Source organism: Watersipora subatra, chromosome 9 (genome assembly GCF_963576615.1).
Source record: "Watersipora subatra chromosome 9, tzWatSuba1.1, whole genome shotgun sequence".
In the NCBI taxonomy this organism is placed as follows: domain Eukaryota; kingdom Metazoa; phylum Bryozoa; class Gymnolaemata; order Cheilostomatida; family Watersiporidae; genus Watersipora; species Watersipora subatra.
In genome coordinates this window covers 41629253-41737930 of record NC_088716.1, presented here as the reverse complement: position 1 = coordinate 41737930, position 108678 = coordinate 41629253, and the positions used below count along the sequence as shown (strand labels likewise).

The window sequence follows — 108678 nt, the reverse complement described above, 5'->3', positions numbered from 1 at the left end:
TCTGGCATTTGTACTGATGGAGCACCTGCAATGGCAGGGAAAAACACTGGACTAATAGGTCTTTTGCTCAGCTCTCACTGCTGGGATTGTTCCTCTTGTAGTGTACCATTGTGTCATACATCAAGAAAACTTAGCAGCTCAAACTCTGAGGATGGATCATGTTATGGGTCTGGTTGTATCCACGTTTAACTTTATTCGATCGCAAGCATTGAACCGTCGACAATTTAAAATTATGCTTGAGGAAATAGAATTTGAATACAAAGATGTAGCATATTACTGTAGTCAAGTGGTTCAGCAGCGCTAAAACACTGCAAAAGTTTTAGTCTGCTACCAGAGATTGATTTATTCATGAGAACAAGGGTCATGAGTGTGATGAGTTCAAAGATCAATTCTGGATCTCCGATTTGGCATTTCTAGCTGATATCGCAGAGCATATGTCAGTAGTGAACCTTCAGCTACAGGGAAAGAAACAGGACATATCTCAACTCTGGAGATACATCACTGCATTCAGGACAAAGCTTGAGCTGTAGGAGCAGCAACTCCGAGAGGAGAATTATGCTCACTTCAAAGCTCTGTCAGAGCGTCATCAGAATGGCCAATGCATTAAAGTCAACTCTGAGCAATACACCAACATCGTGTCAGCTCTATAAGCTGAATTTGCGAGATTTTTTCAGTTTGCAGAAACTGAAAAGAACATAAAAATATTTGCCGATCCATTTTCTGTCAACCCTAGCAGTGAACCAGCCGAGTAACAGATGGAGCTCATTGACTTGCAGATTAACGAATGTCTCAAACAACAACATCTCAGCCACGAACTCATAGAGTTTTATCATGATTTCTTTCCAGCTGGCACATATCCAGCTCTACATAAACATGCTTTTCGAATGGTCAGCCCCTTCGGCTCTACCTACTTATGTGAGCAGTTTTTCAGTCGCATGAAGCATACCAAAAGCAAATATCGCACCGGACTAACCGATGAGCATCTAGCTCAGCAGCTCAGAATTTCTTTTTCAGACTTAAACCTGACTTAGACAGGATTGTACGAGAGAAGCAGTACCAAGTGGCTCACTGAGAGTAGTATGCTCAGTACCATTACCAGTGAAAACTTAGCACCACAATATTTCTTCAACAAGGACACTGCACATAAATTTCATATTCATATGCTTTTTGTAATTACATGTATATGTATTTAAAACCAATATTTTGACGCATTTGCGATTTTGTAATTACACGTAGTTAAAGCCAATAGATTGATGTATTTGTTTTTTTGTAATTACATGTAGTTAAAATAAATATATTGACTGTGGAGAATGAAAATTACACATGATGGATGGAATCATGTTTAGCAATATATAAAATTATGGTAAATCAATTATTTGCGATATACATAGCAGCTATGTGTGGCCCCAAGCCTAGGTTTGACTTTACATAATGGCCCCCACTCTAAAAAAATTAGACACCTCTGCATATAAATGCTGACGCAACAAAAAATTCAATGTTTCACTCAAATGTTTCATTGAGTATTGGAGTTTTAGATATAGAATTTATAACCATTTTTTCTATATTCTCCTCTAAAAAACTTTTCCATCTCCAAAGGCTAACCCAGCCACAGGAGTTACCCTACAGGGATAGATACGGTAACGACAGGGCTTCCTACATGTAACACGCATAGTGACTTGGAGGAGTGGGTTTATCAGGATGATGATACTGTTATGGGTGGATGTGAAGAAATTATGTTATGCATAACTAATTCAAAGCCACGCACAACATCGATGTTGAAATTGCTTTGTCATTTCATTCTATTTTGACTATGTTTAGTTTGTGTACTTTTGCTTTGACACGTGAAAACTAATTTGCTTATTACTGGTTCAGGTCCAAGTAAAGGTGTTAAGCTGTCGTAAGCAATACTGATATTTACCAGTAAATGTTAATTCTTTATTTTGTAAGTCCAACAATTGAAATACACCACTAACAAAATTCTAAACAACAGTATTAATGACAAAAGGTTAGCTAATGACAAAACAGCTAATAAAAGTTACACCCTTACTCAAACGTTGTCCATGTTTACTTGCTCGATCCGTACGGCTGTGAGTTTCAATAGTCAGATGAGAGTCATGGCAGTTCTTAGGTAGAGAGGCTCGGTAGTTGAGATAAGGAAGTAAAAGCGAATCAGCTGATGATGGAGAAGGAGGCTCCATAGAGTGGGAAAAAGATAGAGAGGCGAGGCTCTAGAGGCAGAGGAGCGCGCCTCAGAAGGCGGAGGGAGCCTCAGCGGGTCTTGAGAGAGATAGATCGGTAGACAGAAAGGCTGAGTCGTTGGGACTGTTCTCTTTTATAGATGTCTCTGTTAGCCTGTGAGAAGGTGTTTAAAAGCTTCGGTTCTGTTCTTTATGTTGCAGAGGGCTAGCAATTGAGTGAACTTGTCTTAAGTAAGTCATGGGAGTGTAATTATTGGAAATGATGACTAACTTTAATTGTCTTGCATGATATCTTTCAATGGTTTTCTGGCATATCAATTGATGTCCCTTTCCTCATGAGCTACTTCCACAGGAGGTTTCTAAGCTGATTGTAGATCAGTATGTGATGACTGTCTTTATTGTAGGTCCTCAATTGTATAAGTTGTCATGTTCATTGTAATATTGCGTGTCTCCAGTGTTTAGGCGTTTCTCTATTATGCTATCTGCTTTTGCTAATACTTATACACAACAATACAAACGAATTGGCCAACTAAGTTAAGCAGGTAAACAATTAAAGTTCATGGTTGCACAATAACATGTAAGAAAAATCTGTTTATACTTGTTACCACAGACTTAGGACGTAATGTTTGAGCTCGCCGACGCGTCATGTTCCCTAGAGCCGAAGAGCTCCACAAGCTGTGAAACTATAAGACTCTGATCATCGGATGTGCACGAGATAGAATTTTTTACACTTTTCCACTTTCTGATCGTCTGCGTTCTAATCGCAGAATGTGATTGGACGGTAGTTGGCGAAAAGGAGCCATTGCTAATTACGCGATATATTCTCTGCGACTAACCAACGGTCAAGGCTTTGCAGTTACGCCTGAGGGCCATTATTTAACAAAACGTTCAATAACACGTATCTTAGTATAAACGTGGACCACAGTCTTTCAGTCATCAGCCTTCGAAGAATCGTTCAACGCGCTGTTTTAGAATTGACGCGATCTGTCGCGTTTGCAATTGCATTACCTTTAGCTTATACAGTATATAAGCTAAAGTCTCATTCATACTACACGATGAAGCTGCTGAATTCCTCATTTCTTATTATTTTTTGCATAATCTAAATAATTCATGAGCGTGTTATCATCATAGGCCTAATATTTATAGGAAACCAATTTTCACGAGTATACGTATTTAAAAAAAGGCGGTGATTTTGTCTTACGTATTGCTTAACTATTTTGTTTTTCGTGTATAATTACGATAATTACAGGTTTAATAGCATGCATAGGTCAAAATATCGTTTATTTATACTAATACAAAATAGCCAAGTAATTTTAACCATAGCTTAAATTATGCATATGTAGCGATATGATGCTGTAGACCTGTTGAGAACATTGACGAGAATAATAAATCACAACGTATTATGGAAAGCAAATCATGAGTGAGACCTATTGATTTAATGGTTGCTTATTTAGGTTCAACAAAATGTATATATGTGAAGGCATTAATTTTTGTAATGTACATTTGAAACCGCTGAAAGAAGTTTTAAACTGAATAAAAAAGAGCTTAGTTAAAAGTAAAGATACTGAATATCATCCTTCAATATAAATAACTGTAGGTAAAACTGTGAAATGACTAACCCAAGCTCTTTGTGATTAGAAAATAAAAATGCCTCGGTATTTCAACTTTGAATGACAACTTCTGCGATGGGTTGATTCATGTCTGTAAAAATTATACACATACTTCTACATGCATGTAACACTGCACATTCTAGCTCAATACACATACATTATCAGGTTTTATCCTCACTGCTAGATTAATGGCTCGCTACAATTTCATTTCAATATCACTGGTCCTACATTTTACCTTGTGTACATTTGTTATAGTTTATAGGTATGCTGTAAATGTGGGTAAATAGCCAAACAGCATTTGATATATTTTCATAGTCTTAAACATTTTCATATACCAGCCCATCGAATTTTTTATAATAATGCTAGAACTTGTTTAAAAGCTCTATAGCAGTCTCATCATCACAGTGAGAAAGTAACCTGCCAGGGAAGCTTAACACCATCAGTCCTAAGCTGCCAAACATTTTTCAACCTTATGGCACTGATGACTATTTTTTTGCAAAACAGCTGAACTTTTTTTTAAAACCAATGGTTGGGCAGACAACCTGTTAATGGCATATGTAAAATAAACATACAGATAAAGATCTTATTTTAACGGACTTAACGGACTTTCAGATTATTCACAATGCCATGCACCTAAATTTTATTAACATTTTATCTTGGACATAGAGGAGTACTGGCAGTTGAAGTAACAAGTCTGCTGCTGCTGTTCACTGCTTGCGCTTCCATTAGACTTTTAGTAGTGAGCACAAGTTCCTTTTATTTTATGCAATGCTGGTAAAAACTAAAAATGAGAACAACTAATGGGCTACGTAAAAATGCGAGTAAGATAAAAAAAAACAATGTTACATGAAGCAATAATGACAGTGAACACAAACCATCAACTTTACAGCTTATTCTTTAACAAAAGTCTTTGAGCAAACACACTTCTTTGGTTCTGTATACAGTGAAATTATAATTGAATGGTTGATGAGTGCTCAACGGCTTTAGAATATGTGCGTGGGATGGCTCTGAACTGAACATGGCCTCTCAAACAAGTAACTGACATGGTAACTGATTTGAGTTTTCGTAGTGATGGCTTGCACAGTAGAGTGTTTGCGTTTCGCTATTGTTTGTTGCTGTACCAATCATGATAAAAGATTTTTGCAAAGCAAGTATAGTTGTGTCTTGTTTTCTCCTGAGAAGAATTAGCGGGCTATGAGCCAAACTACACCTGGTCAGCGTCTAGTCTGTCACATTACCCCGCCAATATTAAAAGTTGACTAATGTTTCATTATCTTCATATAAGAGTTAATTTCCATATACAGTCAAACATGGATAACTCGAACTTCACGGGACCGAGCGAAAGTGTTCAAATTATCAGAGCGTTCAAGTTATCAGAGCACTGTCACAAGTCCATGTATTTACTTATTTATTAGTAGATACATGTACATATACAAACTATAATATAAATCAAAAGCAAAAATGGCTTGCTTCAAATTAAATGCTTCTAATGTAAAGTTTAAAACGTTTTTTATCAAAAAGTATAGAAATTTTTCTCTCATTTGAGATTGGTTTGTTGTTTGAGGTGATGTTATGCCAGGACGTTTTTTAGATTGGCATTGGCAAAACTTGATCGTTGTTGAAATGCTCAAAAGAAAAGACATCTTTTTCTTTTGAACGTTTTACCCACGATCAATTTTGCCGATTTTGGTTGAAGTCTATGCAAAGATTACCTCACTTTTAACTATGAGGTCAACAAAACACTATTTTCTCATGAAAACCTCAATAAATAATATTCACAAACAAACAAACTTTACCTTGCTTACGAAGGGCAATCGCTAAGCGGATGTTTGGTATAAATCAAATTTCACCAAACCTTTAGAAAAGTCGTTGACAAAATATTTTGCCGATGGTGGTAATAACGACGCTTATGAATTACGAAAAGTTGAGGTTTACCTCTATGGCTTGGAACAAAATGATTTTCTAAAGCGGTAACAACCGTTTCGGAAGCCGTTGGGCAAAAAACAGTTCGAGTTAACAGTGTTGAGTTCGAGTTATCTATAGCAATTTATCATTACGTGGGAACGGACCAAAGAAACCGTTCGAATTAACCATGTGTTATCTATGAAGCTATGTTAGCCATGTTAGCTATGAGCTATCCGTGGACGAGTTATCCATGTTTGACTGTACATAGTTTCACATTATTTCACATTTCAATAAGTTTTCCCGCATTCAATGAGTACACACATTATTTTCTATTACGCCCGCTTGGTGTACTCTTGCCAAAAACCCATGCCAAAACTGATATCCTCATTTCATATGTTGATACTAGTGTTAGTTTGACCTAAAACAAGAAACCTACTGCAACTGTTTGTTTTTCATATGTTATGCTACTGCAATATCTGACTGTTGTACGAATTATTTTAAATGGTAGTTGGGTAACTGTATTAGTCCTTTTTTTTAAATCATTTTTGCAACCCAGCACATCAATTGAATGAATTACATGTATTAAGGTGGTCAAAGTGTTGTCAGTGTAAACAAAGACCCAAAAAGTTCTGTATTCCATTTTCACTTGTTCACATGTACCTATTTGTAAAGTTCAGCAACAAAAACCGAGTGCTCATTTTTATCAGTAGTAGAGAACTCTGACTTTAAGTTTTGTTCCAACAGCATACAGCTCCAAGATTAAGAGTTTGCCTGTCACAATCATTGCTCATTTCAGTCTTATATGTATAATTATTGTTTGTAATTGCCATGTTTGAATAAAGAAAGGATCGGTAACCTAAATTAATCTTATATATATATACAGATATATATATGTACGTGTGAATGAGGAGAGCACCATGTCGGACTCGGATGATGATATAACACTTGTCCCTAAGCGGCAGAAACTTGTTCATCATGGCACTCTTGAAGAACACATGAAAAGACATGGGAGAAACACAGACTCCTTAATACAGACTGGAATAGATGCAGGCAATATAAATGTCAGTGATGGTGAGTATTCTACAGGCCATTTATTTTCTTTAGACAATGATTGTCTAACATAGCAATTTTGCTGAAATGCATTTCTTCACTGTGGTATTTCTTTCATCCACCATTTTTTAAATCGTGAATACACTATGAGTTCTGGATGTAATGCTTTAATGTTATGCAGAAGTTGTACACAGCTGTATTCTGGATAACAATGTAAAATCATGGCTGCTTCTCTTTATAAGTGCATTTGTTCAAGTCAGTTTTCATCAGTCTGCTAACTTAGCATGGCCTCCCTGTTCAATTCTTAGGTGACATACTTTCTACCGCTACTACTTTAAAACAGAATGTTGTCGTCCATCTGAATAAGCTAACTTCGTTATATATTTTTACACTGATATTTGTTTTTACTATGTCATGGAACCACAAGATTTTTTGCAGAAAAAATTCTTAATAGTTTTAACGCAGACCAAACAAGTTGTATACAGTGCGTCGTCGGGTTACATTGACCCTGTTATACGATTTTTTCGCTCTACGATGTACATGTAGAACACAATGATTTTTCGCATGATGCACAATATTTTTCATCATACTTAATCAACAAAAACTTCTCTCGAAATTGAAATTCAGCAGTAGTATAGCAGTACTATTCTCTGAAATCCCTCTAACAACGAATGGAAGCGATACGATGCTTGATCTCGCTCAGTTCGGTGTTATTTGTTATTAGTTATTGTGAAAACGAAACTGGAAACATATAAGGGAAAAATTTTAGCCGATGAAAAAGTTGAAGTTCAGTAAAACAATTAAAAATACATGCTAAAACTTAGCTTTAATTATGTGTTTAGTAAGCTAAATTCATTTAAGTTGAGTTCAACGTTTATATTATCTCTGCCTCGAAGGTAAGAACTCCCTATAGTACGTCCTGCACTTAATGCATTGCAACGTTACATTTTATTGCCAATCATAACCACTGAATACAGCAAAGTTACTGTAGGTAATTATAGTTACTAAAATTAACATATTATTTTGTTACTAATTTTTAATATGTTCAGCACATATATAAAATTTGGATAATTTTTACCAGTGGGTGTTCGCATTAGATATTTGCTATGGGTTTTTCTACTCCTTTATACAAGATTTCTGCCTTATGATGCCAACACAAGAATGAATCAGTATCGTAAGACGGGGTCCACTATATTCCATTTTACTTGTTCATATTTATGTGTAGAATTTATCCAATTAGTAAAAGTATTCTAATTTGTTGCATTATCTGGATATTGAATGTTGCTAGTTATGTTCTTTGGCAGGAAACACAATGGAAATCACTGGTGGAGAGCCTAGCGATAGCACCAAAGCCATGCTTGCCGAGTTTGAGCGTAGAAAAAGGGTAATTTCTATTCCTATTTTTATTCATAACATAGTTGTCCTTTCTTTTAGCTTAGCTTTTTATTGAGAAGGCAACTACAATAAGTTTATTTTTATATCAGCTTAAAAGCATATTGTATAGATATCCAGGATAATAAAAGGTGTATTTTGCTCTTACATGTAGGCTTTAAGTTAAAGTGACTGGCAGATGTTGAGTAACATATTTTATAAACTGGGGGAAAGCAAACTTACATAACATACCATTGGACTCTATCTGTTTAACAGTTTAGCAATATCAAAGTTTCTAACACATTTCTTTCACGTTGTAAAACTTTGGCTATTTGATAGAACAGAGTGTTTTTAATCAAGCTACATATGTATCAATCTGTTGTTGACCTTGAATATCGTGGATAAATGAGTGCCTTTCGACGTTTATGTAAAATGTTCATTACAGGATTAATTTGTCATTTAGTCGGTATATGATTTTTACAAGGGCTTTTGTGGTTATGCGTTATTTAATTTATAATCATTTCAGATTATAAGAGAAATTGTTCCAAAGACTTAATGTACTTGCAATGGTTTTCATTCTCGTATACATGCTTTAGCGTGCTAAGTAGCTATCACCTTCGTAAATATATATCACATGTTGTTTCAGTAACAAATTTGGCTGTGCATTTTTGTATATTATATTATTATATGTTTATTATTTATATTATATATTATATTGTTATTTGTATTTATGCCCTGTAGGTATCAGCATTTCAAGTCAAAATAGAATAAACCTAAATTGATGATCGACTCTGCAGCTTCATGATTTGTTTTCATTCTATCCAGTTAAATAGGTCACTCGGTAGCATCTTTATCTATTTGCTGTAGAACTCTGTGGCTTGTCATTACTCTGATGAACTGGAAAATTAGTAGTGGATTCTATGAATATAATTACACACCATATTGATAGCTGTCACTGTGTTATCAAATCTAGCAGTTCGAATCAAGTTTAATGTTTCTACTAAAGTGCCCAAAACTTACTGCATTCAAAAAGGTAATTATTATCTGATGTTTCACAATCATTTTGTGTTACATCAGGGTAGTCATCTGGTTTTAAAGTATAACTGTAGTTATAAGAGATATGATGTATATCCCTAGCTAGATAGGGTTGGTCTATTTCTGCTATTTTAGTCTTTGTTGAGATTTAAAAATATATGTGTTTATAGCATCATAAGAGCAATGATATTATTATTTATTTACTTGAGTATTTCACAGATCAGGTCATAAGTATTTTGGATACTTTTTTGCATTAAAAACGGTTTGATCTTAATGAAGCCAGCCGTTGTTTATATCAGATCTGTCTTCTTTAATCCATCGATTGAAAACGAATCTCTTCATTATTTCTGCTGACCAATCGGTAGAACTCGCGTTGTTGAGTGACAATGTGGAACAATTGCTATAAGTGTCGGATGGCTAGAATCTTCTGTAAGAATTACATATTTGCCTGTTAGAACTCTGTTTGAACTAGTCAAGTTTCTGACCTACTGCTATAACTACTAATGCCTTCCATTTAGACATTTGATGAACGTCAAACAAAAACGCTAACACAAACTTCAAACCTACTCATGCTTGATTCTACTTTACAATAGAAGTTCCTACTGTAAAGATTAACATAATTGAACATGCTGGTATAGTTGTTCATTTTGGCCCTTACTATACGCCTCATATTTACAACAGGTTGTAACTAGCCCCCACATCTCTGCTGGCAGTACCAGTTGTGATTATTTACAAGGTTATGCAACTGGTACCAATATGTGACAGACACCTTCCGCCTCCTTTAGATGCTAGCTCATTAATCTTCTCTTTGCTCAAAGTAATTATTTTCAAAATGAAAGTTTTCTAGAGTGTTTGCCCACGTAATAATAAATGAGCTATGTTATTTTTACAATTTACCTATAAATACATGTATATCTGTATTTCAACGAACAACTTATTATCGTTTACCCGTTCAACAAACCAGTAACCGGTAAGACAGACATCTTAGCGGTAAACAGTAAGATGTCTGTTGTTAGTTCAACAAAAAAGTTCACTATAATTCAGCTAAGTCACACTGGGTCTATAATATCCTTTACTGATGTTATCATTTTTAACATGCACAAACAAACTTATATGTCAAGAAAGTTTCTTGAAAGCATTGTTTGGGTGCATGCTTTGGTTTGTCTCTGTTGCGCATTGTCTGAGTTAAAGATGGCAACCCGTACCAGCCTGGTGTCAAATTTGGTTAGGGCTCTTTAGCTTTCATCATTCATTTCTTATATAAATGTTTTGTTTTTGCGTCCTTTGCATTACTTGTGGTTAACCAATAGCTTATCCGCTTTTTATCGGCCGTGTCTAATTATTTTAGGCGCGTCATATTGCGGTCCCAACGGATGATGCTGAAGTGAAGGTTAAGTTGAGGTCAATGAAAGAACCAATATGTTTTTTTGGTGAAGGACCTGCTGACCGGAGAGAACGGTTAAGGGACCTTCTTTCCCGTCAAGGAGAAATTCAGGCAAGGCAAGAAGAGCAACAGAAAAAGCAAGAATCCATTAAGAAAGAGCAGGTAAGTATCAAAGATATGCTTCTGCTTAGCAAACAGCTAGTTAACCGTAGACAGGCAAATATACATGTATAAAGACCCCAATGGAAAAACCAGTGATGTCACACTTGGGTTTTTTGGAGTTATTGCTACCTACTTGTTGTATTGTGGTCTTCATCTATATTCATAGTATAAGTCAGAGATATATAACCTAAAAGCAAACAGTCGTTTAATTTCACTTACGTTATTTTATCGGTTGACAGAGAAGAAGTGTAAAGCAGTTCACTGAAAATTATGATTTTAAGTTATGTCGGTATAGTGTAAGTGTAAAAATAGTTGCTAATCTCAGATGACTTATAATACTTGTAGGAGAATATAACCTGGTACCACGAAGGCACATTAGCTTTGAAGGAAGCACGCATTGTCATTGCCAAGTATTCGCTACCACGGGCTCATACTAGACTCAAACAGGAACGAGATAATGTGCTCATAACGTTAACTCAAAAACAGGCAAAACTACAAGAACTAACTAAGACTATGCAGGTAATGTCATGGCTAACGAAACCCACATCGACTGGCCTCTGGTATTATACCGCTGAAATGATTATTCTTTGATGTATTCTACAGTGTATCATTATTTTGCAGGAAGCTGCACAGTACATACATATGATTGATTTTTTAAAGAAAACCTCTATTAAGTAACAGTAAAGTTACAGTATCACGAAATCACTGTGCATTTTCAAGCCAGGTTGTGAGGAAAAATCTCAAAGTAAGCCAGGTATTTAATAAAGGACTTGTAGTTTTGTGGTAACCTGAAAATCCTCAATCTTTTGCTATGATATCCCCTCGCAGTTAAAAATAAACAGTTTTTTATTTGGAAATGCTTTATTAACATTTAAACAACAAGAAACCATGGCATAGCAACTAAGCAAATAGTCAGTAAAAGCCATGGGTAATTTCTCAGTAGCAGACAACTCTGACTTTGAGTTTTGTTACAGCACCAATGATACAGCTCCGAGATCAGGAGTTTGCCTGGCACAGTTTTTGCTCTTTCTAGTTGTCGCTTCTCAAGATTCTACAGCGATGTGGTCAAAAGTCAAAGTTTGATCGCAAATTAAATATAGTTTGGATAAACATATCATGCATGGGGTGATAATTGATGGTATTTTGATGTAGATTTGCTCTGGGTTTGCTTTGTTATGCTCATTCACAGATGACTATCCAGGTGAATAATAAAACATTTTATCTGTAATAATCGATGTGAACTTCTCACACACATTTATATTCATATAGCTAACCACAATAATTATGCCAAAATTATATTCTAGAATTAATTAAATATATCTATTTGGGTGAGCTGGTGGGCTGTCATTGTCACTCATTATCATTGCTACTCTTTAATATCTCACGTATATCCTTCTAATTTACTGGCCCTGTATTTCATTGATAGTAAGTGTACCTTTAGCTTTAGAACTATAATAACTAATAGTCCTTCGCTCATGGTCTTCTCAAAGCATATTTTACGGCGTTTTAAAAGTGATACTTATAATCTGCGCTAGATACAAATCGAAGTTCTGGCAAGTAATTAAGAAATATCTGGAAACAGCTTAGAGGTTTGCAGGACAGCAATCTCGCAAATATGTGATAAGTATTTTATTATACTTTCGAGTTCATATTGTCTCTGCAACAATTAGATTCCCATTTAGCGTGTTTCACCATTTATCATTCATACGCCTACACTAGAATGTGGTAATTTCTCTTTTCGTCATATGCATGTATCTCCGGTTTAAAGTCCTAACTAAACTGAATAGCCATAACAACTTGTGGCGTGTTTTTAAGGATTACAAAATGTTTTCACAGTTGCTGTTATGGAGCAGTAGCCCGTTCTTACCATCTGTTGTTTCATAAGGAATTCTCATTCTATTGACTGGTGCCAAATGGAAACAGATCACACTACTATTGCTGTTACTGGCCCACTGCTTTCAGCAGGCCTGGTTATGAAAATACCATCTCCAAATCACCTAGCATATAAGCAATTACCTTGAGTAGTCATGCTGCACCGAGCGATGGTTGCATGTAATTTGTGCTTTCCGAGTAACTTTATAATTGTCTTGTTTATTAGATCTGCAGTTGGGCACTGATGAGAAAAGCCACTATTAAACTTTAAATGAGTCTTCAGAATGACTGAGTATTTTTACTGTGAAAGTTAAGGTAGTTAGACCTTATCGTATTTGTTTTCACCGCAATCTGGTGTCATTGTTTGCATTAATTCCTTTATCTATTATGTTTTTTATAATTATGTTAGTGAGTGACTTTATTATACTTTATTATAGTCTACTTTATACTAATTATTGTTGACGTGGATATGGACAGCGCTCATTTCACAAGGAACATGTAGTTCTATTAGGATTTAAGATTATATGCGGTGTTACTGTGTTGCACATTAATTTTATAAAAGTAAAATCGTGTTCAACTTCCAATTAATAATGGACTAGTAACATTTTTTAACTTTGATTGTTAGGAGATATCATTCAATGAACTGAACAGCATTACAAAATCATTTTATTGCGCTAAGACTTTGACGCTTTAGTTTAATGGCTGTATATAGTAATTATAGCGCTAAAGTAAGTCAATTGGCGCAAACAGAAATGGTTGCTAGTTAAAAGCTGACGCATTCAGTTTTAGAAAAGATTTTGTTTAATATTCTAAAGTTTTGTCGCTCCAAGCAAAGTTTGTTGGAATTATCACATTTCTTTTTCACGAGTGCATGATTCCAAAGTGAAGGTCCTCTCTCTTAAATACATGTATGTACCCAGTGGCCTAGTACCTAAAACAAACCTAATTAATTGGCGCAGCACATTTTTTGACCCCTGTTTACTATGCCATTCAAGCTTTACTAGTTTATGCTGGCTGGCTAACCTTTCCGTGAGCTGTTAGTACCTGGCAAGGCTACTTTAAAAATACGTGCAGGCGCCATTACACTGCGAAGCTATCACCACCATCAGACAACCAACACTTGTGGTCACAGCTGACCATTCCAGCTAAATAGTAAAGGCTTTAATAATAATCTATCACATCTTTTTTGTAGTCATTTACAAACGAAGCCAGTCAGATAGGTGATAGCCGCCCCATTTCCTACTGCGAGTTCTCTCCTAATTCCGAATGCCTGGTTACGGCAAGCTGGTCAGGTCTCTGCAAATTGTGGTCCATTCCCAGTTGTGAGCTTGTTCGTACCTTAAAAGGTAAGCAGCTTATTTAGGCCATAATCAAGTGCTTGCCACGCATTACCATAGCACAGTTTGATAGTGTCAAACAGCGGTTTCTTGCCGTCTCAGGTGTTAGGAGCATCTTTGGAAAATTTATGATTTTTAATTTGACAACTGGTCTTAACTGCACTAGTATGTTTCATTAGCTATGCGTTGCATACAATTTGTTTTTTCACATTGGTTGGGAGAAGAAACTAGTTTACATATTTATATAAATCAGGACCTCGATACAGCCTGGCCTTTGACAATGTGTTAATGTCGCCTTGCCACCGACCTTTTCATCGTAGCTGATTGGCAGCAGTACATTGCTATTGTAGCTGTAAAAAATATTTAAAAGGAGGTATGACACTGACATTGTCTTTGCATTTCGCGAAACCGGTGACGGATTCGACAGCATTGTTTTAATTTGGAGAAATAATTTCATAAAGCGGCATCAAATAATTCGGCATGCATACACTCAAACAGTTTCTCAGGCTAATGACAATTTCGTCAATTGTTTGCGGTATCGATATGAACCTGACCTTCAACTCAGCTGGTTGGAGCTTAGCTAAGCAGAATACTTTGACTTATTACATTGATGGAAGCATATAATTACATCACTTTTATTTGGGTCAGACAGTTTTTAAAAAATAGCCTTAATTAGCCGAATATGAGTGAATGAAAGGCTCTAATGTCTAAAGTCTAACATAATTGTATGGCTTTCTTGTCCTGCCTTATTTCCATTCATTTCTAATGCTATATAAATTTGAGTAATGTTATATCATATATTATTTTATACAATAATTAATATTTATTGAATTTTTGTTTTGGTTTTATCAAACCTTTCAGTTATTTTAAAACAGCACATGCAAAGAATACTATGAAAACCACCAAGTTTTATTGCATATTCAGAAATTAATATTTGTGGTTGTCAGGATTTAAACTGTCCAAGGAAGGCAACTCTATAACTTGTTCCTATGCGAAATACGAAAATGTCTAACTATGAAAAGCTGCTACAAAACTAAGTTGTTAAAATTCTGTGTCACGCTTTCTTTCAACATCAAATCTCTGATCATTGGTAGTCTTGCTTAGAAGGCAAGTGCTTGAATACTTTGGTGCAGTGAAGATGCGAGTGCTGTTTCTGAGAGAGGATGGAGAACAGCTTAGAACAATGGATAGAAGTTTTGGCAGATCAAGAAATATCAAATCCATCGTGTTTTTTTATGTCATCACCCTGTTTGCACATGCGCTCGTCCACAAAAAAGCCGCCATCTTTGTAGAAAACGATCGTCATTCTCTTGATAAATAATATTTTTCGGTGTTGTTTTGATATTAAAATAAAAAATTTGCAAACGCAAGCATTGTTTGCAATAATTAATTGCAGAAGCTTTGTGTTTTTAACGATAAAAGTTGTCCATAAAGATGGCAGACAACGATAGAATGACGTCACGAAAAAACGAAGGATTGATATTGACAAGCTTTGAGCTTTTGTGGAAGACATGAAAGCTAAGGGTGTTTGAAGAAGAAACAAAGGACTAGGACTCAGTCATACAATTAGACACACTTGAAACAGATTAGAATGAACACTAATATTGAAAAATTGATGACCGTGAAGAGGGCAGAGGTGAGATATGAAAAAACAAATTAATTCAACAGAAACAAACCACCAAAGCAATTATTTTTTTCAAGTTTTTGAGTACTAAGTAGATCAGCTGCCATCGCATATTTGCTAACAACGTACAAAAAAAATTTTTGTTAATGAGCTATTATATTCAGCTACAAATAGAATGTCATACGCTTAACTTTGAACACTCACTCTTGAAAAACACACCACATCTATTTACCACACACCTATTTATCTAATAATAAATCTAAAATGTTTTCTTCGGAATGCTTGTGATTTTTAATAAAAATTGAAATCCAAATTTAACCAAATGTTGCTAGAAAAGCTGAGAACCAAAGACATTTGGCAATCTAATAAAATATCAGGAGATAGGCTACAATTGATGGTAGACATTCAAATGTGTCAGCGTATATACCGATATATGTACATATACTGGTTGTATTGATAAGATAGGATGTTGAGGAAGTATAGCCGTAGAAGTTCAATGTTGTGCCGTGCTCTCGTGTTGCACTGAAGGGAGCTTCTAGATTATATATATATATATATATATATATATATACACATGTATATATATATATATATATTATATATATCTCCTCGGCTTCCTCATTGGTTTGCTGTGGTGTTTGCACTTTTGTCAAGCACTGTGAGGATTCTTTGTTCATTCCTTTGAGGCTACTCAATGGTTACAGATTCTGTGGAGGCATGGCTGCCAGTCATGGTATCATATCGCTGGTTGAACTACTGCATGTCTGCCAGTCATGGTATCATATCGCTGGTTGAACTACTGCATGTCTGCCAGTCATAGTATCATATCGCTGGTTGAACTACTGCATGTCTGCCAGTCATGGTATCATATCGCTGGTTGAACTACTGCATGTCTGCCAGTCATAGTATCATATCGCTGGTTGAACTACTAATTAGAAAAGTCTTACCTGATGCAAGACTTAAATTTAAGCAAAAACAAACTGTTACGTAAATAGCACGGAAATATTTGTACTGTAAATGTTAAGATTTATAGGCTCTAACGCGTTATCTCTCGCGTTATCTGTTCAGTTCATTGAATGATATCACCTAACAATCAAGGTTAAAAAATGTTACTAGTCCATTATTAATTGGAAGTTGAACACGATTTTACTTTTATAAAATTAATGCGCAACACAGTAACACCGCGTATAATCTTAAATCCTAATAGAACCACATATTCCTTGTGAAATGAGCACTGTCCATATCCATGTCAACAATAATTACGGGAAGATCCAAAAGTCACTCACATAATTATAAAAAACATATTAGATAAAGGAATTAATGCAAACAATGACACCAGATTGTGGTAAAAGCAAACACGATAAGGCTATCCTAACTTATAAAGTATCCTCTTGTTTAAAAATGTGTCTAGCATTTTTTTCTTGGTCTGCCATAACTTTGTGTTGTTATTTTTATTACAGTAGAAATTTCTATAACGTGTACCTCCTATAACATAATTCCAGATAATGTAAGTAATTTATGTAGTTGTTCCTTTGTACTAAGTGAAATATTCCATATAAAGTAGTGTCAAGTTAGGGCAAGTTCTCAAATTCGATTTAAATGATATCCTACTTCGCCGCACTTGTGAAAAAAATTGACGTAGTTATAGCATTATGATTTATGTATACAATCTCTATGACATTCTAGTTCATCGTGGTAGATCATTAGATTTGTGGACAAAACAGAGAATAGTTAATTGCGCAATTGTTCGTAAAAACTTAGAGGCAATCGATTGGCCCAATTGCTACAGCATCGGTTTACCCATTTTAATGTCACAAGCTGAAATATCATCAATAGTTATCTTTTATCTGAACCTTGACCCCTGGTAATCTTTTTATAGTAAAAATATATTTTTGTTTTGCTTTAATGTAGATGTATAAAATATTTGTTATTAGTTTCACTTTGCAGACTAGGCCTTGCTGTCTAAAAAATGAACAAACCGTTTTAAATCGGCATTGATTATTTTGCTAAACTATGGATGTGCTCTCCCCGGCAATTTATTGTAAAGCTATCTCAATCATGGTCTGTAAAACCAGTTTAAATTTATAAGAAAAAGGAGACAAGTTGTCAGTGCAAACCAATAATACTTCAGTTATGGTACATCCAACCAATTAAAAAGTGGAGTCTGGTTTTTCCTTTTTGTATGGCCAAAGAGGTGAGTTGGAAAGATCTTGCAATGGATTAGGCAATTTCCATGTATTTTACTGTTTGTATAACTTGGTATAACGTGAACGTTCATGGAAGGGATTATTTACATTGTAGGAGCATCTACTGTATTACCGTTTTTTATGTGGCATGTGCCATGCTAGCTGACAGCCCAGATTGGAATGCTCCGCCGAATTGCGCTGTGTAAGAAGAAATATTTTTTTGAGCAATCCTTGTAACAACGATAAATATTTTTAGACATGAATCCAATTTTTTACTTGTGATTACTAACGAAACATTGGATGCCAGCATCAACAAAGCCACTTTATAACAGTATCACTTCTGTCTCACATTATACTGGCTAGATGGTTCATTATACATGGCAAGCTCTTCAAAAATCTCTTTTTCCCTGTGGCCTTTTTGGTGCCATGCTGAATGGTGCAATCAAGTTACCTTATAGAAAATACAATTATATAGCATACTCAGATAAGTTGCGTAACCAGTTCAAGGATTAGTAAGGTTTGCTTCTTTTTTAACTTTTTATTTATAAGCGGAAACATTCTGGAACATTGGCGGTGTGAAGGGCGAAGCCATAAATTGTCAAGTAATCTGATTTGCATAATGCATTTCTGGAAGCTGCTAGGCGTATTATACTTCTGTAGCAAGTGCAAGAATTAATTAGGTTTTCGATGCCACACCAAGTGTTTAAGCTGTTTAAGATGAATATTTAGATACAATTTTTTTTCTCAGATTCATCTAATCAAACAGTTGAATTGTCAATGCGTCTTAAATTAAAGATTCTCTGCTTCCAAGTTGGTCTTGTTCCTCGAAACTGACATATGTCTGGGCTGGTCTTTTTTAGGACATCAGTGTCAGGCTTCGTGTATCACTTTCCATCCACAATCAGGTGTCACTCAGTCATCTCAAAGCATCAATCTTGCCTCCTGTGATCAGACTGGATCTGTCAAGCTGTGGAATTTGGAAGCTGATGAGCCCATTGCTGACATCGAAGGCCACTCACCCCATCGTGTTAGCCGGCTCTCATTTCATCCTAGCGGCAGATTCCTTGGAACTGCTTGGTTTGTGAATATGCCTTTGAGTGCTTTTCTAAGAATACTCCAGCAAAGCAATGAGCGTAGTTCACACGTACCTGAAATAACATAACCTTTATGGCATCTACATCTAGGAAACTGCAATTCCTAGTAGCATACCTGGTAGAAGGCTGCTTGCCAAGGCAACGCTTGTGCTGTAGAGTGTCTGTACAGCCTTTCTTATAAAGTATCCTCTTGTTTAACAACGTGTCTAGCGTTTTTTTTTTCATTTCTATCACGGCTGGTTGTATGTATCATCATAGCACGGCTCTTACTGTGATAATATTTGGAAAGAAAGCAAGTGAGTATATGTTTTATTGTCACTATACATCCTGTGATCATGTGGAAGGCTAGCATGAGGTTCAGGTGATAGATCTATTACAATATAGTAAAAATGTTTAGATTAACTTAGAGCCGACCATACACAATGTAGAAATAGGTTAACCTACATGTAGCAGTTATATGGCCTAGACTAGAAAAATGAAAATATAGAAAAAAGAATTTCTGTAATAATTTAAAAACACCATTTTTGGATTCCGGCTGGTTTAAAGGATCCTTTAATTTATGAAGTCAATCATATTCAAAAATATCAATTGGTGCTAAAGATATTTCGTTTGTATTTAAACCATAAACTGTCACGTACAGCTTTTAATGTATTTTATTTGTAAATCAAACACACTGATTCCGATTTTGTACTCAAAATAAAGATTGGTCCACTAACCTTCAAAGTCGTTAAGGCTTTTTTGAAGCGTTTCAATATCCATCTCGAAAACAACCCAATAACAAGGGCATAACAAGCTCCGCCCATAAATGTGTGACGAAGCCTAGCTTTTTAGGAACGGAAGTTAGGGATGTCTAGTCCGATTTAGAATAATAGAGATGGGTGTCTTAAAACCCATTATTATCTAAATTCAGCCTGTAAAATAATCTCAGTTTTTCATGAAAGGTAGATAAACTATTTAAAATTGCTCGTAGCTTGTTACATGACGTTTAATAGGCTGAACGCCGAGAAAAATGAGCTCAAAAAAGCGTGATTTTATCACAAGCTAGCGTTGTTATCGCGCTTTTTCGAGCTTATTTTTAAATATGCAATGTTAAATAGCTTATCTACCTTTCAGAAAAGACTGAGATTATTTTGAAGGCTGAATTTAGATAATAATGGGTTTTAAGACACCTATCTCTAGCATTCTAAATCAGACTAAACATCCCTAACTTCCGTTCCTTAAAAGCTAAGTTACGCAGCGTATTTATGGGCGGAGCTTGTTGTGCCGATCGTGTTGTTTTCAAGACCGATATTAAAATGCTGTAAAAAAGCCTTCATTACTCTGAAAGTTAGTGGACCAATCTTTATTTTGAGTACAAAATCGGAATCAGCGTGTCTGAATTGCCTAGTAAATACAATAAAAGTTGTATGTGACAGTTATGGTTTAAGGCTGTCTGTTTTACTTACTACACTGGCCATTTTTATCAGTTAAACATAGTGTAATAATTTTACTTTAGAATAATTGTAGTTTAAAGCTGAAACTGTAAACAATTGATCGGTTCTAAATAGCTAAACCCAAATAAATGCAACGAAAGATTTGCTGCTTTATTAAAGATTGCTCTGAATTTATTAGTAGTGGATTAATAAACTGATAAGCTAGTGAGCGGCATTATATGTGCCCAAAAAAGCCTACAAACTTAATCTTTCAGCATATCGTGCATTCCTTAGCAATGATGTGAGATGTCTTCTGATTCTCTTTAACTGTATAAAAGAGTAGCCACTAGTAGCTCTTCGAAGGATAGCAACTCTTCTGAATAATAAGTTTGAAACAGGGAACTTGAGTAAAAATACCGGAAGGTCATTTATGCCGGCCTTCTGTGATAACTGCCATAATTACCATGACTGCCTGAGCCAGATGAGCGAAATGGAAAGACCAGTGTACAGTAAACTTGAGGCAATATAAGATATGCTGCACAAAGCTACTGCTGGTGTTAGCCTTTTACCAATTGCTCTGAAAATCAGACAGGAAGCAGCAAATGCATGAAAACTCTTTGGCTTTTTAGCCTTTAAACGCATGAAACAAAACTTGTAGGTATAAAACAAAACTTGACTGCAGTTCAAACGCTCAGATCAAGTGATGGTACGATTAACGATTATGACGTCTATACTGTAGTTTCAGAGAGACTGACAGAATATACCGGTAGATGCGTATCACTGCAATAGTCGATATCAACTATTGCAACAATAATATCTAGTAGCGTCATTTTGAACGTGTGTTTCGTCTGAGCACTTTAATCGCAATCAGGTTTTGTCGATTTTAATCTTGAAAAAGCCTGGTAGTCAGATCGTATCAAACATGGCAAAATCTACCAAAATTTTATTTATCACCTATAAAACTTTCTTAATAGTCATAAAACTTGAAATAACACGAGTTATTCAGATAACTGCTTGAAATGGTGCAACATTCATTGCTTGAAAGGAAATCTGCTGTTATTTGCAAATACTGTTACGTCAGTTTTGTGTAATTCTAAAGATTTTAGAAAAATAAGTTGTTTGTCATGCTGAATATTATACTGGCCATGGTCATGTAGCCTATGTGTTTCCCAAAAGACGCATAAGTGTCACATCTCGATTCGACTGAACCATACTCCCTTATGGTTCAGTCGAATTGAGATGTGACACTCGATTCGGTCGAATCGACTGAACCATACTCCCATATGGTTCAGTTGAATCGACCCGTTTTTACTAGTGTCAATTAGACACTTCAATCTGTAAATTCATTGTGTAAGTCTTTACGATTGGCTATTTATCATAATAAAACTTTCTGATGCCGCCGTTTTCCTAGGAGCTATTTTTAGATACTGCAATTTTTCAAAACGGAAGATTGGCCTTTTTATGATAATTTTTATTCCAAGATCTTCAAAAAACGAAAACGAAACTATAGTGAAAACGAAACTGGGAGTAGGTCGATGATTAAATTTTAGCCCATAACAAATTTGAAGCTTATTCTAGTAAGATGCATACTAGAACTTATATCAAAGTATGTGTTTAGTAAGATGCATACTAGAACTTTTATCGAAGTATGTGTTTAGTAAGATGCATACTAGAACTTATATCGAAGTATGTGTTTAGTAAGCTAGATCTATTAAAGTTAAAAAGTTAAATTCAATGTTTATGTTATTCTTCTGTATCAAAGGTAAGAACTCCCTACGTTTTGTACTGCACTTGGTACATTGTAATGTTACATTTTATTGCAGACCATAACCACTAAATACACTAAAGTTACTGTACGTAACTATAGTTACTAAGGTTAACACACTATCTTGTTACTAATTTTTAATATGTACAGTATGTATGTAGAATTTTAATGATTTTCACCAGGGATGTTTGCATTAGATAATTACTATGGATTTCTATACCTCTCTATATGACATTTCGCTTCATGACGTCAACACTGGAATCAACTGAAATCGTATGGCGAGGGTCCACCGTACTTCTATTTTGCTGCTATGAACATTTAGCATATTTTGTTAGTGAAATGCGATCTAAGTGAATAGACAAATTTATTTACCAAATCAAACTACAATATACAAAGAACTTCAGTGTAAAAAATTTTCAACATGCAAAACAAATACTTGTCTTGACCTATGAAGTAATTTACGACATTCAATGATCTACAAACGCAGCAATTTTGTAAATCAACACCTACAGTATGTACGTAAATTCTCCTTCACGCGGTTTGGTTACACATAGTTTAAACAATATTAGACAGTGCTTCCTACTTTGCTAATTTTAGTTTTATTATTATGGATGCCAAGACTACTAATGCAAATGGTGGTACTTCTGAAAAATTGCAAAAGGCATGTTTTTCTTAGAATTGGAACAATAAACAATAGGAAAACATGGGACCACATATTGGATCGATTCTTTTAAAAACCTAGTAAAGCTGTTTAGTTATTGTTACGAAAACAGCGACGCAAAACGAAGCTTGTTGGGAGTGGAAGCGGTGAGGCTAGCCATGATAATTAAATTTAAAGTTTAAAAATATATGTAATAAAAATAAATAATAACTAGAAATTCCACTGTCATACAGCCCACGACCAAAGTAATAATGGAAAAAAGAAAGGGTACTGTTGGTTGTTGAAAAAGTAGTTCTCAGCAGGAATTGACAGAGTATAATGTAAATGAGACTTGTTTGAGATGATATAAAATAAATTTGAGGGAGCACGACTCTAAAAAGGCGCAACTAACAATTTATTTTTCAATTAATAAAATAAATAATAAATAACTAAATAATAGTAATAACTAGAAATTCCACTGTCATACAGCCCACGACCAAAGTGATATTGGAAAAAAGAAAGGGTACTGATGGTTGAGAAATGCAATATTAGCAGTCAAATAGGATAACTGCAATGGTAGCTGTAATGTACTGGGTGTTATTATATACAACAAATAGCAATAATGAAAGGAAAAGATTATATGTTTATATCTCTCCTCCTGCAAAAAAAGAAATGCAATATTGGCCAATATTAGAAGTTAAATGCACTGATATTATTAGAATAACCAATATTATTTATATAGTAATAATACCAAACCAATGCACAATTTTGTTTACATTTCAAAACGGCATAGCTAACAATATCACGAAGTTGTTATATTTATATAGATTTTTAGAAAATCTGTACTACGTAGTCATTGTCCTGTAGTCATCCAAACTTATAAATAATTATTGCAATAATCTCATTAGAACCGTTAGAAAAAATATCATCGTCATGCCTTTACTTACACTGCGTTAGATTTTTAGAAAGTCTGTACTACGTAGTCATTGTTCTGTAGTCATCCAAACTTATAATTAATTATTGTAATAATCTCATAAGAAACGTTAAAAAATATCATCGTCATTTGCTTTACTTATACTGCGTTGGACATCAGTTAGAATGGGAAAATGTGTCAAATGTGTCGGCAAATGAAAATGAAAATATTGAAGTCGGCAAAAATGAAACGATTTCTGTACTCCTATGTTAGTTGCCAAAACCTTCGGCAATTCGACAATGCTATAGACTGGTGAAAAGTGCACGTTTTTTTCGTGAAATGCGCAAGACTTCATCGTTCTATTATCTGTCCCTCGGCGTTTCAATTTTCGGTCTTAACTTTTATTAAACCAAGCTTTTCAAGTGTTTTGTGGCGATTTTCGTTGAAATTAATCTGTCTATTTGTGTATAATCCGATCAGATGGGTAAATTTTAAGATAATACCGACGGTTTTCAAAGATTTGGTAACATATTTAAATAGGTTTAAATGTGTTTTGTATCGTTATTATACTTTAACGACTTTACATAACAATGCTTAAATTTGTTGATGAAATTTCTTGACGAGGGCTCGTCTCATTGTTGATGAATAATTTTCGTAAGTTGTGTGCACATGCATTTATCATAAAAACTCCCACACTTCGTTCCGCTCGTTTGGTCGTGGGAAAAATAAATATATGCTATATTAATTTCAAATTGGTGTAGCCCTAGTTAGTCTAGCTCTTTATCTCCGTGGCGACATCCACATATGCACCATCTGTTTCCCTTGTCACCTTGGTACCACTCAATTCATCTTCATTAAAGTAAAGGCAATAAAACCTTTATAAAACCTTTTATTTAGTCATATATATTACATTTCACTTAATACTACTTGATATATCTATTAAGATTTTGAGCTATAAAGCGATTTAAACAAAACATTGTACAGTTCATTCTCATATGAATATTTTTCAAACATGACGAGTGAACCACTGATCAGAATGAAGTGTATGTGGAGATTTAACTGTACACGAAACTTGTATTTACGTGGGATTAAAAATTATATCTAAATAGCCCAAACAATTCAACTCAATCTTTAGTTTTTTACAGTTTTGACAAATCATGGAGACTATGGGACTTAGAGGCACAGGAAGAAATTGTGCACCAGGAAGGCCACAGCAAAGAGGTCTACAGTCTCAGCTTCCAGGCAGATGGAGCCCTCGCCTGCTCCGGGTAGACCTACTTACTAATTGGTTATACTGAATTTCTAGTTGTTTAACAAACTTATGCTTCCATTCATCGTCAACTGTTGGCGTTTCAAAGCTAAATTAGTATTGTTCCCTGAAATCATGAAGGTTTTCAATACTAGTGTCTTATAGCTGAACTACAACATCACATGGCAAATGCTAATATCATGTGTTGTGAGTCAGGCCATTTCAATGATCTGGTTAATGCACATTGTCATTGCAATAGATCATCAGTAACTGGATGCATAGGTGGAACATATTTTATGTAGTCCACCAGGCATTTTGTAAGAGAAGTTATGCATGGAATTGTTTGTGGTCAGGCATTCCGGGGAGCTTAGCTTCCCTATAAATCAACAGCTACAACACCTGCGTGTACCAGGATTTACAAGAATGTAGTTACATTTGAGCATGCAGAAGAAATAGTACTTCAGATTACATTTCACTGAATTGTATAAGCAGGTATGGATTTTATTGGTGTGTGTGTGTGTACACGTGGAATTTGTCAGATGTGTCAAAAATTTGTGTGATAGAGGTAGGTCAAGCCAAGCCATCTATCTTCTACATTCTTATCTCAGGTTTGCTTTGAAATGCTTAATTGGATGAGCCAGCAAGTAGATTTATCAAATTATTTTAGCCTTATAGTGTTAAGCTGTTGCCAACCTTAAGTTGTTAAGCTGTTGTAAATCGACAACCTTGAAATGAAACAATTTTGAAAAGCTTCTATAACCGAAAAGTTTCTACTGTCAACCACATTTTTGCATTCAGCTGAAGATTTCCTCTTTACTTTGAACTATTACATACATAAAATATTTAAAGTTTTTGATGATATCATACCCTTAACTTTGTTCAAAACTTACAGCTGTAACAGCTAAGTTAAAATGAAATAAATCTTCATCCAAACACTCGAGATTATCTCTTCAGAATACTTAAACAGAGTTCTGACAATATTTTAACTGTTGCCACGAAACATTTAAACTTGGTGAGTCTGTTTTAGCCATGACTTGCTAGTAGAGATGGAAATGCATAGGAATAAATCACAAAACCTTATGATTCATTTCTTAAAAGCATCGCATTTGAAAAAATACATTTGTCAAACTAAAATAATTAAACAAACGTTAATCTTGGTGGCTCTTTATAATGTAGAGCCATGCATATACCTTATTGATAGCATGAAGTCCTGCTACAGCTAGTGTGTAATAGTATGTATGCAGATTGTTATGTAAATGTTAACTAGCTTTACATTTAACGCTTTGGGTATCTAAGACTAGAGCAGCATTTTCTATTTTATTGTCAAGTGAATATGCATGTATATAAATCAATTATGTATTGTATAACTTGCTAGAAGCGTAGTAAACTGGCGTTCTATAATTATATGGCTTACAAAAATATTATATTGCCTGAATGACTTTTTCAAAATGCTTTTACTCAAAATTGTAGCATAACCTGGTTTATACAATTTATAACTAATAAAAAATCTTCCTAGGAGGATTCTTATGGAATAATAGACCCGAAAACTGCATTTGACGGTTTCACATTGTCTTATGGTGCGTTTACACTGGCCGACACCGACTCCGATTAGGTGCCAATACCCCGACTCAGACAGGTACCTCCGACATTTCACGCATGGGTGCCGACACCGACTCCCACTTTACATTGCAACGATCAAACGATTTTTGTCGGTACCAACAGCCAATCACAGCGTTTCGCCGTTCTGACCTTCACCCGACCACGCGAAGACGAGTACATAAAAATCAACGCGCTTGATGTGGAAAATTATATACTAGTACTACACTACTACTACTGCTCCTACTACTACTGCTAGAAGCAACTACTGAATGCCAAGCAATGAATGAATGATGAGGCAATGAAAATCCGAGCAAAGAACTGTACGTACAGTTCTTTCGTTCGAGTAATTATAATAAATAAAATGAATAATGAAGAAGATTGAATGGTGAATGTATATTTGTGGTAGTAGTAGTGTGATAGACGCCGGGCCAACACTTTACACTTCTTGTAATTATTTGTTTGTATATATTTTATATGTCTGTAAATATTTTATTATATGAGTTGTCATTTTTATTCTCTCTTTATTGCCTTTTTATTGTTGGCCTTGTTACTCGTTATGCTATCTATTGTCGTCGTTTATGTTGTCATATCAACGCACTAGCGGGCCTAATTATTGGCCATTTAAACATTGCTAGCCGGTGTTCTCACTCGGTCCCGTTAGCCGGAACGGGCAATTTTATTGTGTATAATGGAGCAACGCTCACTTAGTAGACAGAGCAAATGGCCGTACGCTCCTCAGCTAGTGAATTTCCTTCGCTAATAAAACATTGAATGAAATTACACACAATGTATTTCTGTATGACATAATCTAAATCGTGCCAAGTAAGGACCGGCAAATTTCTTTACAGTGGTATTTACAGTAGTACTAGTAGTAGAACTAGTAGTAGTCGTACAACTGGCTATTCACTTTTAATTAAATTAAAGAAAAAAACTTGATTTTTTGGTACTCTCGCGTTCACATCGTTGCTAGCCATGCTGGTTCACTATTAAAAAGAGAACGAGGGAAATTTTAATAACAGTCTTCTAGCCTCTCATTAAACCTAGCCCTTTCGTTTCATAAACTTAGCACTGTCATTAAAGCCTAGGCTCATTTAACTAGAGGCTCCTAGCTTCTGATTGGCTGATGAGCGTCCGACTTGTCGGTGCAACCGGGCACTGCTGGGTAGCTCCGACACCGACTTTCAGATCGGTGCCGACACCGATTTTTCTGTTCACACCTACCGACACCGACTCATCAAATTTGTCTGTGCACGACAAAATCGGTAACAAAATCGGCCAGTGTAAACGCACCATTACAATATCAACAGAATTCAAGTTGCTAAGCAAGCTAATAAATTTGCTCATTAGTATTCTTTGAGATCTGAAGATATAACCTGGTTTATCTCAAAGAATGTTGGAACCCAATTAAAAACTCTTTTAACTAATGTTGAATTTTTCTACCCAAAAATAATTTAAGCATATTTTTGGTGTTTAATTTATCTTCAGGACTAGCAGCCAAGCTTGTATTTTGTTTGCCACCTTCAAAACTGCTAGTATAAGGAATGTTAATAGCCATAAGTTACTTTGAAGATATCTAGTACATGTGATATGCCAGCTTTATAATTAACTGTTTTAAAGGTACATGTACCCTTTCTATCGAACATTATAGCCAGCCTTCCTTTATAAAAATAATTGACTTTAGCTCAGTGGTTTGGCATAAGAAGCATATCGAGGCGCGATCAAGCAGGGCCTCTCTGCCATGGCTGAAATCCTCTGGTGCAAGGGTTAATACTACATATATTAAGACTAGTCAAGCATGATAGGTCACACAGCTAGTCAATTTACACTGGCACAGCATTAATCCTAACAGTTTGTCCATTTGAAACAGTATGTAATTGATTGAAAGGTGTTTGACTCTTTTACATCAAGGTAGCCAGGGCTCGGGTGCATCAAAAGCTATACAACAAAGTTAACCAATGAAAGTTGTGTGGGTTTTCTGGAGCATTCTATTTAATTACATACTTAATCTGCAACAGTAGTTAAGGCTTAGCTTACTGTATTTGGAGTCGATATCTAAATAGTCTCAGCGCAGGTACAATAATTTATCATGGTGTAAGCGTTGGCGCATGTTGCTTAGCCTGTGATAAGGTGTTGTGGTAGAGAGCAGAATGCAAATTTATCTAAGCCTCAGGCTTCGGGTGATTAATCATATGCTGTGATTAATATCTCTACATCCCTTAGCTTTCACCATTGTTTTCTATGTGGCTTTAAAATGGTTTCGTAGAAAATATGTGAGTTTTTAAGCAATCCTGGTATGAATTAACAGTTAGTTTACAACCGTTTTACAAAAATCTAAATCAACTTATCACAATGCTAATTATAAATTGTATAGCTATGTTTGATAACATTAAATTGAAGAAGAGAGCATTCTGCTTGAGAAAGTCGCATAAGTCATTCGGCTAGTTTCAGAATGTTGGAATTGTGTTCACAATTTTATTATAAGTCAGCTTTAGGATTGTAACAGGGTTTCCTTCAGCCTTAACAAAATGGGACTATTTCGGTAAGTTTGCACAGAGCATTCAGCTGGTTATGACGTTAGTTATTGCCATGGTAGGGTAATTCTTATTAAGCGTATGTTATTAAGCACTTGTTTAAAGTCGACCTCGGCTTTTCTTAATTCCTTACTAGCAACATGAATCCTTTGTTTTGTGCTTATTTTTATCGGCGCCTAACAGACTGTTTGATAATAGTCTTTTTGTAGTTGTCACAGGTGCCGTTGGTTTAGGCTGGCAGCTGCATTGAAAAGATTCCTTTAATAGCCAAATACATTTTTTCACTATTTATGTTCCAGTTTATTTAGTTGATCTAAATGTATGAATACTCATAATTTATCATGCAGCAATATGATTCTTAAGCTTTGGCACTTATAGTAGGCTATGTGAGTTATTCTCTCAAACAATGTGCCATCCTTATTTAACAATCTTGACAAGTTGCGCTCAGCTATGAAACTGCATCAAGCTCTCGCGGCTATCAAATCCTTTAATACGCTGTAAAACTATTCAACATCTCCGCAAGCAGTATTGGTTATTGGTTACCTAGGCGGACAGGTTTTTGATCAGGCTGCATGTTGGACATTTGGATTTTAATCATATGCCTCTCAGTTTTAGGAAGAATATGGTATTTTTTGCCTTGATTGGAATACACCATAGCGCATGATAACCTAGATGAGTAGGGTCGATCGGCGATGGATAAGCGCATGCATGATGATGTATTATTGAAAGCTATGATCGATGATCTGTATAAGTATTATTATGGTTTTAGGTTATGTTAGCGAATGCTTGCTTTTAGTAAATGGGTTCAGTGTATCCTAAAATTAGTTATAATCAGTGTATCCTAAAGAATTTTATTAAGTTCATTCACAAGTCCTCAATAAAATAATTACTATACCGGTAGCTTAGCATTAAAAGCAGCATATAGGATATAGCTACAAATTTATGGCTATGCATAATCCTAATAAATGTTTATCTTCTACCCCATTCCACGGTAAACGTTTCATATTTTTTGTCACCCATACCCCTGAGTACGTATAGGGCATCCAAAAGCACCTTCCATAAACCGAGTTCAGCCGCAAGCTCTCTTATTTAGCATGTTCAACAGTGATATAGTGTTGAAAGCTCAGCAAATAGTTGTAATCATCGAATAGTTTAAAGGAGCAATCTGATCGTTTGCAGTTGGTTAGTTAGCAATTCGGGCAAAACAGTTTACTTTGTTTCTAAGCTTATTACTACACTTCGTGCTGTTTTCATCATCGCTGGGGTTTCTAACCATCTTTTAACAGTAAGTCAATATATAAATGATATTGAATGCTGAATTATCAGATTCAACAACAAAAGCACTCAATTCTTGCCTTATCAGATGTTAGCTTATAACGCATTTATTCACATACTATTGGGATGAGCAAAGAAAGAATGTGAAAGGCCATCAGGGATTTTCACATTTCACCGATGAATGATTGATGTACGTATAACTCAACACAGCGAATTGCCAGTCAAATGCCAATAGTTTGCATACCCAATTGGTACTGGTAGTCCTGTGCCATGCCATGCCCTTTTACGCTGGGCTAATTATAATATCTGTGCTTGCAGAGGCCTGGATGGCTTTGGTAGAGTCTGGGATTTGCGAACTGGTCGGTGTATAATGTTCATGGAAGGCCACCTCAAGTCTGTGCTTTCAGTTGACTTTTCTCCAAGTGGGTTAGTAGCCTATGGTTGTGTATGACAGTCTGCTTCATCTGTCGAACCTACCGCAAAACCTTTATTTGAATGCCATGATAGTTTATATTTCAACCATTCCCCTATAGTGGCGTTCAAATTGTTGTATTTTGTATTTGCGTTGTATTTTTCAAACGGCTCGTCAGAATTTTGGGAAAATAAATTTAACCCTTTAAAGGGTGAAGTAAATATCGCTTATATCGTGCACCCTTTCAATAAATAATTAATTTTGGAGCACCACTACAGATTGTTGATTTTCCTAATTGCTGATTTAAAATTTGCCCGTGTATTTTGGCATTCTCTGCTGACTTGAGTAAATTTTGAAAATACTAGGATTTTGCATTACATAGTGTGGGAAGATCTTAGAATGGATTTAGCAATTAACATATATTACATATTCTCAGAACGGATTATTTATGTTGTAGGAGCAATCATATTCAAATGGAACCAGGTTTTCACATGGGCCTACTCTTTATATATATATATATATATATATAAAGAGAATAACATATATATATATATATATATATATATAAAGAGAATAACATATATATATATATATATATATATATATATATATAAAGAGAATAACATATATATATATACAGTAGATGCAGTATGAACAGTCTCTTGCATGAAAGTGCTCAATATTAAAATAGAGCGATGTAAAATTGGGTAAAAATGAAAGTTAAAGTTAAGTTTAAAACAACTTTATTACTAATAGTTTCATATTGCCATGCAATAATCATCAGATAAAATTGTTAGCACTGAAAACGACTTATATATAGATGGAAATAAAAGCGTAGGTCTTAAAATACCTAAATACACCACTGATACGTAGGATTAAAATTAGCAAGCAACACGATTTAAAGCCTCAACAAAGCAGAAGTTTAAAAGTTAAGTCTTAAAATTGCTTAAAAGGAATTTGCCAGCATGTCTACATGTTGAAACTAGTTCGCAGCGTTTGTTTAAGGTAGCAATGTTAGGATTGTATATAATATAAAATTTCTCATACAGACATAGGTTGCATCTGCCTGTGGTCTTGTTGTATGATGTAGCTCTTTTGACTATGCTCCACTTGATGTTATATTCTATGCCTTGGTCTTTTAAGGTCCATATGTGCTTACTGAGCTCGGTGCTTGATCTTTTCTCTACATTTCTAAAGGTTGTCATATGATTGTAATAGCGTTGTTTGAATGTGGTGTCAGTCAATCCTATGTAATGTTCGTCCGCAGATTGATCATTGGTGGTGACTGTCGCCTTATATATAATTGACTTGCTCAGGCACTTTCCTTGTAGTGGGCAGCCATTCTTATGTCGGCAGTTGCATTCTCTTGGTTCTGTAGTTATAGGGGTCTCATTGTGATGCTGCAGCAATCTGGTATTATGAGCGCTAATGATACTGCTCACATTGTTCATACAGCTGTAGCTTAATTTCACAAAGTTTCTATTGAAGATCTTATGAAGAGCGTGTGATTTAGGGAACTCTGTGTCCAGGATATTAAAGAAAATCTTACCGATGTTATTAGCTATGTGAGCAGTATCATTAGCGCTCATAATACCAGATTGCTGCAGCATCACAATGAGACCCCTATAACTACAGAACCAAGAGAATGCAACTGCCGACATAAGAATGGCTGCCCACTACAAGGAAAGTGCCTGAGCAAGTCAATTATATATAAGGCGACAGTCACCACCAATGATCAATCTGCGGACGAACATTACATAGGATTGACTGACACCACATTCAAACAACGCTATTACAATCATATGACAACCTTTAGAAATGTAGAGAAAAGATCAAGCACCGAGCTCAGTAAGCACATATGGACCTTAAAAGACCAAGGCATAGAATATAACATCAAGTGGAGCATAGTCAAAAGAGCTACATCATACAACAAGACCACAGGCAGATGCAACCTATGTCTGTATGAGAAATTTTATATTATATACAATCCTAACATTGCTACCTTAAACAAACGCTGCGAACTAGTTTCAACATGTAGACATGCTGGCAAATTCCTTTTAAGCAATTTTAAGACTTAACTTTTAAACTTCTGCTTTGTTGAGGCTTTAAATCGTGTTGCTTGCTAATTTTAATCCTACGTATCAGTGGTGTATTTAGGTATTTTAAGACCTACGCTTTTATTTCCATCTATATATAAGTCGTTTTCAGTGCTAACAATTTTATCTGATGATTATTGCATGGCAATATGAAACTATTAGTAATAAAGTTGTTTTAAACTTAACTTTAACTTTCATTTTTACCCAATTTTATATATATATATATATATATGTTATTCTCAAAGTCTGTTGTTCGGTCTGTTTAGCAATAGCTATTAAAATCTAGGAATGAGTGACTCACTTCATGCTGGATTTGATCATAGAACCTCCCATTCACAAGGCGATAACCTAACCAATTACACTACACGAGATGCAATGGATTCATTAGGCAATATGAATCGTTATCTCAGTTAAAATACGCATAACACTCTGCCTTACGCAACACCATCAAAGCTTGCTCTCACGGCTCTTATTAGAGTGTTTACCAACGTGTTTAGAGTAATATTTGGTTACTAAACTTAGTCATTGGCAATGTGCCAGGCTAATGGCAAATGGTCAAATACATTACCTTCTACTGTTTATAAGCTGTTTTTAATACCCGTGCATCGTCGGTCGGACATACGGCTAGTAAGCTATCATATTCTACATTGATTCATGGAAATTCAGTGATTCCCTAGAAACAAGGCTCTAGTGGCTCCTGTTGTTCAAAAACAATAATACCAACATTCAACTTTACATATAAGGGTTCATATTAAAATGATTGCAAGCACACTAATTTGTTTCTAAAGGCTGAACATATTTAACTGTTTGTAGTATTGTCACATCTCCTTTTGTCATCTTGACCATGCAAACTTGCCTAACCTATTGCTTACCAAAGAGGCGGTTTCCTGTGAACCTTTGAAAGTTGGTGCTGGCGTGCTGTCATGAGCATTCTTATAGGCTTAGTTGGAACCTAATGTCTTGGCTATTTCTTAAAAGTTACCTTATTTATAGTTCTTAAATTACCTCTTGTGGCTGGCTTTTCAGGTATTATGGTGCATTCAAATTTGTCGGAAATAATCTTTGTGAATGGTTTTAGAGATCAACCACCTTGTCTAGCAATATCACAGATTATATGCAATGTGTATGTCAAATCATTTCCACGGGTTATTAATTTGAAAATAAAATTCTGTGATTTTTTATATTGTATGAAGTGTCTGTTGGCTATAAAGGTCAAGTCAAGTGCATGTCAAATTTACTCTGCGTCACTCAATTCCCAATGTGTCACATAGTTTTTGCTTTTCTATTATATCACTTTGCGGTCTGTCAACAAAAAATCATATTTTTTCATTCCTATCATTACTATATCGTCTCTTGTCTCTTGTGTCACTCGCTGTAACTATACATCATCATAGCCTACCCAGTGACGCTGACATTCCTAATATCATTGTTTTGCTCTTCAGTTATCATGTGGCCTCAGGATCAGAAGACAATACTGCCAAAGTATGGGACATACGACAGAGAAAATGCCTTTATACTATCCCTGCTCATACTAACCTTGTATCTCGAGTCAAGTTTCAGCGTAAGTCATGCAGTCAGGGAAGTTGGGAGGATGTTTGTGTAAATGTTGTGTTCATTTGTATAACTGGCTTTTGCAGTAATAAATAGTGATAGCGAGGTTTACATAAAAGAAATGTGAATGGTTACATCTGAAATGGAAAAGGTTACATTTTTAGCTTCATCAGTGTTTATAATACAATAGGCGGTCATGTAACGTTTAATCTTTTACGTAAATTTCAGTCAACATAAATAATTTACGTAAAAAATTTTATTTCGTATTGCATGAAAAAATTCTATATAACTGAAGGCGTCAAATCAGTGCAAGTTCTCAAACTCGTTTTGTATAACAAGAATCTCATAGCCTCAAAAATATTGTTTTCTCTCTTACAGCGCATTGGAGAGAATATGGCGTATAAGGGTATCTCTATCATGTATACTAGTACCCTGTAGTTTAGTGTGCCATGAGAGATCATCAATGCATAAATTTAGTAGACACTCCTATTATGTAAACAATTCGCTCCAGGACCGTTTATGTTACAAGTATTTTATGTTATAAGAACAGTAAAATACATGTAAATTGCCTAATCCGTTCCAAGGTATTCCTAAACTCATTCTTTTGGTCCTTCAAAAAGGAAAAACTAGGCTTAACTTTTTAATTTGATGATTGTAAGTATAACTGTAGTATTATTGGTTTACATGGACAGCTTTTCTCCTTTTTCCTTATCACTCTAACTCGGTTCATTGTTTTTTTTGCGATAATTTTACAATGAGTTATAGAGAACGCACCCCTTCAATCGCAATTTACTTTAAGTTTTCCTTTTATTCTAGATGGCAAGGTTGGTTTTTCAAAAAGGAAAACAATAAAAGTATTTTATGTCTAAAATAAGATAAAACAAAAATATAACTGTACTATAATAAGAGCCATGTCTGTTTGTTTGTCCATCTATCCGTCGTAAAGGTTCAAGGTTATGATAAAAGCTTTTGATGATACTCAAACTCGTGACATTTAGATTGGTAGACCAACACTCTAACACCTACACCTAAAAGATAATTGCGCATCTACTAGTTATCTGTGCTTTATCGACACATTTGACAATTTCTCAAGGCGAACTACACTGCAGGTTTTAGCATGTATAACATAGATATTGTTCATTTAATTTCGTTTTATTTAATTGTTTTCTCTCTCAAGTGCAGCAAGAGAGAAAGCGATATTTCAAGGCTAGCCGTGAGATGCGCATTTTCAAATCAAATTTGAGAACTTACACTGATTTCACACCTTATGCTATATGGAATTCTTTACGTAGTACGAAGCCAAAACTTTACCTAAATTCTTTATGTTATCTAGAATGTACATTATAGGAGCATCGACGGGTATTTAGAAATACCCTAAGGTGGTCGATTTGTGCAGGTGTTAGAGTGTCTGTCTATCAAGATGAATATGTCACGAGTTGGAGTCTCGTTGAGCAAGCTCATTTATCCTAACCTTTAACCCTGGCTCCCACAGATGGGTGTACAGACAAGCACAGTTTTTATAGTATAGATATATTTTTGTTTTACTTATGGAAAGAAGTGAAAAAATTGATGTACATTAACATTGAAGGTATGTGCACCCTTTCGCAGGCGAGTTTTTGTGGGCTATTTGAGACCCCGTCAGCAAATTAATTTTTCACAAATCGATTTAAAAAATCATTGATACTCTCTTATTTATGATATTGTATATGTGTATTATGATTTTGTGATACAGGTAAATACAAATAAACATGTTTCAATTCAATTGTTCATATAACTGTTTCTCTAGCTATGGTACTTTTGGAAACATTTGCCCTTGCAGAGGCCGACACTGCAGTCTTAACACCTTGTGCTTATTCTTGTTCCTTAGCCTTGCCTTTGCCTATAGCCTTTGGAGGACGCTATGACAGTAAAAGAAAATTGCTGCACTTTGGGAAAACATTCAGAAAACAGAATCAAGCTACAAACAAAATTCCTAATTTTATTTAAAAACGTTTTTATTTCAAACTTTTTATTCGTTTAGTATTGCAAAAACGATCGTTTTTTTTTTCTCAAAACAGCTTATTCTTCGGTTGCTAACAGAGACCAATCTATTATAGTTTACTACTGGTAAAAAAATTAGACAAAAAAGGCAATAATCCAACCAGAAATCAATTTATAAAAACGTTCGTGTGGCGACATAATAGTCACTCTGCCCATTATCATCAAGATCACAAAATGACAATAATGTCGCCATGCCTGCAAAAGGGTTAACTTAAAATCACCGTAATCATGGACCCTTAACCAAGTGAACATAATAAAAAGGAGAAAAGTTGTTGATACCAACCAATAATATCACATTTGTACAGTCATAAAATTTTTAGTTACTAATAAAACCTCTATTTGAATACTATGGCATTCTATTTTTCAACCCTTCTGCTATAGTAGTATTTTATTAGAAGTGGCGTTCAAATAAAGGGTGTTGTTCCATTTTTTGAATAGCTCCTCAGAATATGGAATTTAAATTTTAATTAAATTTTAAATCCTTTTACAGATTAAGTGAACGTCGCCTATATTTTGCATTCTCTTTTTGCACTCATGTAACGCAGGGTATTAATTTACATTTGCCTTACATGCAGAGTATCTTCTTTGTCTATGTAACTTAATCGGGTAAAATAAGTTATTGCAATGCCATCTTTGCACTAGTTCAGCATACATGTATAAATAAAATCAAGGCATCGTAGGAGTGTTAGGTTTTAGCGTTGCTGAATGAAGAATAAAGATGACATACATGTAGAAAGAAGTAACTTTGTTGGGATGTCTTGTATCATCATTATTATTAGCCATTTTGCTTTCGCTCACATTTATGTAGCCAATATCAAAACAAGCATTACTATATAATGCTGCCATAGTCAAGTTGGTCACAAATAGAGTTTTGAAGCATTGGATCCAGAGTTTGATGCCTGCAGTAGGCATTTTAATTTTCTTTTTTTTTCTGCAAAAAAAGAACGATATAAAATTTCAATTTATTCACAAATTTAGCTATTGATCATCAAAATAACTTGAAATGAAATTTTTCATCCTCAAAGTCAGCTATTTGGAAGTGATTATCGCTGCTTTTACTCTAATAAACTTTAGCCGGTTTACCCAATTCGTTATTGTCAAGTTCTCCATCTGAGAAGACAGACACTACGTCCTTTGCTCCTTGCATAACCAAACACAAAAGTGCCAATCAGAGAAATAAAGATTTCTGTTTGACCAAGTTTTGTCATATTAGTAATTCCATCATTGCAAATAGTCTCAGCCAAGGCATTTCAAATGAGACAAAACAGATTCCACAAGTCTGTCGAAGCAAGAAAACAAAGACAGAGAGGCAAGAGCTCAAAGGAAGGCCTGAATGTCACAGACTGGAGTGAAAGAGATTCAGCAGGATTGCCAATAACACACTTTTGAAAGGTCACACCATGGATTCAAACTGACTGAAGATGAAAGCTGAGAATGTGAGAATTCTGGAGCTCAAGCATGACCCACAAAGTTTATAATGCTCTAATGGTCTAGTTTTTAAAATGTATGACTATACCAGTTGTCTGTATTGTTGATTTTTATTTGTTCAATATAAAAGCTAGCGACCAAACAAGCTTGTTAGTGTATTATTATGAAATTGACTATACGGTATAAACATCATTGCAAGACTGGAATGCTATTCCCTGACATGTTTGGTACATGGTCGAATTGTAGCAGTTTGCTGAACAGCTTATAACAAGCTTGAAATTGACTTTTTGAAGCTTATTATTTGTATGGTTATAACCTGACTTTTAAACCTTACAGTTTTCTTATTGATAAAATTGTCACCCAACACCGTTCTGTATAAAGGTTAGTTTAGAAGATTATTTAGCCTCAGTTCTATCATCAGTTTTAAATTAGGATGAGGTTGTTTCTGGCTACTTATTCTTATCTCTTCCGCCTGTCTATAATCAATGCATTGAGGCCCATTGTCAAGGGCAAGGACATTGTCAAGGGTAAATGTGTGGTATGCCCATCATGAAAGAAAGTCATAAATAGAACTCTGTCACTATCATAAAGTTATCTCCCCTTAGAGTGATAACTACACGAGCGTTTCCGGTGCCAACAAGGAGCGTTTAGGCCACGCCCCTTTTTTGTGCTAGTCAGTCGTAGTGATTGACTAGATCAATAACATCAGCCATGAGAAGGGTTAAACAAGGATCATGAATTTCCAGTTAAGATAGTAATTAATGATCATATTAAAGAAATGATGATTATAGTTTATTACTCTAATATATGCTTATTATTTAGAGCAATTCAATACCTACCAGGGATCGCTAAACATATGGAAATGTTTACTTTTTCATATCCATTTCCATCAATGATATACAGCCCCATACAGCAATGATATACAGCCAATGATATACAACCCTCTGTATATCATTGTTTCCTTAAACATAAATATTTCCATAATTTTAGGGAAATGGATATGTAAATTTTATTTTAGAAATATGGAAATGTTATTGAAATGGAAATAATATGGGAATGTTATTGAAATGGAAATAATATGGAAATGTTATGGAAATGGAAATAATATAGAATTGAAGTAGGGAAATGTTATAGAAATGGAAATGAATTATGGAAATGATATAGAAATACTATGGAAAAGAAGAAGGGAAATGTTATGGAAATAGAAATAATATGGAAATGAATTATGGAAATGTTATGGAAATGGAATTAAAATGGAAATGAATTATGGAAATTTTATGGAAATGGAAATAATATGGAAATGAATTATGAAAATGTTATGGAAATGGAAATAATATAGAAATGAAGTAAGGAAATGTTATGGAAATGGAATTAATATGGAAATAAATTATGGAAATGGAAATTGTGACATACATGATACACGTAATCCCTAATACCTACATGACTTGCAAAGGCACTGAATAGATAGTGTTAAGTAAGTGAGTTAATGCAATCAGTTACTCATAGATAAGATAGATAGTCATACTGGGGTTGTATTACATTAGTGTGATGGGAAGCTAGTCGACTGCCATCAACTATGAGCTGTACTACCCGAGTTGCCCAAGTAATAAAAAATTCTTTGGACAGAAAATTTATTTTTATATAACATTTACTATTCTAACTTTTAAACCTCATATAAGGAGAAAATATTTTTAAGCAGTTCAAATGAATTAAGAGGAAAAAGAAAACAACCGTAAAGGTTTTCAAGCTTTTTCAAAAAACTACAACTTTTAAATTTCATATCATGAAAGAAGTGTTTTGTTGAAATAAGTTAGGAAAAAAACTGTAAATGTGTTTAAATGTAAAATAATTAGTAAGTAATGGCTAAATATAATCTGTTTAGCTATGATTACAATAAAAAATTGTTTAATAAATAAAGTAATAAAAAAGTCTATTTTATTTTTAAATAATTATAATTTAGTATAATTAAGTATTATTTATTTTTATCTAACATATAACAACATTTGCCACTCTTTCAAGCTTTTTGCTTGCTTACATCAAGCAAAGATGTCCACTAACTAGTGGACATCTTTGCTTCAAGCTAGTCTATGTATTTGATTGATATGTATTGAAATCTAATATTACATGCAAGGGCTGTTTGTGGACTGTGTGTCAATGAATCACTCTATCACCATACAATGTCAATACTTTCAGTCGATGGCAGTCGATTAGCTTCCCATCACACTAATGTAATACAACCCCAGTATGACTATCTATCTTATCTATGAGTAACCAATGATATACAGCCCCCCCCCATGTGGGGGGGGCTGTATATCATTGGAGTAACTGATTGCATTAACTCACTTACTTAACACTATCTATTCAGTGCCTTTGCAAGGTATGTAGGTATTGAATTGCTTTAAATAATAAGCATATATTAGAGTAATAAACTATAATCATCATTTCTTTAATATGAGCAATAATTACTATCTCAACTGTGGAAATTAATGATCATTTTCATGGCTGATGTTATCGTTCTGTCAATTACTACGATTGACTAGCACAAAAAAGGGGCGTGGCCTAAACGCTCCTTGTTGGCACCGGAAACGCTCGTATTGTTGAATGCACAGTTATCACTCTAGGGGGAGATTACTCTATGGCCACTATATTCTAAGGTTACATAGGTCGCACTTGTTGATCAATGAAAAAATCCAGGGTGTGTTTTTTTAGTAATCAATTACTGATGTGGTTTTTCAAGTCCAACTTCTTGCTTTTAACCAGCACTACCCTAGGACACTTATGTATTCGCGTCATCTAACTTTCGCGTTTTCGCGGAGTCATCCTTTCGCGAAAATTTCATGTGCAAAACTAAACTATCATAACGAACGAGCAAAAACGCGAAATTAAATAGCTTTGTTCATTGATAGTCAGGCCTGTATTCATTGGTTGCAAGTTGGGGCGGCTAATGTTAGGCGACTAGTTATGAACACTTAGGGGTGTGGAGGGGGCGGTGTAAGCCCCCAACAGGTTTCTCTCATGTAGGGCCTCTCATGTGAAGTTTTAAAAAATTTTACCGGAAAGTATCAACATTTTTCTACTTTTTGAGATTTGTTTTGTTTTAGGTGATGTGACTGACGAGACTTTTTTAAATTAAAATAGGCAAAACTTGACCGCAGTTAAAACGCTCAGAAAAAAGACATCTTTTTCTTTTGAGCGTTTTAACAAAGATCAATTTTACGGATTTTATTAGTTCATTCGGAGGTTTTTATGCTTTCGATGGGACATGGCCAAGCGGGTGTTTAGTAAAGCCTTATCTTTTGCAAACCTTTATAAAAGTCGTTAACAAGAATATTTTGCCGCTGATGATGATAATAATGACGCTAAGAAGAACTACTAAAAGTTGATGTTTGTCTCTATGGCTTGGAATGAAGTGATATTCTACAGCGATAAAAACTGTGTCCATGGCCGTTGGGCAAATAACTTTTCGAATAAATGATGTCGAGGTTGAGTTATATGAAGCAATTTATCATTGCTTTGGAACTGACCAAACAAATCCGTTCGAGTTAACCTGGTGTTTGAGATGAAATGTTACATTTTATCTGAGGGCGAGTTTTTCGAGTTGGACTGTACTTACCGTAAAAAATTCCCAAAAAGTTGGGGCGGCTCAGCCGGCCAGCCGCCCCAGGGAATACGGGCCTGTGATGATAGTCCAAGAAACATATGGCAGCAAGCGATCAAATTGCATTATCGACCTTGCCCACACCCATTCTACCTGCGGTTCACAATTACAAACTAGTCCAAATTGAAATTTTTTTTATTGGTGAACTGAACTTGAGGAATCTAATTATGTTTGTTCCACTGCATTTATTTTCACATCACTATATTTTCGCACTCATCAGAGCTGCAAAATTAAGTTGCTGCAAAATTTTGCTCTGTATGCTACTCACGAAACTAAATACTAGCGAAATATAAGTGTCCTAGGGTAAGTCAAATTGAGCTGGTGTATTGCAGTCTAAGCTGTGAGGCTGTTTATGGTCCCAATGCCAACATAAAGTTTCACATTGCCGGTCATTTTTATGGTCATAGTAACCTTTTTCTTGACCTGTCTGAAAGGAAGGATTTTTACCCAACCTTGTTTCATTTGCCCTGTTTTCTATCATGCCTGTTCTATTATCCCACTTCTTACTTAGCTTGTTACAGTCATACCTCGACATATGAGCTTAATGCGTTTTAGGACTGAGTTCGTATGTCAATTAACTTGCATCTCAAGGCACTATTTCTTATATAAAATATCTAAGTACAAATTAATCCGTTAGCACACTCTGAAGAAAACACCTAAACAGGAAATTATAGTGGAAAAATATGTTTGTAATTTTTTTAATTCAGTACATGTGGTAAAAAAGTAACAAATACCTATATAGTTATTATGGTCTGCAATAAAATGTAGCATTACAATGTACACTACTTCATGGACCTTGATTTTACCATCAAGACAGATGTTGTGGATAACGGCCGTCTGAGGGAGACGTGAAAGCAGCGTGTGCGGGACACTTCACTTTTGTGACTCTACATCATAGAAACTTTGAATTTAGCTTGAATGATTTTAGCTCACTAAATTCATTTGAAGCAAATTTTTCATCTTTCACTAAATTTGCTTTAATTTTGTTGCTTTATTTTTTTAGTATCTGTTTTTGGTTAGCTGTATTTGGTCTCGTGTTCACTACAATTTTTAGCCAACTTTTTTCAAACTGATTCGAGGAGGAAGACCGAGCGATGCCGTTTTGAAAGTGGCCTCTCGCATACTTGACCATATAGTGGCCATCGAGAACTGGCTTGTATGCTCATATATCAAAGATTACTCGTATCTCAGAAAAAACTAGCTCGAAAGTCAGCTCATATCTCGAGTTTCTCGCATGTTGGGGCACTCGTATGTAGATGTATGATTGTATAGTGTTCTGCTTACCCAATTAAGTATGTGAAAGCTTTTTGAATAAAGCTATTCAGTCTACCATATTTTGAATTTTGGTCGAATCTACTTGGTTAAACACGCTTCACGATATTACATTCATGAAGCTGAATATTTTATGTATACAATTTGTTATTTTATTGTTTTATGTATACAATTGACGTATGTCAAAATACGCTAATAGTAGATAAAGTATGCCGTATAGGTTAATATACAACTGTCTATGTCACTTTCAAGTTGAGACATGATAAGTTGTAGAAATCAAAATGGCGTAAATAGACATGGTGATAGTTTATACAGATATCCATCAATGCTCCATCCAGCTTGTTGGTATTTGTAATGTTTTTGCAGCACTGCATCTTATCAGCTAATTCTGATGCCTAAAAGTGCACATATTTTTTGGAAACGATTAGTTCCATTTTATTACTGTAAGTCTTTGCAACTAAAAACATGGTGTTAGCATTATTCAAAACATCTTTGAGTGAGTAACTTCATCAGCTATTCTATAGCCAATGAAGTAGGTATTGTTTTCGACTTTTGGATGTAAAACTTTTCCATTAAACATCCACGGCCTCAATTAGCCAAGCCGCAATAGTTTCGACCTAGTTTAAATGGCTCAGAGCAGTTTTTATCATCCTTATCGCAATGAATGTTAGAGTTAAAATATTGTTTTTTCCAGTCAAATCTTTTTTTTATTTTTCATCTTAATGACTGTCTGTAATATTTGGCTTAGTTCAGCTCATGAAATTGTACGCAAATTTAAGCTTTTTATTGGTTTTAATGGAAGGTTTATGTCTACAAGTTGTTCTAGTATTCTAAAGAAAAATTATTGGATTTACTACTAGATAAATTGTTTTTTTGTTGTATTTCATTTACTGATGCTTCATCTCAGCAGGGGTTGCTATTGCATGTTATTTGAGGTAAACTTTCAACATAATTAATTGTATAATATTGTAAATAGCTTGGAATATATGTGGCTGAATAGATTTGTTCTTTGCAGAAAGGTTTTTACACTGTGGTAGCAAAGATGTAGCCTACAAAATTTTCTGGGACACCAAAGAATTGTAAAATGCAAAATGATTATATTATACGTTAAAAAAAAGTCAAAAATTGGGTTCGGCAATGCGCTTAGCTGTGTGGGATTAATATTATTAAGAACAATAGAGGATCAAAATTCCTTAAAGGTATCTATGAATATTTTATCCAACATGTCTGATTGGAGAAGCCAAACATAACCAGCGCCTAGCTTACAGCAAACTGCATCGTCTACTTTTTCATATATTTGTTTACTTGCTATAAAGATTAATTTTTGAAACACAAAAGTAGTGGAAAGTCTACCATTGTTACAGCTAAAACTGCATCATGCTTTCAGGTTTCAATGGAAAATTGATTAGGTGATGGGACAAGAACCTATTAGTTCCACCTTAAATGGTTATGCAAGCTTCTCATATTTGTCACAATCTCTTGATGATCACCCAACACTTTTAACTCTTTTTTCTGCTAGAGAGTGCACAGCACCTTCTGCAACAATGATACCAAAATGGTGCATAGAGTGTCAAATTGAACAAATTCTGGTCATAGATGGCTTAAAATATGATTGTTATTGAAGGCTAATTTACTATCATTTGAATCAATAGGTATATACTAACAGCCAGGATTAAAAACACATTTTATTTGTGTGGCAAATTTTATAAATGGCACTAACAGAAATTGCTTCTCATCTTAAAACTCATTTTGGAATTAGCTAAAATTCTGTAAAAACTGTTTAGAAACTCTTTTTACACAGCCGAGTCGTGAGTGCAGGATTAATGCGCAGTCATTTATTTTGTACAAAAATATATCATATGAATTGTTTATAAAAAATAAAAATTGTTTTAACTGAAACTGAATGTTTGATATCTTAATTGAAGGTGCATTTTTTCTATTCACTTGGCCATAGAACCATATGCTCGAGCAAATAAAATCTGTTTTAAAAAAATGAAAACAGAATAGACTTTGCAAACTTTATGAAATTTGTTTAATTAGGTTTTTGATGTTGTTTGAGGAAAATTGCTTGCGTTTAAGTTGTGACTATTTTCCTGTCCTTAAAAACTGTCTTTAGCAAAGATTTTATGAATATTGTCATTTATTATTATTTGACCAAGTACTGATAGAATGACTTCTTAATGGCTGATACAGCACCTAAAATGATAATTTTTAATGTTTTTGATCATTTCTCAATTCATAATTAAACTCAATTGTTGAAAAAGTTAGTATGATTTTTCATGCATCGGTTTTGGCTAAGGCCAAAAAGGGACAACCACCAGGGCACCAGCTGTTGATCTCGCCAGCAGAGGGCTTATTCATATATATATCAGCCATATTCTTTTTCCTTAAATTTAGCAAGCAGAGTTAAGCAGTAGTCCTACAGCAACTGAACAACTCAACAAATCTTTTGAAGTGCACTCATTTCAACTAAAGTAACCAAAACTAATCAGGGGTGATTGATCTGAATGAGTTTCAAAAATTAACACTGTTCCAGCTTACTCCTTTTGTTTAATCGTACTATTTCATTTGTGTAGTTATGGTTCACACTTTAATTGACCATCTGTGAAAAATGCTCATTTTACCTTTACCCGCCGATTGAACCAAATGTTGTTTGGTTTTAAGCTTCAGTTACGTTGGCTGCTCATCCTAGATGAAGCTTTCGGCATCTTCAGTTCAGTTGGCACATGGCCTTCCCTTTACTGTATCTAGCTCTAGATAACGTCAGCAAAATTGTTGTGATGTAGTGAATCCATTTTTGGTAGATCAACTATTATTAGTCTTGTTTACATTTTAATGGGATGTCGAGTCAGCAGTTAGTCTAAATTTTTGATATTAGTGAAAGCATATTTTGACAGGATTAGAATAAAACTGGTTGAAATAATCAGCAGCAACAAAATGACATCATACAATGGACTGAATAGGGAAAAAGCTAGTTTGTACAAACCCAAAGCTCTGATAATAAATAAGGTTGACTTGCAACAAAATTCACATTACAGTTATTTGGTATCAAAAGATTCACCATGTCTTACTCTGCTGTGTTGTTGGTGCAAAATATGTGGAAATGTGATTAAAAGCTCTTGAAAGCTAAAAAACGAACATTTAATCGCAGCTATCAGGAGACCGCCATAGATTAGAATCCCTTTCCAAAACAGCTCAAATGGGACGTAGTTGTACAAGATGGCTTCTGTTTACACTTTCACGCAACTTCATTCGTCGAAATATTTTTACAAATGTACTTCACGCATTCAATAAAACCATGTCTATTGTTCTTACGTGTCTATTTCATCGTTATTGTAATGCTGTCACTTTGAGCACTAATATCTCAAAACCTACCGTAAAAATTTGTTTAATCTTTTATCTTTAGCACGAAGGAATGCATATCATCCTCTGATAAACATGCCGAGCCTGTTGGTCATCTTTGATAGTCGAAAAATGCTGCAGAACTTATTCGCGCTGTTTGGCAGGAAGTATGGGTCACATAATCAGATTACGACTAGACGATTAGACCAAGCCGAAACAAAACTGTAAACTAGCGAGCGTCTATATTTGGTAAGGGCTCTTAGGTGAAACCCGAAGTGTTTGTCATAAACTAGTGCTATGAGAAGTTTTATATTGAGCCTTTTAATTTATTGTGTGGACATCATGTGACAAAACAATAACCAAATGTAATGACTACGTCAGAGAAATAAACTGATTTCAATCTACGGCGGTTTCGTGATGGCGGCTATTAACTGTTCGTTTTTGAGCTTTTAAGAGCTTGTAATCACATTTCCACGTATTTTGCACCAACAACACAGCAGAGTAAGACATGGTGAATCTTTTGATACCAAATAACTGTGATGTGAACTTTGTTGCAAGTCAACCTTTAACCTGTGCTGATGTGAATAGCATCCAACCATCCAATTTAACATCCAAATGTTTTAATTGTTTAAAAGATTTAAACATTTGGGAAATGTAATGAAAATGTAAATACAAATGGAGTTGTCTTTCCAGATAGGGTTTTTGTTTTATAAACATTTACATCTTACATAACAAAGTCTCAAATTAACTTTCAAAGTACTAGTTACAATGACTAAAGGATAAGCATTTATAGCCAACAATTCCATGATTAATTTAATGCCAAGATCATGGAACATGTATCTATGCGGTATGATTAGAAGATTTGGTTTCGTCACCCCCAATATAAGTTCATGTTGACATGTTTGGCTACTAATGTACAACTTAAATTAATTCAACTATATTAGAGTTGTCACTTTTTTTAATAAAGATGCAATACAATTTAAGAAATAATATTTTTGTTCTGGTAGAATCCAAATTAAATTGAAAATGCTAGGTTACTTAAGCGTAGGGGATGTGCTTGACAAATCCAGGGTGGAGCGTAATAATTAAGGTACTAGATTAATTACTAGCGTGGCGGCTAAATGGCTTAAGATATTTGTTGTGGCAAGAACATGGCTTTCACCTATCAGCGTAGAAGGTTGAAGAAGCCCCTGTCTCTCCAAATGAAAGCCAATATACTGTAAAGTTTGTATTTGAACGCCGCATTTATTTGAACACCACTTCTATTTGAACGCCACTGTTTGACATTCTTAGTCTTTGCGGACCCGTAATAGCAAGTAATCGGTCGGAAAGCATCCACAAAACCATACTAATGAATACTTGATGACATCGTTACCATTTAATTTGTTCATTGTTTCTGTTCGTGTCGAAGTCCGTTTTCCAATTCTAAAGCTTTTCGGCTCTTTTGTTAAAACTTTGAAAGCAACACCATAGAAATAATTAGTAACTGTATCAGGCTGATAGTAGTTTTTTTCAACGGGGTGTTGATGCTTCAATGTATGTGACAAAGGTTTTTGCATTCACGTGTACTATGAAATCTGTGCTACTACGTATTTTGAGGCTAACATTTGGAGGCTATTTTTGATTACACGTGGTTTCTCTTTATTCACGCTAGAAGTTTCCATGCAAAATGGCATAGCGTGACAGTTTTGCTCTACTAAAAATTATTTGGATGCTAATATCGACTATCTCATCTGTGCAGAACAATTTAACAACCAGAAGAATATGAAATAGTTCCAAATAGAATCGACAATCAGAAAGCAACTGCCTGAGCAAAAGATGCTAATATTTTTGGTTTTTCAAAATATTAATTTTTTTTCTGCGTTTTTATAATAATGGTTTGTTTATGTCACTTGTTCTTGAATAAATATTTATAGCATTTGATAGATTATTACTATAAAACTTAGGAATTTGTAAAAATAGGAAAGAGGTGGAAAAATAGAACGCCACCCTCTAATTGAACACCACCTCCATTTGACCGCCACTTTGACACTCTTTGATTTTTACGAACTCGTAATAACAAGTGATCATTTGAAAAGTGTTCACAAAATCGTACTAATAATGACTCAGCTACATCAATAACAATTAATTTTTTTGTTGGTTCTGTTCGTATCGAAATCTGTTTTCCAACTTCAAAGCTTTTCATTTTTTTGTTAAAACTTTGTGAACAACACCGTAAAAATAGTTAGTAACTGGATCAGGCTACGAGTAGGTCCTTGTTCGACGAGGTTTTGATACTTTGATGTATGGGAAAAATGGTGTACATTTACGATGGTATATGAATGACTTGTTTTAGGCTAAAAGTACTGCTTAGCGCCTATCCAGCTAAAAGTTTATCATTATTTATGCGAAACGCAAGGTGTAAAAGTTGCCCTGCTAAAAAATAGTTTGCATGCTAATATCGACTAGTTCAGCAGTGCAAAAAATTTAAGGTCAGAAGATGCTGTAGAAGGTATTGAACACTTAGATGTTCATTCTATTGAATGCAACAAATAGAATATAATAACAACAAATATTTTTGTTTCAAAATTGTTAATTTTTGTTTCTGCATTTATTATAAGTATTTTTCGTTTATGTCACTTGTTTGTGAATATATATTTGTAGCACTTGATCGATAATCATTGTATAACTTATGAAGTTGCAGATTTAAACTCAGCTTACAATGGATCGGCGCTCATAACTCCTCTTATATTGCATGTATACTGTAGCAAACATATCAATGAGTGCAATGAGCTTTTATGCAACATTGTTAGATATATAATTATAAAATGAAAATACGTCTTCAAATTTATAATGAAATTAAAAATTTAAAGTTTCAACAAATTGCAAAGCAGGGCACAGATTATAATACACGTAACATCGCAGGCTAATGGAAAGCAATAGATATCATTTGGTAGAGATATTTCTCGGCTTCCCGAAGCATATTTATTTAGGTATCTTTGACAAGTTAGAGGTAAGTTAGCCGATTTATTGCATCCAAAAGGGTCAATGTCGCTCCGCCTGAAAATGCAAAGAGTGCAAAATATAGGTGACATTCGCTTCACTCATAAAGGGTTAAATTTAAATTTGGAAAATACAACGCCAGCCTCTATTTGAATGCCACTTCCATTTCACCGCCGCTATAGAGAAATGGTTAAAAATAGAGCGTCATGGATTTAAATAGAGGTTTTACGGTAAATGTTTATTCATAGCAATGGTACACACTGGTACTATTCTTTCTTAGCTTTGCTTAGTTTATTGTCACTGTTTTATACTCAATGTTTTTAGTTCAATGCTGCAGCAGTAGTTAATAACTATTTATAAATACATATGGGCAAGGTAATTATTGTATGTAACCAGTAAGGAATATCAATTCCTGAATTTATAAGCGACTCTTTTGAGATGCAGAGAGTGCAAGTATATGCCCTAACTGGGTTGGCTTACTGTGTCAAATAGCAATCTGTGAGCATGATGCCAGAGTGATGGATATTGGAAATGATTTAACCAATAAAAATCAATAGCAACACATGCACGACTCCGATGCTAACATGAGCATTTTTGTAGTAGTGTTGTCTCGATAATCTGCAATAGGAACTCAATGAAATGATTAATTTGCATTACATTGTTATTTTGCGAGATTATGCTATAAAATTGATGCTGTAGTTAATTTGAAAAAATGTTTAAGCTTTATTGTGTTGGAAGCATTATCATTTAACATGCATTGCGGCGAGTTTTGCGAAATGTGTTGTAGGAAATATGTATTAAAACTGCTATTTTTTTAGAGACAGATCCGGCACTTTCTCTCCAATAGAATTGTTGTTATATCAACTACATAAAATTTGACAAAAAATGTTATCAAGAATGTAAGGGTTAATTACACCCACATTTATTGTATTAGTAAGAATGTTAGGTAAGCATTAAAGTAGGTATTGCAGAACTTATGAGAGTTGCTAGCACGGCTTCGTCACGGCATTAATTTCCTCTTATGATTTTTATTATTAGGATGCTGTTGCAATTAGGCAGGCTTTCTTAAGGACATTTTACCAAATGCGATTGTACTATTTTGTACTATCGAAATAACTTTTTGTTTGTATAGCGGGGTAGCCTACTATCATAAGAATGTTACCAACAGGAAATAGTAGATCTTAGAATGCAATTGAGATGTACGATTTTGGTGAAAGGATGGTAAGCCTGCTCGAAGCACCCCTGATACTTTGCAGTATTTTGTTTAAACACTGTTTTGAAACTTAGGCTTTGAAAACTTAAATCCAGGATTCCAAACTCTAGTGGCGATACATAAGTTGCGGTGTGCTTCCGCCTGGATCTGCACCTTTTACCTAGAGATAATCTCTTCACGTTAAATGAGTTATATTTAATACTTTTACGGATGAGCAGATGTGAAGATTTTACATTAGAGTTGCTCCTTAATAAACTGTATCCAATGAGCGCATTGCTGGGAAAACAAATGCTATCTGGATTTTCTTTCAAAAAGAAATATTTTCATTAAAGTCTCATTCATACAAAATGTTTTTAGTGTAGAAAATGTTTACCTGACAGAGGCAAAGCACCCTTTACTCGCTTTCAGAACGGAAGGTCCTGTGGTGATTTTAGTGCACACTGGTCTCTTACTAAGCAGTAAGGGAAGACTTAGCCTGGGCATGGCTCTCGTGGGTGATTGGGAGAGAGAGCCTGGGACACATAGCAACACGCGGGGAAGACAACTCTAAAAGTCGACTTCTGCAGTCGCTAATATAACAATCGTTATTTCTGAAAGAGTATCATGTGACGGTCTTATTTACGATCTACGCGAGTATTATGTATTGTTTTTAATCTGAATTGGCAGCAAACAAACGTTGGTTAGTAAGTATGAAATGTTGGTTGCATAATAAATCAATCACAGGAGTTATATTATTTCATATATTCAATTAATTATGTTTTGATTTAAGTAAAATAAAAGTTAAATCAATTAAATAAAAAAAATCACGATAACAATACAAACATAGCAAACGTATAGCAATAGAACAACAAAAATGAATTGCAAGCTGCTAGTAAAGAAAAATTTATTTAGTAAAAAGTAATTTCAGTTTTATTTTACTCGCGAGTATTATGATTACTCGCGACAGTTATTATGAACAACTCGGACCTACCACTGCAAAGCGGTACCATCTGAAAGCAAATACTCTTTCCGAGGCCAGTAGGAAGAACTATAAATTGGTCAAAACCTGCGATAATATGTTGTGAAGCTTGAAACTGTTCTGATCTCAGTGTGACAATGCGTAGCTTTGATAGTAATTTTGAATCGTTCCATTTTTTTTATCAGTATATGAAATGAAGCTGCTAACGTGAAAACGCAAGAGAATAATAACCTCTGGTTCTTATCGTTTTATTATCAAACGGGGTACTACATAACCACCCAGCCTATCAAAAACATAGGGCCTTTTACTAGATCAAGTCACGTGACCATGACGATAGGTTTTTAAACGCGCCACATCTAATACATCGTGAGATCTGAAATTAACGACACTCTTCCATTAGTATCAGTCTGAGCGTCATATGTAACATATGTCGCTAGTTTTGCAGAAGTTATCTTACCTTTTTTTCGCTATGCGTCCCAGGCTCTCTCCCAATCCCCCACGAGAGCCATGCTCAGGCTAGGGAAGACTGTGCACTGTGCTTTACATAATGCGAAAGCACTTCCACATCAAGTAAAGTCATTTTACAGTATCTTGTGATACTTAGAACTGTGTAAATTAGCGCAAATGGTGTTCATAAAGTGTTAACAAATAGATTTGTGCCTTTTAAGCACAATTTTCTAAAAATTGCATGCATAATTCATAGATTGCTATTCACTGTAGCATAGCTATTATGGAAATTTTGGACACAATGGAATGCTGCCTTTGCAAGTGACAAGCAGTTTGAGTATGCAATGCGTGATAGTTTGTTTCAGCTAGCTAGGTGAGTGAGAGAATTTCTGTGTGAGAGAATTAAGGAAGTAGCAAATGATTACACACAGGTTCCTTGTATCTGTTCATTTCAATAAAATCGACCAAGTTTTTTTTACTTGCCTTACTGCCTATACTCCTTTTCTATAAATAAAGATAAATTTAACTTGCCTTTAATTTTGACAGTTGAAGGCCTCTAGGTGTGTAGGCATATATGGGAAGATGTACCAGTACTTGCTGTACAAGTTAGAAATGAAGCATATACCATATAATAATTAGTGCAGTTTGTGATTTAATTTTTCTGGAAGATGAGTGACGATAGTTAAACAGTGGTTACTCAGTCAGGCTGGCAATTCACTGTAAATATATTAACTGACAGTTTATCTGCTTAGTTTTCATGAGTTAGTATGCTTTGCATTTAGTAAAAGTATTACTTTTATTGTGGTTGTATGAGCATTTTATAGTCTGCGGAAAGGCACTTGTCATAGCACCGTGGATGTTATCTTCATTGTCAATAGTATCATTCTTATCAGGTCTATTTTTCTATCGGTAAAACTACCACAACTAGAAAGCTACCGTACTGTTCGGACTATAAACAGCACCCCTATATAAGCCGCATCTGCTTTATTTTCAAAAAACGATAATAAAACCATACATAGGCTGCACCTTTGCATGGACCGCAGAACTCAGGACGGTGCTTTTTAACACGGCAGCAACTTTGCTGGTTAATTCCGTATTAACTGACGCTTTTTAGCCCAGTGCCTAATGGAACAGCACCGTTAGGCACTGTTTCATTTTTTCTTTCACCGCTAGAGGCGCACTAACCAGAGATTCCGGTTAATGTGTCCTAGCGGTGATAGAAAAACCACAGAATAGACGCACCCTTTTATAAGCCACATGGCTAACAAACCATCAGAAAAATGTAGCGTCTAATAGTCCGAAAAGTACTGTATTAGTAAGATGACTCTATGTCTACTGGTTATTTTTCCTGACATCGGTTATTTTTGAAACTGGATTCTTCCTGCTTGTTGGTTTCATCCACCTTCCTTTCCGTAGTAGTAAAAAGAAAACCAACAGTACAGGCACAGTCTTTGTCTGTTAACTACTTGTGTTTGGTTACCATGGTTACTGTTAAATTAAGCTTTAAAGGTGAGCAAGGATGTGAACAGTTGGTTTGAGAAGGATATTTGTTGAGTTGGCAAAGCTATTTGCTTTGACTTGGCATTACTCACTAACATCACAAACATGTACACTCTTTGGCATTCCTATTAGATTTCTGCAATATTTTCATAAATATATTTTGCCTTGAGCTCAATGTTGTTTAGCTGTTTGGTAGACAGACGATGGTTCAATATTTTTAATGAATCTAATATATGAGATGTTTCCATAGTTACCACGATTCCCGTGTCAGGTTTTTGAAAGCATGTAAGTAGATATATGAGTTTTTAATACATGAAGTTCGCTATATGCAAATACAAGATTGCTTAGATGAGAATACCTTTCAAAACATTAAAAATTGTTGTTTGTTCTCACAATTATTATACAGATGCAAATCTTATTTAAATTATTCTGAAATGTGTTTTTAGATAGAATTTTCCTAGCATGCTGCAAGTTGTAGTTGAATTGTGCGTTTAATTGTGTCTGCTCAATTTGCTTTACCAAATTTCTTTTTCATCTTGCAGCAACGCAAGGTGATTACCTCATGACAGCTTCTTATGACAACACCTGTAAGATATGGTCTCACCCTACCGGAGCCCCTGTGAGGACTCTGGCTGCTCATGAAGGGAAGATAATGTCTGCTGATATTTCTTTTAATCTCAAATACATTGCCACCGCCTCCTTCGATAGAACTTTTAAATTATGGGCACCGGAGAACATGCTTTAAATTTGCTGAAGGGTCCTACTTAAGTTTTGCCATTGAGAGTACTGCAAGTACATCGGTTTTTATGCTGCCGCAGAACTGGTCTACCTAATCTCTTTACAGGTAATAAATATGCTGAAAGAGAATTTTCAATTATTCAATTGCTTCTATATTCTCCTCGGCATCGTGCTATTATGACATCTGGAATACAAACACTTTCTAAATACTAGATATAAAATTGTATGATATTGAATGTTGTTGATATTACTGATGTTCAGCTTCAGAAATGTTCAGATTGATATAGGGTCATTTGTTTGGCTTGTATTATGAATTTATCAACCAAAAATCTTTTCAAAGTTTAGAAATAATTGTTTTAATCATTTTGATTGTAGCAGTAATAAGTATTCTATACAAAAATAAACTTCATTTTAGTTAGTTGTATGTTGACTCTTCTTAACAATATATTGTTCAAAGTACCTGCATGATTTTTTTTAGGTTTCTGATGTAGCTTTTTGCTCTGTAGCTTCGAAATGCACCCTTCTATAACTGCCACTGCACGTCCTTACCTTTAGTCCAATTTCTTTTTTAAAAAAACTTTGGTTTGCTGTTAACAGCGATATACCTTCAAAATGCTCATAAAATATCATTTTGGTCTTTTTGTGTGCAGCATTTGAAATTACAAAAATATGTGGGTGGTTTATAATGGGTATCATTCATCATGGAATAAAATGCCATGGCTAGGTTATGGTAAACCTTTGACATTAGTAGAGCCTTACTCCCTTCATGAGTTTTACAGCACCACCTAACAACCTGCAGCTGAATGACACTTTCATGGCACTTAATGCAACCTATGCAAATAACTAGGCATAGGTTGGATTCCATTGTCTTGCCTCTAGTACATGTGTATCTGGATCCTGTGTTGTGGCGTTGCTGGGTCTGCTGTGATAGCATAAAATAAATGTCGCATTTGCATTTTAATGCCTTTTATATGTTAGATAAGTAGATAGGCATTTTTATTATGTATTTTCATGAAATGAAAACAAGCATAAAACATAAGCTTTGGTTTAGCGATATATTGTATATTAGCGATATATTATATCTGCGATATATTATATATTAGCGATATATTTTTATGGTAGAAATAATTCAAACAATGGTCAATTAAAATAATGAATTATAGGCATAATTTACTTTAGTGATTCTAAAAATGGGCAAGAACTATTTGTGTTATGAAAACACCTGTTTGCTGTGACTAACACCAAAGCTTCACTGTGTTCCTTTGTCATAAAACTTAGTCTCATACATCAGCAATTCTTGATAACAGAATGTCTGTAGCAACACATTGGACTTGGTAGTTAAGTTGTTCAACTCTTATTACCGCAATACAGAATATAGGACCAAATCATTCAAAGACGCTTTTAATTAGAAACAATTGCAGATGAACCTTCAAAAGGATGCAGATTATCACCAAAATGTCATTGCTGTTTGAGGATCATTTAGTTAAAGCAGGTTATTTAGCAGCAATAAAAGTAGTGTTTCTTATCACACATTCCTAGTGGCTTCGATAGTTAGTTTTTTGTACACTTCTCTTTTTCATAGCATACGAATAGAAGTTATAATACTAGTAAAACACACTACAACCATTGATTAACTTTTTGTAGTACCATAGGTAATTCTTTTGCCGATGGAGTTTCATTCAACATTTATTTTTATTTTCTATGTGATGCTATTGAAGGTGCAATGAGTATTTACTCACCTGTTGCAAAAGCCGAACAACAAAGTCTCAGACATAGTTTTTAATATAAGATCCTACGCTTTTGAAAGATGATAGGAAGCAGTCTCACTCATTAAATGGATGCGTGTGATGTAAACTTCACTACCTAGTAGAGTAACCCTCAGTAAGTAAATATGACTTCAGTAACAATTAAGCATGAGTTAAGAGACAGTTGAATGGATGGCATAAAGCATACTTATTCTGGGAATGAGGCATGATTGGGCTTCCAAGTTCTTGGTTCCATTTGCTTTTTCATCGTCTTCGTCAAAATACAAGTATCAATTGTTAAATATTACTCAGTTTCCCTAGTGTTTCAATAAAATCTGTCGAACATTGCAAGTGTTCTTCACTTATCCTAACAGCGTTGCACTCTGATATTGCATTTCTTTGAAGGCAACATTTTAGATTTAACAAGAAGTTTATCAGATTTGACCATGTGGCAATTTGTTCTCTTTTTGGTAAGATTACTTTTGTTATCGTATTGAATGTATGATTTCGGTAATAAAATCAAAAGCTCTGATAGTATGTGAAGTTGTGTGTTAATATTTTGATAATATGAAACGACACTCAAGTTGCCTTAGCCAACCATCATTTTTTAATGAATCGCTTACTTTTCTAGTCAATATAGCTTCCTGGCACCCTAAACAATTGTTTTAGCATTTGAGATGTTTGTTAGCATTGCAAGATTCCCACCATACCTTCAGATGCAATTCTCATTGGTCACCCAATGGATGACATGAAATATGTCACAGTAAACTAGGTACTTCCAATTATTATCAGTTTCCTAATTAATGCGATTTGTTGTTAAAAAGTGGTACCAGACTTTTTAGCATATTAATAGTTTTTGCATTTGTTTAATTTTATTAGAAAATGTTAATAGATTAAATAACATTTTTACTACCACTCCAACTTCAGTGCTCACCTCAAGATCTTTGCATTTCCAAGTAGTGTGCAGTATTCCATGTTCTTAATGTTCCCATGACCACTTTTGTCAATGGTATAACAAATGTTATCTTTTTCCAGCACCTTTCTATTTCTTTTCTCAGGGGTTGGTATTTGCTCTGTTTTTTCTTGCTGACTATATTGTGGCCATTTGAAATGATGACGGCGATTACTTGGGCTTACCAATCTTTTTAATTAATTACTACAAAGGCTGTTTGGCTGACACATGTTTATCTGTCTAGAATCTAGATGTAAATATGGCAGAGGATCTTGGCACAATCATTTTCATTGACCTCGTTCAGAATTTCTTACCAGTGCTGTGGGTGATTCAGGCCATAGTGATTGCACCCACATCTGTATGGTACAACTTGTACATCACTTCGCCATGTGGTTTAAGCAGAATCTGACCACTGCTTGCATTTATTGGTGATATGATAGATGATCTTAAGGCATCTTTGCAGTTTGCATCGAGGGTCATCCCTAATGTGACAGATCTGCGCTCGCTCGGAGTACTCATTGTTGAGTGGGGTCAGAAGTATTGATTCAGTATTGATTGTCAGATCCCAGTTCTTCAGCCAGTGCTATGTTAGCTGAAGTTTCCAACCTTTGACACCCGCTGATAGTACTAGCTGATGGTAACTATCAGCAGGCGTTAAAGGTTCAGTAATGACAAGATTTGGAATTTGATATCAGTTGTATTTGTGAATTGTACTTTTGCATCAGCTGCATAGTGGAATTCAGTGTATCTATCTCATTGCTGGTACCTGTCCGCAATTGGAGGCCATCTGTCCTGCTAGCCATATTGCCTTATTTAGAATTATCCAACCACATTTCTCAATGCAAAAGGCCATTCCAATATCATCACTGAAGAGTCTTGCAAGGAAACCGATTTAAGTCTATATCTCGCTCCTTCTTGGCATACAGCTTGATGTCATTCATGTAGCAGAGAGGTTGATTTTAATGCAATGCTTGAACTAATATCCAAAGTGGGTGTCATGTTGTTCAAAGGATTGAGATACAAGTAGAGCAGTACAGGTGAAAGTGCATCACCTCGGTAGAGGCGTAATTGATGTTTACACTTTCTACCTTCCATTTGCATCTAGCTAAATATCAAATGAGTTGTTGGCATTTTGATGAATGCCACCAGTTCAGGATTGACATTCACCATCTCTGTTTCCATAGTGCGTATGTTTGCATCAATCCACATGTCATCAGCAAGATGAAAATGCAAAAGTCCGCAAGCCAAGCAAGTTTTGTTACTCGCAAATATTTATCAAACGTTTTATGCTTGCGAATGATGGAAACTGCATTTGCGAGTGATGCGCAAGAAAATGCCATGCAGTCTATTCTATTTGAAACATTTTCACACTTCAGTCATTTTCATTTCGATTTTAGCAGTTCAGAATGCGCTGCTAATGTCTCGCTGCTAATGTCTCGTTCGAATGCTGCTAAGCGTAACAAGAATGCGTCTGCTAAACTGAGAAACTGAATCGTTTGCCTTCTTCCAATCAATCCATGCAACTGCCAGATTCATGTCTCCATTCAAAGACCGTTCAATCTATCAGGAGTTGGCGTGATACCTCAAGTGTTACCGCCACTGTTACGAGTTTCTGAGCACAGTTCAAATATGGGTTACATGCTTAGTTGAAGATGATTATCAGTATTAGCTTCCAGGTGATTGATAAGCAGGTTATGGGTTAACAGTTGCAAGGATCAGCCATTAAAGATTCTCTTCACCAGTGTAGCTCATCCCTTAGTTCACCATTTTAGACGATCACCTCGCTCGATTTGGCATTTTTTACTGATATGTTATGTTATACCGTATGCTGCTTTGATTTTAGTATGCAATAAAGTTAGCATCTTCAACCAGAATGCTTGGATCATGTTTTGCTCAGGAACAGTCAGTTCAGTTGGAATATAGCGTTTATGTCATTCATTTTGACTGCCGTCCGAGACACAATATTGCGGTGTTTGCTCTTGAGCCCTTTCAAAGCTGATATTATAAGTAGCTCCCTATCATATAAATATTTTATTTTTAAGCCTCTTTTTTCCAAGGAGAAGTCAATACTTGATGCCTTGCATGTTCAACTGCTTAGAAATAGTCCTGTCTAGTTTCTCTAGAAAAAATCTGTTATTGTGGACTATGACAGCTGGAAGCCTTGAGTTTATCATACATTAATCACCATTGTGACAAGCATGTTAGACTCAACAAAGGCCTCCTGCTCGGTGGCAGAGCCGCATGGCACCATGACCATCTTCAGAATCATTTATGAAATGTTTTGATGGAAGTGGTTATACTTCTAGTCTCTCTTTTATCTTCAGCTCTGATAACAGCTACCTCCTCACAGTATTGCTTTTTGAGCTACAATTTGTTTTGTAGTCCGAGACCACCATTATAGTGCAACCCGATCTACAGTTTCCCATTCTCCCTATGTTGTTCCTTTTTTAAAGTTCTCCTCAAAAGTAGCACTTCACGAGGTCCATATTATCAGACTTAGTCTATTTCATCTTTTTTAACCAGTAGTTTACTTACTTCTGCTAGTTCATCTACAGGCAGCGCAAACCATGATTTAATGAGCGGCATTTGGGCTGGAAAAGCCATGTTTGTTTCTGCTTGTTTGCTGGGTAACATACCTGTATATGTAAATATATATGCGTTGTATATGTACGGACCTTATAAAAATATATAGTTGAGAACCTTAGGACTACTAATCGGGGCTACTACCAACTGGGCGATCCCCATACAGTAGACCCTCCAACAACGTAGGAGATCTATTCCAGAAACGTTTATGTCATAGAGATTTTACATTATACAAAAAGTAATATACCTAAATAACCTAACCTGTTTCAAAATAGTCCCAAACTCACCATCTGGCTCTTCAAATAGGCCAAAACCAAACATAATTTTTTAATTTATTGACAGTGCACTAACTGTGGCATTATTGGTTTGTATTGACTACTTTTCTCTTTTTTTATCCCTTTCATTTGGTTTAGAGTTCATGATTATGGCAATTTTATGTTAAGCTAAGGGCAGTCCACGCATAGCAAGATCTATGGTAGAAAGAAAAGAATAAAAAAATATTGTATATGTCTACAATAAAGTAAATCAAAAATATATAGTTACTATCACCACAAGAGTGGTGTCTGTATGTCTGTCTGTCCATTCTTTTTTTCCGAAGTCGAGGTTAGAATAAAAGATTTATTTCAATGAGACTCCAATTCATGACATTCAGATTGGTAGACCAATGCTAAGACCTACAACAATCGGCCACCTTTACATATTTCTTAATAATTGTGCAGATACCGGTGTACCGATAATTTGCTTTATCGGTACACCTGACGATCTCTCGTGGCACGCTAGACTGCCTGGGTACTAGTTATGTATAGGGGTATCTCTATTATATATTAGTACCATCACCAGTGTGGTGAGGGGTCGTAAGGGATCGTGAGAGAACCAAGCACAGGGGCATCTCTATTATATATGTTTTCTCTCCTAAGTGTGGCAAAAGAGATACAGATATTTCAAGGCCAACTGTGGGACTCTCACTATTCAAATCAAATTTGAGAAGTTGTACCAACTTGATCATTTACGTTATATGAAAATCTTACGTAAAGAAAGCAAAAACTTTACATAAATTCTTGGCGTTGAGTGGAAATTATGCTACGCTGATATACATGTATATAAACATATACATGTATATATATAAATATAGAGTGATTGCTCTGTTGGTAGAATTCCCCGTTTTGTTATCATAAGACCTAATTTAACTGTATAAATATGTATATACACTACATGCAATCAAATTATTGCTTGCTCTTAATAAGACAGCATATACAGTGTGTCAGAGAAATATTTGTTCATACAATGGTATTCTGCCTCGCTAATTTCTTAGTTTCTTCATGGCGGACTTCAGAAATAAATAGCAAAACTCTGTTGAAGAAAACTGCCAATATGGGTTGGTCTTTCCTAGTCTTTGTAATAGCTTGTGTTGAAGGTCAACTGGCAGCACAAGTTTTTATTGCATTAACTCTAGCAGATAGCATTATAGGTTGGTGTTTGAATAATATATTCGTGTAATCTATACCAAATACCAGATTTTATCAACATTTCTAAGTCATAAAAATGTACAGAAAGATTTGTAACCTTTGGAAAAATATCGACTACAAACAGATGTAATGCTAAATTATTATGCTGAAATTGCTCATTTTTTAACTAGATCCAAAAACTGTCTTTTCAAAATCTTTGTTTTTGAAAGCAGAGCTTGCATTAATATTTTTTTAAACAGATGACTTCAGAAGAGTTAATTTTACAGACATTTTTGAAAATTTTCTATTTGTGTGAAGGAAGAATTTCTTGCTAGCGCAGTTCATAAGTCGAATGGTTTAATTCTATAAACACCATATGAATGTTAATGCATTATGTATGAATATGTCGCAGTGTGTTTTGGTTTTTTGGAATCTGCTCCAACCTTGTGTTATAATTATCTGCCATGTTGGGTAACAAAAATTGGTAGCTTGACAATTAGCTATGGGAAATATATTAGAATGGCGGCCAACAGAAGCGCTTTTGTCTTGTGTTCACTCATTGGCTGATCATGGGCATTGATATTATAGGTCTGTGCTTTGCCAAAAAAATGACCTTATCTTACAGCTTCGAGCTTGCTTCACAATGTTTTCGTTTACAAAACTGGTTTTTGTTTTTCAAGCATCAAAATCATTGCCAAAAAACTAAATATGATTATATTGGTGCAAATACATGTGGATGTAATTTTAAAATGCTGTATGTTAGCCTCAAGGTGCATGAAACAAAATTGGTAAAAAAAACTTTCCGACTTAACATTCGTCATTACCTAAACGCACATATGGCAATCAGGTTAGAGATGATGAATATTATAATAAAAGCTCAAAAATGACAAGAAACTTTTTTTGACAGGAAACTTTCTCCAAAATATAACTTGATGGATGTAACAAGCTCGGTAAACTTCACGTAACATTTTGTATGCAAGTTGGAAGATTCATTTAATACACACAAAAGCAGATGTTTGAATCAATTGCTATTTTTCTGACAATAATCAAGCTTCCTGTTTGTAATTTTGGTTGCATGAAAGGTTTTCAGCGCGTAAACCACTGTGGTATAAAAATCATCTAATATCAAGCATGTGAATGTGGCAATAAGTTATACAGCATCTCTGTTTTCATCACATTTTAATGGACAAAAATTGCTTAGTCTGTCATGTAATTCTGTGATTCACAAACAGCAACGAAATGGGTGCAATTGCCAATCAGATTTTTTTATTTCAGTTGTTTTAAACTTTAAAATAGTTTCCATAATATCTTAAATTTATCGATAAACATGATTCATTGTATTTGTCATTGTTGCAACCTAAAACTGCCTGTTCTAAGTTTTCTGACATTGCGTACTTACTTTACTTATAATTAAAAAAAATGTAGGTAAAATTTCATAGCCAAATGTTTTGGAAAATGTACCATATTGGCCTTTACTATATGAGTTGTTTTTTTCTTTTGGTCCGATACCTTTATGACATGCTCTGCTTCTTGTGAGAAACAATTTTTTAGACAGCCCTGGCCTTCTGGTACGCTCCACAATAGTCATACTGCTAGTTGGCAATGGATTGTGAGAAGAAAATTGTTCACTGTTGCTCTTTTGTTTAGAAAGCAGTTTTGATAGGAACAAAATTGTGAAAGTAATGACATTGCAGGGTTGCAATGTAGAACAGACCAACTCTTATTGGGCATTGCCAAGTCAGATGCTCCTGGCTGCTGCTAGTTTGTACATGGCCTGTATTACAGTAAATATGCAATAAATGAAATAGTTAAATCGCTGTACATTACATTAAAATATCTCATTGAACATGTTTCTTTTGTTGTATAACGTGAGAAACAGTTTTCTTCACTGGGTGCTTATCTTGATTGAAACATAAGGTTGCTTAAGCTCTAGCCGTCCCCGGTAAAATCTGACCACAGACGCATTTTTCATGACAAGATTATATTAATGTTTATTCACCATTGTAAATGGTTATAAAAGTAGTTGCTAACCTAATCATTATTGCAAGAGTTGGTTAGACTGAAATAATCTAATCATTATTGCAAGAGTTGGTGCGACTGAAATAATCTAATCATTATTGCAAGAGTTGGTGCGACTGAAATAATCTAATCATTATTGCAAGAGTTGGTTCGACTGAAATAATCTAATCATTATTGCAAGAGTTGGTGCGACTGAAATAATCTAATCATTTATGCAAGAGTTGGTTCGACTGAAATATCCTAATCATTATTGCAAGAGTTGGTTCGACTGAAATATCCTAATCATTATTGCAAGAGTTGGTTAGACTGAAATAACCTAATCATTATTGCAAGAGTTGGTTAGACTGAAACAACCTAATCATTATTGCAAGAGTTGGTTAGACTGAAATAATCTAATCATTATTGCAAGAGTTGGTGCGACTGAAATAATCTAATCATTATTGCAAGAGTTGGTGCGACTGAAATAATCTAATCATTATTGCAAGAGTTGGTTCGACTGAAATAATCTAATCATTATTGCAAGAGTTGGTTAGACTGAAATAACCTAATCATTATTGCAAGAGTTGGTTAGACTGAAACAACCTAATCATTATTGCAAGAGTTGGTTAGACTGAAATAATCTAATCATTATTGCAAGAGTTGGTGCGACTGAAATAATCTAATCATTATTGCAAGAGTTGGTGCGACTGAAATAATCTAATCATTTATGCAAGAGTTGGTGCGACTGAAATAATCTAATCATTATTGCAAGAGTTGGTTCGACTGAAATAATCTAATCATTATTGCAAGAGTTGGTGCGACTGAAATAATCTAATCATTTATGCAAGAGTTGGTTCGACTGAAATATCCTAATCATTATTGCAAGAGTTGGTTCGACTGAAATATCCTAATCATTATTGCAAGAGTTGGTTCGACTGAAACAACCTAATCATTATTGCAAGAGTTGGTTAGACTGAAATAATTGTAAATTAGCTAAGTTGGGAGATCTTTTTATATTAATACTAAAAACGAGCTTAGTAAGAAAATAATAATCTGTCATTTTTTTCAATTATCACTACCAGATGGGGGCAGGGTGTAAAAAATACCAAACTGGTATCAGTATAACATGAAGCCTTTCCTGATACACAGCGAACACATAAATCAAAATTTTCTTCTTCGCTACTAAGACTGTGATAAACTGGGACATCTAAAAAATGTCTAACATGCGCATATAATCAATTGCGTAAGCAAACAAAGAAACACAGATAGATGTCAGTTCAAAAATATTTTAAGCTGTATTTTACATGTTAACCTTTTGATGTAAAAGACACATCGGATGCTTCAATCTTTTTAAAAGCGTTTCAACATTTAAATTGTGACTGAGCTTTACTGCCCTTACATGACAAAAAGACTTTTGAGTTATCTAGTCAATCACAAAAATTATATATATATATATATATATATATATATATATATGACACTCATAATGTGGAGCTAATTACTAGTGTTAAATATTAAAATGTGTGTCAATGGTAAAGCCTGGATATTTTGCTAGCTGATTAGCCTACAGGTACAGTCATTATAAATGATTTTATTCGCAATACATTACTATTTCATCCTTTTTCTGTCTGAGGCAGTTGGAGAAACGAGTTCATGATAGTCTAGTACATATTACAACTTGAAACCTTATCATTAAGATTGTCGTGGGGATGTTTTGATCACTCTTAAAATTTTGGATCGCCGGTGCTAACCGATCAAGTTTAAATAGTCAGTTTTGGTCAGCCTAAGAAAAATGGCTGTACTTACGTTCTGCTACGATGGATCATGGGACTCTTTTAATACACTTAATTAGTCTGAGTGATTATTGGTGCACTCAAACCGATTAGCTGACATCTGCCGTTCAGCCTGTTAAGCTGGCGAGCATTATTTGTCTCTGCTGGAGGCTCACTAACTTGACAATTATCAAACAGTGATGAGATGACAGACTTGAAGGTGCCAATATTCAACGTGTATGAGATTTATGATTTACAGACAAATAGACAATATATTCAATATATGTATTCAGTGTTTGTATGTTTTTACTTCCACTTCATAGTTTTAAAATTAAATGTTTGTAGGCACTATACAAAAAAGTCCCATTTAAACTCTGCTTACATGTTCAAATAAAAGTTACCTAGACAACTGTACATATTGTTAAGCTAAAAATAATATAATACAACAAAATGTGTTTTTCAGATATAGACATTGGAGTAGTTTTTAAAAACTTGAACATGTGGATTAATAGGAATAGAAAAATATCACACAGATAAGAACTCAAAGATGGTAATAATTTAAAGCTTATTGCAGCCAGCAATAAGAAAGGTCAAATCCACTAGTGCTTCTCCAACTAATTCAAATTAGTTGGTTGCCTGGGCTGGTGAGCTGTATGCGACGTTGTGATGGCTAAAGACTCTGTTCATTTTTTGCAATTGGAGCATTTTGCTTGGTTTTACTTTTTCAGTTTCCTATTGAACTTTTTGTTCTTTCGTATAAAAACTTTATAAATGAAAAATATAGATAAAACAAAATAACATGATGAAATGCTTTTTTAAGTTTTTTTTTAAACGGGATTTTAACAACCGCTGTCAAAAGCTTGGTTGCATTATCTAGAAGTTGTGGAAGTGGTATTTATTTAGCATAATCCATGATAAGCTGTCTAGTTCAGGTTCTGTGGTTATATGACATTACGACGTTTTTCAAGTTGCTGCATAAATTATTATTAAATAAGCAGTTTTACAAGGCATTGACCTGACAAGGTTTGCAAATCTATTTATGATTGAAAGATATTGAATATGTCATTTTAAGGTTAACCAAATAGGCAAGGAGTGGCAAGCAATTGGCAATTCGAAAAGAGAGCTGAGAAAGTTTTTATTTTTTTCTAGGCCTTTCAGCTGACAAATTGTGTAAAATGATGACAATTCACTTTGATCTGATTGTACGCAAGGTGTTTAGCTTGAACCAATAATATAACATTAACAAGCTGTACCATAAAAATTTTAAAAACTGTTCTGCAATAACCTTTTTCATACTGTAACATATATGGCAAAATATTCATAGATTTGCCGTATTTAATCTGCCCTTTATGCGATAGCGTATTCAACTGCTTGCTGTTAACTACTTGGTCTACCTACTACTTACGAAATATTTCTATTGATCATAAATTAGCAAAATCTATTTTTTCATAATTCTAGTTCACCTAGGAATTAGATACGGTGTTGTTTTGAGGATATTTAACCAAGTTCTCCAGAACTTTTAGTAGTATTTCACAGAAAATATTAATATTATATAAATTTTGGTTTATACATCTTAGCAATTTAGAAAATCATAATTTCGTTTTTATGTACTTAATGGCAGCAGATCGTGTATTGTGTGTTAAATATTTAGTACAAAGTATTTGAACGAAATGAAAATACATAATTATCATAAATTGTATCATGAAAATACACTGGCGTCTGCTGATTGTCATGTTGGTCCACCAAGTTTAAAACAACAAATTATACAGAAAAAACTCATTCAAGTTTATGTCTGTGCCAAAGCCAATTATAGATTTGCCTTCCTAACTCTACAGTTGAAACAATGGGATATTGAATTGCTGCGGATTACTCATATTAATGGCTGTTTACCCAAGATTTCATCAATACATACAAAGGAATGAATATAAAAAATGGAAGCTGTTTTTATTGTTTTAGTATATTTGAAAATGAGACATGCGCCTTTTTCGGAGTATATAAATAAATTTTTAAAAATTTTGCCAACTGTCAAGTTAACACAATAGCTGTGTAAGATTATTTAGACAGCTGCACACAATAGACTTAAGTTGTTTAGCGATATTTATCTAAAGAATTAATCAGAATGGCAACTAACCGATAATTATATCAGTAATAAGATTTGTCTTATGGACAAACATTAGGGTATCATAAAAAGTTTCCTCATAGCCTCAGACAACAAGAGACTAGGCTAGCAGTGTCCAGAGGTAGTCCGTTACATAACCACCACGGCAAGACTTAACATTTGTAATTTACCTGCATTACTGCTCACGCTCAATCGTTTTGAATGATTATTGACGCACGAGGAAATTATTCGTAGTCAAAGTAAAGCTGCCTAACTTGTATCCTAAATTATCAAAGAGAGAAGAGTTCATATGCGGGTATCTGTGAATTGGTCAATCCAAATATGTAAACTCGATCGATTGATTCTTCATTTGATCAAATTTCTTCTGCGCACAAATGCTCCGAGGCAAGGAGCCAGTGGGTTCAAACTCATTTGGTCTTGCTCATTTTCCTTGAAAGCGATCTGGCCTCCAGGAGATACATCCTTTGTTAATTATGTATGCTATTTTTATTACTAAGAGTAGCATCTGCTCTTCATAAAGAACTATAAAACCAGGTAAAGGCTTGTTAACTAACGAGGTGTGATGTTGTCACCTCTACTAAAGGCCAAGATGTGAGATCCTTGAACCAGCGATGAGCGTTCTAATTTTACTAAAGATTTTACAAAGTGCAACACCGACAATTTCCATTCCAAATTGAATTAGGTTTTTATAAAATGCCTTTCTTTGGCTCCCATGTTTTTGTGTTATTATTGTTAATGAAATCGACAATAATCTTTGTGGAATGAGCAGGCATTAGCATTGAATTTGTTCACCAGCTCTGTGAGAATGCAGTGTTGTATGAATATTTCTGCATACCAAACACTGATGCCAGCCAATAACAATCCTAACTAGCAAGTCTCGCGAATTGTCAATCAACTTTCTAAACCAACAGCTTTCTGAATGATAAGACCTTGCAACGCAGTGTACAAAATCAGTTATGTATTAGTGTCCTCTGAAAAGCACAGGAGTGAGATTTCAAAAGAGTATACTGAGAAAAAAGTTATAATTTAACAGTATGCCATGGACATTTAAATATTAGGAGCCTGACAAGCTTCGCCATCAGGTTGGAAGCTTTTTATTGCTTCCGTCAGAAGTGTGTTAATGCTAACATGAGCTGTCAAGTGTTGAAAAAAAAGTTCCTCAACCATTTTTCCATTGATTCCATATAGCATGGGCAAGTAAAGTAGGAGATCACTGTAGCGCTGCGCACCACCTCTTTCAGAACTGATTGTATATGATTGCAACTCCCTCATCCAAGTCTTTCTATGCTGAGCTATTTGGTCCGCATCAATGTATCTCTGGTTTTCTGCTACAATAGTAAAAAGTTATTAGAACCTATGAACTTGAAAATAAATATCAGTTGAATTACATGTCATTTATCTAAAGGTCAAGGAATGCCCAAAATGCTAAAATATATAAAATTACCAAACTATAGATATTGTAGCTGGGAGTGCTCATTTATATATGCTTTACGTTGGATAGGTTTTTTAACTACTTGCAGTATTATCTATGAAGCGATAGTAGACACACGCACACCAAGAAAAACTGTTACTGGGATGACCAACATAACATATACGTTTTGGGGCAATGACTCTGGGGCTGATGTGAGCAAAGGAGTTTTGTATATTCATGCCTACCAGTTTGTCATGGCTGACTAGCTGATCATCAGGTAGTCATGGTTGACTAGCTGATCATCAGGTAGTCATGGTTGACCAGCTGATCATCAGGTACTCATGGTTGACTAGCTGGTCATCAGGTAGTCCTGGTTGACTAGCTGATCATCAGGTAGTCACGGTTGACTAGCAGATCATCAGGTAGTCACGGTTGACCAGCTGATCATCAGGTAGTCATGGTTGACCAGCTGATCATCAGGTACTCATGGTTGACTAGCTGGTCATCAGGTAGTCATGGTTGACCAGCTGATCATCAGGTAGTCATGGTTGACCAGCTGATCATCAGGTACTCATGGTTGACTAGCTGGTCATCAGGTAGTCATGGTTGACTAGCTGATCATCAGGTAGTCATGGTTGACTAGCTGGTCATCAGGTAGTCATGGTTGACTAGCTGATCATCAGGTAGTCATGGTTGACTAGCTGGTCATCAGGTAGTCATGGTTGACTAGCTGATCATCAGGTAGTCATGGTTGACCAGCTGATCATCAGTTTGTCATGGCTGACCAGCTGATCATCAGGTAGTCATGGTTGACCAGCTGATCATCAGGTAGTCATGGTTGACTAGCTGATTATCGGAGAGTAGGTTTAAAATTGATTCTGTAACCTACCAAAAGCAAGTAGTTTTATTTATAATAAAATACTTCAAAGATGTAAATGTGTGATGTTCAATAGAGGAGCTTCTTTTTATAATCAGGAAAGATCATCAAACCTTTTGATGCTTCTTTTCAGCTTGGCAAAAGCTATGCACAATATTTGTTTTTAGTTTATATGAAGTAGTTTAAAGTGAGTTTTAAACCTTCACAAAAAGAAACAAGTTTCTTCTTGTGAAGGTTTTTTATCAATTAGACGTCTAATATATGAGTTAGTTCAGTTTGATTCAAAACGTTTTTCATGAGTTTTTCGAAGATAAACCTTAAATCTTTTGCTGCTGGATAGCATCAAAAACAAAATCACAAATAAGTTGAACTACTGTAAGTAAATATGATAACTCATTGCGTACCACAAGCCATGGGGTGCGGTTCGGCACAGCATTTGCGTATGGCCAAGAGTGAAATGGCATGGCTTTAGTGGGTTTCATACAAAACCGTTTCTGATTAGTGCATAGTTAACTAATCAGCCTATCGTGTCTGCACTTAAATGAAAGGAAACAATCATCTGCCTGCGGTGAGCCAATAAAAGCCTGTTTGCAGCTCCACGCTGAGCTGATGCTTTGCAAAAACATAAAATTTTTTTGCATTTATCATCGCAATTACCAACCATGTCACGGTAATACAGACAGACTCAAAAACAAGTGTCCAACCTCATTCTGCTATACATTTTTAGACTTTTTCATGTGATTATCTGATGTAAAATTTTATGCTAATTAATTTGGTATCAAAGCCTTTTACATAGGCTTTGTATTTCAAAAGTTAAAAGAATTTGTATGCGCCATTGTCAAATATTATGTTTTGCACAATATTTAATTATATTATGTCCCAGTAAAAAAATAATTGAATTGCGAAAGAATGAAGATGCCTCAACATTAATTTATGATTTTATCGCCTGCCATATTTTATATATACGTATATTAGTGAAGGCGGTAACCAAAACAGAGCATTTCTAAAAAGAAATGTTTGACAGACAAATTTGCTTCAATTCAGCTTCGTTGTAACTAGAAAATATTATTATTTATTTGTTATATCTGAGATCTTCGTATGACTAAATATCGTTAGCGGTTAGCTCTAACCAAAAACTAGTTTGATTTACTATGATGAGTTTTTTGTATTTATAATCACCATGTGTTCGGTTTATTGACCCTCTGGCTGTACGATTTCCTATTCGCTCTGAAATACTGTGTCTCGAATAGTTGGCCTCTATTGTATACTAATGCATGTAGTTGAATGGGGCTTGTGATCATGCATTTATGTGAAACTCACTGGTATGGAAGAGGGTGATGAAGAACAATTGCCTCAGTTCCTCCTTGTCAATTTTCAAAGACTCATATCGTTGGATGAATGCTGCCACAGCTACAAAATGTGTAACTATTATACACAGTACATCCTTGCAAGAACTATAAGTACGAGCAGTAAGTACTTGTAGTAAGTTCGAGTAGTAAGTACGAGTAGTAAGTATGAGTAGTAGGTACTAGTAGTAAGTACTAGTAGTAAGTACAAGTAGTAAGTACAAGTAGTAAGTACAAGTAGTAAGTACTAGTAGTAAGTACGAGTAGTAAGTACGAGTAGTAGGTACTAGTAGTAAGTACTAGTAGTAAGTACAAGTAGTAAGTACTAGTAGTAAGTACGAGTAGTAAGTACTAGTAGTAAGTACTAGTAGTAAGTAATAGTAGTAAGTACAAGTAGTAGGTACTAGTAGTAAGTACTAGTAGTAAGTACAAGTAGTAAGTACTAGTAGTAAGTATGAGTAGTAAGTACTTGTAGTAAGTTCGAGTAGTAAGTACGAGTAGTAAGTACGAGTAGTAAGTACTAGTAGTAAGTACTAGTAGTAAGTACTAGTAGTAAGTACTAATAGTAAGTACTAATAGTAAGTACTAGTAGTAAGTATGAGTAGTAAGTACTAGTAGTAAGTACGAGTAGTTAGTACTAGTAGTAAGTACAAGTAGTAAGTACTAGTAGTAAGTACTAGTAGTAAGTACTAATAGTAAGTACTAATAGTAAGTACTAATAGTAAGTACTAATAGTAAGTACTAGTAGTAAGTATGAGTAGTAAGTACTAGTAGTAAGTACTAGTAGTAAAAAAGAAAGATATCAATAAATCAGAAAGGTTTTCATATTTTGGTGAGTTCAATATTCCATTTTATTCTTATTTGTTTTATGAGCTTCGATAGTAAAATTAGGTTGACTACTAAAAATATTATTTTTGCTAACTTAAAATATATATTACTAGCAGCAAGCCTGGCCATGCATGAATTTTTTTGACTTGCAATTAGATTGCCAGCAGGTGGATGTTTAAAGGGCTGGTTCTCAGGAACCAAACGGAGTTTTGAAACCAAATACCGGTAGTTTTAGCAGCCTGTCGGAATGCATGGAGCACGTGAGTGTAAATTATGGATAAAACCGGAGTAAAAATGTGGAAACGCATAGCCTTTACGCAGGCTAATAGACAGACACACAATGACAAACTCAGATTTATCAATATAAATGACAACAAAATGAATGACGATGTGACAGCTGTTTCACTGCCTATATGATATGACACAAGTATAAATATCTATAGAATACAAAAACTGTCCAAAAGCAGAAGCAAAAATAAGAGCTACGAAACACCATTAATAGTATCAGCTTCGCAACGAACACTTTGTGAAACCCTCTAAGACCATCTGACACAAGTGAGATCTTTTGTCCTTCACATTTGTAGAAATCAATTTTCATTTTTGTAATACAAATTGGATCTTATTTAATATTTTCAAATATAATGCTAGTCTACGTATGTTGTGGCCTATATATGTAAATCATAGGTCACATGATTCGTTATGATTAAACAATCTGTGTTACTGAGAACGCTAACACAAAATGCTCTTCAATAACAACTCATATGTTATGATTAATACTGAAGCATAACCTTGTATACGCAAGCAAGCCCCTGATCCTAGACCGTATAACAACGTTCAACCAACCACGAATCGACTTAAAAGAGCACAATTCTTTTGAACTAAATTTCCGATTAAAGCTCCAAGCTTGTAGAACTCAATAGAAAAAAACCGAAATAAAATCTTGTAAATGATTTTTTTCACACTCTTTCAAAAATGTGATGTTTAAAGGTAATTAAAGAAGCATAACGGTTGATGTAAACAGAGCCTGATATATATAGAGCCTGATGTCTATATTTGTGCATAAAAACAAACAGTTTCAGCTTAAAGCTCTTATTGCTGAGAAAAAGCTTTTTAGTTTCCTTTTAGTTAGCTTGACTAGTTGTTATCTTCATTACTAAGAATTTCAATCAGTATGTCATAAAAAACTAATGTTCTGATGGCAGCAATTTATCATTTTTTTACCGGTTGTCGAAGCATTCCAAATTTCAACACCTTTTCCATAACTAATTGTCTAATCAACTCGAAACTTGTGAATTATGCTGACAAACAAAACTAGTGGTGTGTCAACAGCCATTTTTTTCATTCAAATAGAAGTGTCATTAGTTTTTTTGGTCATTGTCAAATTTTGCTACAAGCTTTTTTGCTATATCTGCAAAGCTAATAGCCAAATAGCTAAATTTAATGTTAAATATAAATATATAATTGTTTAATAATGTGTTTAAACACGTTTCAATGGTTTAAATGTATCACACATGGTATCAATGTTTAGTTTCTGTGATGAAAATAGGAACTCTAGAGTTATGGCCTACTAGCCATAACTCTAGAACACATTACATTTTACCAATACTGCCATACCTACAGTTTTAACTAACGCTAAAGTCCCAAGCCATTAAGTTCATTCTGAAAGTTTCACCTGTTCGATATTCATTCTGCCGTTGTTCTTTAGATTCTGTGATAGTATTTTACAAAAAAGGTTACCATTTGTTAAAGGAGCGCAAAGGAAACCACTTGTTTCATTGAAAATTACACCGTCTATACATCTTACTAACCTAGAAAATAATAGCTGTTATTTTTGCATAATGTAGGTTGAATGTTTGGTGCAAAATACTAAAACAAAATAAAAAAAGTTCAACTACCATAAACTGTAACATGAAACTAAATGGGTTCATCAAATTCAAAAGAAATTTGCCCTAAGGAGTAATGAAAAAAATATAACTGTTAATTTTATACTTAGCTCCAAGAACTAATCATAGATTTGTCTTCCTTGGTTTGTCGTTTGTTTGACAAGCTGTTGAAATGCTGAGCACTGGTTATTTTACTTGTCGATTACACTATACCTCATATATTTGGATAAAGCAAACAACAAACCAGTTTTTTGATATTTTAGTAGAACTAAAAGTGAAACATCTGGCATGTGATGTTTTTTTTAAATATTTGGGGTAAATAAGTTTGGTTAAAACAGAATAAAAATTTTAAAAATATTAATTAAACTTTGCTGATTGTCAAGTTATCGCAATAGCAATGTAAGATTGTTCATAATAAACGCACGTAATAGGAATGTATTTCAGAAGCATTGGGCTGAATGACATGTTAGTATCTTAACCCTTTCACTGCCGTAGACACATTTTTGCGACTTTCCCAGCAATTGCGTAGTAACTTAATTTTATTATTCGTTGACAACATAACCAACAATCTTTAGGACTTTTATGGTGTTGACAGTGTTGTCCGAAGATTTCTCTATAAAACTAGCCTAAAATCACGAAACAATTTTAAATTTTGGTTTGGGAATTTTCAACTTGAAAACGAAAATTTTTTCTTTCTGATATTCGAACTATTTAGTGTTATTATGGCTTTCGTAAGTACCTCCCGAGTTAGAAAACAGATAATTACTTATATTGATGACATTATAACTGATTCAGATTTTCGTGATTACACAGATAATTAAAATAGAGGCCCTGACTCTGATGATGGTGAAAGTAATAGCTGTGTAGAGTAAGGAACATTGTAGAGGATCGTTGTGATCGTAGCTTCACACAGCTTTAGCAATGCACAAAGTTTAGATACATGGAATTTTTTGGCATAGCACTATTTGTTAACATGTTGGCAAAATAAAATATATAACAAAAATGTTTTCGATAGAGGTTGAAGTTAAAAAACATTGTATACATATCATGAAGCAACATCGGCAAAATAGCTGGCAGTAGGCCGATAGCTAAATTTGTACATGGATGGCAGTGAAAGGGTTAAGCAAAGTTTTTCAACACCTTCAGACAAGAGAAATCACAACAGAAATAATGCTTTGCACAGTTGTGGCAAGTATTTTAGTCAGTAGAATTGATGGCCGACTACATAATTATAACGACACAACGATACGTTTTCCGTTGACACCATTGTACGCAAGCGTTGAACAGCAGTCCTGAATTGTTTCATGAGGCGATAGCGCGTAATACAAGCAAAATTTATGGACGCTAGCCAACTGGTTCCATTTTGTTTGATCCTGCTTGTTCACCTCCCTTTGAAATCGATGTGGTCTCCAGGCAATAATGCCTGTCAATTATGTATGTTATTGCCAAAGGGTTTGCTGTGCAGTCGTGCACTAGCCTGGCTCACCCAAGGGAGCTTGTCATATAACAGCAGCATATGAAGCATCCAGGCCCATCAGGTTTGATCTATGCTAAGATCTACTTGATACTGCATTCCATCTATATTATGACCTCTTTTCAAAACAAACTAATGTATTTAAACCAGTTATTAACAGCTTTGGCTCTTTAAATTTTTTACAACTTTTAATATTATATTTTAGAGTAATTATAATAGAACATATCATGCATAGGAGTCTGAAGGTAGTAGCTCGTCAAGATGAAGTTTGAATTCTCTTAGAATCTTAGCAAGAATTATGTACTATAATTATATTATAATATGATGCACTTACAGATAGTTTTACATTTAACATATTATTTGTGGAGTATCATGCAGACACTTTAAAGCACACATAACCAGAAGTGTTCAGACACATAAAGCTAATCCATCCAGTCAATCATCACTTCCTGTGATTAATAAATAATCTCTGTAAATTTCGAGCTATCATCAAGAGATGTTGGTCTGATGACGGAAGAACTGTGTTTGTTTATACCAAAGAATTGATCAGCCGACCAGTTAGGGAAGAGAAGATTGTAAACGTTCCTGGCGACTTGTAGTTTTTTGTTAGCGATTTGAATAGAGGCAACCAGCAGTTTGTGACGAACGGATGAGGTGAAGGACTGTGTCAAGAGCAAAGCTCGGGGAACGAAAATGATAAATGGTTTCCAGGCAGTGTCAATTGTCCAAATGTAAACTAGAAATTGCCCTGTCATACAGCCCACGACCAAAGTGATATTGGAAAAAAGAAAGTGTACTGCTGGTTGAGAAATGCAATATTAGCAGTCAAATGACACTGCAATGCAATAGGAGAACTGCAATGGAGCTGTAATGTACTGGGTGTTATTATGTACAACAAACAGCAATAATTAAAGGAAAAGATTATATGTTTATATCTCTCCCCTGCAATAGGAGAAATGCAATATTAGAAGTAAAATGGCAAGCTGCTGTGTAATATACACAGTATGAAAGTTGGTTGCGTTGAATGTAGAATGGTTTTGACAGTATCTGTAACAAACAGCAAGCATTAGCATTCACGTGTGTCTGGAAGTTTTTTGCAAACTAGAGCAAAATAAAGAAATGGATCATGTCACAGAAACCATGGTTAAAAGTCGGGTGTGTGAGATTTAGAGTTATCCACACTAGCGGAAGGGGAAAATTCTCAGCTATTTTGCAAAAGAAATTTGATTCTAGCTTAATTACAGCAGATTTTATAGTCAATAAACTGAATACATGTTTACCATTAGTGTGAAAACCTAGTTCTGAAAAAATTGGTGTTAAAGTTTGAAAAATTAAAACCAATGCACAATTTTGTTTACATTTCAAAACGTAATAGCAGCCAATATCAAGAAGTTGTGATATTTATCTAGATTTCTGTATTTATATCCAAAAAATTATGCTGAATTTAAAAATCTAAACAGATGTTAGCTGGTTGTCATAGAAATAGATGTATATCTATAAAAAATGTAGGCCTATTAATTTTGCAGATATTAAAAATGGCGTGGCAACACCTTGATATTGGGCAAAGCCGTAGTATCATCAACAAAATCTTTAGAAAAATAATAATAGTAACATATTGCACACCATCGGTCACTATATACTTCGATCTTGTAAATTCGAATGATTATTCTTATAACTAAATTTTATAATAATCTTATAAAATCGAATAATTATTTTCTTATAATTAAGTATTGTAATAATCTTATAAGAATCGTTAAAAAAATATTATCGTCATTTCCTTTACAATATCAAAGTACTCATTATAAGTGTCCAAAATGTCAGAGTTACCTTTAAAATCGGCAAAAAAGAAACAATCGCTTTTCAGTACTTCTACGTTTATTACAGAAACCTTCTGCAATTGGACAATGCCATAGACTGGTGAAATGTGCACGTTTTTCTCATGAAATGCACACGACGTTATGGTTCTACCATCTGTCGCACGGCTTTGTGGGCGTTTTGTTGGTCGGTCTTAATTTTAATTAAAAAAGCTTGTCAAGTTTAAATGGCAATTTTAGGCCAAATTAACCTTTCTATTTATGTATAATCCGATCAGATGGGTAAGTTTTGGGATATTGTCTACACTTTTCAAAGACTTGGTAACATATTTAAATAGGTTTATATGTGTTTTGTATTATTATTATACTTGAACGACTTCACCCAAAAATGGTTAAATTTTTTGATGGGATTTCAGCACAAGGGTTGGGGACGGCCGTTAATGAGTAATTTTCGTGAGTTGTTTGCACATATGCATTTATCATAAATCTCCCAAACACTCGCTTTGCTCGTGGGATGATTTAAATCATGTTTGATTTACGGAAAAGTCGGTGGCAAATTTTTCCGTAATTACTTACCAAAGCAATCCGACTTTTACGAGAGGATGTTTATTTTCTATTAAACATCAACACCTAACTGATGAAATTAATTGTATAAAAACCTTTAAATATTTTTTGCTTTTTAATAGCTAGAAGCAGTTTGAATATGATCCCGAAAATTGCTAGTAAAAAATATTTGTAACTATTTTAAAGTGAATTCCACAGAAATTGTCTTCTCCTTTTAACTTCTAGACTGTTGCGATGATACTTACTGGTGTTCAACTGAACTGCCTTTGTTAGGATAATTCTATGGAAACTTGTTGTTGTGTTTATACTGGTTCATGTGTTTACCCATTCAAACGGGTATGTAAATGATTTATAATGAATTTTTGAGAATTTAAGAAAGCAAATACTTTGTGTTTTCAAATACATTTTAACCGTTTCATTACCGTACTGTCTGCATTTCATAGAAGCTAACAAGACTACCATCAGCATCGATGAGAAGGATCTGCAGCAAGTTTCTAGTAATATGGTACTAGTAAATAGTACATTTTTCAATACTGTTGTTGAAGGATCGTAAGAATGTTTGCCTTGTAACATGAGCCATGAACGATTTTCCAAAAGATATTGTTTATGCAGATTTTTACATCGCTATATTTTTCTTAAAGAAAAAACACTATAAGTCTATAATAAAAACAACCAAGTAAAAAATACTTTATGTTCATGCTGTAAATTGAATTGTAGAGATAAAGATTTTAACGTATATAATTTATTTAATTCACATATTATTGCCTAAACAATGGCATGTGTAGCTAAGCTTTCAGCCTGTTGAAATTCAAATGGTACATGAACAGTTGTTCCAGGGCCCAATCAAGGGCCAGAGTGACATGAGTCACTTGATTGGTAACGGTGTGAGAAACCACTTCTGATCTGATGCCACCTTCTGACTTGAACCCAAATGAGTGTGCCTCTAATAGGCCAACATTAAATGGTTGTTAGTGTACATGTATAAGGCAGCCTTGGCGATGACTGTGTGCCGATGACCGCCGCGTGCCATTTCCGTTCGCGATCATAAACGAAGGACAAAATTCTCGAGAGACGAAAGAAATAGCGAAAATAACGATGCAATTTTATTACACTACAAAACCCGTGAAGGTATACTTGACCAGCTATACCTAACATTTACAATAGCTCTATGTCCTTCACATGGTATGAGTAAAATTTATTTACTCATTCCATCATACAATTTCATCATGCTAATGATGGCACCATAAATCACCCGTGTTACATACTACAAATTTTTGTCGTAGTTTTCATCTTAAATGTAAATGGTTTCAAACATCGCATATTAAATTCTTCGAAGCGATTCAAACCTGCCGATTCAAGGAGGGTATTTTTGAAAGCACAGTATCAACAAAGAAGTACTGCATATCATGTAAACATCACTATTCGTATTATTTCACAAGTCTTTGCGATCAGAGGTTGGATTTTCATCGTCTTCATTAGTGACGTCCTTACAGCATCCCTACGCAGCTCTGTTTTCAACGCACGTGTTTTAAAAATATTTTAAAACACATTTATTTAAAAATGTCAAAACATAAATATTTATAAATTTTAAACGACGATATTTTAAATTGTCAAAACGTGTGAGAAAATTTTCCTTCACAGTCGGAGTTATTTTCTAAAATGGTGAACGCTCTGTTCTCAGGCGAGTTAGTTATCACAATAGTCGACCTACTGGTTGCATTAAACAGTTTTTAAAAAATAGATGGCCGAAGAGAAAAGAATATGGCTGTGATTTAACCTTGACATTAGACGAATGTTAATAGTGTTAGTCGTGATATAAAGCGCGACAGTTAAAAGCGCAACAGGCTAATATGGAAAACGCCTAGTTGTGTGAAAATTTCTTCGTAGCATGCAAACTCGTCAGCTCCAAACAATTGGAGTTGTGCGACCACTCCTGCGTATCATGTAAATACGCCTTCCTCCTCATTCCTACGATCGAACCCACGACGTTGAAACTCAAACATTCGCAGCGCAGGGGCGGAGCTACTGTGGTGCATATGGTGCAAATGCACCACAATAAATATGGCAAAAGATTAAAAAAAGAAGATTTAAAATCCATCAAGAATTGAGTAAATTACAATTCATTTCACTGAGAACTTGCTTTGGGAGGAAATGAACAAAAACGGCCTAGTAGAGCTTGTTATAACGAATCAGTTTTAATAACATTGACCTGGATTTGTTTTGCTTATAAACAAATGAGAGTGGTCCCAATAAACATCCCCAATTGAGCCACAACCTTTTCGAAAGAAGTACTACAAGCAATTCTAAAAGCAAAATGTCTCAAAAGAAAGGTCAAGAACGAACTTTGGATCATTTCTTTCAACGACAAAACAACAACTCACAAAAGTATGCCCTAATATGTTTGTTTTATAATAGCATCGTTATATAGCTAATACAGTGCACCCCCGAGATACGATGTTAATTCGTTCCAGGGTTGGCATCGTATGGTGAAAAATTCGTATATCGGGGTATATAGACCATTGTAATTAAACAATGCAAACACTCCCTGGTGAAAATCGTCAAATTTTTTTCATAAAAATGTGTACATATTGACAATTAGCAACAAAATAGTATGTTAACTTTAGTAATTATAGTTACCTACAGAAACTGTATTGTATTTAGTGTATTTTAATGGTTATGATCTGCAATAAAACGCAAAATTATAATGTGTGTACCAAATGCATAACGTACGGTAAGGAGTTCTTGCCTTCAAAAGGTACGCATAACATAAACTTTGAATTCACTTCAAGTAAGTTTAGCTTGCTAAACCTACACTTGAAACTAAGTTTTAGTATGTATCAACTTTTTATCACGAAATTTTATCCTTCAGCAGTTCATATCTTCACTTTCACTATAAACTTTAGCCTATCTGTTTGAAACCTTTTTCAACCTAAATCAATAAGGCCGAGCGATGCAGTTATAGAAAGCGGCCCCTCGCACACTTGACCATTTAATGGCTACCGAAAAGAAAAATAAAATTTTATTTTCTATACAGGACGTACATACCTTTGGAGTAACGTGGCTTTAGCTGGTACATGTAGCGAGTAAAGCAGAGATGAGGCAAAAGCGTATCAATGCTAATTATGGTGCTGTGCACTTGAAAATAAATTTAAAACGTAATGAATTGGAATTTTTTAGTAGGCTAAAAGAAGTTGTCCATTCCTGTCCAATTCTTCTACCTTTTCTACGAAAAAAATTGATGGTGCAATGCAGAAAATTTCTAGCTAGCGCTTGTAAAAGGATCCAGAGAATGTGGTACAGTAGTTTGTCTTGTATGAAATGTGCAAAAGAATCAATGTAACTATACATACAAAGTTTGTACGTATTTATACCCTAGGGGGGACAGGGCTTTAGCAAGTTTCAGAAAGTAATGTGGATGCTTCAACTATCCTGAGTAGCTAGTTATATGAGTTACATACATACATACGATGAATTGTATTCACGTAGTAGATAACAAGCCCATATGCAAAGACATGGTTAAACAAGAGAATAAAACATAAAACCAAAAGGAAACAAATAAAATGACTAAAATATGAAAAACATGCCACACAAGAGATAAATAATATATATTATACATGCATTGTTTTAATGTACCAGTCCACATCAGTAAATTAAACACTCAAAATATTTCTGCGAATGTGGGGTTTTCCGTATCTTCTACATCCTTGCCTTTACTAAATGGTTGCTCCTTTTGAATGCTGATCGCGTGCATGACCTAGCTCATTCAAATCTTCTGTCGGAAGCTCTTTCTTGTGCTTGCTTTAATGGAGTTCTTGTTTTAATAATAATTGCAAATGCTGATTGGTTGCGATCATATTCCTTGACAATGTCAATAATACGGGTCCCTTCTTATTTACGACATCCAACTTCGTTGACATAGAAATCAATTTTCCTTCGTTTTGTAACGTTTGGATCGGTCTCAGATTCCATAGATAACGAATTAAATGTAGATACTTGTAGTTATATACGTATGCTGACTTGAAAGTTTATAGCAAAAGCTATAATAACGCTACAAATGAATATTTGCTCTCGCTTGTGCATTTTACACGAAATTTTCCACGCGGATATGAGAGAAGTCGATCATCGTGTCTCTTCTAAACGTTCTAAGAATGTTTTCGGCAAACTATATTTCGGTGTCTTTTTTATTTCGACGTGTGTTATGAGCACACCGACGGCCAAATTTTAACTCGGGCGAAACTTTTCTCAAATTCGTATGGTGAAATAAAATTCGTATAGCGAGGTGAAGATATCACGATGTTTGACTTCGTAAGGTGAAAAAATCGTATATCAGGGTAATCGTATCTCGAGGGTGCACTGTACTACGAAACATTTTTAGGGTAGTTTGCAGAAATGATGGCTAATTTCTGCACAGCCAAACCAAATGGCTGTTGAGGTTTTGTGATTGATTTTGTCTTGGTTTTTATTTACTGCATAAATGTCTGTTAACTTTCTGTTTACATGTAATCTCGATATACATAGTATAAGGAACATTATAAAACACCAATTTAATTAATCATGTCTAATGTCAATTTTTACCTCTAAACTTGTTGTTTGCTGCAAATAAATGATTAGACTCTTTTGGGCTCAAACACACCTCTCCTTCATTCTAAGATGCCTAAATTTCAAAAGGTTCCGCTAGTGCGAGGCCAGGTAAGGGGGTCGCCCCGCGCACCCCCTTCCTCTCTAGATATATTACACAAATTTTGCACCACACACTTTTTTCCTAGATTCGCCTGTAGTGTGTATCACTAGTGATTGAAATGTATGCCTACTTACAGCGGACAAAGGCCATGGAAGGGTGGTTAAGCTGTGGCTGGTGTATTTGATGACTAGATGATTCCCCTGGGCAGTGAGGCGTGCAGGAGAGAGATCTCACTTGGAATGCGAATTTATTATCTGCGAAAATCCAGAGAAGGAGCCGGTGCCAGCAGTTCACCACCAAGCGTATTTTGTCTGGCTCTTGAATGCTGTGAAACTGCTTCAGTGCAAATATCTTGTTTATCATCTACAACACGATCACTATGTTTCGGTGATATGCATGATGTGCATTTGGAGTTGCGGCAAGTTGAGTTAGCGCCTGGAGTGTCTACACTTAATTGATAAGTGTTTCAATAGATACTCAACAATTAATTAGACGTTTCAACTTGGACATAGAAAGATGCCATTTAATCATTGAAAGACTAGACTGCATCACTATTTATTGACCCCACAGGTCAATAAATAGCACGCACTCTGTCAAGCTTAGCAGCATTTCGAATACATATATGGACAATCTTTATTGTGGTAATCGATAGTCATAATTTACAACATGTTTTCCACAAGGTACCACAGTAAGTAAACTAACTAAAAAAACAGAGTACAAAATAAAAAAGCTAATGAATGGTCTAATTAATATAACAATGTTGGAACTGAACGCATAAAATATGTAAAAAGCAAGCTTTAGGATTGATATGAGTATAATTGTATTAACAAAAAGTGTACAAATAAAAGTTTTGTGAAAATAGTTAGGTATATCTATGACAACAAATTGCTAATTATGAAAACAACGTATAAAATAGAAACGTTAAAATAGGTAAGGCTAGATGGTGAATGGTATTATTAGTCAGAGGATAGTAGGTTAAGTTTGAGGTTTGTTTTGCAGAGGATTGCAGAAGAAGAGTTCTTAAATGAGTGCAGAGGTAATAAAATGAATTTAGCAGGTTACTGTTGAGTTTGTTGTGGTTTATGGCAGTAGATAATTTAAATCTGGTCCAGGTTTTGTGACCGTGGTTTACGGTTTGAAAGCTATAGCTGAGATATTTAGGGTAGTTATTGTGGAGTATTGAATGAGCAGTGAGGCAGGTAAAGTACTGTGATAGCTTAGGTAAGGGAAGAACACCAGTAGAGCTTGTTAGTAAATTGGTAGGTGGTAAGCGATGGTTCTGATGGGGGTATGTTTAGGTCTTTGCATATAAGTTTCAAAGCTTTTTTGTAACATAAATGGTGTGTTGGTATATTTTACAGGTGTTGTAGGGTGGAACACATGCAGGTCATATATTAGATAGGAATGGATAAAATTATAGTAATATAGTCTGACAGTATCAAAGTTCATAAGATGACGAATGTTATAAAATGAACGTAGGTTAGATGATATTTTATTTGAAATGAATGAGAGTCGTCTAGCCATGATAAAGAGTCGCTGATGATAAAGCCAAGTAGTTTAGAAGTAGATTGTCTTGCTAGAGTACTGTCGAATATAGAAATTGTCAGAGGGAAATTCAATAGTGGATTTACTAAGATATAGTGAGACTTTGAGATGTTAAAAGACATTTGATTTGTCACACACCATTGTTGGATAAGTGTTAAGTCTGCATTTATTTTAGATTGAAGGCATGAAGGGTCAGTTTCGGGTATAGAGAGTGAGGTATCATCAGCATAAACATGAGGTGTGCTGTGGGTGTGCTGTGTGTATTTAAGTAAATCGTTTATAAAAATTTGAAACAGTGTGGGTTCAAGAATTAAACCATGTGGAACGCCAGTAGCTATAGAAAGCAGGTAAACAGGTTGCGAGTTCACGAATTGAGGGAGATGTATTATATGATGATAGTTACAAAAGTTGTGTATCTCTAAGGATCACATTCCATATTATTTTCATTTGCCAGTCGTGTTGCGTGATCTCTATTTCCACAATCGTCAAGTTTTTAACTTTGAGTTTAAAAAATTAGCCTTTCACATATATTTTGCAACTTTGTTCTGAAACATTGATGAAGAACAAAAAAAAACTATTAGTTTTAGTGCATGGCATGGATTAATTTTCAAAGATGTACGTGATATTTATACAATGTGAGCTTTCAGTGGCTAATATAGCATGAGTTATTAACATGACAAGGGACAGGTGTTAAGCAGGTGTTGAGCAAAGCAATTCTAGTCGCGGGTTCCTCTCTAGGGAAAATCGCAATGCGAGTTGGCAAGCGCTTCGGCCATTAGCAACTGTATTTTGTAAGACCCAATATTTTTTTACGTTGGCCAATAGAATTCCTAATAATACATACAGCACCTACAGTAATAGTAACAATGCATCAATATTGGAATTTGCATGTTTTTAATATTGAGCAATAAATGGTAAAGACAAAACAGTTGTCGACTGATATTATTTTTCACTTCAATAAATCATTTTAATCAACATAATTCTCATTATTGATGCTGCCTGTGAAATGTTTTCAGCTGTCACATCATGCAAACGCGATTAGAGCATGCCCTATAGGTATCCAATTTAGTTTTTTACATTTGATCACCAAATATTCAAGTCAAGAAAATTTTTTAAAATCAATATAATTATGGAATTACCATACCTAATTTATAGATATGCATTGAGGATTCAAGTCCAATGCATGGCTCTGTCTATTCATACAAATTAAGTCAGCAAAGTGCAATATCACTTGAATTTTTGTTTCATCAGGGATGTAGAATTATTACAAAAAACCTTACAGATAAAATCTTTCTTTTTAACTATTCTAGAAATATGAATAAAGGTAAAGTCCTTTTATAATATTTTGCAGCAGGAAAAATGTGTTGTAGAATGTGAATGCACCGTCACGTCACATTAATTGCAAGCCAAGGGGGCACATCCGAAAATAGTTTCATACTAAAAGCTAAATTAGGTAAATAGCTAAAATATGAAGACGTTATTACTGCGTAACAAAAGTCTTTAAATATTTAAAATGCTTCTACTATCCGATATACTTGCATACTTGAGCGAGCGTGTGTATGTTGTAGCAAGTTGGCTAATTGAGGCCTATAAAGGGCCACTTATGTCCAATTTTAAATGATTTTATCAGAAAGTATAGATATGTTTATCATTTGAAATTTTGTATATTATTTTAGGTGATCTGACTGCCAGGATGTTTCAAAATTAAAATTGTTAAAACTTTATCGGAGTTGAAACGCTCAGAAAAAAAGACATGACTTGACTTTTCCAAACATGACATCAATAGTTGCACTTCCTGCTTCTCTCTCTACTTGACTGCAGTTGCTGATGTCACAAAGAGAGGGACAAACAGAAAGTCTGGGCATATATTTTGCTTATGAGTCTTTCAGCTGCACTCAAGTTTCACCGATTTCAATCTTATATATAACAGCCTGGCAGTCAGACCGTAACAAACAACAGACAAAATCCCAAATGATAGAAAAATATCCATGATTTCTGATAAAACCTTTTAAAATTTGACGTGAGTGATCTTCTGAAGGTGATCACCTAGTTGGAAACTAGATGCGTACAAGGACTGCCATAATATGTAACAATAATGACCGCAGCCGGAGCGTAGGCGTGAATGATTGTTGGAAGATACGGACATAAAATTGTTATTCTTCATCTATAAGTATTTACTGGAAGATATGATTAGATAGGATTAAAGGAGCCTGAATTGTACGCCCACACAAACCACCTGACACGCATTCTGAGATTGCTATTACACATAACTGAAACGGAGGTTTAACCAGTTGAATCGTAGTGATACTTGGCTCTCCGTGTATTCCTATCAATCAACTAAGGACAATTATTAATGTTGCCTGAACACTAAATGACAATCATAAAAAAATGTTTTGGAATTGTTTACAAATAAACTTTTTCTAGGATCCGAAAGGCTTGGATTATTTTTGCTTGCAGCTTTCTAAAATAGCTCAGTGGTATTACGATGTTATTGATAGGTCAGTCAGGACCCATTTCTCTTTAACAGTTATCATATCAATACAGAGTAAAAAGTCTTTTCAGCTGATGCAATGCAGTATATTTTAGCGTCGTTCCAAAAACCGTTCAAATATATCGCAAGAAAACACACCTCAAAATTGAAATATTATTAGCTACTGGAAGACTAAATCGCTGTCTCCGTATGTGATTACCATTTATCAAACACTTGTCATGCCACTCTTTCAAGAGCGGATCTGAATTTACATCATAGACAAATAATTCATGAAGGCTGAAAGAAACTTAGCAAAAGCCAACTGTACGAGTCGGTCTGTTAATGCTATTGGGAATGCGTGAACTCTGAGAGATCCGGGATAAGCGGTTTATGGCCTTGAGACATCAGGGATCAGGGTGAAGGATGATAAAGAGATAGCTCGATAGTAGGTCATTGACCCGTGTCACGGAGAATTCGCATAAACAAAGAAGTAATCTGAAACTGAAATCTCGTTGTGCACAGAGTGCTATACATCCTGAGTCAGGATTCCTGACTATAGGTCAACATGTTAGCTTTTGTGCTTGACCAAAGCATGCGTGATTATATTAGTGATAGATTTATTCTCATGATAAACATTGAGCTATTTTAAAGAAAGAACTTCATAACAGAAAACGACATGGTAGTAATTGCGTTGCCGGGACAAATTCTATAGCGGGTCAAGTATATAGTCAACTACTAAACTATAGTGATACCACTTCGCCCTTGTTATTGACCCGTGTTACTGATCCTACGGAAGCCGCTGAGCGGTTACCAATCATTTAAAAAAACAATAACTCATACGGCTAGTCGAGACACATTTCTTTTCAACTTTCATCACATCAATACTTCTATTTTTACTCTTTTCATTTCGTACAAAAATATGAGCATGGTTAACAAATATCCATAGATCTCCTATAGAAACATATAGGACATAGTTGACCTATATCACAAGTCTTTAATAGAAACATGTAGGGCATAGTGCTTAACTTATATCTTAGGTCTCCTATAGAAACATGTAGGGCATGGTTGACCTACTGTATATCAGAGAGTTCTCTTATAGAAACGTGTGGGGCGTGGTTGACCTATATCCAAAAGTTCTTTTATAAAAACATACCAGCCGACTTTCCGGCGTTGCGCGGGTATTAAAAAACAGCTTATAAACAGTGGCAGGTAATGTAGTTGCCTGCCACTTGTTATTTGCCTGGCACATTGCCAACCAATAATTTGTGTAAGCTATCATCTTATTGTTAAACTTTCCAATAAAAGCTGTGAGATCAAGTTTTAGTGATGTTGCGTAATGCAGAGTGCTGTGTGTATTTTAACCTATTTTACCTAATGAATTTATTGCATCTCGTGTAGCTTAATCGGCTATCGCCTGGTGAATCAGGAGGTTGAGATCAAATCCAGCACGAAATTTTAATAGCTATAGCTGGACACACCGGAACGGTGAACTTTGAGAATTATATACATAGATAAGGTATGGTTGACTTGTATCATATGCCTCCTACAGAAACATGTAGGACATAGTTGACCATGATAGGGCCTACCATAGGTCTCCAATACAAACATGTAGGACTGCGAGTCCATCAATAACAACTTAGTTAAGTCCAGTGTGTGGTCTCAGTTAAGACCCACTTTTAGAACTAGCAGTCTAACAGTGACTTCTATTTTCATGTCATAAAATACTCCTACCAAGTCATTTGAACCCTTTATACCATTTAAGCCATGCGATACAGTGCACCCCCGAGTTACGATGTCGCTGTTATATGAGTTACGATGTCCCTGTTATAGGTCCCTGTTTTTTGCGCCTTACAATGTGGAACACCATGTTTTTCATTCTTGCCATATGAAATTTTTTTCGTCATGTAATATCAACAAAAAATGTTCTCGAAATTAAAATTTGGCCGTCGGTGCGCTGAATACGTCAAAATAATGAAGATGGCGATATTCTACACGCCAAAATCCTTCTCACAACCCCTGGAAAAGATACGATGCCCGCTCTCTTTCAGTTCAGCGTTATTTGTTAGAAGTTAAAATGAAATCAGAAACAGATAGTTGATAGAATTTTAGCTGATAACAAAGTTGAAGTTTAGTTTAGTAAAATACATACTAAAACTTAGCTTTAAGTGTTTAGTAAGGTAAATTCATATAAGTTGAATTCAACGTTTATGTTATACGCCTGTCTTGAAGGTCCGAACTCCCTACGGTATGTACAGTAACTACTAAATACATTAAAGTTACTATAGGTAACTATAGTTACTCAAGGTTACTAAGAGATTGAAATTGATGGCGAGGGTCCACTGTATATCGATTTTTAAATCTATAGCATTTGTCTGGTTATTCCCTGAAGTAACACCTGGGCAAATACTCTCTCCTGTGTTTACCACTTTTATCAACGGGCAGGAAGTTTGCACACTCCGGTGGAACAGAAGCTTATGAAAAAAACACTGCTGGAGTAGGGGTGGGAGAGCTGTTAGTTTTACTCAAAGTCACACTGATTCGATGTCAGCATGGCTCAGCATAAAAATGTACATCAGCAGCGACCTTTTGTACATAAAAATTTCATAGGCCATACGGCAGCAGAAGCTTGCAAAGTGCACAAACATAGCCAGAATAACAAAAGTAATCAAATCCTACCGTCGAGCAATTAAATTAGTATCATTTTAATTTCACCAAGGATGTAAGCACATATGAATTGTTAAATTCTTGTCGAGTCATTTACTACCTTATAATGACACGGAAACAAAGTAAATATCGCGTAGGCAAAGCATATTTTGTCAAATGAAATTCAAGCTTCTGTTGCACCTAGCCAACCAGATCGATTGTAACTGAAGCTTTTACACTTTGGTGACTTTACTAATATTAGCCAGCAATGGCTGTAGTCAGCATGATAAGGCAGTTAAATTATTCTACTGCCATAAACTATAAACAATGAATTTGAGCAGAGACAATTTTATTACAGCCAAACCTTCCGAGTAAAAAGTTAATCTCTTGATATCTGTTCGTATTTTGAATCTGTCGCATGATTCATCCGCAGAGCCAAAAAGCAAATACAAATACATCCTCTAAAAATTAATACAAAAGTATATAAAATTAAATTTTGTGTTAAATTAAATTAATAAAGCAATAACGGTAGAGAGGTTTTTATGGTGATTTAACCCTTTGAACCCTGGCCGTTTTTGACAACGCGTGTCTGTAATCCTGGGCAATTTGTCCAACGATCCGAAGTTTTTGAACTTTTATTAAATATATCTAAATATTCTCATATTACAATGATATTTGATAAAACACTAGTAAATAAGTTGGGCAACCCGCAGGCAAATGTCATCAAACAGAAAAAACAGTGCCTCACTATTATTCAGGCTGAAACTAATAAAATTCGAAAAAATTTATAAAACTCGTAAAAACATTTACAGTAGTATCATATCTATCTCATCATCATTTCATGACTTAAAATATACTAGAAAAATATAACTAATATAATAAAACTCTTTATTTGCATTATAATTATTTATTACCTATCTACGAATGAACCGCATCGATTTTTTTCGCAATATCGTCCTAATAAAGAGTTGTTATTATAACGAAGGAAGTAGATAAATATCTTTGAAATGGATGTAAAAATTCCCGGGCTTTTGATAAATGCAGAGATTAAACAGATTGGCTCGCGTCGTTGCTTAGAAACAGCGATTGTAAACAGAGTCGTGTCAAAGCCGGTTTTCCGGCTACTAGGGTTTCTGACATACCTTATGTAAGGCCGCAAAAGCGGCAGCAAGGGTTCAAAGGGTTAACATTGATACGTGTGAATGAAAGTATAGGTTTGGCAGTACGTAATCTCAGTGTTAAATTGAGTGACAGCTCGATGAGATGTAACTTACTCTAATGTACGTGATAATTAGTTTAAACTTAATACATATTTTATCCCTCGTTACACTGTATTTTTAATTCCCATCAATTTCTTGACGTTACCTTACAAAGCTGTGATGTTTCAAACGCTCTGGGCTGTTAAATGTTGAAATTATGTGGAGGTTTGTGTGTAGAAGACATCTTTAGTTTAAGATTACTTACGATTATTAATCGAGACGAACCAGATACTTGAACTGAGATTGGTGCCAACATGATGCCAAAATCAAGATCTGGACATCCTTTGTCACCAACCAGATACTTGACTTGAGTATTGGTGCCAACATGATACCAGAACCAAGATCTGGACATCCTTAGTCACCTACCAGATACTTGACATGAGTATTGGTGCCAACATGATACCAAAACCAAGATCTGGACATCCTTAGTCACCAACCAGATACTTGACCTGAGTATTGGTGCCAACATGATACCAGAACCAAGATCTGAACATCCTTAGTCACCTACCGGATACTTGACCTGAGTATTGGTGCCAACATGATACCAGAACCAAGATCTGGACATCCTTAGTCACCTACCAGATACTTGACATGAGTATTGGTGCCAACATGATACCAGAACCAAGATCTGAACATCCTTATTTTGGATAGACACACTATCTACTAATCCTTGTATAACTTAGAGCTTTTGATTTGTAATCGATATAGAAATAGAATTGGACAAGTCGGGTTAGTGAGCCAGTGTTTTACTTCCATTTATAAAATTGTAGTAATTATATCACACATGCCCCCTGGCACTCTCGGTGCTGTGACATATCAGCAGGTGTACCATTAAGGCGCTGAGAATTAGTATATATATATACAATAATTCTAAAACACTGGAAGGTGAACAATTGTCGCAGTTGGTAGTGCCGCCCTGTTACGCCAAATATTGTGGGTTCAATTCCTGTACGATGTAATTTTTTTCTAAACTTCAGCTGTGGCTTTGGACAGACAGACAGAGCTCTTATTATTGTAAAGACTAAGTGAATGCCCGCGTTGCCTGGATAATAAAAGTTGTTGGACAGATAATTGATTTTAATTTAATAGGCCCTATACACATTGTACAACATTTACGATTCTAACTTTTAAACTTCATATCATGAGAAAAGTGTTTTGCGCAGTTCAAATGAATTGAGAAACAAATAAAACAACTGTTAAGGTTTTTAAACTTTTTCAAACAACTGTACCTTTTAAACTTCATATCACGAAAGAAGTGTTTAGTTGAAATAAATTTGGAGGAAAAATAAAACACTAAAGGTGTTTAAATGTAAATGTGAAATCATTAGCAAGTAATGGCTAAATATAGTCTGTTTTGCTATGATTACAATGAAAAATGATTTGATATACAATTATATTATTTTAGTTTGTTTCAGTGTTGAAATCAAGGCGAAAATATCGCATAGACGTATAGAATGGTATAGAAACTCATAATAATTATCTAATGCAATCACCTCCTGGTAAAATAATCAAAGTCTACATTATTAAAAAATAGTAACAAAACAATATATTAACTTAAGTAGCTATAGTTACCTACAATAACTTTCGTGCATTTTCTGGTTATGATCTGCAAGAAAATGTAACATGCAGTATCTACCATGGAGAGTTCTTACCTTTCAGACAGACATGTAACACAAACGCTGAATCTAACTAAAATGAATTTAACTTACTAAACACATACTTAAAGGAAGTTTTAGTATGTATTTTACTAAACTTCAAACTTTGAACTAAAATTTTGTAACTTATCTGTTTGCGAATCAGTTTTTACCATAACGGATAACGCTCAACTTAGATAGTGAGCAACGTATATCTCTTTCCAGTGTTATGGAAGGTATTTCGGCAGATAGCATTTTGAAATTTTAATTAATTTTAAATTAATATGCTATTTAGCGGGTGAAATCGAGAAAAGAGTATAAGGTATGTGATAAGGGCGACAGAATTCTAAGGCAATGTTTTTAATTTACAAATTGCGAGGAAAATCTTAATCATAAGAAGAGCCCTGTCTTTATAAAGCTATTGCTGTCTGTCTGAAGCCAGAAGGTACGAGATTGGGAAAGACGATTACGTCTGCTGGATTCAGACCCACCACATTCAGTTTCCCAGACTGCCACTCTAACACCTGCACCCATTTTCCGGCATTTTAGAATAATTGTACATATGTATAGTTATTATACCTTTGATCTCTCACAGCACACTAGAGTGTCATACAGTTTGTCATCTCTTTTGATAAGTATACAACACACGCATACCATAAAACCTCTAATAGAGCCATGGCGTTCAATTAGAGGTTTTACGATAATTGTAATGAACCCTTTTATAGCAGAATTATTTGTCTTAGTGCAGATGCTGAAGGAGAATTATGTGAATGACACATTGTCATTCACTGCAGTATAATTTTTATTTTTATTTTACGATATAATTCTGTAGTTTGACAAATGATGAGTTAGTAATTAATAACAAAGAGTTATTTTCAATGTAAGCAACTGAGTCAGCATTTGTATAGTAATAGTAAACTAAGATTTGTATTTATATTTATTTACTAAAAGGAGATGGAGTGGAAGTCAATAAGCTCTACCCATATGACACCATTACTCGTCGCTTGTCGCCACTCCCTGACATCAGTCTGAATATTATAGTGATTACCTTTGTTGGTTCGTAATTACGATGTATTACTCGTTTGAGCACCAGTAAATGTGTTATTAACAGCTACATTCTCACCAGCCATACTGTTATTGATTTTAATAGCAAAACCTCTAAGTCTGGTTCCCATATCAGCCGCAAGCGGGTAATTTCGTGCAGCAAAACACTTGCGATTCTAGGCTCGGTGGCTATGTTCACATAAAGCTGCGTCACTCATGATCGCATAAAAAAATTGCCACTTACCATGCAGTTTCGAAAGCGCTAGCCTTCACCTGTACAGTAAATTTCGGGAAAGTTTTGTCTGCGGCTCCTTGTGAAGCTGCAAGTTTTAGCACTGACAACTATTTGTACCAACTCTGGTTTTTTACTAATAAATCAAATGCTAAAATCTGATAAAAGTAGTAATACTGAACTTGCTTTAATGAATACATCTATTAAAATACATCTATCATCTCATAAAATTGTCTTTTAAATAAAAATTCATATTATTTCCAAATGGCTTGACTAATTTTTTCTGCAACGTATTTGCCTCAATGGTGAAATTTCTAAATACCCAATAATGCTAAATTTCTAAATACCTATTATTGTAAATTTTTTAATACCTAAAAACTTATAAAACAGAAGTGAATAATAAATATAGTTGAAATAGGTTGCTATCATTGATAGATTATTGATCGGTAACGTGAATATCGATGCAACTAATATAACACTTAGTAAGAATAGTGCAAAAATCAGCATATTTTGTTTGGTTTGTTATAAAACTTTTTAAATACTGCAAAAAACCATAAATAGCTGGTTTGAAAAAATAATGTTCATTTTTTTCAACTTTTTGTAATGCATTCTTATGTTAAACATTTTGTAAATGACAGTAACGATCATTATAAACAATATTTAGGTGTGTCTAATGGGCCGAACGAAAAAGGGAAATCTATAAATAATTTTGACGTAAATTAACATAGGAAAAAGTCACTGCTGTGTAAAATTCCATATTAGATTTCCCTTAAAGGTTGACTTGCAACAAATTCACATTACAGTTATTTGGAACCAAAAGATTCACTATGTCTTACTCTGCTGTGTTGTAAGTGCCAAGTATATGGAAATGCGATTACAAGCTCCTAAACGCTAAAAAACGAACAGCTAATCGCCGCCATCACAAAATCGCCACCATCACAAAATCGCCACCATCACAAAATCGCCACCATCACAAAATCGCCACCATCACAAAACCGCTGTAGATTAGAATCTCTGTTTCAATGTTTCAAATTGAATAACTCCTGCAGGATTTTCTTGTTAATCATTCAAAAATGCTGTTGTCATCTTTCGCAAGCATGAAACATTTGGTAAAAATTTGCAAATAACAAAACTGGCTTGACTTGCGTCTTTGTGCTGTTTTCACATTGCGGATGATGCAAACTTGCTGAATAACATCATGGAAACATAGTGTCAGTTATAAAAGAATAACAGCCGTGTTGATTACAACGAAACTTTAAAAAAATGATCAGATATTTTTTTGGAACTAGTCCATGACATCTGCAATTTCATGGCGGATATTTTGACATAACCTCTCGTGAAGGAAGACGCAAGAATGCATGTATTCTATTTATAGAAGAAACGGCGATTGCTATGGAAACTAATCGAAAAGCATTAGTTACTGTTCGACCACAGAAATATGCTACATTAAATGTTCGAGCAGCTTCTCGCTAAAAGTTTCAAACTTGGGCTAATTTATCAAATTTTTACGAAGCTGATGACCTGCCTAATCTGCCTAAACAAAACAATCTTTGCAGGAAAGCAGCAAATAAAAACTGAAATCTTGTTAGATTTATGTCAGCCACAATCTGTACAATAGTCGTTAAAGGTTAACAGGCAGCATTTTAAAACTACAACTATTTACACCAATTTAATAATGATATTTCATTTTTTAGCAATGATTATGATATTAGAACAAAAAAACTAGTTTTGAAGACAAAAACACTCGTGATTCAAGCTCTGAGCTGTGACACGAGGTAAATTTTTTGGGCATAAAAAATCTTATGAATTATGATGGCAACAAAGACGATTAGCCAATGCTTGACAAATCTACTTTTGTTGGCCGCCATTCTTATGCTTTTTTCCGATCTAGTTGCCACACTATGTTATTATAGTTAGTTAAAATGGCAGTTAATTATAACCCAAGGTCGAAGTAGATTCTGCAAATACCAAAGCAATCTTTAGAAAGCTCTAAAGAATCACGTCCCTCATCAATTTTAGAGCTGTGGTTATAGAATTTCCCCAATCGGCTTGTGCGAATTTCTGATGTGCGAATAAAGAAATTCTTCCTTATATATAAGAAATTTAAAAATTGTTGATAAAAATGGGCTATTTTTGAAAGTTATCTGTTTAAAACTTGTAAACATGCTCTGCATTTATGAACAAGGATTTTGAACAAACAATTTTCCGCTAATTCAGTTTAAAAACGAGCGATTATAATGTACTTACATACTTTCACAGCTGTTTCCGCTCAATATTTCGCAAACGTTGCTAATTGTTCTATTTTCATGACTTCAAAATGTTGATTAAGTCTGGCATTTGGTCAAAATTACACAAAAACATTATTAAAACCTCAATTTGTGATGTTGTCTCCTAATCTTAATGCAATAAAATAACTGGTCTTGCGCTGTCAGTTAACCTTTAAAATTGACATTTATTACTAATAAAGTTCATATACCAATAGCTTTTATGCAACTATTATAACACATTAATTGTAAAAACTCTAAGTCTAAAATTTTAAAAATATGTTTGCAAAATATAAAAACCTGCCTATAGTGTACAGCGTAAACCTTGACCTATGGTCACTGAAACATACAAATTTTTTGACACATGACATAAAATTAGAGCAAAACTTTTGTCTCAACATATCAAACAATTTTTAATTACATGATGCCCAAAGTTTCTTTAAAGAGTCAAGTTTGTAAATCAGTATTTATGTACTTAGTTCTTTTACATAGTGAATGAAATTCTCCTTCCCTCCTTTACTTGACACTTTACGTTATATGGAATTTCTTATGCGGTACAAAACAAAAACTTTACAAAAATTTTTGACATCAAACTTAATATTACGTTGTAGGGAGATTTTTACTATAGGAGCATCTACTGTATAATTTTATTTATTTATATAAGTCTAAATGCTTTTCTTATGTTGGTCTTTTGTTATCTGTTGCCGATGCGTCCAGCTATAGCGATTACAATCCCCACGGTACAGAAATTGAACTCACGACGATTGCAATTATGCAAACACACGGACAACCACAAGGCCATTCTTATTTATTTAGCTTAACTAACCCATCCGTATCAGGTTTAAAATTAAATATTTATGTTTAAAGTTAAATATTTCTGTTTTATTGATGTTACGGTTTGCGTTTGTTCTTCTTTTGAATTTTTTTTAAAGCCATTTCAAAATCCATAATTCATTTTTCTTTTTCTGTAATTTTTAATTGTGCCATTTCCATTTCAAATGTTCCGTTACAGTGCAACTGTAACAGAAAAATTTCAATCTTCAATTTCCGGTTCTTGCTAAGGGCCTCGCTAGAAATTGTAAAACTAAAAAATGTTTACATGGCCATTCTTGAGTCGGAGTTGCCTCTACATTCTCTTTCAGTTCGGTCAGACAAAGAACTCTCATGCGTTGACGTACTTAATTTTGTGATCTAATTTTCTGTTTGTGCCAATATCAGGGCATTCAAAATTTCTGTGGATAGCTTCCGCGGCAACAGTAACCTTTTTTATACACACACTTCTTTGCACTCTTTGTTATTATTAACTCAACATATTCGTGATTTTTTTAGTTTTATCCGTGCATTTCAATTGTATCAGTATCAATTCACTTTTGATCGTAACCATTGTAACAAATCATACTTTATTTAGCCAATACTTGCTAATTATTTCATATTTAAACACCTTTACAGTTGTTTTAATTTGACTCCTAATTCATTTGAACTGCACGAAACACTGTTCTTATGATAAGAAGTTTAAAGGTTATGATAGTAAATGCTGTATATGTTGGATAAAAACAAGTTTTTAATGCAAAGACTTTCATTATCCGGGCAACAACAGGCATTTATCTGGTAACAGCCAAATGACCATATGCCTCATTTTGGATTCTTCGTTTGGGAAAAACCCATCTCGTTTGGATAGGTAGTAATACTGGTCGAAAAAGCTGGCAAATAATCTCAATAAAATCCAATGAGACTCCGTAAAAGAATATCATTTATAGTTACAAGAGAAAACAAACAATCGGCGTTTTAAAAATTGTTTTATTCGTCATACTTTGCAAAACTAGTCAATAGTCTGTTCCATGACCTTTAACCCTTTCACTACCATCTGTGTACAAATTTAGCTTTTGTTTTACTGCCAGCCATTTTACTGAAAATTGCCAATTTTCCTGAAAAGTGCCGATTTTGCTACATGACATGTATACAGATTTTTTAAATTTCAAACACTAGCTAAAATATTTTTGTTACATATTTTATGATGCCAACATGTTAATGAACGGAGCTATGCAAAAAATTCAATGTTTCTACATTATGTGCATTGCTAAAGCTATGCGAAGCTACTATCGCTACGAAGCTATTAGGATCCTTCGCAATGTTCCTTATTTTTACAAAACTATTACTTTCACCACCATCAGAGTCAGTCAGTCTTTTTAAAAAAAACCACAAGCTGTACTATTACTAATCTGAACCGTGTTTTAAAGCACATAACAATAATAACTTACTAATGATGTTAAATGTAATAAATGTTTTATTAACAAGCAATAATCAATAATCAATAGCTCAATATAAACCAACAGTCTACATGAAGATATCGTGAAAATTTTCTTGATGGCCGACTGGGATTTTTGTCAGTTCATTTATCTAATGCTTGTGCAATTTCTTGTAATGCCGATTATTGCTCATTCCCCAGTTGATGTCGCTTAAAAATAAGTGTGTCTCGTTATTGAACCATTGACAATGATTTAACACCATCTGTTCATTAAAAGTGATTTCACCTATTTTATTCTTTATTCCTCTCGATTTTACTTTTACTGTGGATGCTCTTTTGAGGTCCGCAAGTTGTAGGCTTTTTATATACCATGCTTATCGGACTATTAGCCATTAATTTTTTCTTATGATTTGAGCCATGCGGCTTATAAAAGGGTGCGGATATTCTGTGACTTTTTCTTTCATCGCTAGGGTGCATTAACCATAATCTACAGTTAGTGCACCTCTAGCGGTGAAAGAAAATACGAAACAATGCCTAATGGTAATGTTCCGTTAGGCACTAGGTTAAAAAGCGTCGGTTAATATGAAACAGTGCCGTTAGGCACTGTTCCTTTTTAAACAGGAAAGTTGCTGCCGCGTTAAAAAGCACCGTCCTGAGTTCTGCGGCCTATACAAAGGTGCGGCAAGTGTATTTTTTTATTAAATAAAGCAGATGCGGCTTATATAGGGGTGCGGTTTATAGTCCGAAAAGTACGGTACTTAAATGAAAACCTTATTAAAGATGTCGATATATTGTTATTATTTATATTATTACGCGTGTAGATCATGAGTTCTATCTTATACTTTGGAATAAAACAGACATCATCACAACATGAAGAGTTTTCAGATGTTTAACATAGGCTGTATATATTTCACATGTACAAATGATACTGATAACGTAAAACTACGAGTTGCCTATACATAAAGACAAAAGTAAACAGACAACTTCACCCTAGCCAATAACATTGTCCTTAAAGATTCTCAGTACATGATATAGGAACCTGAGGTGGCCTGAAAAGAAAATGATACCATAGCTTTATATCTTGGTAACAAAGATTCGGGGACTACGCTAATGTTCTACTAATAAATGTTAGGCAAAAAGACCAGAGCAATGAGTTTTTCAAAGGATCAGTTGATCAAATCAGGCATGATAATTTTAGTCAGTAGAAAATTAAAAATTCCTTACAAACAAATCTGCGAAAAGTAAACAACAACTGGAAGCATTTTTAAACATGGCAATATTCTAGTAGAAGTTGCTCAGAATTTCAAATAAGATTTATAGCGTAGACAATCGAGAGTAAATCGTTGGTGTAATCACACAGTTTTATTTAGAATAGAAGCTCCCATCACTTCTTTGCTCAGCATAGGTATAATATGCATTAGGTGTTGTTTGTTAATCATAAGCATAAAAAATTGAATCCACTGTCTTTAGATGTATTTCCGGCTCCGCTGCATCAGAACAGATCATTTGCTAAAAGCGCTGAAGGATCAGTAGAAAAAATAAACTGAATTGACATACTTTCTGTATTGTTTGAGTAACCTTTCTCTACTGTCCACGACCAGATTTGATCGATTTTCTGATAAGACTTTCATAAGATGACTTTTGTTTAATCCAATCCATGACTTCTCATTCTGATTGTTGATGAACATCAATAAATAGTATCTCATTCCTTTTTGTTTATCAAAACATTTTATAAGTGAAAACCTCTCCTTGATTGTATGCAATATTTATTGCTCTGCGATGTTAAGGCTAATTTTTGGAACACTTGAGTCGATCTTCTAGGGTAGACTTTATGGCCTGTTGAAGTAATGTCACAAATTAATAGTTTTAAGTACTTAAAATTCAGATATTCAGATGTAACCTCCTATTTCAAGGTCGATAAGCGAATTTCTCTCAAAGAATATACCAAATTAGCTGTAATGTGAAAGCACTCCTGCATTGATGGCCATACCAGTAATGCTTAAACCATTCAAAAGTAGTTTATAGCTAAATTGCGTGGTCACTGCAGACGATATGACAGCGTTCAACCTCCGAAAAGGCAACCGAACATAACAAATTTCAAACCGGTTTTTAATAAATGTGATCTGTTTATGTTTATAATAAATATTGTTAGAAATGCAAATGACCCAAATTCTCGAGTCCAAGTCGTACCCCAAACTTTGAAAATCATTTATTTTGCGTTGCAGGTATACAGTGCGTTTAAACTGCACCACCCGTTTTTCCCATTTACTTAACATACTTAAAGGTTGACTTGTAACAAAATTCACATTACAGTTATTTGGTATTAAAAGATTCACCATGTCCTACTCTGTTGTGTTGTAGGTGCAAAATATGTGGAAATGTGATTACAAGCTCTTAAAAGCTCAAAAACGAACAGTTAATCACAGCCACACGAGACCGCTGTAGTTTGGATTCTCTTTCCAAAACAGCTCATATGTGACGTAGTTGTGGTAGATGGTTTCTGTTTACATTTTCATGCAACCTTATTCGTCGAAATATTTTCACAAATATACTTCACGCATTCAATAAAGCCATGTCTATTGTTATTATGCGTCTGTTTTATCATCATTGTAATGCTGTCACTTTTAGCAGTGATATCTTATAACTTACCGTAACAATTCGTTTAATTTTTTAGCCTTAGATTGAAGGAGTACATATCATTGTCTGATAATCATGATGAACCTGTTGGTCACTTGTGATAATCGAAAAGTGCTGCAGAAATTATTTGCGAAGTATTGGGTCACATGATCAGATTACGACTTGCCGATTAGACCAAGCCGAAACAAAACTGTAAAGTAGCGAGCATCTATATTTGATACGGGGTCTTCGGTAAAACCCGAAGTGTTTGTCATAAACTAGTGCTACGATAAGTTTTATATTGAGCTTTTTATTGGCCTTTCAATTCACGTGAGAACATCACGTGACAAGACAATAAATAAATTTCATAACTACGTCAGAGAAATAAAGAGATTCCAATCTACGGCGGCTTTTCGTTTTTGAGCTTTTAAGAGCTTGTAATCACATTTCCACATATTTGGCACCTACATCACAACAGAGTAAGACATGATGAATCTTTTGATACCAAATAACTATTATGTGAATTTTGTTGCAAGTCAACCTTTAATTTAGCCTAGCCACGTGACTCATTCACCAAATCTACTGTCTATGTCTGTTGTCACAAGAGCATGTTGGTTGACGATGTGAAAACCGACCAATGAGTATTCTTACCCTTATGGAGGATACAGTGGAGCCGATGCAAGCCAACAATACCACAGTTACTGTACAGTCAAAAGGTTGAGGAGTTAAGCTTGGTTGTTTTTAAGGTCCAATGTGGTGAGTTTGGGAAGTACTTGAAACAAATAAGGCAATTTACATGTGCTTTACGTTTCGACAACGTTTGTACGCCCTATAATGTAAACACTTTCGGAACGAATTATTTACATTGTAAGGGCTTTTACTATACAATATTTGAGTAGCATTTTATCTTTATAAAAATAACTATAACCAAAATCGTGTTTCGTTTTTTAAAAACAGAACATTGGAGGAAAAAGAAAAAAATTTTGTTTTTTATTGTTAAAACTGGTAGACATATTAATTATTTTCATTTTTTGTTTCGTTGACATTTCAATCAAATAATAACAGAGAAAAATAAGACAGAAAAGTCAAAGATCATAAAGTGAATTGTTTGTATATGTTATAATATTTGTTGCTGCGTGTTTTTAGGCACTTTTTAGAATGATCTTTAAATAACATATTGTTTTTATATATTACGAGTATATATATATTTTTATATATTAATATAAAAACATGGCTTTTTTAGGGTATGGCTTTATATATTCCAAGTATGGCTGTTTCCCATTGTTTTGAGCCTGGTTTATTTTACTTCAAACAAGGAGTTGCGAGATTGCCCTTGCCAGACGTAAAGGGTTCAGTGATAAAAACCGATAAGGAAGCGTTGTAGTAACTTCAAAAACTACTATTTTCAAATATTTTCTAAATAATATTCAAGTCGCTTAGATGCAATTGCAAAACATTTGGAAGTTTTGATCAAGTTCAGAAAAATATAACTTAAACTAAAATTATATAGATTTGCTTACAAAGATGATTTATTATAAAACAGCGGCCAAAACACTCTTGATAAATCTCTATTATGCGTGAGACTAGGTGAATGCCTGGCATCGCACGGGTAATGAAAAAGTCTTCGCACCAAAAATTTATTTTTATTCAACATATAATGTTTAGCATTCTAGCTTTTAAACTTCATATCACGAGAAAAGTGTTGTTGTGCTGTTCAAATAAATTGAAGGAAAAATAAACAATGAGTACATAGAAGAGTGTGTATAAAAAAAGTTACTGTTGCAGCAGGAGTTTGTTGTATTCCTAGTTTTGATGAACAATACTGGTACCTCTCAATGGTGGTACAAACGTGAAAATGAGCTACAAGACTTTCTTTGTCTGATACTTTGTCTGACTAAACGAAGAGAGAGTGTAGAAGCAACTCCTGCTCCAGATAATCAATTTGTCATTTAAGCATTTAGCTTCTATACATTTATCGAAGCCGGAAATATGAGTGTAATGGCACATTTGAAATTGAAAATTACACATTAAAAATGGGTAATGATTAAAAAATTTGTTAAAAAAATTGAAGTGCACATTTGGCGTATGTAATCGCAAAAATAATATACAGTATCCATCATTTTTTTGACGTCATCAAGTCGTTTGCACATGCGCTGGTTCACGAAAAAGCCGCCATATTTGTGGAAAACGATCATTTTTGTTTTATTTACTAGTACTTTTTGGTGTTGTTTTGATACTATAATAAAAAAAATGCAAACAAAAGCATCGTTTTCAAAAATTCATTGCAAAAGCTTAGTGTTTTTAACGATAAAATTGTTTATAAAGATGGTCAACAACAATAAAATGACATCACGAAAAACTGAAGGATATGGTAAGAGCAATGGAACTGATAACAGCTTAGTCTTGCGGTTACGCGCGCTTGATTGCAGACTCGCGATTTGAATGTCCCGAGTTCAGATCTACTACGATGGCGATTCTTCGTTGCTAGAACTTTATTGTTATAACCGGACAGCCAAATGACAGACAGGCAAACATTGAGATTTATAGATAAAGACATTTAATGGCTCCATTAAAATAATTAAGCAAGGTCATAAGCTTCTTATCAATTTCTGGTGAAACACAGAACCGCTTATGAAGAGAGTTATTTAAATACTTTTATAAAGCGTATTAAGATGGTAGTAGATTTTAAAGGCATGCAGTGGTAATCGTGGGATGCGAAAGAAGCATAATTGTGGCTTTGCAACCAATATGATACAGTCAATTATTGTCAAGATTTCACAATAGTTCGTTTTGGAGCTTTTAAGAGCTTGTAATCAAATTTTCACATATTTTGAACCTACAACACACCAGAGTAAAACACGGTGAACGTTTTGATACTAAATAACTGTAATGCAATATTTTTTGCAAGTCAACCTTTAAGGGCCACTATGAAACATAGATAGCTACCTAAAATATTCTTTTAGCTATTTTTGGAGCCAATGAATGTTACAAATATACCGTAAACCAAAGCCTACAGTTAGGAATTGTCTTGTACCTTAATTCTTATCAGGAAAAGAGAAGACTACTCTTTGTATCCTCACTCCACATTTTCTCTTTGTTTGCTAAAATTCTAAAATTTAATCGATGAACAGATGGCAAATATCTCTGGCATACCGATAAAACACAGGCATGGAAACAACAAACAACTTTTCATATCGACTACTTTTGTAGTGATCCTATCAATAGCAATACAATAAGTAGAAGTGATTTTGTTAAACTATTGACCAATTAGCTGAATACGATTTTTGAGCAATCGCATCTTATTTTATGTTGAACGTGACACTTTCTATGACGCAAATCGATCAACACAGAGTTGAAGCCTCCGAAGATTCACAAAAAAACAAACATCTCACCAGAAAGGATCAGCGGAAATTAGATTAATACAATTTAAAAGATGGCTCTGTTTAAAAATATATTGCCCATGGCAGACAATTGGCCCTAATAGACTGACTCGAGCGTGTCAACAAAATTCATAGTGAAATCTTATCGATTAGATGAAAACAAATCAGCTTTGTGACGTGTTACAGACCATCTGACGAATATCATAACTTTTCATTTACAAGAATCGATCTTTTAAAAAATTGATCCAATTTTGGCCGCAGACGAAGGGTAAGTGTCAACAAGTTATCATTGTAATTCATTATTTTTCGACTCCAAAACAATTACATAAAAAAAATGACATAGCAAGCAGTCTGTCATTCCCATTGACATGAGCTGTGTTGGAAAATGATAAAAGTGCACGAATTGCTGGGGGGGGGGGAGAATTATACATAAATCATCTAGCAACTTGATATAGAATTTTTTCAGAATATTCGACTGCAAAGATAGCATCTATAATAAGAAGTAGTCTAGACATATACAGCGGTCAGAAATGAGACCAACCATAGCAAGCCATATACTGCTGCTTGTTATAAGTTATAATAAAAGCAACCGCAGTAAGCTTGACACTTAACCAACAAACACCTTGACACAGAGATATTTGAATTTTGCAAAAAATTAATTTCTAAGAAAAAACCTGTTCTTGCTATTAACGAGGGTTTAGATTCTAGAAGTTCTTTGTTCAGAAACTTTATGAATGTTGATGAGGCAATTTATCAAAATCTGAACTAAAATACTAAAATGCAGTCGTAAACAGTTAGTAGCATGCTGGCCTTGAACCAATTGATGTAAAACGTGGTTGGTTTAGCTACCTTCAGGGACTCACTCGGTAGAAAACAGTTATATTGCAGTTTCTGCCACGGTTATGCAGTTGAATAAAAGCTCGCTATCGAATTAAGTTCTCAAAATATATCAGCAAAAACAAAAATACTTCTGCTCTGTAATTCATCTAAAACGCTGTGAAGAACTATCAAGAAGTATTACGGTAGATATGGTGTTGTGGCGGTACAAGCAATAAAGCTTTGGATGGCGATACTAAAAGATAAGAAATATACACTTTTAGAGATGCTTCTTTGAAATGGCTATCCTCGAATGCCTGCGCTGAATAGGTGTTGATGGATGAAGCTATGTACTTGAGCTCAACTTCAGCAATCCATTTCCGCTTAGCATGAAAAGAATTGTTATGCAATTTTATTATTTTTATTCATTTTTAAAACTAAAATGTGCCTCGATAATAACAGAATTGAGACACGAGCAAAGAAAAGTGTGTCGAACAAATGCAAAGATTTCAGGCGTCGTGTCGATGCTGCCATAAGTCTGCGCCATGAGAACCAAGAGATGAGTGAAATTATTTAGCAGCTCCAGCTATTAGCATTTCTGTGCTTTTGGCTTTGTTTGTCATAATTAGCGGGCTCGGGCATTAAGGCCGGTGAAGTGAACAACCACGAATGATAAAAGTGATAAGGGCATGAAAGACTAGACTACGCTCTCGCTGGCTCGGTAATTGAAGGAAAACAATTCAAATTTCATGACTGAAGCCAATATACGACAAGTGAATTTAAGCAGACTTTCTCTATGGCTGAGGTCAAAGTTGATAATATTATAGTTAATTTATACTTCGTTTCTGTTATGGTTTGTCTAATCTAAAAAATTTTCTGGAGATAATACAACTGCTGATTACTTTGCTCGCTACGAAATCATTGAAAAATGTGTCCCAATCTAGTTTTATTTTATGTATTATCGTATGACATTCCTATATAGGTAGGTGTGAATTACGAAATCCGAATCAGCAGTGTGTGACGTACTAGCCAATGATAAGTTGGAATACAAAGCCAAGGGGACAAAATATTGAACTAACCTCTGTCAAGTATTGCATGACTTGTTGCGCTACTTCCTGCTCGTTGAGTATTTGGGCCAACTGCACTGGATTATTAACTGCATCCTTCATATCCACAACATCGCCAAGAGCCGGTTCACTCCATGCCCGCACTGTGCACCCTTTCGTACTGAGATTCAATGGTCGTGCCTGATCGCAACAATTCTCATCCTCAGACCTTCGCTTTCGAGTCAACAAGCGCGACAAACGAGTCTCTGACGACTTAGGTAGATCATTCTGAGAATCTTGTGATTTGGGCTTAGACAAGTCAATAGGTGTGTCATATTTTTGACTACGAGGTCTGTGTCGCAGAGAGTTAACTGTAGAAATGCAACTTATTGAATGAAGTCTTTCTGCCGAGTCGTGACAGTCATCATATGAAGTAGAACTCACTGGACTGCTACTAGTGCTACTACTAAATGGGTGAGGAGCTGCGAGTAAGTTAGACTCTGGCTTAAGATGATGCGGTAATCTGTTGCCTCGAGTCATCGCCAGATCTACACGGTCTCTTGGTAAAACCCTTAGTAACTGTTGCGCATAACAATCTTGGCTATTCATTGGCCGATTCCAATCATGAGGGGGTCTGTGATAAAAATTGTCTCCCATATTTTCACAGAATTAGTCTACAAAATAACACAGGAAAGCGGTAAAAGCAGGTGTACAGCTTTCCCCCCTCATCCGTTGCAAGGTAGTTAATTCATACCTGCTGAGTAACTGTCTGTGTACATACCAACATGTGGTGCTGATATGTACACAAGTCCTCCACGAACTTGTTGCTATATACAATGACTCACCTAGGTTTTGTCGTACGTTTTCTATCCAGTTAACTCCATGTTTGTGCCAATCGATTCGTGGAGCTCATAATTTAACACAGTAATCAAACAACAACCAACAAGCTGTGATTGCTGTGATCAAGCGCTTACATTCAAGGTCACGCGTACTCTAACAACTGAGCATTTGACCTTGACGTAGTGCAGCCGAAGACAGACACCCTAATTGACTAACCAGCCATTGTGACACCTGATTATATAACTGCGCAGGTTTGAATTGTCACAGCTATATAAGTTAAAGCAAATGCACCATTCCTAAGTATATTCTCTCTTGCTTCGTACTAGAGGATACCTACTACTGCTCACTTTAGCATATCTTCCTACGACCCAACCCGTACAACCATTTCAAAGAATCTTCTTTGTGACCTACTTAGACGGTTTGTTCAATTCAAATTATTTTCTTTCTCGAGAATAATCAAAACTTACCAGAGTACCACTGAACACACCGAGTACACAAATCTGTAGCTAGTATTTCCATAAACACGCGACTAGCCCTATGCTAACCAGAACTAATCTCTATAGCTCAGCGCTTACTTCTGGGCAAGTCGTCAAGGAGGAATATGACTTGCATTGCTATGATTGGATGAAAAGAATGCTTGCGACCGCCCACTTTGTGCCAGCATCCGTTTCGTCTAGTTCGCTTCAGGAGCAACTATTCAGATTCTGCTACCTGGTTTTCGACGCATCATGATTGAAATCACTTTATTTTTTCAATGAGTGATATCGCTTAATGCCTTACCTCATGATTCCGCAGACTCCTGAAATTAACCAAAAATGCGACCCGCTGGCCACCCCCTCCCACACACAAATGTATATATACTTACATCTAAAGTCAATGACAGTATTCCCACTTCCGTTGATTATTGAATCAAATTATAGGATAGGCTATACAAGAGTTGGAGTAGAAGCTATACTCCCACGACTGACGTCAAGATGGGTCGGTAGAGGTAGTGTTATTATTTTCAAGGCTGATCTAATTTCTGAACCCAGTCGTGGCTAATTGGCTTTCTACTACCTTCTGTACATCCAACGAAAACGGAACTCAAATAGTTACAGTTAACACCCATGACAATCTTAATAGTAGGTTGTCCGCTGTTTATTAAAAGCTCATAAACTGGGTTCACTAGTGTCTTTATAATATTCTATAAGATTTTACGCAGGAAATTTCATTTCATAACTCTAAATAAACCACCTCTTACAGTATTAATTTTACCAATCAACATTTAACAGTTTGACAAAAACTGATTTTTCAACATTAATTGACAGCGGAAAATAGAATGCAAAAAATAGAAAAACAAAACGTTGTATAACAAAAAAAAAGTATATATATTTACAAATCGACATACCATGTGTACTTTAGCTGAGCTACCAGTCACAATACATCTGTACTCATCGACTACGAAAGCTGCTTAGCTAAAACAACCAATAAGTTTCAGGCGCTAACTGTTGCTGGCCGCTTTATCGTCTGACCCACTTAATAATCAGGGGTCAATAAACGCTCAGTGCAAAAGTACCAGTCAGCCCATTGTTGAAGTCTACTATGCTTGGCTTATTATTTGCAATTCAAGCTAAAGCAAACACCGCCAACTGAGGCCACTCAATGTCGGTATGTTGAACACATATTGTGTGCGCTCGGGTTCAAAAAGGCAGACCTTTCAGCTTACAAACCACAACAATTCTTGAGTCACTGATGAACATGTTTTTCTAGTTTTCATCCATTAAATGGATGGCTTCTTGGAAAATTTATCTATCAAGTAAATTGGGTGAAATAGCATGAAGGCTCCAGATGAACAGTTTCAAAGAGAGCTATAAGTTTGCTGAAGAATAGACATATTGCTGTGTATAAAATTCTTGGAATATGAAACATGTTCTCATTAAATATGCCTATAAATATTGATGTGCTTTCAATAAAAATGAGCTTAGAAAACACTATCAGTTTTTGCTTTTGTCAACAACTAATGGAGCACTGAAAATTGACTGCTCAATGCGCATATAAAACAACATGAAATTGCTAATTCGCTACTGACCTAATCTGTGACCAGTCGACTTACCTCGAGTACAGTCATTTGTCTTTTTCACCCATGACAAAGACAGGTATTTATTACAACTGACCAAGGGGGAAATGGGTGAGTCCCTTTGATTAGATAACTTGAGCTATGCCTTTCTTCAAGGTCATTTATACTTTTGCATCCATTTGTAAAAGTAGTCAAGATAAGTTGTCAATGTCTGGTAATAATCCCGACAAGCTGGCACTGTACATTCTCATGGTTTGCCTTCACGAGATCATATGTATTAGGATCGAGTATTTTAGTCAGTCGTCTGCTCGTCCAAATTGTTACAAATTTCTATATAATTCATATGCCAGACGTAATCGCAACTAGTCAAGTTCACAGTCGAATTATAATACTGTACTTACAAAAGAGGGAACCGCAAGCGAGCTCATGTCACTCACATAGACTCATGTTCAACATTTGCTGCCCTTCCTAGATTACCCGTCCAAAAGTAATCAGCTTATGTAAGGTTTTTTTGTCACAACCCATTGGTTTCACGAGCACGTGTTTTTCCCAATCGGGTGCGTCTAATTGACACCTCAAATTGCCTGCCGAGTAGGAGCGCTCAGCCGTTGACTGAACTTGCAGTGAAAAGAAAATCAGCTTGTAATGTATTGCCATCTCTAAACACCCATAACAAGTCTTTCTAAGTCGCAATTGGTTGCTTGTGACTATTCTATAGATCTATTCTTCTAACATAGAGAGCAGCAGTACAATTATTATAGCAATATTACGCTTCTAAAATCCGATGTGGGCATACCTTTTGTTTCTGAGTTCGGAGCATGACAGAAATCATAAATTCTGTATGCAGTTGTTTATCAAAACAAAGACCAATGAATTAAGATTTGTGAAGGGTGTCTTTTCTATGAGTCAATGCATGATAAATAAGACCAATTTCTCTGTGACATTTATGACGTTGCAGGTCACTATATGATACCAACCATGTTATAGTATTGCCGTTTTATTATAACAGTATTGCATTATTTGTTCAAATCGAAGCGTTTACACTTAACTGCAAGCGTAACCTTCATGCAAGCATCAGATCAAAGCAAACAGAATATTGATAAAACTGGTTTATTGGCAACTATTAAACTCTCCATCACACATGAGCTATGGTACGAACAATAAAACATTAACAATATCTTCAAGGGCAGACAACTACTAAGTGACAGGTTCATGCTACCTTGCGTATCCTTAGATGTCTAAGCTTC

The 108678-nt window shown here is 34.8% G+C and overlaps 2 protein-coding genes across 6 annotated transcripts; one reads left to right on the top strand and one right to left on the bottom strand.

Annotated features, from left to right (window-relative positions):
* The first annotated feature begins 6601 nt into the window (after positions 1-6601).
* LOC137403739 (U4/U6 small nuclear ribonucleoprotein Prp4-like) lies at positions 6602-54478 on the top strand. Its single transcript, XM_068089759.1, has 10 exons — positions 6602-6784; positions 8068-8147; positions 10518-10715; positions 11061-11234; positions 13780-13933; positions 18595-18811; positions 24704-24826; positions 30531-30638; positions 34163-34281; positions 53654-54478. The coding sequence occupies exons 1-10, from the start codon at positions 6631-6633 to the stop codon at positions 53854-53856; spliced, it is 1530 nt and encodes a 509-aa protein (XP_067945860.1). The 5' UTR covers positions 6602-6630; the 3' UTR covers positions 53857-54478.
* Positions 54479-67401: 12923 nt separating this feature from the next.
* Positions 67402-107993, bottom strand: LOC137404436 (orphan steroid hormone receptor 2-like). Of its 5 annotated transcripts, none has more exons than XM_068090637.1 (5): positions 107833-107993; positions 104569-105209; positions 81476-81704; positions 70072-70161; positions 67402-67791 (listed from the first exon to the last, which is right to left on the bottom strand). In XM_068090637.1, exons 2-5 carry the CDS (start codon positions 105190-105192, stop codon positions 67511-67513), a joined length of 1224 nt encoding a protein of 407 aa, XP_067946738.1. In that variant the 5' UTR covers positions 105193-105209; positions 107833-107993; the 3' UTR covers positions 67402-67510. The 5 variants fall into 5 exon arrangements, with proteins under 5 accessions (XP_067946738.1, XP_067946739.1, XP_067946737.1 ...); XM_068090638.1 differs by lacking the exon at positions 107833-107993 and adding an exon at positions 106763-106879; XM_068090636.1 differs by lacking the exon at positions 107833-107993 and adding an exon at positions 106241-106355.
* Positions 107994-108678: the final 685 nt, after the last annotated feature.

Excerpts from the sequence above, each read along its gene's own strand:
- LOC137403739 (XM_068089759.1), top strand. The coding sequence starts at position 6,631 with ATGTCGGACTCGGATGATGATATAACACTTGTCCCTAAGCGGCAGAAA. Across the intron at positions 6,785-8,067 it reads CAATATAAATGTCAGTGATG|GAAACACAATGGAAATCACT; the intron begins GTGAGTATTCTA and ends GTTCTTTGGCAG. Across the intron at positions 10,716-11,060 it reads AATCCATTAAGAAAGAGCAG|GAGAATATAACCTGGTACCA; the intron begins GTAAGTATCAAA and ends TAATACTTGTAG.
- LOC137404436 (XM_068090637.1), bottom strand. The coding sequence starts at position 105,192 with ATGGGAGACAATTTTTATCACAGACCCCCTCATGATTGGAATCGGCCA. Across the intron at positions 81,705-104,568 it reads TCATGCAATACTTGACAGAG|ATGATAAACAAGATATTTGC; the intron begins GTTAGTTCAATA and ends ATCGTGTTGTAG. Across the intron at positions 67,792-70,071 it reads CATCACCCTCTTCCATACCA|CAGAAAACCAGAGATACATT; the intron begins GTGAGTTTCACA and ends TTACTATTGTAG.